At 37.1% G+C, this 114,094-nt stretch overlaps 6 protein-coding genes across 6 annotated transcripts; 3 read left to right on the top strand and 3 right to left on the bottom strand.

Moving 5' to 3' along the window:
* Positions 1-3,173: 3,173 nt before the first annotated feature.
* AcCoAS (acetyl coenzyme A synthase) lies at positions 3,174-27,156 on the bottom strand. The gene is made up of 10 exons (XM_028306547.1): positions 26,721-27,156; positions 19,733-19,928; positions 18,107-18,346; positions 17,004-17,119; positions 15,641-15,833; positions 12,417-12,550; positions 9,239-9,428; positions 7,903-8,092; positions 4,131-7,381; positions 3,174-3,797 (listed from the first exon to the last, which is right to left on the bottom strand). Exons 1-9 carry the CDS (start codon positions 27,020-27,022, stop codon positions 6,945-6,947), a joined length of 1,998 nt encoding a protein of 665 aa, XP_028162348.1. The 5' UTR covers positions 27,023-27,156; the 3' UTR covers positions 3,174-3,797; positions 4,131-6,944.
* An 18,632-nt stretch (positions 27,157-45,788) lies between these two features.
* S1P (membrane-bound transcription factor site-1 protease) lies at positions 45,789-87,954 on the bottom strand. The gene is made up of 18 exons (XM_028306618.1): positions 87,453-87,954; positions 86,189-86,368; positions 74,800-74,886; positions 70,772-70,865; positions 69,705-69,925; positions 68,953-69,093; positions 65,470-65,628; positions 64,424-64,511; positions 63,106-63,287; positions 62,242-62,406; positions 53,242-53,391; positions 49,693-49,775; positions 48,762-48,967; positions 47,966-48,164; positions 47,713-47,776; positions 47,441-47,581; positions 46,686-46,826; positions 45,789-46,121 (listed from the first exon to the last, which is right to left on the bottom strand). Exons 1-18 carry the CDS (start codon positions 87,687-87,689, stop codon positions 45,924-45,926), a joined length of 2,736 nt encoding a protein of 911 aa, XP_028162419.1. The 5' UTR covers positions 87,690-87,954; the 3' UTR covers positions 45,789-45,923.
* LOC114354321 (uncharacterized) lies at positions 79,035-82,265 on the bottom strand. The gene is made up of 2 exons (XM_028306641.1): positions 81,390-82,265; positions 79,035-80,543 (listed from the first exon to the last, which is right to left on the bottom strand). The coding sequence occupies exons 1-2, from the start codon at positions 81,520-81,522 to the stop codon at positions 79,729-79,731; spliced, it is 948 nt and encodes a 315-aa protein (XP_028162442.1). The 5' UTR covers positions 81,523-82,265; the 3' UTR covers positions 79,035-79,728.
* Positions 87,955-88,939: 985 nt separating the features above from the next.
* LOC114354313 (uncharacterized) lies at positions 88,940-90,940 on the top strand. Its single transcript, XM_028306629.1, has one exon. The coding sequence runs from the start codon at positions 89,115-89,117 to the stop codon at positions 90,924-90,926; it is 1,812 nt and encodes a 603-aa protein (XP_028162430.1). The 5' UTR covers positions 88,940-89,114; the 3' UTR covers positions 90,927-90,940.
* A 1,674-nt stretch (positions 90,941-92,614) lies between these two features.
* On the top strand, positions 92,615-94,073 carry LOC114354329 (lysophospholipase-like protein 1). The gene is made up of 4 exons (XM_028306654.1): positions 92,615-92,728; positions 93,011-93,277; positions 93,368-93,511; positions 93,639-94,073. The coding sequence occupies exons 1-4, from the start codon at positions 92,647-92,649 to the stop codon at positions 93,833-93,835; spliced, it is 690 nt and encodes a 229-aa protein (XP_028162455.1). The 5' UTR covers positions 92,615-92,646; the 3' UTR covers positions 93,836-94,073.
* A 2,527-nt stretch (positions 94,074-96,600) lies between these two features.
* LOC114354282 (uncharacterized) lies at positions 96,601-106,705 on the top strand. The gene is made up of 7 exons (XM_028306581.1): positions 96,601-100,958; positions 101,034-101,193; positions 101,406-101,584; positions 101,888-102,079; positions 103,319-103,440; positions 104,147-104,288; positions 106,265-106,705. The coding sequence occupies exons 1-7, from the start codon at positions 96,601-96,603 to the stop codon at positions 106,446-106,448; spliced, it is 5,337 nt and encodes a 1,778-aa protein (XP_028162382.1). The 3' UTR covers positions 106,449-106,705.
* Positions 106,706-114,094: the final 7,389 nt, after the last annotated feature.

A 114,094-nucleotide genomic window follows, 5' to 3' on the forward strand; every position in this document is an offset into this window, starting at 1 on the left:
ATAGGTACCTACCAGTAAAAAGAAAAAATAAAAAAAAAACACGAAAGTTGAAATTAATACAGAAGAAGTTTACGTTAGCCCAAAATGACGTAAAATCTCATCATGTTGCAAATGAGAATGCAACCAGTAACCCTGTATTATGCTTTAAACCCTGAAACAACGCTGAAAATCTGTGCAAAGAGTGAAATTTCTAAATATTTGCTACGCAGTTACCCCGCGCTTCCCCATAGATCATGAGTGCATCATCCGTCTACGAGCTGAAATCACGGAGACGTTTTGTTTAAACATTATTTAACAACCCAATAAACACAAAATTATATTTCATCGAGATACCTACCTACGTTTCAGAATACTAAATGATTCGAAAATCAGGGACCTACTTATTTCGTTGCAAGTAAATGCACACAGTGAGTGAATGAACATAAACGAAACGCACATCGTGCAACAAATCTTCGAGCAACAAGACCTCGTGGCCCGTTAAGTAGGTACACTTTTTTTAATTTATGCTGATCCTGGCATTGCATCACTAGCAAATGGTATAAAAGATAATATTTTAGGTTGATACTAAGACGATTTTTATGAAGAAAAATATTTATGTTTATTTAATTAAAGCCTAATCCGTAATTTCTTTACTTTTGTAGCTAAGCTTTTTTAGCAGTCTAATACTTAGGCCTAAACCTAAACATACATTTTACTTATTGGATAAACAACAAAAACAAACTTTTAGTTCGTTTTATCCTTAACTCAAATTGTTTATCATTTTTCACTTCAATTCAATTCACTGGCCCAAGAAGATTCATTTTACCCAGAAAGATAAAATTATCACATTATGCGTGCTACTTTGTTCGTTAAATCATAAAACTAAGTAGGTACTTATATGAAATAGCAAAAATACTCGTATTAAAAAGAGTTGGACACCGATTTTAACAACGCACCAAAAATCTACGTTGTACCAGTTGTACTAAGTATGTACTTAGTACAACTGGTACAACGTAGATTTTTACGAATATTATTTGACTCAAGTCTTTGAGGTACCTCAAAGACTTGAGTCAAATAATATTACATAACCTAGTTAAATTTTAAAAGAAATGACAGCATTTTTAATGAAACCAATTCGATTTTCAATACGATACGATTCACAAATTCAAAAAATTGAAAAAAACAAAGAATAGTAGAATTTTATATTATGCGTCTGTCCATTACTACTTGATGCTGTGATTTAAAAAAAACTAATTGTTTTGATATCGCACGTTGGTGGCGGCACCGTCGCTGCACTATCTACACATCCCAGACATATTGATTTTTAAAAATTCGCGCAAGTGCAGGCTGCAGGCAGACCCGTAGGGGTCTGCCTGCAGCCTGCACTTGCAGCCTACGGCCAGGCTCTCACCTCTTCAGCGCTACGGCCAGTTGCTACGTCCTTCAAGAAGATTCTTCAGCAGCTCAGGTCATGGGTGACGATCAGCTAGCAAAATACCTCGATGTAAATATTTTATATTGCTTTTACATAGGTAAAATACTTTTTCTAACGGTGTCTCAGCCAAAGTTCTATGATTCACGAGACGCTGTAGGTAATTAGGATTAATTCAGTCTGACCAACGGCCTCACTGATTCATTACTTAGTCGTCGACGTCGTCATTTTTTGGCTAATTATATTGTAAAATAGACAACATGATAAGTAGGTAGGATTATTTTAGACAAGTTAGATTTTTTTCATGTTCCCCAAGTAGGTACCCCAATTATTACATGATCTTTTTTCACCCGACCAAGCACCAACAATGCTGCGAGTTTTAAGAATTCTTTACAGAATCCCATGAAAGTATAATTTATGGAATGATTTTTTATCATTATAAAGTTATGTAGAGTCACTAAAGTCCAAATCGCGTTATTGCGCCACAACCTTAAAATAATTCGCTTTATGCGCAGGCGGGTGTTTTTTTCCGTTTCTTGTACAAATCAATAAACGTCGTCTATTTTCATCTCTACTATGGTAAATCAACCATTTGAAGCACTCGAAATACATACGCAGAACCTTTTGAGACAGTATCTTCTAAAGCTGTGAATAATGTGACTCGTAATGATACTGTGAATATAGAAATCGAATCAAGTAAACAAGTAAATTTTTTCTATGTCAGTTGAATCACACTGAACCTAAGTAAAGCTAAATGCGGTACCTAGAGCTGATTTTAATGTGAAGGAATTGTACTATTCCTCCTAAATTATTACGCCGTTTGCTTTGGAATTTATATCGAAAATCTAATAAATTATTTTATCCTAATCACAAACTAAGTATGTGTTTGGATTTTTAGCTTAAAAAATCGCCCGTGATTGGGCCACTTGTGAATTTTCAGTTTTACGAGTATTTGCAGCAATTTTATTTAGAGCACTTGAGTATGACCTACAACTGAACTTACTTTTTGTGTAAGTACATAGCTAAATAAGTAGTGCGTTTATTTGATCGTGGAGTACATTACATCTCCCTACCGCGGACTTAATTGCAAGCGAGGGTTGAACCCCACACCGGCACGCCTTAGGTCCGTTGTCCAGTGACGTATTATGTTTTATATCTTTATAATTGTTTAATACTTAATAAAACAATGTTTGCAGAACCTCAGGAGCAGTGACGACAGATGCAGGCCGTGCAGTGGATTATATTTCTTCTTAGGCCAAATAATACCCGTATGAGTACCTATATAGGTACCTACTCAACTGCCGGAAAAATCTAATAACTGTATCGTATTGACTTTTTGTTTTCACCCTATTCAAAATAATTCGATTTAAGAGCATCCTTTATTCTTTGTAAGCCTAAGTTCACTATTGTACCGTTAAAAAATAAATAGTTCTCTTAACATTTATGTCCCTAGCTCGTGTCAATATTAAGTAGGTACGTAGTTATCCCTATCTCCCCATCCCATTGATATACTTACCTACCCCTCTATTAATAACAGTGGAAAACCATAATGAATGATGTGAACTTTTTAATTAGGACTCGATGTATTTAGTGATTCTTATTAAATTACTTTAGCTTGAATTTGGCTTTTTTTCACCACCTGCCTTTGCTTAAACAGTGATTGTAGGTAGACATTGTGGAATTGTAATTAAATGTGTATTAAATAAATAAGTGTGGTTTATAATGTTAGCCAAGGGACAACAATGACTCACAACCAATTAGATAGTATTCATATAATTTAATCACTTTAAATGATATGTTCGTTTCGACATACAATCACAATAATATCCCTTACTCGCTATTTACGTTATTACTGCCAATATCATAACGTTAAACATGAAAAACACATAGTAGTGAACGAACTATATTCCTATGATTTTCCAAATAGGGTTTTTCACACACACTAACACTAATAAATAATAAACCACGTAATCATCTAGATAGGTAACTCCACTATATTATTACAACGTGTCATTACATAATTAGGCAATGAATATTTAATGAGATTAACATTAATCAACACAACACTCAAGTGTTCATTAACTGAACTTGCTTTGGTTACGGCTAGGAACGTATTCTATGGAATGATAAGAAAGCTTCTTCTCCAACATAAAATTAAAATTTTGACTTCTCAAAGGTAGGTACACAGTTCTTGAATATGACGGCTGTAACTTAACCCTTTTACGACAAAGTTTTGTTTAACTGCAATGGTCGCATAAAATAAGTTGTAGGTTCGTTTAAAATCTCCTTTTTGATACGTTCGTGTATATTCTACGCCTATTTAAGTGAATTCCAAAATAAAAAGAAACGAAATGGGCAATCATTAGACAATTGTTAAATCAATAGTATAACGCGGCGATAGGGTTAATGCTCGCACTCAAGTTTGGCGGGCGTTCATTTTAAAAACACGCGGGGCTCGCGCGCTCTGTCGGCGCTCTTCGCCAACGATCGTCGTCGAAACTTCTAGACTCGTGCTTAACGCCAGTCCGCCCATGGCCGCGACGCGCGCGCAAATCTCTTTATGTTTAGACCAAAAAAATCATTGTTTGCTACTGATTTCAAGTGTATTGATGTTATATTTCGTTTGTGTGGAAGACAATATACGTTTCTGTGCCTTTGAATCGTGCCTTGGACTATCATTTCACGACCCCGAGTACCAAAGAACTAACTTTACAATAGTTTATTAAGAAAAAATATCACGGCCAGAGCAGCAACAGATAGGTAAGTAAGTATGTCGTACCTAATTATCAGTTTCGAATCAAAATTAGATTACTTAAGTTACCAAAAATAACAATATCGCACACAATTTTTTTAAGGTTTTGTGTGGCTAAATTCAATTGTACCTCGTAAGGTCAAAATTCTTTGAAGAAAAGTTAAACTATGAGTTTGTTCGATTGAGCTCGATCAAAATGGTCAAAGAAACGGGAAATAAAGTAGACCCACTACGTATATACTTATTGTTTTTATTTATTTGATGAAGATTTAAATATGATTTTGTTTACTCTAAGAACCTAGTTCATAGTGTTACTACTTAGCATTCTCCAGACCGTCTGCCACTGACTGAGTCTGGCCGTTGTCGTATGTGATTGATACGCTAACATACATCAACACCGGGACCATTTATTGGTTAAACCAACTAACAAACTAGACTCAAAACAGAAAATATCACAATTTTGCTAGTACCTAAACAGCGTTTCCAACTTTTTTATGAATAAATATTTCGAAATAGCCTATAAAGTGATACAAATAATATCAAACACGCCATTCACACACCTACGATATAGGTATTCATCATATTAAGTTATATTTTAGCTATATAACATTTGTGCATCACAAAGACGTGCTCTGATTATATTTTACCCTTACAACATTATTTTGTTAAATACCTAATTTTCCATTTTTATAAAAATGTCTTAGGTGTCAAATTTTTGCGACACCGATGATTTGAACTCACCCCAGGATTGGACCTGGTTTAGCTTTTTTCGGAACACAAAGTCAATATTAAGTTGTACTATTTCATAATTTGTGAAAATTTTAACAGTAAAAAAATAATTGTGCGTTATATGTCACCTTGGGGCAAAAATTAGGATAGATATTAACAAATATACAAAAAAAAACTTAAACAAAAATTCACACAAAAATAGGTGACGTCTTCGGTATAAGCGTCAATATTATAGTTAATATATTTAAATAAACAAAAATACATAGATCACACAGATTAGAACACTACATTATTTACAAATAAATATAACATTATTATTTTTAATTTTTTGAGTTTACTTCCTTAATCTGATCAGCGTTTAACGCTACAGATTTTTAACTAAAATCAATTATGAAAATACATATTAATGAATAAATTATTCAAAAATATATTAGGTCATATAGCTTTTAATGGTGGTGCACTAGTTACTCAAAATACATAAATGAACTAGACTTACCTTGGCTCCGGCGTGGTTGACTGAATTCGTTAATAATTATTATATTTATTTGTATCTAATGAAAGAACTCGGCAGGCTAGACCATACAAATGGCAGCAAGGACTGTCATCGAAATAATATTCGCACAGCTTGTAGCACAGCTCGACACACGCACGTCAAGTGATGTAGGTAAGTACATGTCTTGATGTGTGCTTGATGATAGGCAATACAAATTCGCTTATGATGTGAATTCGCTTGAAAATACAAAACAATCCGTTAATTTGAACTTCGTCATATTTTTCCTTTTTAGCACTTTTTTTAGTTTCTCTTTTCGTACTTTTGATATTATTTCGACGTCAGCCGTCCACTTGCCTAACGTGCTATAATATTCAGGTCTCGTTTTGAACTTCGTTGTGATTTTTTTTAAATGTTCGTTAGTTAACTCAAAGGACTCATAAAAACTTGGAATGAACAGTTACAGAATGTTCTAATCACGTGAACAAATATTTAGACCACAATCAAGACATCACAAAACAAAACCTACTACATATCTCATACCTCATACACGAATAAATATTCTGACGTAAATTTCGACTCTCACACAGTCTCAGGTACTTTTTTGTATTAAGACCTTAATAATTATGATGGAATCATATCAATAAATTTATAATAAAGAGACTCTCAAAAGTAGTCACACACTGATGGCAATTTAAAATGTCAAATGAATTACATCCAGATTTTACATTAATAACTTTGTTTTTTAATTTACTTTCGTTTTTTCGGAGGTTCATTGTTAATGTTTAACTTAAGAAGTGGATATTTTTACAGATTGTGATATTTAATTCAAGTTATTTTATATAAGTATAAGTATTACATAATCGTGAACACATGCGACATAGTGCGTATTCAGTGCAAGCTCGCTAACATCAGTGCGTATTGAATTCAATATTCCAACTCATCGTCATTATTATCATTAGTTGCATAAACATTGCTCATGATTACTCTATTTTAATATAGATAGACACCTAAACTTTAATAGACATCTATATTGGCTTATTTTCTACAAAATGTAATGCAATCCTCTAAACACTAAAGACGACTACAGGAGAATATCCTGAGTAGGTACATTACGTTATTTATGTGGTTAGTAGACATAGTAGACGTGGCAGCAAAGAAGGGTAGTTTTGGTGTCGTTTTAATCGTAGAGTTTAGTTGGACAGGGTGCGGACGGAAGGCAGTCGAAAGAAAATTGAAAGGTTTGATTTGGAACGTTTGACAGCAGCAAACTATTTATAAGGCTGACTCAGAGGTTTCCACTACTTATCTCATAAACTAAATGTTCAGGACATTATATCTCTACCTTCTACCCATACGAGAAGTCCCCAGGCTAGAAGAGTTCCTAATGCAATAAAGCAGTAAAACTAAAAAGCTGACTAAATAGCGTCGACTATTTCAGCAGATTTAATAACCTTACGCTTAGATGCAAATTAAGTAAGGTTGTGTCCATAAAACGAGATAAAAGTACTAAACTAAAATAAAATCAGGTGCCCTATCTGTTTGAAGAGCTCCAAGCATATTTAAGGTCGGTTCTTGAACAGCTCCTCGACGACTCCTGGGTCAGCAAGGGTCGACGTGTCTCCGATGTCCCGGTCTCCCAGCGCAACCTTCCTTAGTATCCTACGCATGATCTTACCCGACCTGGTCTTCGGGAGTCCCGGGGCGTACTGTATGACGTCGGGAGCGGCGAACGCGCCAATCCTCTGCCTGACTAGTTTTTTCAGGCAGTTCACGAGGTCGGGGTCAAATTTGGCGCCATCATTGAGGCTTATGAAGCAGTATAGAGATTCTCCCTTGACGGGGTGGGGCCGGGACACGACGGCTGCCTCAGACACCCTGGGTTCTTCGGTGAGGACCCCCTCCACTTCAGCGGTGGACATGAGATGGCCCGAGACATTGAGCATGTCGTCAATGCGGCCTGTCACCCATAATAGGCCGTCCTCATCACGCCTAGCTCCTGCAAAGGAGAAGTATAAGTGTTCAGCAATTTTATCACTGCCCTTGAATAATAAATAATCGTAAACGGTAACTACAGCAATGTATTTATATTTTGTCTCGCTCATAACCTTGTACTAACTTGAGCAACAGTAGGTAGGAACTGTTTTATCTTGATCTGATTTAAAGATCTTTAAGAATGCGTTATCCACGTAAGACGTGAATCTTACATGGACGATAACGGCGGTTCTTGTCAACAGATAAAAGTTTCATAATATTAAGAATATTTATCTGTATTTGTGTACTCGTACTGTAAGTGTATTGTACCTATGTGTACGAGTCGTAACTACATGCAATAAAACCGCATAAATACTTCTAAACTTTATTCAGAAATTCAACATTCAACAGGACATGAGTTCAGTACTCATTAACCAGTTACCGTTGAAATTAGCAAATATGTAGGTAAGTTGCATTCTCTCTTTCATTAAAGTGAATTGAAATGAAATAAAGTACCTAGGTACATTCACTAACACTTTCACTTACCATCACCAGTGCAGTAATAGCCGGGGAACTTGGAGAAGTACACCTTCTCGTAGCGGTCGTGGTCTCCGAACAGGGTCCTCATGATGCCGGGCCAGGGCCGCGAGAACACCAGGTAGCCCTCACCGGGACCCTCGATCAGTTGGCCGTTCTCGTCCAGCAGAGAAGGTTCCACCCCGAAGAACGGGAAACCCTGGAAAGAATAGCATCTATGAAATATCTATAGGAAGGAACATCATATTATTATCATCAGGTCGTGTATTTTCCACTTCAAAAGCATGACCCAGATGCTTGGACGAATTAACCCGTCCAAGCCCAGAGGCAATTGGAGGATTTGGACTATTTGTTTTTTATTTTTCTTATGGCGTCTCTGGGATAAGTTTACACATCATGATCACACAGGTTGTACCTAACTAAAGGCTTGATCTTCATTTGTTTTGTTCTCTAATGCGTTTTCCAACATCTACGGGAAGAATAGTGTTAAGTAGTGTGGTCCCACTCTACGTAATTCAATACGTCAGTGATCACGTTTAACTTACTAACATTGTTTTTAGGAAATTCACATTAGGTTTACTCGTATTTACGTAGACGCCGAGTCAAGGATAAAACAAAAATAATATGTAATATGTAAAGACGTGATTTGTTATTACTATAAAGGTACACAGACAACTGTTTTTTTTTTGTGTTTAGGCATGAGTTGTAAAATACAAAGGAGGATTTTTGTTTAAGATATTTACGCAAATCCGTAATTGTAAAGTGTACCTATGCCAAACAAACAGGTGTAATATGTATAATAACCGTCTTACGGTTAAATTTTAAAAGTGTGATCGCGTTCAGTTTCGTAGATTACATGAAAAAAAAATGACGGAATTTATTACAAGAAAAACAAAAATATTGGAAAATACATCTATCAAATCGACAGGAAAATTCAGCGCACACAGAGGCGGTAAGGGCAAGAAAGCGATTCGATAGCGATCCACCGCGAAGCCACTTTAAATTATTACATGTGATTGATTTTATGCAAACTAGAACATTACAAAAAATATCGTCCCGGATCGCAACCGCTTTCCCACGCTTCCCGCCTCTGTCTGCGCTGACCTTAGGCAAGTTGAAGGCACCATTTGAATTTCGTTCGCAGATATCAGTTGGTATGTTCTTATTTGTTTATAAGTAGTATTAGGTAAGACATTTTTCCTATCATTCACCATGTTCATCCGTAATCTTGTCAAAATGTCAACTCAATACAAGCTTTGAGTCCTGATAATGTCAGCTAAAACAACTTAGTAAAACCGCCTGAAAGGAATTGAGAACCAGTGCTGGTATTATGTCAGAGACTTACAGCAGCGCCAGGTTTCATGGGGGTAGCGCCGGGCAGGCTGGTGATGACGTGGCCGCCGGTCTCGGTCTGCCAGAAGGTGTCCACGATGGAGCAGCGGCCACCGCCAACCAGGTTGTAGTACCACAGCCAGGCCTCAGGGTTGATCGGCTCCCCTACGCTGCCCAGGACGCGCAGAGTCTTCAGGTTGTGCCTATAACAAGAAAAAGGCACTAATTAGAGTAAAAAAGAGAATCGAGTAAAAAACGAAAAAGCGACTTATGACGGGTCTAGGGACTATGATTCTTAGGGTGGATTCGACCAAACAAGAGTAAATATTAATCTCAAAATAAATCGTTAGTTATACAGGATAATGTTTGTATTATTATTCCATTTTCTTCCATAATCTTTGTATTTTTGACGAATTTCAATATCTAATTACTACATATGATATATCATTGGAAAGAAGAGAAGCTAGAGATATTTTTAAGATCATGGCAATCCATTATCACCTTTATTTTTTTTTTAAATCGAATTCTAAGTTGAATTTTTTATCGTGGTTTGTACTTTTGTTAAACTTTGGCGGCTCGTAACTAGCTATCCAATCATTATCTGGATTTGAAATTTATTTTATTTGACTAAAGACAGTTTCGATATTAATATCAAATAATAAAAGCGGTTGAAAACACTCGAGAAAAAAAATTTAAGCAGTTTTTAGGTCAAGTTTCAGAAAAAATTAAATGAAAACAAAAATATCAATAAAAAAATGTGGCCCACTTGGAGTCAAATGGGCGAACTTGTATTCTTAAAATGACCTTACCTATACAGTATACACCCACGAACTTTGTCTAACCTTCCGCCATACACCCTGTATTATTGATAAAATGTATGCTTAGATGTTACTTACTAAGGTGGCCTACGACCTGTCATAACAATCTGGTAAATACAGTACAGAGACATCAAACGGAAAATCTCAGACCTATATCAACCTACCTTACTACCTATGTTGCTTGTGTAGGGGCCAGGGGACGCGATGACAAATGAAAAACTGCTTATTCCAAACTGCACTATTTTTATTGCACACGAGTCACATGCTAAGTACACTGAGAGTGACAGACAAAAAAGGACTGACAAATTTTTGCACAATCGGTTCGCTCCTTCCCCTCCCCGCCGCCGTGCCCGCCCCCCCCTCGCACGTGGCGCCGCAGGGCGGCGGGTAGCGGAACCAAACGAATTTAAATCTTAGGCGCGAATTAGTTTAAATTTTAGGCGCGTCGCTAACATCCCCCACCCTANTAACAACCTACTTAGGTATTTAAAAGTCTTTTACATTCGTACCCGAGTGTATGTTTCATATTGAGGATGGCTAAACATCTACAAAACAAGGTAAAGTTCTTCACAATTTTTAAGATGATTTAGTGTGAACAGTTGTAACCTCGTTCGTGCCCACCGTTCACCAGTGCAGATAACAACAACAATGTAGATATTTTCCTCATGACTATTCCGATAAGGGTCAAAGTGGTCACCTATTTTTGCTGCGGAGGGATGTGGTTGCCGGTTGAACAGATTTGCACCAACATTGTTCTATTTTGGTCGGCCCTTGTTTGCTGGCCTACAAGCTGCATGTTGTGAATGGATAGTATGGATACTTTGACAAAACCTATCGCTAAGATGGTGTTCTTGTGAGGTCAAACACAAAGCTGCGCCCACACAAAGCGCTGATGCCCTGGAAGTCAGAACATTTGAAATTTCATTCATGTTTTCACATACCAATTAGATCGTATAGATCTGCAATTTGCAATGAAACGCTTCACTCAGTATTGGAAATGGAATTAGTTCGAACCATATTTCGTTCAGTACATAGTTTTACAAATGGGAAAATCAAAATTTTATTCAGCCAAAAGCTAGAGGGATCCAATTTAGTTATGGGATATTTACTGAAATTACGCAATTTACAGCTGTAGTATTTCTAGAATGTAGTTACTTTATTTTCTGGATGGATAAAGAGCCATAAAGAAAAAAAAAGTCTTCTGAAGCTTCTGGTAACTTAAAAGTTTTCTGACGTCACCCAATGCCTGACGTAGAGCGGTGTCTTCATCGAACTACTTACAAATTGCATTTAGTTAGCGTAGGTACTTATGACATATCATTATTAATGTATCCTTTTGAGATACTAAGTACCTATTCTAAGAATAATCAGTTTAGTAACATTATCTCTGCGCGTTATCTCTGATATGTAACTAGAGGAAATTGTTAAAACAATTAAACTGTGTCTTCTTTTACAGTTAAACTTAATAATAGAAGACGGAGTTAAGTAGGTATTACGAGTCGAGTACAATAAAAATAACATTAAGCAGTTAAGTATAGACTTAGACATCTTTGAATTTTGAAAGTTCTTAACAATGAAGCGTTTCTGAATGAAAAAATATAAATTCATGTCAACTCCTGCACGTAGTTAGTTGAATAATTACCTAACGCATCTACGTTTAATGAGTGGTTTTACGATCTTACCTATTTAATCTTGTAAGAGGTAATTAGGTAAATTGACTTCTTTTAACGGTGTGAGCAGTCTTGTGTCAGCAGCGTCGTGGTGTCCCTTACGACACCTCGACATGATGGACATGATGCTGAGTGGATACCGTTTCGGTGACACGCACATTACCTACTCTCTTTACTTTTGTTAAATATTTTTGATTTGTGTCGCTGAATAAAATATTTCATTTTCATTTTTTTTTTCATTTTCTTGAATTTACTAGAGCACTGCTCATTACTTTAGCGTACTCTTTCAGTGGTCACCAAGTTACAAACCTGGACTTACCTACCTATTATCTTTTCTGTGGGTACGTAGAAGTTAGAGAGGTAGAAATGGGAGTACTAATCTACATAGAACCGTTGTAGATTTGACGGTAGGTTTGATGATCATTAGCCCCTAAGCCGCGCAACCCAATACTGGGTATACTAAGACCCAAAGCACACGATGCGTTGCGGCAGAGCGGTGCGATGCTGGAGCGATGTCTCTGCGTCGTTTTACAAAATATCTCCGCGCAAATATCGCCGCGCGATATGGAGAAATCTTCGCGGTGCGGCGCCGCAAAACATCGTGTGCCTAGAGCCAAACTCTTACTAGAGTTGGAGCTAGGAACGCTCTAAGTTTAAGGAATGCCAGATAGCGGGGAAAATGGGAACAGTGTAATTAACTCACTTCTTGACGTGATCGTCGCCGAACTTGATCAGCGCCCGGATGGCAGTGGGAGCGGTGTAGAACTGCGACACCTTGTACTTGTCCACCAGGGCCCAGTACCGGTCGTTTTCTGGATAGAACGGGGTGCCTTCGAACTGAAACAAGACCGAACACGTTACTGTGGTTGACAGTGACGTCACCCTTTCAAATGAAGTTCAGCCGAGCTAGGATGCGGGCCATGATAAAACTTATCGATTTTAGACAACAAATGTATGGGCTTATCATGAAAAAAGTCGATAAAATGCCCCAATGAGTTTAATAAGGTGCGCACCTTAGGTCAACAGATGTAGAAAACATTTTCGGAATAGAAGGGCCTTCGAAATGAAACAATACCGAACACGTCACTGGTAGCTAGAGACGTCACTCTTTCAAATGATGTTAAGGTGAAGGAAGATCGGCAAGACAAGATCGTCTTTAACCTATTTATAGGTTCAGGGGCATACATAAAGTATTCGGGGCCATTGTGTAAGAATAAGTTTGCAGTTATTCAACAAGATAGATCTCTTTTATTTCTGCACATATACAATAAATTAATAGATAATTTTATTCTGATTTGGAAAAGTAGCATTGTCGTTCATTTTATTTAATTAAGGATTATTATAAATAAGTAGCATTATTTATACGAAGGTTTATAAATTGAATGCTTCTAGATGTAGATAACTTAATAAATAACTAGGTGTACTCATACATTAAGGTTAAACATCTTCAATTAAGTAATTTATATGTTCAACGATTGTTTGTGCAAGTAACTAGGTACTTTACATAGTAAGTATACGCCTATAAGGCAGTAGTATGTTAAGATTGTTTACTGACGTATATTCGTACGTGATAATAGTATATGTGCAATAGAATATTAATACCTACTACTTTTCACCAGTTACTTCACAGATTTCACGGCTATGAGCATACTACAACTGTATGGTGTGTCATATCTAAGGTGTACCCGACACTAAGTGTCACGCAGAATGCGAATAAGGTTTGCAACCTTCGCGGTAAGACAACCGTCACAATGACTCTACTTCCGGTCGGCTTGACGACATAGACTTGTACTTTCAACTTTTGTATAACCTTCGCTTGTTGTAATACTACGCCTATTGTATAACACGTTGAGATTATTTTGATATCTAGATTCAGTCAAGTTGACAAGAACATCATTAAGATAGATAAATAAATAGATAGGTGGAGAACCCACTTTGTACACCACACAAGACCAGTAAAGAAAAAAATACACGAAAGAGACGGAATTTAGGCGGTCTTATCGCTATGAAGCGATCTCTTTCAAACAAATATAAAATAGGTACCTCCTATTCTATATTTACTTCAACTTAAGTACTTAAAGGGAACCAATTTTAGAATTTAGAGTACGAAATTATATTTAAATTAACTGTAACATACCGGATACTGTCCCCTATTTTGATGTCTTGATTGACAAGGGAGCAATGAGTGCATATTCTGGGCAACAATAGACGTGTTGACACCACCAATCAATTGACGTACTTTTTAAAACTGTCAAAACGAGACTCTCCCATAGATTTTGTATGGAAAAACAAACAAGTGACGTCACTGTTTTGTCAACTCAAATAAACTAAGTACTTTTTAAATTACAAATCAACCAAAAATCTTAACTTACAGGTAATTTAAAATTAATTTGAAGTTTGAAGACCAGAATGAAGTGTCTTTTAAAAAGTTGTGATTTCAAATTATTAGGGAATGGTGTCAACAAATAGTACTTATATTATTACGTTCTATTGTATCCGTGATGACATGCTTTACGCAAAACGCATCAGCTGACGTCATTTGAAAATTAATTAGCTTCGATTTACTTGGCGCGACCAAAATAACTAGCCATTTATAATTAGTTTGGAATTGGATAGCTTTTGTGTACAGTAGCCATTAGGTATGTATTATACAATAAGAAGCTTTGCTATTATAACTCCATATTTATGTTATAGTCAAAACTCATAATCGGTCTAAACCACTATTAACCGCAAAAATCAGTCAAAAGTAGTTTTGACTGATGCTCTTGGTCAATATCACTTTTGACTGATTTTTCCAATCAAGGACGTTAGTCAAAACCACTTTTAGGTGCAAAAAAAATCAGTCTAAATTCATACAAAGTTCTATGATTAGTGAAAATTACTTGGGAATCATCAAAAATGTGTTACAAAACCATTTTAAAGTACATTTTTGTATAATTTGTTTTATTTCTTTAAATATAATAAAGTTCTTTTACATCATTATTTTTGTCATAAGATAGGTACCTACTTTAGTTACAATCATGTTGTTTCCTAATAACTTTTAAAACACTACTTAGGTATTAAGTATTTACATATCTAATGCCTTACCTATTTGTTAGATTTTACGGAAATTGTATTAATATCTTTGTCAATCAGTGTCAATGTTTAATTGAAATGGTAATGGATATAAATTACGTAAAAACTGTTTAGTTATTTAAATCCAGGTACTCATTTGCGGTCCCTCAAATGCAAAGACCGAGTGTGCTACTTGCAATCGGACTTCGGACTTTACTACGTAAGTACGTTACAAGTACACTTACTACATACTCGTATATTTAACACTTTAAGTACTTGTAGCTATTGATACTGTGTTATGTTATGAGGATGCTAAATTGTGTATTATAAAAATCGAATAAAATCTGTTAGTCGAATGGAAATCGGAATTTTCGAGATTCTCAAGTCGACGCTACATAATCTTTTTTCTGTTATGTTTTTGTCGAAGTACCTACCATAGACCTGGATTTACGGCCTTCTAGTGTTTTCATCTGAATTTATAATAGCGGATGTGAACGTTCTTGAACCTTCAACCCTCAGAAAACGTCAGAGCTATCTCAATCTGAAGAACATTTAACATTCTTCAGTTGAAATCTTACAATAAAGATGTTTCCTGGGTAAAAAAGAGTTTGAATTAGTCCGTCAGTTAACTTATCGAAAAATAGGTACCTACTCGACACGTATTTTGCACTTATGCAAACTAATGAAAATTTAAAGATATAAAGTTAAAAAAAAAACAAGGCGTGGTTATTAAAAGTGTAGCACTTTGTGACGTCACGCGGAACTTCAACGCACCATAACTTCGTAATTAGTTGTTTTATTGACTATTTTTGAATAATTGACGGTCTAAAGTTTTCTTTTAGGAAAGTAGCCTATAGTCATCCAAAACCTTACCATGACAGAAGTGGCAGCGTTGGCTAGAGGCGCGTAGACCACGTAGGTGTGGCCGGTGATCCAGCCAACGTCAGCCGTGCACCAGTAGATGTCCTTCTCCCGGTAGTCGAAGACGTATCTCAGGGTTGCCGTGGCGTACGTCAGATAGCCTGCAGTGGTGTGGAGAACTCCTTTGGGCTTGCCCGTCGAACCACTGGGGACAATAAACATTTCAAGATCATTATAGATACGTCATCAGGTCGTTTGCGTCCACTGCAAGGACAAGACCACACTTTACCATAGGTAAATAGAGGATTTGGCCTATACGACGGGTTGGGGAGGCTAATGAGGCTATAAATATAACGCCAGTATGTATTTTGGAGGCTATAGAGACTACATAAGCAGGTACGCGAGTATTTTATTCTTGAAAACAATGCCTTTGGACTCGCCCGACAATCCACTGAGAACAACAAACATTTCAAGATAAACTAGCGCGTATTTTTCTGAAGCCGAAAAAACACAATGACTAAGTACAGTTCACTGTCATGGTGATTGTGGTACAAATGTAGAACCCGATGGTTATAACTCTGATTAAGAATAACACTCATTGTTTATAGGTATTGCCCTTGAAGTGCCAAGTTGACCTACTGCGCTAGTCAACGCACTGTTGTCACAGTCACAGTTATCGCGAACCTAGCTCGAATCCTAATCGGAAAACGTGCTACAGGTAAGCCATGACGGGTTCTACCTAACCTTGCTATGTAGAACCTTATGTATTTCCTCTTAACATCAAGCACTGTTGCTATAGTTCTAACACCAGTAAGGTAACTAACCAGAATTTCCTGAAAATGCTATGCAACTTGCTTTAAAGCTCTGCAAATTTCCCACATCAATAAACATGTGATACTCATATTATTACCTGTTTTTCATTTAAATTTTCTATTTAATATCATATTTTCCAGCCGATTCTCTGTCTATCGGATGGTATAAAACGATGTCAAACTGATGCGACGCTATGTTGGTACTTGTTATGTACGATAGCGATAGGATAAACATACATGACATCATCACACATAACTATTAACCGCTGTTTCTTTATGTTTAAGGTTGTAGTTTTGTAAATCTGGATTAACAAGGTTAATTTAAATTACATTTTTCATATTGCAATAAACTTACTAGATATCTGCCGTATTAGTTGCGAATCTAATTACATCCGCCCTGAGTCACGCGGAAACGAAGGGATCACTGAATGAATGAGCGGTGTGCTGTAGTGAGAACTAAAATTAGTTGGCATGGGTGTGTACTGTACCTACCTACCTAGGTATAGGCTAGCGCGCCTCGTTGGCTTAATTAGTTGTACAAAGTTGTAATTTGTTGAACTGACCTGGTGTAAAGCATGAAAAGCGGGTCTTCAGCGTTCATCCACTCAGGGGGACAGATGGTGGACTGTCCCTCCACCAGATCATGCCACCAGACGTCTTTCTCGTCATCCCACTTGTACTGCAAACAACATGCCGATTTAAATACCAATACACCTCATTTGCAAACTAAGTACACGTTGAAGGAACTTTTTAATATCCTCTCAAGCGACCCGCGGCGGGAGGAGACGCACGTCACGAAGCTCTACAATGCTCTGCGGCGGCTCCCGCCGCAAATCACTTGTCCAAGTTCGGGACCTTGTCATTTAAAAAATATAGTTCTGTTTCTTTCGCTCGAAAGTAATAATGCTTAAGTATGAATGTGATAGCTATATTTTCTAGGCACTATGGTTGCTTTTCAACCAAATTTTTCTCAGTCTGTGTTTGAAGATGACGCGATCCGCGGTGCCCGTCTGGGTAGTGAAAAAGATGGATGTTTTTTATCGTTTAGATGCTTTGGAAGTGTGTTTTTCTTTATAAAAAACGTGTATAATGTGATTAACTTTGGAAATAAGTGTTAATATATAACATTGCTTCTAATTTTGAAGGTGAATCAAGTGCAATCACAAAAAGTGACAAAAATGACGAATCTTTTTTTTCAAGTAAGTGTTGTACCTAAAATATATATTTGTTAGCCTTAAAAGTTACACCAAAAGACGGGTAATTTTATCCAGATTCCAAAAATGTGACTCGATAGTATGTAACGGTAATAATGATAAGCTATTTTAGGGAAAATGCGCAACGGGAATTTTTTTTTTTTCCCGCGGGAAGTGGGGGGCACGTCACGCAGTAGCGCCTTCCCGCCGCAGATCGCTTGATCTAATAATCAATGACGGAGTAACTACAATCGTGTTACTGTTAGCGCGTAATACAAACGCATATATTATTTACAATACAAAATCGAGGATAAGATGAAATAACAAGAATGACAATAACAAGACCCGGAAAATGCGTGTAAGATAATCTCCAATGATAAGTAAATTTTGAGAGTTTCTTACGTAGAGAAACTCATTACCTAACTATTTAGTTTGAAGAGCAATTTTCTAAAGTCAATATGCCAGAAACTTACCAATGTCCTGATGTCATCCGGGAGGTCACCACACGGCGTCACTCGTGCCAGATGAGAGACGACGACGCACAGCGGGACGGTGTGCTTGTGCTTGGCCTTGGCCTTCTCCAGGGCCTCGTCGCAGATGTTCTTCAGGACGAGCAGCTTCTCCCCGCGCCACGCGCCGTCGGCCGTGATCAGCATCTTGGCCTTGCAGTCTGCCATCCTTTCCGCGAGAGAGTCCGAGGAAAACCCTGCGAACTGTAGTGTTTGATGGTTATAACCTGAAGTCCATCGAATCACGTCTGTATCCTTTGAAGAACTGAGAATTAAAAAAGAGCCTTTTCATAATCATGAAAACTCTACGTATTTCTATTTGTAGAAGGGGCTCTAAGATAAGGCTTTACTATGTCGAGAACCGCTTCATTTTGAAAATGACTAAAGATGGTATGGTGGTGATGGTTTCTTCAGACTGAGATAGTAGGGATGTACCTATACCTCCCACCACTTGTACTCATAACTGACTGAACAACCCAGATAAGACCAGAGTATTGTCTTTCAGATCTCAAATATAGATAATCTAACCTTACCTCTACAATAACAAATAACCACTAGGTAGGTTAGCCAGTTAAGCGCTAATCGCTTAAAATTACGCTGCATTGTACGAAGAAGAGATCACAGTAAGTACGATAATGTGTGATGTCGATAGACACGCTACTGCGACACGCAGCTCAATCTACCTACCTTCAACTACACCCCAGAGACCATTTCTGATCCTAAGTAAGCAATATTTTAATATGTGACTACCTGTCTACTTACTTAGGTACTTTGTCTGTGTAGTTGAGTAAAACTCTACGACTTAAAATGTTCATTTAATCTGTGTTTGCGCAATTCTTTCCTAAAGTTTAATCCCGAGCAGAACTTACAACTTAGTTTTAAAGACTTTGCAAAGGAGTTTGGAGTTATCGGTAAGCTTGCTCTGCTTACGAAGTTTTAGTTAGGTACCTACTTTACTTCAAAATATATCAAAACATTAAAATAAACCGATCTTCAACTTCTGGTGTTTACATCGGTGACCTTCCATAACAATCAGTGGATTCCAGGATGAACATTTTATGTGATTGATAATAATTAGGACATGTAGCAGTATTTCAGGCATACCTAAAACAGTTAATAATTGTCAAATGGTCCCATAATATCCTACCGATTGGTAGGAATATATAGAAGATTTTCTACATTCAGTCATATCTTGCAATCATATGTTAGGATCATGACAGAAATGCGACCTTAGTTCAAGCCACAGCGGTAGTGTACTACTCGTAGTGTAGAGTCCCATTAACAGCCCATGCACCTACTTGAACTTAGCTACCGCAACGGAGTGCACGGCGCCAATTCTGGCACACGCGAGCATGCAGACGACCGTCTCCAGGATCATGGGCATATAGATAGAGTTGCGACTCAAGCCCACAGTATTTTTGAGGTCGAATCTCGAAGTGAAAACTGGGTTAACCGCAACTTGATGCCATTTCTGGCACACGCCAGCATGCAGACGGCGGTCTCCAGGATCGTAGGCGTGGAGATAGAGTCGGGACTCGCCCACGCATCTTTTTGTGTGGTAGTGGTTGAGTTTGTGAGCAGTGGACTTACCACAACAGAGTGTACGGCGCCAATCCTGGCACACGCGAGCATGCAGACGACGGTCTCCAGGATCATGGGCATATAGATGGACACCCGGTCGCCCTTGCAGATGCCGCAGTCACGCAGCGCGTTGGCGAACTGGCACACCTGGTCCATCAGCTTCCGGTACGTCACCCGGCTGTAGTCATCCGGGTGGTTGCCTTCCCTGAAAAAAATGTATTTGTAGTTGTAACGCTAATAATAGTTTCTAAGCTCTTAAAAACACATTATTTTAGCCCTGAAACCAAAGGTTTTGTAAATTACTAATTTGTGCACTTTAAATTACTATAACTATATTATAGAACAGGCGATGAAAGAAAATAGGTCTTAAAGTCACTTTTCATCAATGAGTATTTAAATCGAGTAGCACTTGCCGCAATAGGAACTATAGGTAAATATTTTCAGCAATTCATAACTTCAAATTGTTGAAAATTTATGGAGGAGGCGCGTCTGCGGCTCATAGTAATGTCAACTATCCAACTGATACCTACAATTAGCTTCATAGAGTTAATGTAAAGAATAAATAGAGTTAAGCTTATAATAAGTGGTGCAATTAAAAGTTGACTTTCGTGAAAGTATTTACAAAAAATATTTATTTGGAGGAGCTGAAGCAACAAAGGTACATTTAGCTCGTCATATTTCACTAAGTTATCTCATAACTTAGTAGGTACCTAAATGTGTCGCAGTTATGTACCTCGCATAATTTTGTTTCAGTGAAACTGCACAAAAAAGAATATAAAAATTGTTGCGGAAAACGAGGCATATTATCGTCACTAATAAAGTAATTAAATACATTTAGCGCGTAATGACATCATTGAAACGTTACGATTTTTCCTTTTTCTTTCACTTACCTTAGTCCAGTAGAATTAGCTTTTAAATCGGAAATAATTCCTACAAAAGATTTTATTGTTTTAATGGCTTCATTGGTTGCCCATTAAGACTCTCCTAAGTTTTCGACTTCGACGGAGTTGTGCTTAAGTGGTGGGGGCCCTCGAAAGGGGCATTTTTTTGGTTTTCCGGTTATACCGCGTAAAGGACTTACCCTATCAAAAAGTGGTCTTCATGACGGTTGAAGGGCACTTAATCCTGCATTGAATAAGACCAAATTCATATGTTTTGGACAAACCGTTCTCGCGCTAAAGTTCGGCAAAGTAGAAAATATACGTATAATTAATGACCCTCTCCACGTCCAATGGTTTGTTACCCACAGGCTTCCATTGGATTTGGTCTTATTCAATGCAGGATTAAGTGCCCTTTAACCGTCATGAAGACCACTTTTCGATAGGGTAAGTCCTTTACGCGGTATAACCGGAAAACCGAAAAAACGCCCCTTTCGGGGGCCCCCACCACTTAAGCACAACTCCGTCGAAGTCGAAAACTTAGGATAGTCTTAATGGGCAACCAATGAAGCCATTAAAGCAAAAAAATCTTTTGTAGGAATTATTTCCGATTTAATCAATTTTTGTGTTTAATTCTACTGGCCTACCTATCGTTTACTACGTCGTAGCGAAGAACAACTTTGAAAGAATACTAACGAGTAGCGGTTCCCGCGATTTATTCATACACGTGGAAATAGTTTGAAAAATATTTTCCGTTTCTGCAACATTTTTCTTTATTACTCCATTGTTTTCTTTACAATACGTACTTAATTGAAAGAAAAAAAATCTATAAAACATTTAAAAATCTCAGATACTTTTTGTCATTTTTTCCTACGCTAAAAATAGGTCTAGTTTCACCTATTTTCATATGTGCACTTTATCAAGACTCACACTGTCTAACTAGCCTAATTAAAGCTCTTTTTTTCAATAATGAAATACGAGTTATGAAACATTATTTCGTGGTGCGTGAGCAATGAAATTATTTTTTTCTCATTAATTACGTAGGTTAGGTTTATGCTCTAGTTTCTCTTAGTTAGGCTATGCAACAAATAAAAGACGAGATACACTTATTTACGTTGCAAGTGTTATGCAAATTAGCAAAAATCTTGGTATAACACTATTACGTATTAATCAAAATTAAGTAGGTAGGCAGTAATGCAAGTAAAACAATGTGTCCAGTCTCCATTAATATTTTAATTCACAAAATAAAACAGCCTGAAATAATTTTGTGTGTAGAGTGAAGAAAATAGTTTCAGATAATTATTATAAACTTAATAGTGCTTGATTTCTACTTTTAACAGTTGTTTATCAGAGTCGTCATTAGCAAAAGTTATAGCGTAGGTAGTCAATAAATACTTGGGCATACTATATTATCTGTAATAGCTTATGAATTCGATCGAAGTTTAGGCTCTATTAGCGCTAGGTGCCATACCTATAACTATGCTTTGGACCTTGCACAATAGTTTTAGCAGCAAAAGTCATAAAATTCATAGAATATTATTCAAACATTTCTCACATTCAGAAATTGGAATGGGATGCAAAACATTCGAGCCACGTAACGTCTCGCTGTGTTGGCCAAGTCGCGGGCAATCGCTAGTTATTCATACAGTTATTTTATTTTCCTTTGTAAGTGTTTTCCTCGTAGGATTATAATATACAAGTTATCAAGGTTTACAAATGCATATAATGAATTCAGTGATATGTGGTTGATATTATTTTTAGTTTAATTACCGTGATATCTTGTTTAGGTACATCTCCTTTTACAAACGTTGATTATTGAGGGAATACCTATCTCATCATTATCTCCAAGCGTTGTCACCAAGTGATGGGCATGTAAGATAAATTAAACGCATCAGATTAGATAATATTTCATGGCAATGATAAATCCATTTACATCTTCCACCAAAGAAAAACCTGAATTAAAACTTCATAATCATCCTGGAAAAGCCAATTAGTTTTCAATCGTTAGTCAATTGAATTGCAAGCAGATGGCGTCATAGTTTCGTATAAATGAGTAGCTGTACGAGATCTATAGGGGTAATATAATATTGACAGCTTAAAAAGGTGAAGTTTAAGTTTCTTTCACGACACATATCTAATTACAGGTTGGAATGTACTGTAATCTTGTTACTTAAAAATGAAGTAACTTCTCCCGTTTTCCCAAAATTTCCCTTCACTACTCAGCTCCTAAGTATACTAAGTATAACCTGCCCAGGAGTATGAAGAATAATTGTACCAAGTTTCGTTAAAATCCGTCAAGTAGTTTTTGTTTCTATAAGGAACATACAGACAGACAAAAATTTTACTGATTGCATTTTTGGCATCAGTATCGATCACTAATCACCCCCTCATAGTTATTTTGAAAATATATTTCATGTACAGAATTGACCTCTCTACAGATTTATTAAGTATAGATGGATAAACGAGTTATAAAAATACTTATGTTAATCACGAGTACCTAATTAAAAATTAATAGACGGACGGACATCAAAGGTAAGTGCGGAAGTAATTGTAGCTTTCCTTTGAAAGATAATATGCGTCCACAAAATATAAGTACTCGTAATAATACATGTTGACATTGAATGTTAAATGCTAAATCAATAATGGTAAGTTAATTCAACCTTGACCATTACTTGATTACTCGACCTCAGGCTTAACAACGGTGATCTATGACAATTTTAGAAAGCAATTTTGCTAAACGTGTACCTTACCTACTTAGTAGTGACTGCTGCTAATAAGTAATCTATAAAACCGACTCCAAAAAACTAACACTAAAAAGTAGAAAAATAATTACCTACTAATTANCCTCCTTTTTTGAAGTCGGTTAAAAATAGTCACTTAGGCTGAGTTGCACCAGCTTACCTTAACTTTAACAAAAATCTGTCAAACTCCATACAAAAAACACCGGTAATCGTCAAAGTCACGGTCAAAGTTAGGTGGTGCAACTCAGCCTAAGTGGGTGAGTATTTCTTAAAATTAAAAGCTCCGCAAAAATATAACTAATGTCTACTCCACTCTAAATATGTCATAGCAACCTCATCAAAATCTGGGTAAGTCGGGGCACTACTGGAGACTGGAGAACTACGTCCAGAAACTACTGAGAAATCGGGTGACGAAACCGGACCTAGTGCGTAAACTACCATGCAAATATTTCTACAACAATTTGGGACAATAATTTCACGGATTCGGATCGGACATAGCGCTCTTAGGTCTGCCAATAACTAATTAGGTACTGTAAAGGACCTACATTTTAATTTTCCATCTGGTAAGTCAGTTTAAAAGGCGCTACCTTCTGCTCCTACAAAACTGCTGTCCACTTATCTCCTAGATAATGAAATAAGTCACGCGAAACTTACGAGAAGGTAACAACCTAGAACAATTTTTATAAACCAATTAACAAGACACGACAACTATCTTCGCGAGATAAATATTATTAGAGTAGCGGCCCGCCCCGGCTTCGCACGGTTGCAAAGGAATTTCTCGGCTTTTCTCTTGTTAATAATGCATGTTTTATACATATCAGGTATTATAAACCTTCCTCTTGAATCACTCTATTTATTAAAACCACATCAAAATCCGTTGCGTAGTTTTAAAGATCTAAGCATACGACAGACAGACAGGAAAGTGAGCATTGTTTTAATGTAGTGATTGCACAGTGTCGCGGTGGTTTACTTTGAACGCAGTGCGGTCCCAGTTTCGATTGCGAGATCGAGAATTTTAGAAAATGGTTATGTAAACTTAGAATTGGTTTGGTAGTAATCATTCCTAACATAATACAAATATTTGCTGGCAGTTTCGCCCGCATAGAATACGATTATCAAAATGAAGGCATTCAGCGGTTCTGGTGTGAAAACAAAGAAACAGGCCTAGTGTTTTGCATGTGTAAAATATTAAGTAAGTACCTACCGAATATAGGCATAGGTTAATACCTAGGCCTAACTCACTAATGTGAATCAAGACTAAAGATGTTATAGCTAGTTCAAAGTTGAATTTAATGGTAATCGATATTGAAATCTTAGTCGTAATTTTCTCGTAAATAAAAGCCGGTGTACTTGTAATAACACCAATACCAAATATGTACAGTACATCATATTACTTACTCCTATAAAATATAGAAAATCGATACGCTTTATGTTTTAACATGTGCGTTAAAACATAAAACCACGAGCAAATTGATATTTATATGAACCTACCTATACTAGTGGTTTAAAAATATTTAAAAATTAAACAGTTAATATTCACGCGCCGTTTTATCAAGATCGCGTGAATACAATTAAATGTAGTAAGTAGGTACAGGCTGAAGACGGCTTGCATGTCTGCTTCAGTCGAAAACTTAATTTTACACTGAATTAGGCCTTATTGCGGTAAGTTACGAGTGTAAACGCGCCTTTTGTACTGTGTTGACAGGACACCCTACCGAACACGCCCTTATTTATATCATTGACAACAGAAAGTATTTTTATACATGTAAGTTCAGTTATATGTAGAAATAAAATTAATAGAAGTTAAAGTCAAAATAGGTCTAGTGTTATTCATAGTAATTTAAAAATGTGTAGAGGAAGGGGTGGTAATTTGGACCCTGCTGTTTTTTTGGAACCCTTTAATATCACAGAAACAGGCAGTGACATCTACCAAAAAACTATGTAACTACGTTGTACTGATACCATAGAGCATATTTGCTACCAATAACGTCAATTTTGCATCGAATTTGATCTGTCACACACAGCTTACATTTCACCTCAAAATCAAACGTTTTTTTCTCTCCGTTGGAAAAACTATAAAAGGTTTTTGTTTTAGTATAAGACAAATTCTGTGCGTGTTATAGGGAGTCCATACCTACAGACTAGTTTAGATTGTCGAAGGTAAGTTTTAATGTATCTTTTAACTAGATGTGATTATCTTGGTTATTTGTTAATTTAGTTAGATTTTGAATTTGGAACCCTATAGGTGCGGGTAGTATGGAACCGGGTTCCAAATTACAAGCACGCATGTGGCCGTTCAATTGCCGCAACCAGACCCTCAACCAGGCCCTAGTGGACAAACAAATCAAACTACCCTGCAAGCGATTGATAGCAATCCTGTTGTTCTCCCTGAAGATATTTTACCGGTTCCAACACCAAAGAACAAAAAATCTACCAGAGGCCGCAAGTCGTCTGCCGCTACTTTGCTGACTGGATCTACCTACAAACACCAACTTGAGGAGTCAATCAAATCTATAGCGCAGAGAGGAAAAGGTCGAGGAAGAGCTCGGGGACGTAGTGGAAGGCAGGGTATGCCAAACCCTTCTAGACCTCGCTCGAACAGGCGGGAATCTTCCTCTTCGGATACTACGATGTCATCTGTTTCTTCAGGTAAAACTGCGGTGGCAGAAAATTATACCACACAAGCTCAGCCCACAAGCCACGATGATTTTTGTATTTTTGGTTCAGAATGTTTCTCAAATAATCAACAGGGTGAAATTTGGATTCAGTGCCAATCTTGTGAGTTGTGGGCACATATTGATTGCTCAGGATGCGAAAAAGAATATTATATTTGTGATTTTTGTAAATAAATTTGTTTCATACTTGTAATTTGGAACCCGGGTTCCGTAATACCCGCACCAAAACTCAAAACACGTTTTTTTCATTTAGTCAATAAAGGTAATTATTTCCTATAACGAGTTGTTTTATTTTGTTAATCGTTCCTAATATAATAGCTAATAAGTTTTGAAGTATACAAAGCCACTTTTCAAGATGATTAGTCAAATAGTTTTATTTAAATATTCAAAAAACAAAGTAGGGTTCCAAATTACCACCCCTTCCTCTATTTTTTATTTCACATAAGTCATGTTTCTGCTCCACCGACATACTCGTACCAACGCAGACAAGACAATTCGCAATGCGCATGTAGCACAGTCAGTCGTCTGCAGATGTAACAAAAATTACATAATCTTATTGTGCTTTTGTTTGAGATAGACGACCAGTGCCAATGTTATATGTGATGCTGAAGAAAAATCAATAAGTTCGCGCGCCGTCTCCGTGCTGCACTCGCTCAGCTGACTATTGATTCCACAAGGGCAATGACAACAGAAAATAGCTTACCAGTAATAGGCGATTTTCTCCCCATGTCCGTTCCTGACGTTGCGGTCCAGCAGGTTGAAGCAGACGTTGGTGACGGCTCCTTCCATCCACTTCACAAAAATCTTGCCCTTATTTATGTCGAAGTTGTACGAAACAAAATTGCCGGGCTGGGGAGGGCTTTGCCAATGAAACTCATTCGCTATTTCGGACCAGAACGCTTCGGGATCTTCGAGTGACTTGTTGTGCATGTCTTTGTATTTTTTGTAGGAGGGAACGCGGGACTTTTCGATGACATAGTCGGAGGGTTCGTAGACGCGCGCCATCGCGGTGGTGTGCGGTGCGTGACCGCACGGTAGCCGATGAGGAGTGCTTTCGAAGCGGAGCGCCCGCTGCGACTAGTGAATGGGAGCGGACTGCGAGTGAACGCCGACCGAGCGCGCCGGCCAGTGCAGCGCGCGCCCGAGGGGTGACGCACGCATGGAGCGCGCGTGCGCGCCTGCCGCGGCGCGAATGGGAAAATGATAAAAGATCTCTTATCGCAGCCGCAGACTCATGTGCGCGAGATTTATCTTAATTTTAAAAAAACTTCAAAACTATACTGAAATGTTTCCAATTATATAGGAGGCACATGCACGGAGCGGCACAGATAAAACAGATAGTCCAGTTGGCTATGCCCATGAAGCTACAGATAAAAATGGAGGCCACACTCCGAATACCTACTTGAAGCACAAACTAAGTATCACTATCTCGCTCTCTGTGGGCAGACTCGCTCTTTCTAAATAAACAAAAAATATAAATTTGCTCAAATTCAATGAAACCAATGTAAAATGTTTATTTCTTGACATAGGTGTCATTAAAAATGATAAGTGTAATTACTGGTAAAACGTTTTAGGAAGAAATTACTGCAAAAAATGTGAAAAATGTTTACAATAATCCAATTTCGGAAATCACAAAATAAACACTTACGCGTGGAATCTTATGTCACTTCCAGGACACCACGTACTACCGCAACCACGCACTACAAAATTTTGCACCAATTCTTGTGATAAAACAATGATTATTTCCTGTAAACAATCTCAAACGAAATTAACTGCTTAATAAACAAAATAGTAAACAACCGCCATGATGGGCCGGATTGGGCCGATGTTGCCACATGGTACCGATTACCCAGGAATTGGGATTGTAATTCCCTGATTCGCCAACACATTAAGCCCAAATGGCCGACAATTTTGTTATTTTTTATTTAAATAGGTAATCTTAGTTTCAAATATTAATTATTTATTTGTTTAACTTCTGATTTGGTTAGTGAATTGGCTATTTCGAAGAATTTACAAGGAGATTTAAATCAGAAGATAGCAATACTACAGTTCACACTAAAAAGAGAGGTAGGGCCGCAGAGAGCGAGATAGATATAAGTAGGTATTTGACTCAAGTTTTTGTTCCAACTTTGCCCTTCATTTTTATCTTTAGCTTCATGGCTATGCCTAAACCCGAATAAAAAACGTTGTCGCACTCCGTCAAATAAACTACGTACTTGTTAAATATAGTATTTCACTTTTAAGATTCAATTAGATAACACTACCTAGACCTGTACCCGGAGCACGAATAAATAACGTTCTCGTTATGGTATGAAAATTTGATGAAAATCGTGTTTATTTTTATAAAATCCGCGCTGCTACGGTCGTTTGAGGTATAAGATGTTTTTCGTGCTCGAGGTATTACATTCCATAAAATATACAACACAAAAAAACCATAATCCTCCTTCAGGCGCAAACGGGTAAAAATGAAACTTATTACAAAAACGACTGCGGAAATCGTCAGTGAAAAATTACGTCAGCCTTTCATTGAACTTCGACGGATTGTTCAGAAGCATCATAGTAATCTAATGTTAAAGGATATCTAGAAGTCATTTTTTATTATCGCCATATTTGGTTGGAGACGACTATCTGCCCCAGTGTGCGTACCTATACAATTTGGTGCTAAACAAAAATATGTCATTCGTGTAACATGCAGATAGAAAATTAAACCAAAGTTTACGATCCGTACATGATTTATTTTATCAAAATCTTTTATTACAAAATCATAAAAATGTAAGTTGCTAGGTATTAACACAATAACAGTCAAGAATCACGAGTTCAAGATACAGTCTGGTGATCGAATACAATAACGAAACTAATTTACACGTTAACATAAATTCTCACATCAATATTTCAATCATACCATTAACTTTTTCTTTGGCATTACGAGTAAACAATCTTTAGGTATCGTATGCTACTGGTTACAGTTAATTAACAACTTAACTCAATAACTTTCTTAACCAAATATAACTAAGGAAGAGAACCTAACTTTGCGGTAATCGCAAAATAAAAAATTATGACCCATAAAAGACTGATTTTAGTTTGAAAAGGGGTCAGAAGTTTTTATTGTACAATAAAATATCATAATACGTAATTAAAAATGTAATGTGTTTCACAATTTGTTGTGTTATAATGAAATATGTTACCGTCACTGCTTGTCATGTGTGTCGTAACTTTATCTTGTGCTTAGTTAACTTATTCCGAAAACATGGAGCAATGCACTTGTGTGTTTGTGTATGTAGGTACGAGTTTAAATTTAGAAACGAGTGACGCTCATACAAAAAATAATAAATTATAAAGTAAAAATCATAGCATGAACTGGATCTACCATTATATCTTAACCTATATTTGAGCCTTACTTTGTTTAAAGTAACATAAAGTGCCTCGACTCTATGGACTCTGTCCTTTCCAAGAAATGGCACTGTAAATACATAAGTATTTTTCAATAATCGTGCAAACTTTAGCCATCACTTAAATATCGCCATAAAAAGATTTTCGGAAAAGGAAAATAAAGCATACCAAGAATAAATGAGAAGCATAATTAATAGCTGCTAGGCTTCGCATTATTTAATAATCATTTTTTTTTGAAGTGTTTGTTTCCAACATGAAATAACTATATCGCAGAACCAAATTAATACGCAACGGAAAACATATTGGCTCTTAATGCATACTTATTTTAAATTATCTTATTTCCTACTAATTGTTATTATAAATAAGATGTGATACCTACACGTAGATACAGTTATACAGAGTGCTGAACTCTATCCAATTAATAAATAACACAATTATTATGTAAATATTTTTATCAGTAGTGTCAAGCGTCAATCAGGCTAGTCTATGCCAAATCCAATGGGGTTAGTTTTGGTTTCACGATTTATCGTCTTGCTGTACAATAACTTTTGGTAGGAAACATTTTATAAGAAAGTGTCACAAGTATGTACGAAGTAATTTTAATAATAATTTAATTTTAACAATATGCAGTGACAGTATTTTTGTTTTTACAAAATTATTCTGTACACTCGCTATAAATATAATAATAATATCATGATAGTTTCAGTAGTGCGCAAACATTCTAACACGACCTTAGTGTGTTATTGGAAAGTTATCGGGAAATGGAAACATCCAGTGTTTGTTTACGTTAGGGGTAGATGAAAGTTCACGCTTGACGCTACGGATTGATTCAAATAATACTAGGTACTTATATAATTTTTATAATTATTACCGTTTAATGCCGCAGCGGAGGATAAAATTATTCAATTAAAAGTACATCTTACAAATCTACGATTATAGTGATTATCATATTATGCATATAATTTAGGGAATAAATTACTACATACTACCATACAAAGAACGTTCACATACAAAACTTTAATTTGTAGGTGCTCACCTACTATCATCGTCATATTACATTATACGCATTGCGTACTTTTTTGGTTCAGTTTTCAGATTCATTTCATCGAGTCATTTAAATTACAAAAATCTGATCGACATCGACAGTTGATCTACAAAATTGGGAGTTGTAAAATTAGTTAATGCAAAGTTAACAAAGTGCTACAGTTTGAGCTTAATCCCAGAACACGTATTTTATTTATATACGAAATTAAATAAACAATAATACCTAATGGTGTTACATTTAAGCCCTTCCCAAAACCGTTCAGTCCTTCCTTACTCATATTAATAGGTAAATCTATACTAAAGTTTTTAAGTAGATTATATGCATTTCGGGAACTACTGGTCCAAATCGAAGAATTATTTTTGTATTGGATAAATCTATTATCGAGGAAGGTTAATAATATGATATTTAACATCACGCTACGACCAATAGGATCGGAGCGCCAATTAAATATGTTGGAAAAACGAAAAAATATTCAAACTACATATTTTCACGTGTAGTACCTAAAAATTTGCATAGTTAGTACCTTATAGATTGGACGTCAAAATAATTCGGTATCTACGTATATAATTTTTTCCCCTAATTTAGTACATACTTTTAAAGGGTCGAATCAAAATATTTAAAAATCAAGTCGAGAGTATATTAAATACATACATAAATACTTTCCCAACTATCCTCAACTAATTTTGCGAGATTTATAATCCCTAATTTCGTGAAGTCCATCATATGAGCACCATCTTAAAATCCGCATTTTTATCCAATTTACCCTTAAAGCCGTTATCTTTAAAAACTTAATTTGAACTAATTACTTTACTGTTTTCACATTGTAATTACTTGGCCCATTCATACCTACACAAAATATAGGCCGTGCCAGTCTTGATCATGGCTCAAAATGTACGTAAACAATATAATTGTAAATAAGTTATGAAATTTGGGGGTGTATGTAGTAAATTACAAAATACACTCACGAGTACTACATTACGATAACATGAAACGCTACAAATGCGTAGGTATAGACATAAAGATTACTTGATTAATTTACGTACGACGTTCTTAAAACTAAGATATAAACTATGAAGAGGTCACCTTAATGGACAGATAGATCCCTCACCCGGCATCATTCTACCGTGACACACAAAATCTAATTAAAAATATGTAAATTATTTCTGTGGATGAAGTATTATTCTAGAATGAAGCGTAAGACATGCATGCACAAGGAATTATCCTAATCGACAATCGCAGGCCACACCGTGGGCTAAGTTTTTGAGAAGTATTTTGAAATGGACACGCGTCGTGTGGCATGGCGTGGTATATAAATCATCCACGAGAAATGTCTAGGCCCAAAGTATTGTGCCATATGATGCAGCCCTCACTCGCGTGATGATCCAAAGGAGTACTTGTCTAGCATAACATGAAAAACTTAAAGGGGATAGGTACTTTATTTTTATTTTTTAATAGGACAAACCGGTTTTGACGAATTACAAGGTACTTTCTAATGAAAATCACTGTTAAGAACCTAGGTACGTCCAACTTAGTAGTGAGTGTGGCTTGTGATTATCCTGTAATTTTTATTTACATTTAAATGCAGCGAGAACAACGAAAACGATAACGTGATGATACCTCATAAATGAATACGAAAAAATTTAAAAATATTGATTACGATGCAACCAATACTAATTTAATTTTTTAGATAATTTCGAAAATAAGGTACAATGGCCTTTATAGGTTACACATTTTGGATTATTAAGTAAATAAATACGTAAAATCAAAGCAGGAACTTAAAATGACTTTCCAAAACTTGACAATTTTGATTTCCACGTTATCAAAGAAACTAGATAGCAAATACAATTTATGGAAGAAGCAAAACAATGCTGCATTTATGATTTCTTCGATTCTTCAGGCACTCGGTGACCTCTTAAGAGGGCGTCCTCTATAAGTTTTAAGTTAAACGAATCACTTCGCATCGTCAAAACACTTGGCATCGTTTTATATGAATACTTTTTAATATCAAGTGCGCATAAAATATGCGTACGGCTCATTACCAGTAATTTCATGTGCATTCATCTAACCTTAAAAACTCTATAAAGTAGCATGCCGCGCGGTTGTCCGCATGCATGGAACCTCGTGATCGGTTGCCACCGACCCTCAAGGTGTCACCCGCCGCTGGATAACTTATAACTTTCATAACTATAATGCCACCGACATTTGCCAAGGTGGCCACCACAAGCAGTAGTTAGCTTTACCATGAGCTTACATTAAATTACGTTTACGTTAGCGAATGCAATAAATCTGTGGCATATTTTAGTTCTTGAAAACAACCGCTAGGGGCGCTGTACAATGTGTCACATATTATTACTAGCGAGTGCGTTTATTGTGAACTCAATGTAAGCTCACTGGATCAAGTTGTTCACGTACCTAATAATGTATTGCTGAACTCTGCGCGTCCAAGTGGTCGAGACGTGGCGGACTAAAACTTGTGGTGGCGACCCAATGTACAGAGGCGCTTAAAACGAATACAATACAATTCAATTTTGTAAGTTAAATTAACATGCCCAAACCAAAACCTTTCACCGAAACTTTAAAAATGTTTTGTTTTACATAAGTCCACCGCGGGGGTGGCATCGGCGCCATGCTTGTCCGACTACAAAAAACAAGTTACTAGAAAGCAGTTATGATTGAACTGGAATAATAACTGAATATTGAAAATCACCAACATCATTAACTTATAGGTTTTTATAATCTGAACATTTAAACAGATTTCGAATTTTAAAATCCATAAAACGCAAAATGTAGAAATAAGGTCATCACAATACATATTTAATTTTGATAGCTTTGATGTGAATTTTTGACTTTATCAATTTAAAAAATATCCAAGTCCAATCAAAAAATAATAATTCGGCACTACGTGATATTATATTAAGTAAAGGCACTAGGTGACCTGTAACAGGGCGTCCTCTATACCTTTGGAAGGTTAAATAAATGGGTACGAAACTCTTAGTATTATGATGTGTTATTTACAGATACTAAGTCATAATGCCAGTAATTTTCATGCGCATTCATCTAACCTAGAAAGATATAAATTAGCATGCCGTGTGCGATCTCGCAAACTACTTCTGGAATCATGGTACCTCGTAGGCGACCGTCAGCCGACCCTCAGGGCCACACCCGCTGCGAGTGACTTATGTCAAAGAAACATTTAGCATTCAATTTATTGGAGAGGCCTGATGTTTGCATATTTTCTCCCTTAGTCTCCTGTTACTGGTTAAAGAGACTGATGTTCAAATTACGTTCGTTGTGAAGTGTTTTGAAGAAATAGGGCATTAGACACAGCCAATCATTGATGTCCTTTTGATGCTGTCAAAACTAAACTCTTCCACAGATATTGTAGGGCAACAAGTCTCTAAAATTACATGATGTTCAGATTAGGTTAGTTACGATACCCACTGATGTTGTGGTTGTGATGTGTTCTTAAGATATTTAATATTATGTTTCTTATCATAAAGCACTGCTGCGATGTGGCTCTGTGCCATGCTTTTCCGTGCAGGCGTATGTACAAGCCATAACATAAGAAAAGCAGTTAAGGCTGATTATTATTACCTTTTCATGAAATCACGATTCAAAGAGTGACCGGTTCTAATCAGCTTCAACAAGGAACAAATACAACTTTCAGAAAAGGCCAAAAAATATATATTTATCACATAACTAAAATTTTAAGGAATTTGTGTCAAAGTTTACTCGAAAGGCATACCAAATAAATGATATTACAAGACTTTTTGGAATTTTTGATAGAATTTGACTTTATTATAACCCAATTCAGACTTCACATCGAATGATAATAAATAAACATTGAATAAATTATAATTTTATGAAGAAACTTCGATAAAAATGGCTTGTGACGCTCTGCTGCGTAATAAGTATAGATACCCATTACAATCTTATAATTACTTACTTATAAATAGACATATTTAAGTATAGCGAAGCTTACATGTGAGGGGTTACAAGTGAAAATCTAAATAATCGACATATTTTTACGGGTGCTTTAATAATGCAATATCGGTGCATAACTTGAATTTGAATTTTAAATCAAAAAAATTAGGAACGTGTGCCCATTTTCTTTCTAAAAATAAAAAAATGTGAGAATTGCCAGGAATAGGGCAGCTAAATACCATTTTGACAGATTAGGTTGCATTAATGTTTTTGATAAAAACTAAAAACAAAAAAAAAACAACTTTCGTCACAACCTCCCCACATAAACTACTAAAAGCATTGAGAAGCTGCTAACTACAATAATAATAATTTACATGCTTTACGAACTAGTATTAATGAGCTAGGCGATTATCTTATGGATTATTAATTAATAATTATTATTGCATTTGAATTATTACATCTACGTCGCAATTTAGGCTGTGGCTAACTGGTTGTGACACATCGTGATGTGTCGCTGTAAGGCTCGCCGATCACCGAGAGGCCAGCGATACTAATAAAATAAATAAAAAAACGCCTCCATAGTCTTTAAATTCTCCACATTATAATAATAAAATCATATTAGTACATAAGAAACTAAAAATAAAACAAAATCATCGATGAACCTTTGGCGGATGAGTCCAGAATTTTGACCTCAGTTGTTGTAATACAACCCACACGGCAAATTGTCAAGGTGCGGTGTACAGCGAGCCTTACTTGTATATCTTCCTTACTAGATACTAAATCCCTATCAAACTAGCAATATGTATTAGTGAATGTTCACATCATCCCGCAGCGGATAACGTGCGTAAGAGTAGGCGCACATCGTTGATTTTTCGTCGGCCGATAGTTTAGTCGGGCAGTTGATCAGTGTGGGCATGTATGGGAGTGCGCACACTACGTCGATTCGATTTGGCCGATTCTTCATACAATTTAAAATCGGGCACAACTATCGGCCAACTAAAAATCAACGGTGTGCCTACTCTAAGTTTAATTGGAGAACAATGGCATAAAAGAAACTCAGTCAGTAAAAAAAGATTAAAATTACTAGTTGATATTGTGTGGCCGAAAAGGTTTGGATCAAGCTTGTCGTGTTGGCACGTACAGAGGACTAAAATTAAGATCAATCATTTCTCTCGTTTTTGATTTGATTAAAATATGAACAAAATTATGCAATTATGCAAAATTATGGATGGTAGAGGTAAAACGCTGCTGACTTGCCCAGTGGAAGCAGTAATGTATTTAGTAAATAATTTAGCGAGTCAAAAATACCACTTTTGTGTTTTTAAGTTGTCTGTTTATAACCCAAACATAATAATTTCGATTAATTATTATTATACTTATTGTTAGTGAGCTTCTTTTTTTTTATGCATAACAAGGCAGGTATTTGACCACAATCGCACCTGATGTTAAGTGGGATGCAGTCTTGGAATATATACGTATGTGGACACTGGACATCAAGTTATTAATAAATGGAATTGATGTTACATTCCAAATATTTTTTTCTTCTATTACATGCTTATAAAGACGTTGCCGACATGATATGAACAATCACAAAATTTTATATAAATCGCGCTACAAGGGGGCAAATGTAAGCTTTTCGAAATCTAGCATATTTAAAAGTAACAAATGCTGTAAAACTAGGTGCAAATGTAATATAAACTTAATTAATAGGAAGTATTAAGTAGATTGGCACAAATATCGAAATCGCCGTAAACTTACCGTAAAAATAACTCATATGATTTGTTTTTTTTTCGTAACAACTCGTAGCGCGATCTATATAAAGATGTATAGATGAAAGGCGTTGATCGCGCGAAAACGCATCTCAACGCATTATCTAAACATGACCTAATTACCTTATTCTATCATCACTACGATAATATCAACTCTAAACGGTCACAACAAAGATGTCAAAAATCTATTTGAAAGCGAATTTACAAAGCTATAGCTGCTATTGCATAAAACCCGTAGTTTAAAATCTAATGGAATAGATAAAACTTTATGAAAAGACCTTTATGATGTTTCTTTCTCTTCCGCTCAGATCTATCTGTCAGTGGCTCTCTTCCTACCTAAATATCAAAAGTCTATTGATGGTTACATTGTTATCTTAATTATTACTATGCTATAAACCAACAATTTAATTTTGTTTAAAACAACTGGCGCGGATCAAGTAAATTATTGAATAAGCGTAAATGTATCGTTTGTTTTAATACAGCCGCTGTATTTGGAACGTAATCGCAGTTTTCAATAAACACTATCTATAGGCAAATCATATTCATAGAATGTTTTAGGCCATCTCAGACTGAACCGAATTGCAGCTGCCGATGAAATGGCGGCAATAATATCGTGCGTATGCCAGTATGTTTTAAAAACAAGTGGAATGTATTTTACATCCATAAATATTCTAAAATGTACTTTTTAACCTATTTTGTCACTTTAATTTAGAGTTCCATTTTACATTTACGTCTACTAAATCAATTTTAGAAAGTGGTCCAAAAGCCTTTAGGCCGATACAGTTTTGTTTAAATTCATGTCATAGACAATAGATTTTTGTATAAATTTTGACAAGACGCGCGATAGGAGAAATCACTAAAAGGTACAATATTCCTCTAACAAACCTAATGGTTGTTGGCTTATTTGCACGTACAAGTGTTCATAAAGATATGTCTAGATCTAATATGACACTACTACTAAAATTGCACATTTTTATCATTGACATACACATAACACACACGAAATATTGAGTCTTTTCTGCGGATTAAACGGAGACTACATTGTATGTGAGACCGGTTTGTATCGGTCAGGTCAGGTCAGGTCATCAAGAATCCGCTGGTTTCGGCTTCCTTACCTCGCGCACTGGTGTACTGCCTTGTACAACCTAGTGTAACAAATTGCGATTTTCCTCGACGTAAGCGGCAAGCCGCATGAGGTTGACGTCAGCGAGGGCCTGGATCGAGTCGAGGAACTCGTCGATCGACTCCATTGTCAGGTCAGGCCCGCCGCGCTGAGGGCTCTGACGAGTTTTGCCTCCAAACTTCTGCCGCTCCTTTGTTCGGTGCGGCTTAGCCTGTAAAACACATTCATTTCCCGTAAAGCCTCTATCATGATTTATTTTAGATGATTTTAACTTCAAAGATGCAGCGTGAGTCGTAGGTAATTAGAATTACACATTATAATGGTATGTCTCAGAAAACTTCAACGCGAAGATATTAAGAGTGTAGTGAAAAAGTCTGAAAATTTCCAGTCCGGCAGGAAACCTCGAGCTCATCAAAGGTCCTCCGCTAAAACTTTCGCGTGTGTGTATCGAAAAATAGTATGAGCAGCGCAGTGTAGCGCGCATGCGTGTGACGTTTGCACACGAGCGGCTTCGCAATGAGAGTACATTTCCTTGCATTCATAGGCGGGTGACGTCTGGAGCGGACACTGGCTCCGTGCACCCACAACTTAAGCCCCATTTTTTTTTATCCACAACGAGGAAGCTCTTGGCCTGTATCTTGGCCTTATTTACACTTCATGAAGCACAGTAGCAAGTTAACTTGCTTCATCGACGAGTTAGGTCACTTATGTCGTTTGAACGACAAAAACGAGTTAAGTAGTGTTAATTATGAAAAATCTAAAACGTTAAAATAACGGTATCGTTGTGGCCAATGAGATGCTGTCATTGACAATACGTCAATGTCACGCTAGCATCAAACGTCAGAATAGAGGGGCGCGCGGAGACGACTCCGCGCGCTTTTGTGCTAAGTGATGAATTGTATCTAAAATAAGGCAATATACTGTGAAAGTTAAGTATCCAGTGTTTTATTTATGAGAATAGATCTACCGGCCTCTAATAGTAGTAAGTTGTTGATTATGTTAAATTGAAAAGATCGCGATCCTATTTTTCAGCGAGTCCAGTGCGAAGTAGCTCCCTCTCTCGCGTCTACCGCACCTCGCAAACTAGTCCAGTCATTTAAGCTTAAATTAGGTAAGAATCTCGGAATTCGAGATACCCAGCTGTAAGTCTGTAAATACTTGTATATTGACACCCTAAAAGTTGTCTCAAAACCTACATATGGTAGGGTGTAAGCAAATATTAAATTTTAAGGTCAAAGGTCACAAAAATCGGTTTTTTGCGCTTTTTTTGGAAATATCTCATTTCCTATGGGTTTTTTGCTATTTGTATTTATTATCAACATTGTAGAATACTAAATTCTCTACAAATTTTGTTTAAAAACTTTTTTTATACGGTGAACCGTTTTCGAGATAGAGGGCGGAGAGCGCGCGGTCACTGCATCACTTCAGGTCAACTTAAGCGGTTTAGGTTTTTCATACAAAAGGATTTTCCCGCTAATTCCCGTGGGAATTTCGGTAATTACTTGTTGTAAATAAGCTTTAAGTTTACTAAGGTACCTACATGCCAAATTTCAAGCGTCTAACTTCCGTTAAGCGTTTAGATTTTTCATACAAAAGGATTTTCCCGCTAATTCCTGTTCCCGTGGGAATTCCTAAGTATACTATAACCTGCCCAGGTGTATGAAGAATAATTGTACCAAGTTTCGTTAAAATCCGTCGAGTAGTTTTTGTTTCTATAAGGATCATACAGACGGACAGAATTCTATACATGAAATATATTTTCAAAATAACTATCAAGGGGTGATTAGTGATCGATACTGATGCCAAAAATGCAATCAGTAAAATTTTTGTCTGTCATTCTGTCCGTCTGTATGTTCCTTATAGAAACAAAAACTACTCGACGGATTTTAACGAAACTTGGTACAATTATTCTTCATACACCTGGGCAGGTTATAGTATACTTAGGAATTCCCACGGGAACAGGAATTAGCGGGAAAATCCTTTTGTATGAAAAATCTAAACGCTTAACGGAAGTTAGACGCTTGAAATTTGGCATGTAGGTACCTTAGTAAACTTAAAGCTTATTTACAACAAGGAATTCCCGAAATTCCCACGGGAATTAGCGCTTAAGTTGACCTGAAGTGATGCAGTGACCGCGCGCTCTCCGCCCTCTATCTCGAAAATGGTTCACCGTATAAAAAAATTTTTGATGCAAAATTTGTAGAGAATTTAGTATTCTACAATATTGATAAATACAAATAGCAAAAAACCCATAGGAAATGAGATATTTCTAAAAAACGCGCAAAATACCGATTTTTGTGACCGTTGAACTTGAAATTTAATAGTTGCTTACACCCTACCATATGTAGGTTTTGAGACAACTTTTAGGGTGTCAATATACACGTATTTACAGACTTACAGCTGGGTATCTCGAATTCCGAGATGAACTTACTATAATGACTGGACTAAACTTAACTGGCCGGCATGTAGACGAGCGAGTTTAGTACAGTCCATACATTTATAGACTGCGGCCGCAGCAACTTATGAGTATTCACTCGCCTGCTTTTGTACACTACTTACAACTTACTACTTATTACTTAATCATCTTACCACCAACACCACAACCACCATCTTACCTAAGTCTGTCGCCATAACAACAATGTTAACAGCATTGTTGTGTTCCGGCAGTTAGAGGTAAGATAGCCGGTTTCTCTGTGGTTGAGGATTCCGGGTGAAGCTCGCTTCCACCTTCGGCCTGATCGTCACTTACCATCAGGTGAGATACAGGCCAAGAGCTTCCTCGTTGTTAGTAAAAAAAAACTGATTTCTTAACTCGCTACTGTACTTATTGAAGTGTAAATCGGGCTTTAGTAAAGTCGAATAACAGACGGCGTGCTCGCACCTTATGCTAGGTGGCCAGCGCGAGCAGACGGCGCCGGCGCAGCTTGCGGCCGCAGCGCTTCCACAAGGCGGCCATGCAGTAAGCGGCGGCGGCGATGAGCAGTAGAGTCAGTGCGCGCCGGTACGGCGGCGTCGTCACCGGCTCCTCGCCGGGGTAGTAGCGCGACGGCGCCGCGCCGGCTCCGCGCCACGCGCGCGGTGCGGGGTCGGTGCCCTCTATCTCAGGAGCACCTAGCGTACAAAACAGAAATATCACATCATTTACATAGTCGTCTCTTTAAGATAAGGGTGTTTCCAAGGAAAATGCTGTGGGGTTATCATTTGAGTCCATTAGTAGCAGAGCTGATTGAGCAGCGGCATAGAGCAGACCGTAACCAGCTAGGGCGGGCCGAGCATCCTATTCTACCAGGGCCATGAAGAGAAAACCTTAATAAAAAATAAAAAAAACAACTGATGGAGGGGATTAGGGGTCGCCACGAAACAGGAGTGGCTCGGACTGAGCTGCGCAAGAATCTTTAAGTTAGCACAATAACTCGCAGCTCCGTTTCATTGGGCTCTGGTGGACACCGTTTCAGGTTTGAGTGGGTAGGCCCCGTTCTTCTGGCGGGGTGAGTTCTACATAACCTATTGGTCGTTCCCATCGGCCAGTTGGTATGCGCAAAAAAAATTCCGACGTTAAAAAACATTAAACAAATTACAAACGAGGGGTATTAGACCTAGATAATTAGGTAATCAAGAAGAAATGATGCCAACTGAATAAAAAGGTAGTAAGCTGAAGTTGCAATGGGCAGGGAATATAGTACGCAGAACTGACGGCCGGTGGAGCAGTAAGGTTCTGGAGTGGAGGCAACGTACCGGAAAGCGCAGCGTAGGATTTCCACCCACAAGGTAGAGCGACGACATCATAAAGCGCAGGAAGGCGCTGGATGCAGGCCGTCACCAACCGGCCATTGTGGAAATCATTGGGGGAGGCCTATGTTCAGCAGTGGATGTTTTATGGCTGAAATCTATACAGGGTGTTTGGTAAATGGGTATATGAGCCGAATATAAATGATATGGTGAAGTCAGAAATTTGATATCATTTTATTTTTTTAAATTTTCATACAAAATAAATTTTATAAATTCCGATTTGTATAAAAATTAAAATAGTTAAAATGAAGATATCAATTTTCTGACTTCACCATACCATTTATATGCCCATGTTAACATGGGCTAGTGTCGGCTCATATACCCATTTACCAGACACCCTGTATATATAAAAATGAAACCCGTTTTCCATTGTCACGACATAACATGAAAACGGCTTGACCGATTTGGCTGACTTTTTTTTGTAGTTTTCTAATACTCTGTACAAGGTTTTTACGGAAAAAAATATAAAGAAAATCTCTACGCTAAGGCGGTACGAAGTTCGCGATGAATAAAAAAGGTAAGTAAGTATGTAAGTAAGTAAGCATTTATTTGCTGCACACAAAGTCACATACATAGTTCGACAAAATAACATAATACAATATTTAACATGCACATTCAAAAATAAAAAAAATAAAAATAAATAACAATGAGAAATGAAATAATGTGAGCAGAGTTGCGGCAGCAAAAGGTCTCCGTCTCAGCATGTGTCACAAGCTAATGCCTGGACGCTGATTTTCAGACGGCGGCCGACGAAAATGGAGAGCGGCGGTAATCGCCGCAGCAATTCGCAAGGGCATTAAAACACAAATGATAAGGAAAAATTAAATAAATAAAAAGTGAAAATTAGTTTAATGTCAAAATGATATATTAAATTATGTAAATTAAATGTCAGGAATAGGATTAGCAGGTCAGTATTATAAATAATGTCAAATTAGAGGGGTCGACTACACCTGGCCATTAGAGATTTTTTGGAATGCCAGTATGTGCTTTTTAAGTTTACTTTTAAAAGTAAACTTGGTCATAGCTTGCCTAATGGGTGGTGGAAGGTTATTCCAGCACTTCGTAGCCAGGTACCTAAAACTTCCTCTAAAAGCAGCAGTTTTGTGCTGTGGTATGGAGAGCCTCCAAGATTTACCACGAGTGTTANCACAGAATAATAATAAGTACTACGTACAGAAGTTTTACTTCGCGAAGGTATTTAAAAAAATGTATGCTCAATGTCATTAACAATATGGTGTAATTTAGCTTGTCTCAAGAGTCAAGCAAGTTTGTCAGAAGTTTTGTTGACAAACGTCAGTGATCGGTACTGCGCCGAAGCTATAGGGCTGACTTCGGTAAAATGATGTGACGTGAGGTGCCAATCTGCAGAAAATGGCGGAGGAAATACATGATTTAGCATGAATTATCATGAATAATATTAACTACTTATTTACCTCTCAGTGTCTTGAGGCAACTTAAAAAAGTACATTCTGTGTTTTTATTATTATTTAGGCAGTTAAATACTGCACAGTATTTAGTACACCATTTTCTTTATTTTTTTCCATCATACACAAGAATACGCGTGCGTGAGTCAATGTTCGCTCGTATGTGAGGCCTTGTCGAATAGTACTCTTGTAGGGGGCAATCGTGGGTGTTTTGTTTTCGATGTAAACTCGCGGAGATGAACAGGCCTGATATTACTCGTATCATATCTAAACCATAAAGTTACTATTCCTTCGATATAGAGCAACAACCACGACCTGTCAAACGAAACGAGTGAACCTCGCTTCCCCCTTCGGCCTGACCGTCACTTACCATCAGGTGAGATACAGGCCAAGAGCTTCCTCGTTGTGGATAAAAAAAACTAATTTTAGGATGTCAGTTTTCAGGATTATTTCACTGTTTTGTACAATCAATCACTGAAGTTCACTGAACCAGTCACCACGTTTCTGAAGCACATTTCTCATAAATTCTTCGATTTCACTCACGTAAAATCTGAAACAGTCTCAGAGCTCAAATTTTTAGCGTGCTATTGAGTGCTAACGAACTGTCAAATAATTGCAAAAAAATGCTCTGTTAAGTCGCATCATACATCTCTTTTTATCACACAGTATTGCTGCTAATGGCGTCTCGCTCGCCCAGTCCTTTGTTTGCTCTATTCCGCAAGGTATATTAACTTTATGATCTTAACATATAAAAATATCCCTACTTAATAAAACAATTAAAGGCCGTAGAGGACATGACGTATCAAACTCAGCAATGTCAACCTTCCCGACCAGTTTCTCTATGGTTGAGGATTCCGGGTGAAGCTCGATTCCACCTTCATCGTCATCACTTTCTTTCCATCAGGTGAAATAAATCAAAAACTTCCTCGTTGAGGATAAGAGAAGAATAGCGAATAATAAGAAGTTGAAAAGATAGCGTACCAAAGCTCTGCTATGCTTCCCGAAAACAGACACTAACTTCAAACTTGGTCGCTAGATGAATAATATTAAGTTGCCTCTCCACCGGAGCGGAGCTAGCTAGGCCGCGAGCACGCGACGATCCATTTGTTTTTCTGCTTCACTTCTGTTTTGTATGAATATTTAAACTAGCTTACAACTAAGTCCCTGCCCTCAACGGAGATTTTATGCAATTCTATTGGTGGAGTTTCTTTAAAATACACTCAACATCAAATAAACCGCACCTTCCGCGACGCGAACTTTAAAGATTTTCTTGTGACACAATCATGGTACCCCAACAATATTGGTGTTATTTGAAAGCCCAATAAATATCCTTAAAGAAAAATACATTACATTTCTAAATAAATGATTAACATATACCATAAATGTGACTTGAAAATAGACCTCACTTTGGGCTCACCTCTGGGATCAATTAGACCAATTCTTATGGTTATAAAACCAAATAAAGATCTCACGTGTCCTCTTTAACAGATGGATAGCGATTAATCCCAACTTAACAGTTTTATAGTAATAAAAAATGGCTATAAAATAACTACCTATTTTTTGAAGAAGTGTCTCTGGATCCTTGTAAATACACATTTTTGGGGTAAAAACCTTTCCTTTAACCTCTCCTATGCTTTGTCTCAGATCTGTGCAACCCCCGTCAACTGCTATGTCTCAGATCTAAGACAAGACTACTTTGGTCATCTTTTGCGTTAATATAACTCTTATTCCAAATAACTTACGAGTTTTATTCCTTGTTTTCGGTTCCCAATAAAATAGTCAACCATAAACAACATTCACCCGTTCAAATTGAAACTGTCATTCAGTAAAAAAATGATGTTCAAATTGCAAAGCTAGTACGGCGACGTGTGATTTTAGTGCTCCGAAAAAAACGAAGATATTTGTGCGAAATCTATAAGAATGGTAAGTAAATGTTACTTTTTGTAATTCTTTACGTTATTTCGAACCAATAACTTAAAAATCTTCCAAGATTTTCTCTAAAATAATTATGAAAAAGACGAAAAAAAAATTAGTATCCCTTAGGACATGTAAAGGTACGATAATTTTCTCAGTGTTTTACGCGTATTTTTAACATAATATTCGAAATGCTTTTATACTTTTGAAGGAGTATTTATTATAATTGTAATTTATACTAGTATTCTTTGCAAAAATTAGCTAATATTGTCAAAAATCGTTATTTTTTATCAAACTGGTATTGAATTACACGCACACATAGAAACGAAGTCCGCCATTTTTTCTCGTATACGAGGGCGGCACTGAAAATTTCGGGAATCAAGGAAGTGAAACAACATTACTATTTAAAAATGTATTTATTGCTTTTTAAAGTATTCTCCGCGAAATTTGACACATTTTTCCATACACGAAACCAATCATTGAAGCAACCATTGCATTCGGAAGTTTGGGTCTCCAAAATGGCCGTTTTGTAGGCTTCCACAGCTTCTTCAGGTGATGAAAATCTCTGACCACGCAATTTATTCTTTATTTAAGGGAAAGTATANGAATAATAAAATAAATCGTACTAGCTCGATTGAAAGTTTCATTAAATTTATTTAAACCAGGTTACCTTTAATAATATTTTTCGTTCATTTATGAAAATATCAAATTAGCCCGTAATCCTGAATCCTGATACATAAATTTAGCCTATTAATTTAACACATGTACGACTGTACTCAGTGTTGCACTATCAAATGCAATTGAAGCGCCTCTATGCCAGGGTTTTTATGTTCCTGGTCAGGCTATATTTGGTTGTTTTTTAAACAACTTTCACCTCGATTCGCCATTTCACTCCGCTGCTTTGGACTGGCAGTCTAAAGCTGGTTATTTGTAGTGTCCGTTCATTTAAAGAAGATGGTATAGGCACGTCACAGCTGGTGCTCATCTGAAGGTATAATGTGCACGTCTTTAACGCGGGCCTGCGCGGGTAGGGCAGCCTCCTTGAGCGAGGAGGGCAGGTGGCCCCCAAGAGCGTACTGCAGCGCTGCTAGAAGTAGCCAGTGGCACGTCACAGCTGGTGCTTACCTGAAGGTATGATATGGACGTCTTTCACGCGAGCCTGCGCGGGTAAGGCAGCCGCCTTGAGCGAGGAGGGCAGGTGGCCTCCAAGAGCGTACTGCAGTGCTGCTAGAAGTAGCCAGTGGCACGTCACAACTGGTACTTACCTGAAGGTATGATGTGCACGTCTTTAACGCGGGCCTGCGCGGGTAGGGCAGCCTCCATGAGCGAGGAGGGCAGGTGTCCCCCAAGAGCGTACTGCAGCGCTGCCATAAGTAGCTAGTGGCACGTCACAGCTGGTGCTTACCTGAAGGTATGATATGGACGTCTTTCACGCGAGCCTGCACGGGTAAGGCAGCCGCCTTGAGCGAGGAGGGCAGGTGTCCCCCAAGAGCGTACTGCAATGCTGCTAGAAGTATCTAGTGGCACGTCACAGCTGGTGCTTACCTGAAGGTATGATGTGCACGTCTTTAACGCGGGCCTGCGCGGGTAGGGCAGCCTCCTTGAGCGAGGAAGGCAGGTGGCCCCCAAGAGCGTACTGCAGCGCTGCCAGAAGTAGCCAGTGGCACGGCCTCGCTGCGCCGCCCTCTAAGCACGAAGAGTCCCCGTACACAACCAGGCGACCGGACTAAACAAAAGATGACACGATAAAATTAACTGGGAGCTATATGGCATTAAGTTAATGTCCTATAGATACGAGTCTCCGTCTCCGTGCATGACTAGACGACCGAAATAAGGGCTCTTTCAAGTTAGATAAAGAGCTCTAATATCCCTGCTAACCCATTTAGCTAAATATACTAGTTTTAGTAGAGGTATCGCCAGGGTTTAGTACAGTTGTTGACGAGGATCGCACTAACAAGCGACCCTAGAATCAGCGCATTCCAATATCGACAATGTTCTAATACTGATACGGGAAGACTTTATCCCGATATAACCATCTCTTTTGGTAGGTAATCGCCGGTAATAACACTAAAAAGTAGACTATGAAAGCAATATCTTTGCCTGTAGGTAGACAATGCACTGTATACTTTAAAATTCTGTTGCCTGTTAGCTTTTTCGATTCTGTGATTATACTGTGGAAAAGAGTGACACACTACAGCCAGTATGAATCTATTTTTGAGGCATCGCTCAACCTGTTTTCTTAGAACCTATAAAGTATTAAAATTAGTAAAAAGTAAACTATTATACAAACCCTTGGTATCTTGTCGATGGTATCGTTAGCGTAGTCGCGGGTCTCGCCGTCTGTCTGTAGCAGGCCTAATATAGGCACGTCGACCGTTGGGCCAGACGGCGGCGTGCCCGGGCCCGAACTAGGCTTCTCACCCGTCATTATCTACAACAGAAATGTAACGACTATCGACAACTGCATAGCAAAATGTCCAGGCCACAACCCAAATTCTATACACCTACTTTTAAGACATGTAGGTGGAAAAATCTAAGGGATATAGCGCCGATGATATTATATTCATTTATCTATTAAAGCTCCTTTATTTCCATCTGCCCCTTTCGAGCTTTCCACCAGGGTGGTGATTTGCACTAAATACATGGCGTTCTTTCTTTTTTGACAGGTTTTATTGATACAAGATCAGAAATTAAGATCCATGTCTCACCCCTCATGTTTAAGAAAGTCCTATTCCGTTCATTCCATCGCAATTCAATTGTTAACTCCAAAAGTATTCATACACATTACTCAAAGACATGTCATCTTGTAACACGCTGGAATATAATGTATTTCTCAAAGATAATGGCAAACTAAAGTTTTTTTCTTCTTTATTGCTTTCGCGGATTACGTTTAGCCACGACAGGGTTTGGGATTAGATTAATGGTAGGGCAAAACATCAATTAAAACTAGAAGTTAGGATTTGAAAGTCACAACCCTAATCAGCACAAAACTTGGATAAATAAAACACAAGACGATCGCAGAACTTTATTGTCCTTTGTTTTTACCTGGTGCCCTTGGTCGCTCAGCTGTGCCGTGATCAGAGTCCCGTGCTCGGGGAAGCTGTGGATGTGTGTCCCGCTCGCGTAGTACATCGGGTGGCCGCCCAGTTTGAAGGAGCCTTCGAATACCCGGTCGCCTAGCGCCACCTGTGAAGTTGCAAATGACTTAGACAGTTGACAGCACAAGCTAAACACTGACATTTTATATTGTCGACGACAACATTATAGTGTCATATTATGCTCTTTGGTCCTATTAGTAATAGTTTGTTCCACTTTACCTGATACATGCTGAGAAGATCGTTTAAGGCAGGCACGTTGGAACCGCCTGTCTCTGGTATCCACCTGAGGAAAAAGATAATAATATAAAAATGTGTAATTACTTCTCCACACTCTCGCGAGAATTGTATAACTTGAAATTATTTAGTGCCAAATTGCGCATATTTTTTTATTGTGTGGTCAACTACAGATCATAATACACGATTACTGCAGACCCGTATTCGGATGCTAAGAACATCTCTACATATCACTGACCATTGCCGCGTGTTCTCGTCGTAGAACTTGACGTGCCGCAGCAGAGACGCGTTGTACCAGTCGGCAAAGACTACGAGCGACATGCCCGCGTCCACGGCTTTCTTGAGGGCAGCCATCTCTTCGGGGAAGTACTCGTCTTCGGGGTCCACCAGCAGTAGTGCGCCGTAGAGAGAGGTGTCGATGCAGGTCAGTGGAGAACCTGGTTGAAACATTACTTTTAAGCTTTTGCACTGTTTTTCACGATTGAAATACCGTTTGTCACAGAAAGACCGAATTACTAGCAACTTATCATTGTATTTGAACTTTTCCCACCGCTACGACTCCTGTGTAGCCAAGATCTACAACTTGACCATCAATAAAACTCAACAAATGAAGGCGATGTTTGTCCCGAGGGAAAATTAAACTTAAACAGCTATACCTTGTGTTATTCTGGTCTATACAGAATATTACTGTAAGGTTTCATCAGTCTATTCATTAGTTTTTGTGTGAACAAACATTCGTCAATCCATCGATTCTCACAAACATTCACATTTATAATTTTAGTAAATTTTACCTAAAGTTTCAAATTGTACCTATATTTTCGCGTCAAAGACTCATCATCCATCCCTCATCACACTTGTCACTGTGCAAGGCACAAACATTACGAACCCATGACTTCACAGTAGAATCCGTGCTCGAGAGCCATCGGTAAATGTCTCTACAGTTGGTGTATTGGTTCAGTAGTTTTCCTTGAAAGAGTAACAAACATCCATCCCTCATTATAACCTTTGTTCATAGCATTAGAACTCGTACTGACCCATGACTTCGAGGTAGAACCCGTGCTCGCGCAGCCGGCGGTACATATCTCTGAAGTTGGTATGCACGTGGTCCGCGTGCCAGTCCAGCGGGTCGTGCTTGGCGCGCAGATCGTCCCGCGGGAAGTACCCGCCCGGGTAGCGCAGGCTGTGGAACTGGTCCCAGAGGAGACGCCGCGACCGCACCGGGACCGGGATCACGCGAGCGCTGTTTACGAGAGCGTTCCATGTATTGATACCATACAGATGAAGAGAGATGCCAACTAATGCGCTGAGTTCGAAACTCAGTGTCGCATAAGAAATTCACGCACACAAAGAAAAAAAATGTGATCACTATCCACTGCGGTCTCAGTACTCAACGTTCGAATAATCTTTAGTACTACCACAGAATAATAATAAGTACTAAGTACGTGCAGAAGTTTTACTTCGCGAAGGTATTTAAAAAAATGTATGCTGTTAATGACATTGATCATTAACATTAAGATGTAATTTAGCCTGTCTCAAGAGTCAAGCACCATTTTGTTGACAAACGTCAGTGATTGGCACTGCGCCGAAGCTATAGGGCTGACTTCGGTAAAATGATGTGACGTGAGGTGCCAAACTGCGGAAAATGGCGGAGGAAATACATGATTTAGCATGCGTAGTGCAAGCAATGTAAACTATTTACATTATGACGTCGCTGCTGTCATCATAGCATACACGAGAAATGTGTTCTGTGTTTTGGCATATTGCTGCGACACTGGCAACGCCCCTCGGCACACAATATAATAACCACAAAGTTCCGAATCCCAGATGTTGTCGTAGATTGCTGCCATGTCACCGATCTACCGTACCGCCATTTTGTGTCAAAAATTAAACATCCTTTAGAACAATTCGAAACGATTATACATCGTTTACGTAGTTAAAGTTAAAATAAAATCAGTTAAGACCTACCGTATCGGAAGCATCAAGGTCTGGTTGCGCATTGTCTTGTCTCCGAGATCGCCATGGCTTTCTATAGTCACGTTTATGTGGCCCTGTTAACCAAAAAATATTCAATTTTAATACAAAATCCATTTACATACATGTTACTTTACCTAAATTCATAAAATAATGTAAAGAAATGTTTACCTCATCATTACAAAAAGTTATACTCGCGTTGGTCTTTACTTTAAATTGAGATTTAGAATTGAAATCGGATTTTAAACAAGCGTTCATCGCGCGTTTAATTTTTTTGTAATAAGACACCTAACCTTCAAATATCTTCACCTAAATCTCAAATGAGTGCGTAATACTGAGCGATCAGAGCTTAGACAAAGCTTTAAGGCCCACATCAGACAAGTCAAGGGAGATAATATATTCAAAACCCTCGATATCGATTAACACTGGCGTCGCAAACACTTATGAATATACATGGTGTAAAAGGGATAAGCTAGAACTTTACATAACCCATTGATCTCTCCGGGCTAGTAGCTCCGGACGAAAAAAAACTTTAGCAGTAGATAATCTCTTTGACTAAATAGAAAACCAGAAGTTTTTCAGAATCATCATCATCATTTCAGCCATAGGACGTCCACTGCTGAACATAGGCCTCCCCCAATGATTTCCACAAAGGCCGGTTGGTAGCGGCCTGCATCCTTTTTCTTTCTTCAGAATGTAGTCTATGAAAATACCCCCGATTTTCACTAAATTCACTAAAAAGCACGTCACTAATTTAATTATGGTGGTTGAATTCATACATTTTTTTTTACAACGGAAACAGTTATGTTCCTCAGACTGAAGAAAAATATATGTAAACGTCCTGAAACATCAAGACGTCATCTATACTCGTACCATTCAAGTTCTTAGCTCTTGCCAAACTGTCTATTAAGCCCTGTATATGTATATGAAAATTAGGTATACATTCATCGACCAAAATAGTCTGAGATAGCAAACACTCTAACTTAAAAAACAAGTTACGTTTTTTGACAAAATACTCTTCATACAATTTTGAAACCCAAATCAAAGAGAATGTAATTAATTAGGCTATCATTTTACTTTGTAACATTCATGCTTACAAACTGTTATAGTGAAAATTTATTTGTACAATCCAAAACCGTAAAGGGAAAATTAAATGAACTCGGATCTATTAATGATACTCAATACTCATCGCTCATCATCAATTTATTGGTTGACATTGAGTAATGAAGCATAATTTAATTAACTATCAACCCAGCATCAAACGAATGTTTGTTTGGTATATTGGTTATCAAATTATATAAGGGAACGTGTACAAAATGATTTTATTCATTATTTCTGATATTTTCGATCATTATGGGAAATTATGTATTTCCAAGAAGAGACAGGAATATATTAAATAAACATCATATCCATTTACCTAACAGCTACACACACAATGAAACACAGAAATAGAAACAGGTGAACAAAGAAAGCTGCAATGTCTGAAATATACTCCATAAAATTGAACTGTCTATAGTCGAACTAAAAGTATGGACCATGCGAATCTTTCCTCAACTAATCCATTAAAGTCTGCACTCTTTTAGCACAGAGAAGAGCATTGCAAAATTAGATTTGTCTATGGTCGTACAAAGAGCGTTACTTTGTGATACATACTTACCTGGACGAGTCCACAAAAGTTTGCATCCTTCTCCAACACCAAAAATAATGCCTAAATATGCATTGCAAAATCCGATCTGTACATGGTCCAAAAAAAGCATTGTCTTTCTGAATTCTTACCTCAAACAGTCCATCAAAGTATGCGCCTTTCTCTAACACCGAAAATAATTCATATCTTTCTATTATTACGAAAATAATTCATATCTATGTATATTTATATCTTTCTACTGTCGAACAAGAACATTTTCTTTACTTATCTTACTTCGACAAGTCCATCAAAGTTTGCATCCTTGTCCAGCGTCAAAAAGAATGCCTGAATATTATAGGAAGCAAAATTAGATCGATCTACGGTCAAATAACGCATCAAACCCCAAGCGGTCGCATAAAATCGCGTGAATTGATCATCTAAAGTCTGTTCGCCGAGAGTTGATAAATATTATGAAATGTCTTGCAATAGCGACTGTCGCTTAATTATCGCATTCTGTACGCACTTTACGCGCACTGAGTACCTACCATGGTACGAGCCACGCAGCTGTCGTCAAGCGCCCCGGCCGGCGGGCGGCGGCGGCCACAGAGTGACCACTTTTAGTAGATTTCTACTTTTTTGGTAGATTTGAGGCAAAGAGAACGATGATTTAGTAGTGCGAAATCGTTTAGTAGATTTTGGTAGATAATTGGTATTTTTAGAACATTCTTATAAATGGTAGTCCAAAATTAAATTGTAACCGAGCCGAGAATCCAGGCCAAAAAAAAAGGCCAGGCCAAATAATCTACCAACTTTTTCATTATATCGACAAAAATAATTAGCGGGCCGCAATTTATAATGAGTTTAGAACCTCAAAGGAGAACAACCATTTTGGGCCCAAGTTTGTACAGAGTTGTACATTGGTAGGTTTTTGATATTATATTACGCATACATTAGGGAGTATTTTACGGTAAAAATGATAATTTTAACTGATGTCGTAAGTCGTATACAATAATAAAAACGAATTAATGATTTAATCTAAGATAACGTAAAATGGAACGTTAAAAGTCAATCGATTAAAGACTCAATACACTATACTGTCCCACCAAACTCATTGACAGGGGGGCGCCACCATCGTTCAACTATATAGTTTCTAACATGGCAAAAATCGGAACCAGCGATCCGGTATTGACGGTGGCGCCCCCTGTCAAAGTCACGGGTGGGACAATTCAGTGTATTTGATCTTTAAGAAGGTTTGTACTGACAGATGACAAAACTAAAAAGATTGAATGAAAATAATTCGTTTTATCATCTGTCAATGCAGCAATGTCACTTACGAATCATAGATGAGACCACAGATTAGAGAGTATGTCTAAAGGATCTAAAGGATGAGACTGTTGCGAATGCTTGTTGAATTGAATTAAAACGAATTAAAAGAAGAAGAAGAAATAAAACTATCGATTAATAATATTTTATGCTATTCTAACGGATTCTGCTTGCGATTTGGGTAACTGACGACTTGATTTTGTATGAAAGTAACATTTTTTCTATTTTTTTCTAATTTAGTTTTCTCGAGAATGACACTAGTTAGCAACCTCAAATAAACACAATAATAAACTAGTTTATGAAGGCATAAAAACGACATAAAATTTGTAGCTGTACAAGTAACTTAGTACTGGGCCCAACGCTTCATAGAAAGTGGTTGTTCTCCTTTTTTTATCAACTCTCGGCGAACAGACTTTATCTATTGTCTTGATTCGCGGGGCTTGAAAGACAACAGGCGTTCTCTTCAGGTAGCTTACCTCGACTTCGACTTCAGGTATTGACTTGACCTTCACTGGTTGGGTTTTAGTTGGCGGTCAAGCTGTAGATCTTGGCTACAAAGGAGTTGCAGCGGTGGGAACTAGAGGTGGGCATCTTACCTCGACCAGTCCATCAAAGTCAGCGCCTTTCTCTAGCACGGAGAAGCTTAGCGCAAGCCAGCCGGACCAGGGCCAGAGGAACTCGCTGTGTTGAACCGACACCGCCAACAACACCCCATTCGGCAAGTGGGGATGCCAATTCACGTGTTTCTGTTGGGACAATAAACAAAACATCACCAATCATGCAACCAAGTGATATTGTGAAATACATAAATTATTAGTGGGAAAATTGCTTTTGTTTGTGCTACAAAAAAAATATTGATTTTCACGTGAACTGTGTAAGATTTGGTCGGTTCAACAGTTTTTGCTAAACAACAAAGCCAACCCGACCAAATTACTACATTATTTTTTCCTTTTTCCTCGAATAAGTATTAATCTACACATTATTCGATAAACGCTGGGTTGTGCCGATAGTAAGTAGTAGCAGTCCTGTACCTTTAGCATGAACAACTTTCGTCTTCGAATCGTTTGCGTATTTGACAAAATTCGATACTCAACCTTCGAATTAAACGATAACGTGACAATTTTGATTCTCAAAATAAGTTTCGTGCAACCATTTCTCATACTAAGTTCACTTTATGACACGTTCACAAGGGCGGTGTTGTAGTTTTCGTACTAAATCTTTTGATGGCGATTCGAATACGCAAACGATTCAAACTCGAAAGTTTTTCGTGCTAGCCGTACTGATTGAATTCTTAATGAAAAAATAGATTTAAATACCGTTTTTCCGCCTTTAGCCTCAGTATCTCAAACATATGGACGCAGGCCGCTACCAACCGGGCAACATGGAAAGCATTGGAGGTGGCCTATGTTCAGCAGTGGACGTCCTTTTTTTTTCTTTTTTCTTTCTGTTTTACCATACCATGTCATATTGTCCTAAGGGTACTATTTTATCCTACTTTTGGTACTTTCTGTTTGTAATGTGTGTTTCTGTTATGCAAATAAACGTTTTATCTATCTATCTATCTATCCTATGGCTGAGATGATGATGATCTCAAACAGCATAAGTTTCCTAGGTATGGTCCGAGACAATAAAAATCGACAAAATATCCTAATAATTATAGTTCTTGATTTTATGTTACTTGTTTCCCTGTATCAATAACTACATTTGTTCTCTACAGCGAATACCTAGTTAGAAAAACTAAACACAATACTGAATAGATTTGAACAAGCCACATTCGCAATCAAACTGCAAAAGGACAATACGGGCACGGTAATAATATCATACAGTATTATAACTTCATATAAACCGACGAAACGCGAGCTTTCCTTCGAATTTCAAATCTCGGGACGCGGTCGAAATCCAAAAGTTAGGGTTAGGGGTGTCGCGAATGTGCCGAACGGACGTCGATGGCCTAGCTAGTGTTGAAAATGATTAAGGTGATTGAATTTGACTACCGTCATTTACGGTCAAATTTGTCAAAAACAAGTTATTAACAGTCAAAAATGGTAAGTTTCAGTCAGTTTGATTTGAAATAAAAATTATATTGTATTAAACCAGCTTTTGCCCACGACTTAATCCGCCTGAAATTAAAGTAACAGGTCATTAAGTACCTACTCATTTTGATTAGTAGATTCAAAATTATTTAAGTACATTTTTTAAAATTAAATCTACTAACACAAAACAACACGCATTTTTATCCTATTCCATTCACAAAGTATTTTGTTTGTCTAAATAAAATAAAAAAATAATCACAAAACTAGATAGAAATTCTAAGTAGACAGATGTAATTAGAATGGGTACTGTAGGTGGGCAGCCCTATCGCATGTTGTCATACCGTGACGTACCGCGGGGCTGTTGACATTTATTTCAAAAATATGGCCGAGTTAGAATACTGTATAGATAGTATTACCGTGATACGGGTAGGTACGTTTGCAATGTCAATGTATATTCAGCGTCCATTGTAACCGATCCATATTCCACTTCGCGGAAGAAAAAGTATCATGCTAATAGGTCTAGCGTCTAACTCAGTCAGTGCAGTCAGGCATGATTTGATTTTGTGGACGGTCAAACGTTTTTGTGACGGTCAAACGTCTTTGTGACGGTCAAGACTTCATATTTGTATGCGTCATACTGTCACGTTAGGGGCCGTTCAAGTATTACGTAAGCAGATTTCTTACCATTTTTTACCCCCCCGCCCCCGTTGTCATCAAAAGTAAGCAAAGCACTTACCCCCTCCCCTATGCTTACGTAAACATTTTTAGTTATAAATGTTTTTTATACAGTGTGAGTCACGTTAAAGTGTACATATAAAAATAGATGAAACTAGACCTATTTTTATCGACAAAAAAGAGGTCAAAATTTTTTTGATATTTTAAAAAAAAAATTATAGAATTTTTTTTCTTCCAATTACTTATTGTAAAGAAAACGTAATTACTTTTAAACTAAGCGGTATATCCTGATATAGTAAAAACAGTAATAATGCTAAATAAAAGGCGATACTAAAAAATTACATAAAATACACAAAAAAGGCCAACAAATAATAAAAAATGATACTTTTTGATAAAAAAAAACTGCTTTTAAATTCGTGTTTTTTGGTTATTTAATAAATTTCTCCAAAAAATGCCCCTATAACCGGTGTTTTTTTTTTACTTTGTTAATCTCTATCGTATTACCTTCGTAAAACCAAAAATAGTATGTCTCTATCCCTATCACAACGTTTGCAATGATGAAATAACTAACGATGACGTAATCATCATCTAGACCCCCCTACCCCCCATGTCATCCAAAATAAGCAAAACAGCACGGTAATAATATCATACAGTATTATAACTTCATATAAACCGACGAAACGCGAGCTTTCCTTCGAATTTCAAATCTCGGGACGCGGTCGAAATCCAAAAGTTAGGGTTAGGGGTGTCGCGAATGTGCCGAACGGACGTCGATGGCCTAGCTAGTGTTGAAAATGATTAAGGTGATTGAATTTGACTACCGTCATTTACGGTCAAATTTGTCAAAAACAAGTTATTAACAGTCAAAAATGGTAAGTTTCAGTCAGTTTGATTTGAAATAAAAATTATATTGTATTAAACCAGCTTTTGCCCACGACTTAATCCGCCTGAAATTAAAGTAACAGGTCATTAAGTACCTACTCATTTTGATTAGTAGATTCAAAATTATTTAAGTACATTTTTTAAAATTAAATCTACTAACACAAAACAACACGCATTTTTATCCTATTCCATTCACAAAGTATTTTGTTTGTCTAAATAAAATAAAAAAATAATCACAAAACTAGATAGAAATTCTAAGTAGACAGATGTAATTAGAATGGGTACTGTAGGTGGGCAGCCCTATCGCATGTTGTCATACCGTGACGTACCGCGGGGCTGTTGACATTTATTTCAAAAATATGGCCGAGTTAGAATACTGTATAGATAGTATTACCGTGATACGGGTAGGTACGTTTGCAATGTCAATGTATATTCAGCGTCCATTGTAACCGATCCATATTCCACTTCGCGGAAGAAAAAGTATCATGCTAATAGGTCTAGCGTCTAACTCAGTCAGTGCAGTCAGGCATGATTTGATTTTGTGGACGGTCAAACGTTTTTGTGACGGTCAAACGTCTTTGTGACGGTCAAGACTTCATATTTGTATGCGTCATACTGTCACGTTAGGGGCCGTTCAAGTATTACGTAAGCAGATTTCTTACCATTTTTTACCCCCCCGCCCCCGTTGTCATCAAAAGTAAGCAAAGCACTTACCCCCTCCCCTATGCTTACGTAAACATTTTTAGTTATAAATGTTTTTTATACAGTGTGAGTCACGTTAAAGTGTACATATAAAAATAGATGAAACTAGACCTATTTTTATCGACAAAAAAGAGGTCAAAATTTTTTTGATATTTTAAAAAAAAAATTATAGAATTTTTTTTCTTCCAATTACTTATTGTAAAGAAAACGTAATTACTTTTAAACTAAGCGGTATATCCTGATATAGTAAAAACAGTAATAATGCTAAATAAAAGGCGATACTAAAAAATTACATAAAATACACAAAAAAGGCCAACAAATAATAAAAAATGATACTTTTTGATAAAAAAAAACTGCTTTTAAATTCGTGTTTTTTGGTTATTTAATAAATTTCTCCAAAAAATGCCCCTATAACCGGTGTTTTTTTTTTACTTTGTTAATCTCTATCGTATTACCTTCGTAAAACCAAAAATAGTATGTCTCTATCCCTATCACAACGTTTGCAATGATGAAATAACTAACGATGACGTAATCATCATCTAGACCCCCCTACCCCCCATGTCATCCAAAATAAGCAAAACAGAGAATTTGGTGCTTACGTAATACTTGAACGGCCCCTTATAATATCAATTTCACCCCTCCCGTGCCGCTATCATGCCTCAGGTACTGACTGATGTAAGCGCTAGACCTATAGTTTGATTGAAGGGTCTTTTCAACCGACTTCAAAAAAAAGGAGGAGGTTCTCAATTCGACCCGTATGTTTTTTTTTCTATGTTTGTTACGCGATAACTCCGCCAATTATGAACCGATTTGAAAAAATGTTTTTTCGGCGTATAGGTAATACCTCAAGGGTGGTCCCATTTAAATTTAATAATAGAAAAAACAACCCCCAAAGGTGGAAAATTGGGGAAGAACTTTTTTATACGCAATATCTCCGCCGATTATAAATCAATTTGAACGATTATTTTTTTGTTGAATAGGTATTATCAAAAGGGTGGTTTCATGCGAATTTGAAGAAAATATTTCACCCCCAAGGGTGGAAAATTGGGGATGAACTTTTTTATACGCAATTTTTAGTTTTTTTTGTGTTCACGCATTTGAAGTCGGTTTTATTTTTTTTTAAAGTTAATTATTCGTTATCGGATGCGACCGTAGTTGCATAACGAAACGAACTTTGTTCATTTTCCAATTTGTGTGGATTGCGAGTCGCATGGCTGCACTCTCTGCCTGAAACTACTGTTGATTTTGGACAGCTGCAGTTTTGTTTTCATACGTTTCGGAGCTTTTCATCAAAAGTTCTACAAATGACTGTAGAAATTCTGGTATACAATAGTTATTTAATTTTAAGAGTTGCATCTCAAACTAATTTGAAAATTATAAACAACTTGAAAAAATAGAACTGCCTAAGGCGGGAATTGAACCCACGACCTTCCGCTTGCCGGGCAACTGCTCTTCCAACTGAGCTACTTAGACACTAGAATTAGACTAAGCGGATGGTCGTGGGTTCAATTCCCACCTTTTGCAGTTTGATTTTTTCAAGTTATTTATAATTTTCAAAGGTATACAATATTTTTATGTGTTTAACCTGGCTGACTAAGTTGAAGGCTTCACAAAGATCTACCACTATTTTCGATTAGTAGTAAAGGAACAAGAGCCTCGTAGTGACTCATGTACACTCATGTTGTTACCATTCAATATTTCATAATAAATTGCACATAATAAACCCGTATCTCAGTTTAGATCTAAACTCATAATTAGTGTCGCACTGGACATAGATCGATAATAGGTTTCAAATCTCTCCCCATTCTGATTAATTTCATAGCGGACGCAAAACCGTTTAGGTCTCCCTGGGCTATTCTCCCCCTGGGCTACCCTCCCCCTGGTAAGCCTGATTGACGGACCCCTCTCTAGTAACTCGGAATGCACGCAAATTGGTAGCCATGCAAATACGACGAAAAACCGTTATGCCTTTTTCATAACTGTATTATTTCAACAAATCAAAATAAAAACGGCGCATTCCTGTTAGGTTTATTTTTATTTCTGTTACTAGCGCACTGCGGGTTTATTTAATTTCTGAAAACTTTTCAATTTCTAAAAACAAAAGAATAACCAATTACTCAGATGTAGTCCGCAAACACAATGGAGCGCTGTTTACATAGTCCAGTCAATAAAGCATTATAGATGGAAAACTGTAGAACACAATTTCTGACCTCGGGACTTTATTTAGTCTAGTTANGGGATAAGGGCGGGGACTTTTGCTATGTTCACCTCCTAACTAGGCTAAATAAAGTCCCGAGGTCAGAAATTGTGTTCCACGGATTTCTCTCTACACCGTCGTTAAGGCATTCATTGACTGGACTAACAATAGACATCTCAGATTGAGTCTATTGGATAAATGCTACATTCGGATTTTTCAAAAAAATTCCTAACAATCTGTTTTTCTCTAGCGCACAACTCAACTTATGTTCAGTTTCTTCTTCTAAAACTTTTTAAGAACTTTATCCCGTAAGCTTTATGATAAACTTTGACATTTTAAGAGCTTCGAGCTCGAAAGTTCAAATAGACGTGGACTTATAAACAAGTCAAACTTAGTAACAAGCACACGTACGGAAGCATACGGACGTAACATTTCAAATAAGTTGGGATTTGAAGATAGCTTATGAAAAAATCAATATTTGTAAAAAAATCAATAGGTGTACGTTTAATTACAAAGTATGATTCGCCATAGTCGTCTTACGTGCCTTGGTCAGGATAGCTGGCTTAACGTGCTTTCGGAGCACCAAAACATTTTCGATCGAAATACCCGCTTGATTGAAAATTTAACTGCATAGTTAACACTAAACTTAATTAACCACCCCACCTGGAAATCGATTTCAGGATTTTGTTTATCTGTACCCTCAGTAATCTATAGGTTTCAGAATAATTCCATTTGCACCGGCTCCCTAAAAGCATTGTGCATATATCGAATAAATGTACGTACTGATATTCCCCGTAAGCCCCATCCAGACATCTACGAGTAAAGCTTATTCATCAATTAGTGGGCTAAATAATGAATAGGGACGGTATTCCATTTACTTCGACGGGGTGGCTGGTCAGTCCTCGGACATCAAATGTAGCTATGGTTACACCCCACGTCCGCATGTGCAGACTAATACCATGTCTGTGTATGCACGCAAATGTTTGCAATTCGCCTTTGATCCTCTGTCATACGCAGGAAGCGCAAATAAATCGGGGAGTACATCAAAGGACCTGGGGTGGACATTTCGATATTAATTTACGAGGTATACGCTATCCAATATAGTGGACGTCATTAAAACGCACGCATGGCTAAATCACCGCGTGTTTCGTCGTCTGTGATATTATAATTGATATTTATTAATGCGTATAAGTACATATTATTAATTTACAAAGTCTTCTATTCTGATCATGTATTATTAAAGAACAACGTTGGGCAAAAGAAAGACTTCATAGAATGATGTCGTTTTAAATTTTACTTTCTTTAAGATGGTACTATATGCCATGCAGTTTTACTTTCTTTATGATGATACATGAAATACTAACAATCACTTATGTACACATAGGTAATGTTGATAGAGCGATTATTACTCGTACTTAACTTAATCTCAATGGTAGAAGCTATTTATAATATAACGTTATAATTCATCATAACACACCACCCCAAACATTGCAGACTAATTATTCAACATGGGGTCCATCAGACCCTCCGCGTAGGCAAATACTTACTTATTGCATCGAAAACTGGGGGCTTAGTCCTAGTGTACAAAACTGAAGCCTTTTTTCAGCGAGGGGAGTTTGATTGCATTGCGCTGGACGCCGCCCGCGGGTAGGGTTGCCAGGTCTAAAAACACAAAAGCCGGACTCGGTGCTTATTTTGGTCGGACATTTTACCCTAATAGCCGGATATTCAGCTTTTTTTGGTTCCTCCCAACACGTGATGCTAAGAAATATTAGGTAATGTTATAATAAATGTTAGCCATTGTCTTGAAAAGTTAGCACATAAGGCCTTGCCCTGAAGCCACATCTAAAGCCTAACAAACCTCGGACAGGCCGGACGAGAGAATATTTGGCCGGATACGACCGTAAAAAGAGCCGGACACCTAGCAACCCTACCCGCCGGCGTAATGAAGTGACGAATGGTGGACTGTCCGAAAATTGCTTTACGAGAATATGATTTTCAGCCTTATGATTGTGTCATTCATTTTGATTTCGGTTTAAAACTTTACATTAAGATTCATGAATATTTTCATGTTAAAGATTCATATTTAAACTCTTATTCAGACCACAAAATAATTTTTTTGTTCTTTATTTTTTTAAACTTAAGTCCTATTTTTAATTTTGTAATAAAATATGTTTACTCAACTTTTTCGTATCGTGCCGCGTAAGAACATTAAAAATATAGGTATTTTATTTGTCGAAGATTTAAATGGTTTATAAATATCAAATTACAAACAACAAACAACCTCAAAGCTTCTTCAAACTAAATTTCAAATAACTTATTTTAGTAAATCAATTTGGAATCTGCTCAGTAATTTACGCATTTAAGGTAAATTATGAATTATCAGAATCTATCATCCATTAAACGTCTCAAACCTTAGTGTCTATTATGTTCTAGTATATTCATCTTATTCAGTAACATGGCAATATTGATTAACGTTCGATAGTGATTGTGCTCGGTCGAGCGTGATGATGAAGCTCCAGCGGATTTGGCTTAACTTGATATGATAGCTATGCTTTGTCTGTCTACGGCATATCAATAACCGATATTAATTTACTGCTGTGATTGTCAGGTGGATGTACTAATTGGAAATCGCCCCAAGCCTTTGAGGCCATCGGATATGTCCAGAATTTGTAATTAACATTCGTAATGGGTTGTATAAACACATAATTTAAAGGTAGGTACCTACATATAATTTACTTCCTTATATTTAAAGTAATGCCGCTCATTACGTACCTGCAATGTACGTAAATAATAGAGACGTAAACTACATGACAACTGTGTGAATTTTTTCCATGACACCACTTGCTGCCTGGTGGAAAAAATTGGCTATTTACAGCTATTCAACATTGATGACATTTTGAAAGGTATACTTTAATGCTTTGTGCAACTATATTGGACTAAGAATGAGGGAAGTGACTTACCACGTGTCCAGAGACACCTTGACAGTTGCTGACGGTCACGTTGACGAAGTTTGGCTGCGCACTAAAGTAGAGCGATTGCGTACAGTACGGCCACATACACTATCATTTCTGTGGGAGCTGTAAAGACTGAGGGAAGTGACTTACCACGTGTCCAGAGACGCCCAGCCCGTTGATGACGGTCACGTTGACGATGGTTGGCTGCGCGCTGAAGTACAGAGGCTGCGTGCAGTACGGCCACATGTACTGGCACTCCGTCAAGTCGATGTATGGCGGACTCAGGCTCGCTTGCGGCTCGTACTCCCTGAGGAACTGTCCCCAAAGCTCAGTATGCTGGCGAGATAAATAATACAACAGCGAAAATACCGCCTAAATGGGCCGATTCAAATTCTTATTTCATTCATTTGACAGTTTTGTGTAGTGTGAAATAAACAGTATTCTATTTAACTGTCCATCGATCTTTTCTCTCCTTCGATTTCGTAAAGAAATACCGAGCATAGCCGGGTTATCTCTTTATTAGGCTTATAGTGAGAGGCCACGTTTCGGAGCCGTATGTCATCACTGGGCAGGGAACATAGTACGCAGAACTGACGGCGGAAGGGGCAGCAAGGTTGTGGAGTGGAGGCCGCGTACCTGAAAACGCAGCGTGGGACGTCCATCCACAAGGTGGACCGACAACCTGGTAAAGGGCAGAAAGGCGCTGGATGCAGGCCGCTACCAACCGTACGATGTGGAAATCATTGAGGGAGGCATATGTTCAGCAGTGGACGTCCTGTGGCTGAAATGATGATTAAAGATCCACAATAGATAGACTAGTGCCACCAGGGTTGATCAAATCCAGCATGCAGTGGCCTTGCTCAAACATGTTGGGGCCAGGTGAAGCTGTGTGAATTGTGTGATGCAGAGCGCCTGTTTCACAGCGGCCGGCGTGAGGTGCTGGTGCGGCATCCCGCGCTCGCCAGGAAAGCTATGTACCTATTAAATGCACTAGAAGTCTAAAGCACCACCGACCTGGTAGGCGCTGATCAGGTCCAGCTTGCCGTGGCCCTGCTCGAACATGTTGGGGCCTGACAGGCGGCGCGCGGTGATGCAGAGCGCTTGCTTGACTGCGGCCGGCGTGAGGTGCTGACGAGGCACCCCGCTCGCCAGGAGGGCTATGGCGCCGGCTACTACAGGCGACGCTACTGACGTCCCTAAAAACGACCTAATATTATACCACGGCCACAGTCTAAAGGGCATTGACACGATAGTCAATTACCTACTTCTTAATTTTAATTCATAAGTAAGTTTATAGACTATCGAAATAATTTCAACAAAACAAATTTTTCAGAGAAAACATTTTTGTCACAAATAAGGACGACGTTTTAAAAAAGAGCTTTTAAAGATTTAAGTTTTGGTAAAAAGAAACATAAAATGTATTGTACGTAGATAGATAATTTCTTGAAATCCAAATACAACGAATAAGGAATATAGCCAGCTGATAGAATATTGAATTACTAGAAACCCCATCTAAAAATGTGTTACTCAATGTCTATTGTGATATTTTTATTGGCAGCAAAACAACTGCAGACAGAGACATGAGAAGAATATAATCTTATGCTAGAATCAAATTCTTATACGTATGCAGAATCAACCTGTAATGCAGTGGTTCTTAATCGGTGGTCCGCGGACCACTGGTGGTCCCTGAAGACATTCCAAGTGGTCCACGAAGTGCACTTGTACACCTTGGTTAAAACCACTTTTAACTGATTTTTGCAGTCAAACTGGTTTTGACCGACTATGAGGTGGTCCCTATAGTCTTTTTCNGGATTGGCCCGGCACACCTTGAAAACCGGTGTGTGCTCCTCTCCGCCACCGAGGTCGTCAAAAATCTAAATATATAAAAGGAGAAACTGACTGACTGACTGACAGATCAACGCATAGCCTAAACGGCTAAACGTAGGCACTTGAAATTTGGAAGGGACGTAGCTTAGGTACCGTAGAGGTGCACTAAGAAAGGAATTCCCGAAATTCCCACGGGAACGGGAATTAGCGGGAAAAACGGGATTCACGCGTACGAAGTCGCGGGCGGCCGCTAGTGTTACCTAAATGTAAAATAAAATAAAATATTAAAACTTCATTTTCTCAATATTCCCATATAAGAGAGAAAAAAAAATGCACGGAAATTCATTGGATATTAGTATGTATCATCTGTGATAGGTTTCGTTTGTGTCCGCTACTTTTCGAAAAGTGGGGCAAAAAGTTCCCAATGTCATTTGGTAAAATGGTCCCTCATGACATTAAAGGTTAAAAACCACTGCAGTAATGAAACGGAACTAAAACGACTTACCACTTAACGACCTGCATCCACCGGTAACGCTGGACCCGCGTACGCCGCTGCCGTAGGTCACGATATCCGGCTTCATGCGCCCGTAACCCTGCGAGCCAATATCCGGTTAATATTCCGTCAAAGAGCCGGACAAACAAGGCCTTAACTGGAAGAGGCAGTCACTTAAGGCTGATTAACACGTATTAAGTTTGTAAGTAGGTAACTACATTTTAAGTAATTTATAAATAAATTGCGTGTAACAGCAGAATTTTATAGCAAGTTGCAACTTGCAACATGTTTTCATGCAATTCAATCACTTGAAATTTAGTTACCTACTTAACAACTTAATACGTGTAGCCTAGCCTTTACTTTGTGCCTTTGACGTTCGCAATAAAGTTGTGGATCTGACAACTTAATTACCTATTAGCTAGTGCTACTCACATTTACTGCTTAGGATATTTTGCTGATCCTACAGGGCAGAGCATGTTGGTTTAACCGTATCTACTGTGAAGGAATAAGACCACGTGTAGAATCAATGTAAATCTTTCGCCAATTTTGTGGGCGGAATATAAATAGGCTCTCTGGTGGGCGGGATAATTCAGTAGCATAATTATGATTATAATTGGTTGTCAACGTGTACAGTACAATATCCGCGGAGAGCCTGACTCTTCCAGTTTCTCGTGTCTTTTGAATGATTTAAAATAATACCGTCTTCGCAACCAATAAGAATATGACCTGGGGCTGGGAACCAAGGCGGTGGAAACATGATTTGTGATTATTAGATAGACGCGCCGCCGCCGCCGCCGCCGATAAACAAATTTTGATATTTACGAAGTTAATATTATGCCGAGTCTGCTCGATTGGACAATTTCCGTCAACACATTCGCAATCTCCCAGGCATTCAAAACGATTTTGCAGCTCGAGCTGAAAGATTTCGAGCTTAAGAGCTGGGTGGAGCGTAGACTTCATTGGAACCTAATTATGCCTTCCTTCATGCTTCTCGCAGATAATGTCGCTATAATAAAAAGTACCTACTACTGCCTTCGAAAAATTTCAAGAAGACTTACGTGAGGCAGTTCCCAGGTCGTCATACCCCTCGAGGAGAACTTGGCAATGCGATCGTCGAAGCCGATGCCTCCTACGCCGATGACGTCCATCTGGTCGGCCGGGTTGTTGAGCGTCCCGTACAGAGGCCCGTCGTTACCGATCGCAGAGACGATTATCACCTACGAAGAAATTTAACTTGAAAGGAGACAATACCGGGTAGATAAGTTTCTTGGAGGAATATGTAATACCCAGATTGCTAAAAAGAATCCTAGTAGAAGTAGTCATTTTGGGAAAGCCCCAGGGCGTCGCAGTTTGGTAAGCCCTGCTCTAGACAAAATAACCGAAGCACCATTTATTCTACTAAGATAGGACAGGCTAATCTAAGTTTCTTGCAAATAGTTAACGATATTTTCTCATCTTTCAGTTCAGATAAAGGTAAGTAACAGAGTCGGCTGATATCGGGACTAGAAGTCGAGTGTTAAAGATTCATTAAATATTTATTTATTTTATTTATTTATTTTTATAACAAAGTTGTAAGTCAAAGTTTTGTGTTCCGTTGTCTAAACAGCGTCCGATCTGTTCAATTTTATTAGCGCAGTGCATTACTAATACTTGTGCGGTCTGTGTCGGTTGTACTTTCGGCCAAATCGGAATTCAATAATTATTTTTTCCAAGCTTAGCACAACTTTTCTGAACGTGTGCCATGGAGCTTATCTAGTATTAAATGACGTAGAGTTTCTTACGGTGCCCTCTCGGACTATTAGGGTTGTCTCAATCCTAAGATATGTCACATGACGAGGTTTCTCTTCCATTTTTCTGATAATATCAATGTTTTCTTCACAAAGTTCGCTGGTGAGCCAACAACATACATTATTATACTTGTTAAACTAACATTTTACAATGATAAAGGATAGATCTCTAACACCAAAAGTTAAATTTAGCTGACCGCTTCAGTTTCGTATTGATTATTATCCACATCGAAAGTCATAATAAATCTTTGCGCGGAAATTTTCGTAAGTCAATTCCATGTTTTTGTGGTCCAGATAATTTCCAATTAAAACGTGTTCAAATGATAGAAAGTTTTGAATAAGGTTATAGTCAAAAATGTTAAACTTTTCAATATTTTTTTCTATACTGGCATTCGATAATGACTTACTAACCCATTGCTTATTTATTAATTTGACCTATCGATTTATTTATTCGATAATGGATAAGTAAGTATCAAATGTCGTCTAACTAGACATATGTCGTCAAGGCTCACAACTTTATTAGTGCCTTATGTATGTCGGAATAAATGGTGCCACGGTAAAAGGAGGTTTAAAATGTTATATTTTTTTAAATTTCAAGTACCCAGTGCAATTTTTTAAATTTTATAAGCATGGAGAAAGTAAAAAAACACAAGTTTCAGTTATTTGGTCTTTTAAAACAATCAAACCGCAAATACACAAAAAACCTATTGAAATAAAATAAAGAAAAACATTCGTGAGCATAACATCGCCATTATTAAATTAAAAGACTGTATTCGAGTAGCGAAGTTCAAAAGAGAAATTAATTAAAAGCCCTTAAAGTAGTAGATGAAAATAAAAGAAAAAAGTCAATTTATATCTTGCTGCATGTCTATAGTTTTTAACTCTGTAATTTGTAGTTTGCTCTAACCTTTAACTACTCTTTACATAGACGGTAGTAAACCCAATATTCGCACAAAGCGCTTTGCTATATGTCTTACAACGCGCACAGCTGCGTGGCAATCCTTACGTGCCTGCGTTCCCAAATGTAACCACATGCTATGGATTTCAAACCAATGGCTCGGGTGCATGCATATATGTAACAGAATAATTCTGCTAGGCCATGCATATGCATAATTCTGCTTTGGCATCTTACGTACCTAGATGTAAAATGTTGAACGACAGACACATTGGCATACAAATTTTTGTTACAGATTGGTATATCAACTAGATTAAATGCATAATTAGCTTGATGTTGTCGTTTAATCGAACAATCTTTTACGGTTCGTTGTGGACATTTTATTAAAACAAAAAAATCACGTCTACCAATATAGGTTCGTTATCCCAGCTACTTTAATATGGACAATGATCTTAGCGACAGTACCCCTCGAGTGAATTTATAAATAAGAGCAAGGGTTAATACGACGTTAAAATAACCAAAGTTTCACTCGCAAAGCACTAACTGAGCCTAACTGTGTGCTTACCATGAGTTTACGTTAGGTGCGTTCGCTAGCGACTGCGTAAAAAAATGACATTTAATTGTATGACGTATTGTGCAGCGCCCCTAGCGGCTACTTTCAAGAAACAAAATCTTCTTAGAGATTTTTGACGTACTCGCTAGCGAACACACCTAACGTAAACTCATGGTAGGTGCACTGAAACTAACACAGAGCTTGACTTTCAGACACTGCTGTCTAAAACTAATTCTAAGACAACAGAAGTGTCAAACTCGATTTCGTATTCTGTACCTCTAGTAGGAAAAACTTTCGAGTTCGTTTCGTTGCGTATTCAAAGTGTCATCGAAAAATTTTGTATGAAAAATTAAACAGCGCCCCCTATATTATAGCCGCCCTAGGGGGCGCTGTTTAATTTTTATTAGAAGAAGACATTATTTCAAGTGAACTTTAGTTTTGGAGATTCTAGTTTACTCCACCTGTCTTGGTTTCTTGATTTGCTATGTTCTAACACGAAATATTTGGCTAATTTAAATTGACAATGCTCTACAAAGCCCTTTAAAAATAAGTTTTAAATATAAATGAAAATGAAGCGTCATTACAAGACTTTACTGCCCCTGTCTCAAAATGTGTAAATACATAAGCATTATCTTTAATAAATTAAAGTTAATGCTCACTATCTCCGTTTTAATTTGTTATCGGTAATAAAAACAATGCAACTGCACCAAGAGTGACGTAAATGCATAAAATTACTCAAGAAAAGAATACCTATCTTATTTTTTTATAATATTATTCAACTGAATAAATTCTATGAAACCGATGCATAATACCAATTTTGTATTAATTTCAAAATAAATCTTATGTTTTCTTGTAATTTAACATTTTAACTAATTTGAAAAGATATTTTAGAGAAAATAATTAATAATAATAAATAATAAATAAATCTTTGGACAATTTCACACAGCGCCAGCTAGCCCCAAAGTAAGCAACTTAATGCTTGTGTTAATAAAAGATTTAATATATTTATTGCAGTTTAAATATTAATATTGCTTCTTAAATTACTAATTGATATAGCCTGACCANGTATTACATTCAGCTTCAACGTCGGATGCCGATGCAGGAATCTCGCCAATGTCTGCTAATACTAACTAAATAAATGTATAGTCTCCCACTCGATGCACTGATGATCTGGTTAAGAATACCCCTAGATGCGTGCAGCGCAGGATCCGCCGTTGTGGAAATTCCGAGCCTTTATTCAGCAGTAGACGGCATTGGTCGAAACGATTAATGCTGTTAAATAAATAAATAAAATAATGTTAATTACCTTGTTAGCGCTCAGCTCCCACACCTTGTCGACGAACGGGTGGTCCATGAAGTCTGGCCCCCCGATGCTGAGGTTGAGAACGTCGATCTTCCGCATGATGGCGTAGTTGAAAGCGTCCAGGAACCATGAGGTGTACGACACCTGCCAAAAAACCACAAATGTTAATAAAAGCAGAAAAAAAACAATCTTTAAATAAGGCCTGTATTTTAGAGGTCAAAATTTAAGAACTGGTACTAAAACATCCTTGCGAAATCTTAAAAAGTTGCAATGACGCAAGTAATTGATAGGCACTTATTTAATTTTATTTGTGGAAACTAACCGCGTGCGTCACATAAAACTTAAGGTACTAAATGTAAGTTATCTACATGCGCATTAAATCTATATCAATACTTTAGAATATTCTTAGTGTAAATTAATAATAATCAGCCCGAATTACACTTAAACTAAATATAAATTTGTATGCAGACCACAAATCCTTACAATATCTACTAAACATTTTAGGAGAAGTATTTTTAACTTAAAGAAATCTGAAGAAGCCCTGCCAATACAAGATTAAAGAAATTACGAGTCCTATTATAATATAAAATAAAAAACTTAAAATTATACTTAACTATAACTTACAAATAGCAACTATAAAAATGTATATTATCTATTTAATCTAGTAAAAATTTAATCTATAAAAGAAATAATATATTTCTAACTATAAAATTGAAGTTACAGAAATAAAAATATTAATAAACTGTGAAAATTACCTGATTGTCGGTGAAAACGCGGAAAATGTGGAGGTCCGCGTCGGGAGCGAACCCCAGACAGTCGGCCCTGGAGGCTATGACCCCGGCGACGAAGGTGCCATGGCCGAGCGCGTCGTCGAGCGTGCGCTCGCCGGTCCAGTCGGTGCGCTCCCGCACGCGCCCGAAGTGCGGGTGGTGGCGGGCCAGCCCCGTGTCGAACACCGCCACTCGAATTCCCTCCCCTACGACATATACAACCCTATACAATCAATAACCTATGACCGCGCGACGCGACTACCTCGCCCGGCCGCCGGCTGCAGACTGATCTGAAGCTCCCGGCCGGAGCCTGCACACGGCAAACAAACGAATATCCCCCTCCCGTTAATAAATAAAGGGACTCGATGCGCGCTGAAGTGATTTCCGAATTACTGTTGCCCACTAATAACTATACTGTCTGCGACTGACCCTCGGAATGGGCATTATGGAAAACGTATTAAACGTTCGCAATGGACGGCTTTGATGTATTTCCCCCCGATGTTAATTAATGCGCCGCCACCCCCACGTCTGTTATAAACAGATTTACCATAAACCTATAGTCGATATTTAATGTACATATTTCATTTGTAACCCCTTTTATTTCATTGTATCGTAGTACATAATTGTAGTGCTTGTGACAAGATTAAATTGAACTTTTTACAAACAGGACAGGCTTAAGAAGTATTTAATCGGTTAAAGTACATTACATCATTCGAAATAAGTTGGAGATAAAGTATTTTGATCGGAAGCATATTATTGAAATTTAATAAAATAATAACTTTTGAGCCTCTAAAAATAAATATTTGGCAATCTTTTCATAAGGTATACTCGTATTAATCATTCAAGTAGGTAAAAGGTTATTTAACTTAATAAAAACTTTAATCAAATTCAAAGCTTCCATGACGGAAGATGATTTCTGAATGCAGACTTGGAGACTAGAAGTCTACAATGACTTATAAGTTAAAAATTTCCGCCCTCTAAGCTGCCACCACATGAAGCATCGAATTCAGGGCCAGAATTCAAGAACAAGAGACGATATAAAATTCACTCACCTGTTACGCCGAGGGACCAGAGCAGATCGGCTTTGAGGACTGAAGTGATCTGACGCGGCACCGTCCTCAGAAGCTTCCGAGACGTGTAGCCGTTCTAAATACAAAGGAAAATTTCAACTGCACAACTTTTTAATTAATGCAAAGAGGCGATGACAGGGTTTTTAACGACTCCGCCTGGAAACTACTTAATTTTATGCAGACACGCTAATTGGTGCCACAGAAGGGTGGTTTAGGCATATTACTAAAAAAACAGTATTTTTTTTTTTCTAGAAAGCTCTCTCCCCAAATAACCTCTTTTTCTGTTACGCAAAAAGAAAAACATTAATTAGATGCGCGCATACAAATAATTTTCCATAAAAGATAACTACATCACGCATACAATGTTGTTCGTTAGCATCAAAGATACGTCGAGAAAAACATCCAAATGTCGCGCTCGAGAGGATTATTCAATACGAATGTTTGAAATGTACATAACACAATGAAATACGAAGCAGACGGGCTGGAGGGCATATTCACGACGGCTGCGATTGCCCCCGCGACATACGGGAGCGTTTATTGATTAAATGATTACTTCTGATCAGACGTCTAGACCTGATCCTGGTTCCAGTCAAACGAACATAACAACGATATTATCGCAGTTAAACTATTCTATTCAGCTAACGGGTTCTGTATAGCGACAAGGTGCAGGGCACAAGGCATGGGGTAAGCTGGGAGACGTCAAGGTTATCTCGCCGGTACAAAAGAATAATTTTCGTAACGAATCTACATGCTTCCATGGTAACGGTCTGATAAAAAAAGAAATATACACCGGTCGATCTGCAATACTCTAATATCGGTGATATTTTTTTTTAAATTTCAAAGACGCCCCGTGTAACAGATTTTTCAATATCAAAAAAAAAAACTACTTATTCGATAAAACTCGCATTATGGTACTATGAAATATTTCCTGGCCGAGAATCTCGTAGCATGCTCGTAGCACGCGCGTTCTTCCTACTACAAGAGAAAATCTATAAAAAAAACTAAAGGGACATGAACGATACCATACGCTACGTAAAGATTAGTCTTAACAGCACGCAGCCGCGACGTCATCGACAAGATTTTCAATCACATTCTAATAAAAATATCAATGAATTTATAGATCTTAAAGGAAAAATAACACAAAGTATGTGAATAGACCAAAATATAGTAATTGATCAATAAGCCATTTTATTTGAAGATAAAATAATATTGTAATGTCCTCAAGACGGATCCCAGCTAGAGTCAACTTGGTCGTCCTGTGCCTCCCCTTTTGCTCGTGTCAATCTTATTTTACCGCCGTCTCTCACATTATCCGGTATGAATGAACTCTGGTTTGATTTGGCTCACCAAGTTATTAGATTAGCTGGCTGACTTGCAATGACGCCAATTTATTCATTATCTTATTACTTACCTACCAATTTGTTACAAAAATATTTATTATACCTTGTAAGAATTAAATATAAACTAAAGAAAATGTTTTGATACGAGGGCGGCACTGAAAATTTCGGGAATCAAGGAAGTGAAACAACATTACTATTTAAAAATGTATTTATTGCTTTTTAAAGTATTCTCCGCGAACTTTGACACATTTTTCCATACACGAAACCAATCATTGAAGCAACCATTGCATTCGGAAGTTTGGGTCTCCAAAATGGCCGTTTTGTAGGCTTCCACAGCTTCTTCAGGTGATGAAAATCTCTGACCACGCAATTTATTCTTAATTTTAGGGAAAGTATAGAAATCATTAGGGCTTAGGTCGGGGCTGTACGGCGGATGGACTAATAATTCTATGTTTTCTTGCTCTAAAAACTCTTTTGTTCAGTGCGCGGTGTGAGAACTCGCATTGTCGTGATGGAGGATGATGCGGCGGTTGCAGTTCTCTTTACGGAGTTCAGAAACGACCTGTGGCAAACAAATGCTAGCATACTAATCTGCATTAACCGTTCTTTGTCCCCCAAGAGGAATAGTCGCAACATGGCCGGTTTTGGAGACAAACGTGGCCACCATTTTTTTTGCAACACTCCGTGAACGAACAATTTTTGTTGGCTTTAATTCATTTTCGAACACCCAAACTCGTGACTGGTTTTTTGTTTCGGGTTCGTACGCGTATATCCATGATTCGTCACCTGATACGATGTTGTATACAGCATTTGAGGATCCTGCATGTAATCTCCCGAGAGTTCTGACGCACCAAGTAACGCGAGCCGCTTTTTGCTCTTCACAGAGCGAATGCGGTATCCATCGGGAAAACAACTTTTTTACACCTAATTGTTCATGCAAGATTATTTGTATTTGACTCATGCCAATGTCTAAAGTTGCCTGAATTTCGCGGTATATCACATGTCGATCTTCTTCAATCAGCTTACGCACAGCATCAACGTTTTCTTAGGTGACTGCAGTTTTTGGACGACCTTGACGGGGATCATCACTGAGCTTGACACGTCCACGTTGAAATTCAGGAAACCAGCGATAAATTGTGGTTTTGGATGGGGCTTCATTACCAAATGCAGAAATCATCCGGTCAACACACTGTTTTTGTGTTAAACCACTTCAAAAGTCATAATAAATCATCGCTCTTGAATTTTCTCGAGTCAATTCCATTTTCTCAACGACTAAACAAGTTTGACAAGACCTTGTGATACGACCGAGAATCTTTTTTTAAATAAATAAATGGTATACGATTTTTAAAACCCTGGAGTTTGCAATTAAATAGATTTTAATATGACTGGAACAGTGGAAATATTCCATTCCCGATACTTTTAGTGCAGCCCTCGTACTTAACCGCAACATTAAAAGTAGCTGCCGAAAAAAGTCCTAACGCGATGCATTAAATACGAGTACTTTTTATGTTTCATTCCGATTTTCAAATAAGTCCAATGATATTGATACCCCGGGGAGCTTTGAGAGGTCATTCTTTATGCACCAAAATAAAAAATACATCATGCCTATTTATTCTTGCAAAATATTTTATGTATTTCTAAATTCAACAAAGAAGATGTGATAATAATAGTTACAATGTTCGCTGTATCTTTCCACGGGTCGTTTCACCGGATGTATCTTTATGAGAAGTCACCTTCGGATATTTTCGTACTTCTGTAGTAGCCGGCCTGTTCTTAGGTTGTTATGCATTCAAAGGACTACTGGCTTCGTTAGACTCGCCAGGTCAATTTAGCAATAAAAGATACCAATACACAGTTTATTTAAAACTAGCTGACCTGAGAGACGTTCTTTGTTTTTAATATACCCATCGAAATCCTATGTCAGAAAAAGAGGACCATAAGTTTTCCCGAATCCAAAGTGTTTTCGGGAAACTTTTTCCTCTCGAACTTCGACGAATGTTTGGAAAAAATATACCGAATTGGCTCTCATATTTAGCTAGTTGCAAAACATTTCCAGCGATTAATATTTACCTGAATAAGTTAGCTAAATATGATCAATTTTCTAATGAAACCCACGTCATAGTTAACCTACATGTGAGGAAAAGTTTCGCATAATGATAAATAACTCGCACGAACTTTTTACTAAATCTGACTACTAGTAGGTATTTCATGATATTATGTGTGCATGATGCAAGAAAGTTAATAGGTTATCAGAATGTTTACGTTTTTCTGATAATACGGGTGTAACATCCCTTTGTTATCGGACATTTTTAATTATAACAATAGAGAAATGTAGGTGATTCAATATTCTTGCACGATTCCTAATCAGGGAAAGAGTAACAAATATTTGTGTTTTAATAAGCAGTATCTTTTCTGTTTCACTCTAACACTGTCAGTTCAAACGAAGCTGGATCGTGAATAGAGCGCAACTACACCTTTGCATAAAAGTTGGCAGGAAGCAACTTTATCTCAAACGTTTGACGAAAATGTTTGCTGTGTTTAACGTGCCACATCATATTCGCATATACCTAGTCTATATTTATGGAAGGTTCAGTTCCAGTCACCCTGTAAAGTTTTTAAAAAGCTCATTTTTTAGGATTGACGTAAAAGGCAAGTTTAAATGGCACGTACCTCGCGAAGTCGTCGTAGCGAATGGAGATCGCGCGCTCGGTGGTTCCTCCAGCCCGTGTAAACGCACCCGGCAGGTCCACACTTGTCCTGAAATTCGTTGTCATATTACATACGGAACCTTACAAACCTACAAGTAAACATACTATAGGAACGATTACGGTTACCTTCTCACCAGTTCAGAGTGAGGTTACCAACGTTAAACAACGGGAGTACTATTTATTTAGAAAATGGAAGGTGACATTGTCCAGAGTATAAATAACTTGAAAGCAGCACGAGCGTATGCTTTTACAAATTGGTCTTAAAAAGTGTCTACGTAAAGGTATAATACGTTTTTCCTACTTGCAAACTTTGGTGTTCTATTGAATAGAAAGTAAAATCACTTCATAATAGGTACCCGACTTTTATCATAATTTATGCTTGTTGTAATCTCTACAATGTTTAAATAGTATAAACTACTGATACTTAGATAAACTAGACAGAAAACTAGAACAAATAGAACAGACAGACAGCGAGAGCGAGATGCTTTTGTGATATTTCATCCTGAATTCTTAAGACACGAACACAAGATTTTATGAGACTGTTGAGATTTTTTTTAGAATGCCAAAAAAAGCTTTTGCAAGTTTACAGCGTAATAACTCCCAGTCAGTTGTAAAGGGCTGTTGATGATGATGATGAACTCCCAGTCTAAGGTTACCGTTTTTTAGCTTGACTGGTCTAACACCGACAATTATAATAATCATTATTACAATTATATTTTCGGGGCAAAGCTCTCCTAATTAGTGCTTGTAAGCTGATCCTGTAATACCTTCCTCGGTTTTCCACTCTCCCGCGTACACGAATTATCTAATGCTTGCTAATTTTAAATTTAATCCCCCACTAATGAGCTCCGGGATAGATCGCACGGACGGACGGGACGGACGGCACGGACGGTTTGTCCATAATTTGTAATTAATATCACCTACGAAAGATAGATAATGAAATAGCAATTGAGTGTACCAAGCAAGAAGTCGGCACTTATAAAAGCCGTATCGTGACGGCACATTAATCGCATATCTGAATAATAATCGATTTCATCCCTGACTCACTGACGGTCACGACCTTTCAAAGATAAAATAGTTATGTAGCTGAAATCCATACTATGATGTGCCCGTGACGTCGTACGCGCTAAAATCTCTTATCACCTAGAGGTATGAAAAATAGTTTACGTTTTATATCAGACCTACTGAATATACACACAAAATTGTATAAAAATTCGTTAATCCGTTTCGGAGGAGTTTTGTCAGAAAGACTGTGACACGAGAATTTTATGCTCGTACATTATAAAAAAGTCAAGTTTGTGAGTTCGCGAGGTTGTAGGCGGCACGGGACTATTCCCACCTCGCGTTCCCACCGCTGCAACTCCTGTGTAGCCAGGATCTATAGCTTAACCGCCAATAAAAAAAACCCAACCAGTGAGGGCCTTTTCACATGTCCCGGTTGCCGGCTAACCGGCGTCGGGTACCCGGTGTCAAATGAGCTTTCACATGTCCCGGTTGATGGCGGCAGTATCGGCTAGAGAGCCGACAAGAGTACAGTCTCGTTCATACTTTCAAAGATGGACCGTGAACAAATAATTGCAATGTGGCTTTTATATCGAAGACGAAAATATCTGCACCGGAAAGAAATATCAAGAAATTATTGGGTTCATCCAATTACTATGAAAAGAGAAGCATTAGGTGCATTCTATACATTATTCCCAGATCTACGAGTAATATTATATTTAATCTCTAAAATGTACTTTTTTCTATTTAATAGAAAAAAAACGTGTTTTTAACTCAGTAAAACAACATATTATCATAAGCAAAAATGTGTATTGATCATCAATCATCATTATCGTATCATAATCAACTTGGATTATAAAATTGGCATCTTGTTAAATTGATTATTTTATAAAGCTAAGATTTTATTAACAAAAGGTTTTTCATAAAAAAGGTTTGTAACCCATGGATTATAAATTATTGGCCAGGGAGTCCAGTAATAGAAAAATAATTACTCAATTTTTTGTAACTTCAAAAATATGATAATAAAAATTCAAATAACCATTTTGAAACGATCAGTACCTACATTTTTAAGCCTTAGTTTTTCAAGTGAAACCTTAAATTCAAGAAAGAGTTATTTTTTAATTTGTGAAATGCTCTCCATTTTTAGTTTGAATGTTTCAATGTTGGCAACACTTCTGAAATGTCAAAATTCCGTCGAATTAAAAATCAGAGTATAGGGCTTATACCTAACTAGTACCTACCTAGACTTGACAAGATCTTACATGAAAATCGAATCATTTATTCAGTAGTTAGGCCCTTTCCAGTGCGCTCATAATACATCCCAAATATAGCTTGTCCTACCTACCTAAAATGTTTTAATGGTGTTATTTTGTGTTCGAAAGTATAGCAGAGTGATTTATAAAAACATTGAAACAGTTATTTACAATGCCAGCGAGAACATTTCTGAAAAAAGGGATAGGTATTTTATAAAATAAACAGACTAAAATTTGGATGCGATTAATATATGTATTTCAATTAAAATTACAAGGTATGACTAGTAGTCCAGTCATTTGTTTTACCTGGAATGCTTTCCGAGTTTTTTTTTTGGCTTTTCAACAGCGTAAACATTTCACTATAAAAATTTTAAATACAAAAAATTAAATAACATTTGTTGGGGAAATGCTCTCTTTAAGTTTGTAAAAAATAACTGTGTTGAGAGGAATCCGCTCGATCGTTAATACATTATTAATACAATACATCATTACATGACATTAACACATTACATCATTGCATTACATTAAAGGTTCGGCCAAACCAACGCGATCACACGCGATCAGCCGCGATCAGCCGGCGTGCAACGATGGCGATCAATGCATTTAAGTCTGGTCGCCATCGCTGTTTGGCCGAACCTTAATCAATACATTCCATATTACATTACATTTCTAATTCATAATACTTATAAATACCAAACGCGATTATCGGTTTGCCTTTTTGTGTCCAACATTTCAAGAGTAACTACCACAATATGCACAACCGGCACAACTCACTCAAAACAAGACAGTACGACCACTGCTACAGTATACAATACAATGCATCGAACATATTCACAAGTGTTTGTCACAGTAAAGACAACCAATACAGTATTAATAAATCGAATATCAACAATATAACAATACAATGCATCGAACATATTCACAAGTGTTTGTCACAGTAAAGACAATCAATACAGTATTAATAAATCGAATATCAACAACATAACAATACAATGCATCGAACATATTCACAAGTGTTTGTCACAGTAAAGACAACCAATACAGTATTAATAAATCGAATATCAACAACATAACAATACAATGCATCGAACATATTCACAAGACGTGTTTGTCACAGTAAAGACAATCAATACAGTATTAATAAATCGAATATCAACAATATAACAATACAATGCATCGAACATATTCACAAGTATTTGTCACTGTAAAGACAATTGATACAGTATTATTATTTTTTTAGTAAAACGGGTATTTATTATTACATAAAATCTTATTGTTATTGTAATATATTACATATTTATGAATAAGTACATAGACTAAATATTTACAAATAAAATATGTCCTAAATCGCTGAGCAAACAATGCGACATGATGCCCAGACACAGTCAAAGTTAAAATTCAGGAAGAACACATCGAAATCTACACACAATCACAAATTTTCAAAACTCCTGGAATACTTTCCAAGTAACCAGGTTGATTTAAACTAAATTATTGGACTATTACAAGAGATCATTATTTGCCTTAACGCGAATGTAAGTTTTCCTTAAATTAACAACAATAAATTAAATTAGAGCAATAACTACACTTATTAATCATCACTATCATCGCTTATAACGATTTCCAAAAGCTCTGAATTACTTTTATCTTCGAGGCGATCAGCCGGCGTGCAGCGATGGCGATCAATGCATTTAAGTCCGATCGCCATCGCTGTTTGGCCGAACCATTACATTACATTCCGTTACATTCTATATTACATTACATTTCTAATTCATAATACTTATAAATACCAAACGCGATCATCGGTTTGCCTTTTTGTGTCCAACTCACTCAAAACAAGACAGTACGACCACTGCTACAGTATACAATACAATGCATCGAACATATTCACAAGTGTTTATCACAGTAAAGACAATCAATACAGTATTATAATTTTTTTAGTAAAACGGGTATTTTTTGTTACATAAAATCTTATTGTCATTGCAATATATTACATATTTATGAATTAGTACATAGACTAAATATTTACAAATAAAATATGTCCTAAATCGCTGAGCAAACATTGCGACATGACGCCCAGAATACTGGCTGCATTTCCGCGTTGAATGGCCAAACTGGTAAATTAAATTAATTTTAAACTAAATATTAAATAGGTTTTGAGTTGTGAGGGGGTCAAAAGTAGCTCGTAATGGTTTCTGTATATTACACGCGGCGGCTACGTTGCCAGTTCTTTTGTCTTTGCACTTGACTGGAAACGCTGCCGGGTGTCTAGTTATGCCGAGGGATAAAAAATACATGTCTAAGTGACAGTTTATCTACTACTTTTATCTACTTTATTTTTGTATAAATAATTTTATCGAGAAAGAAATAGGAAGGGACATATTATCAAAAACTTTCTATAAGGCGGCATTTTTTCAATAAGTACGGCGGTGCGCGCGCTGTCACAAAGTTAAAATTCGGGAAGAACACATCGAAATCTACACACAATCACAAATTTTCAAACTCCTGGAATACTTTCCAAGTAACCAGGTTGATTTGAACTAAATTATATTACAAGAGATCATTATTTGCCTTAACGCGAATGTAAGTTTTCCTTAAATTAACAACAATAAATTAAAATAGAGCAATAACTAAACTTATTAATCATCACTATCATCGCTTATAACGATTTCCAAAAGCTCTGAATTACTTTTATCTTCATATACAATTTTCTGCACATGGGCTGTACCGCTGGGTCCAGGAATTTCAGCAAACTGTATATTAGAATAATCTGTCTGGTTCGTTGCAGGAATCGTTAAATTATTCCTGGAAACAGAATCTTCAGTATTCTGTACCCAATTTAACAGCATTATTTTTAATTCTCCTTGACTATACTTTGGCATTCGCCTTATGCTTAGGTACATTGAATCCATAAAAACTTTCAAAGGGTCACTTCTAATTGCTTCTGTATGTAACTTGTCCTTCTGTACAGGAATGTCCTTCATCCCTCTGGGAAGAGCATCTTCAGTTTTCACTACCCAGTTTAATATTTTTTTTTTAATTTCTCCTTGACTATACTCTGGCATTCTCCTCATGCTTAGGTACATTGAATCCATAAAAACTTTCAACGGATCACTTGATGTAAATACTTCTGTAAGTAACTCGTCCCTCTGTACAGTTGTTAGTTCTGGATTATTCTCCATTAATAATGGAGGCTCTGTAGGATTAATTATTTCAAAGGTTTCCATTTTTAATAGTGGTGTCCTCTCTGGTTCTGTATTAGCTGCATCCTCCTGAACTAGCGAGGAATCTGGAGGTGATGAAACACTCATGTGTGGAAGCAAAAAACTCATTTGATCGGTATATTTCCATGTCTTCATATGGTCGCTGATTGTGTTTTTATTCTTGAAAAAATTTTTTATTGTCTCGCGGTACACATCTCTTAAGTATTTCCACTTATTTTTTGCTGCTGCACCTGTAAAAAAGAAAACATTTATTGTAGCGTTATGCTGCATAACCTATCAAAAATAATATGGTAATTAAAAGTAGTTATGTAATCAGTAATGATAATGTGGTTCCAGATTTTTATAACTAGCAAGCATATTAGGTTTTGCTTTTCACACAAACAGATCCAAAGCTTTGTGATTAGTGACTTGTGTCTATGAATATTGTGTATTTGTATTTTGTATGAAGATCAATTTTCGATACTGTAAGTCCTTTACAAAATATAATCGTATAACCGCAAAAATGCCTAATAGGTACTTTTTGAAGGAATTAAACCCATTTGAACTATTCTTGTATTTTATTTTACTGGCCTATGAATAATAAACTTTTTCAAAATTTACATTTTAAATTACATAGAGGTTTAATCAATTTAATGTTTATTCCACATTTTTCATATTGAATTTATAACGGATACGAACTAGCGTTTTGTACGCGCGTAGGTATAAGCTCGTTTTTGGAAGCGCATCTAGGCGCGACGCGCGTATAACGCGCAAGGTACGCACCTCACCTCGCTCGTTGACGCGCTTGTAAGCGAGTCGCGACAGACACCGCTTGGTTCAAGCGAACACGCCGAAATATGCCAGTGAAAGCGAGTACGGTTTTATTTTATGAGGTTGTTGTGTTCATGTGTTACATAGATATGAATAATAATAATGATTTATGCAACTGAATGCTTGAAGCAAAACCCAAAATTTTCAATCATAATTGGAACCATAAGCTCTTGACATATTATAAGTTACAAGCAATGAAAAATAATGGTTATCGCAACATCGTACATAGTAAACATAAACATGCAATAAAATGTTTAAAAACTTACTATTCTTCATCTGTGTTTTTGCAGCAACATCTTTCCAAGCTGCTGATTTGAGGTCTAAGTCCCTATACTTATTTATTCTAGTATTCCAAAGACAAGGATGCCTTTTTACGCAATCTATGAACTTTTCGTCCATAGTTGCTGGGAATACGTGTGGGTGCGAGCGAACTGAGCGGAGTGGGGATCGAGACTGGTGTGGGATTAAAGGATCTCCCCCTGATCTAGCCTAGCCCAGCCTGATCGCCAGAGCCAGCGGTGAAATGGTCTCCCGTGGCATTCGAACACTCGCTTCTAGCCCAGCTTCCAAGAAAACCACACTGCCACACAGATAGAGAGCGTAGCGAACGCTCGGCAGCCGCGCTGATACTGTCTATCGGTCAAATCTTGTTTATGATTTTACGGCGATTATACTTAAATCATATCCCACCAAAACATGTGAAACGTATAATAGTATTTCCAAACTAACAGACTATAAATAGCTCTCATTGTGAGAAAGTTACCAGACTGAAAAAAATCTCATATAAATCCAAGTGAAAACGTTTTTCGTGGAATCACAAATACAATTTAATTTACCTGGCGTTACTTTTCTTTAATATAGACGTTCTTCATTTAGAGTACGACAAACCACCCACACTACTTTGATGATGTTATGTACTTATTTTAATGTTATGATTTACTAACGAAAACGCGTGGTAGTCTAAGAATAAGGCTTAATCTTCGATTTTCTTAACAAATAAGCTGTGCAGGATGTCTACATCCTGTCCTGTAATAATAAATAGCTGCTTATTCTCAAAATAGAAAGTGTTTGTTTTGTTTTTCTTTCTATAACCTAGGCCGATATGATTTCAATGAATTCTATAATTCAATTCAGGGTGTCCCAAAAAGTAGTGTCAAGCCGAAGCCCAGAGGTAGGGCTACCCGAATCACCCCATACATGTGCTACGATTTTTCGTAGTTTAGAAGTTATCATTAATTTTGTAACTTTTTATAATGTCATAACCTAGTAAGCTTTATTTTTTTTATCTCTTTTCCTGGTTGATTTTTTTCAGATTTATTGCAAACATTGTGATAGGGATAGAGACATGAGAATTTTGGTTTTACAAAGGTAATATGATAAAGAATAACACAAAGTAATAAAAACCACATGTTATGGACATTATTTGGAGAAATTTATCAAATAACAAAAAAACACGAATTAAAATGCAGATTTTTCTCAAAATTTATCATTTTTTTATTATTTTTTGCCATTTTTTGAGTATTTTATGTATTTTGTTAGAATTGCCTGTTATAGCACAATTACTGTTTTTATTTTATCATGATATACAGGGTGGCCAAAACAGTGAGGTCTAAAAGAAAAATTTAGATTCCTTACATCAAGGTGTACCTAAATCACCCCCATGTATATTATACGATTGTGCTTAGTTTAGGAGATAGAGTTAATTTTGTGATATTTTAAAATTTTATGACCTAGTAGGCTTTAAACATTTTTATCTTTTTTTTGGGTTGACTTTTTTCAAATTTCTTTTTTTCGACAGATTTCTTATGAATTGCAGATGTTTGAAAAAAATAATCACCTTCCTATCTTTGATTCAAGATACAAAAGTTTTGATAGAAACATTAAAATTATGCTTTTATCAGAACACTATCAAATTTTCAACTTAAAAGTTTAACTAAAAAAAACCGGCCAAGTGCGAGTCGGGCTCGCGCACAAAGGGTTCCGTAGCAGCAAATATAATAAACTTATTATGTCAATTTATACACCTGGTGAATGGAGCCTAAACTCTCCCGATATTTTGCCTTGTACTTTTATGTATGAATATTAATTTTATATATGTATTTATAAATATTCCGAGCTAAAGAGGTGGCAAAAGCAATGGCAAACAAACCACAATCAATAGTATTCGGTTGTCGCTGAACACTTGGAAACTGAATACATGACTCCGATAGATACGGAAACAAGGCTTTTACATATATTTTTTGCGATTTTCCTAGAACACCAACAAGACTATCGTACACACGCAGTATTCCATTAATGTAATAAATACAACTCCAGTGCCCCACTAATCCCACGTCACCGTCATAAATTACTTGAAGGTGCGTCTCATTTTTAGGTACAGGTTCAATCAGTTCAGGGTGTTGAAATAATTCTAGCTCACGCGGTCTAAATGATGTGCACCGAAGTAACTTTTCATGAAATGCGCGAACCACATCATCTTCGATATAGTTATTATAATTCAGAATGTAGGAAAACGTATTATCTAAAGTATCCATTGTTAGATGATATACAATAAGCTTTAGAAATTTTAAAAACCTGCTACGAAACACTAAAATTTGCACCAAAAACAAAGGAATTTATATTATTGGGGGATTTATTAGTACGTGACCGGTTTAATAGCACCTATTATGAAGGGCAAGAGCTTCCTCGTTGAGAATAAAAACATGTTCTGTCCAGTTACTGCTTTAAATCTGTTCTACGTAATGTAAACTTAGGGGATTCCCAATATTAATTCACTCTAAGAAAGTCAAAAAAATGTAACGAAATCTCCGACTTACCACTTTAGTGGACCGATTACAGGAAATAGTGGCCTATTAAGTACGTGTTTTTTTTGTATTATTATGAAAGTTCAGGAAACGGCGCAGTTTTTAAAATAGTTTTGGACCTATGGAAGTTCTTTTTTTTACTTAAACTTTTAAGTTGAAAATTTGATAGTGTTCTGATAAAAGCATAATTTTAATGTTTCTAGCAAAACTTTTGTATCTTGAATCAAAGGTAGGAAGGTGATTATTTTTTTCAAACATCTGCAATTCATAACAAATCTGTCGAAAAAAAGAAATCTGAAAAAAGTCAACCCATAAAAAAGATAAAAATGTTTAAAGCCTACTAGGTCATAAAATTTTAAAATATCACAAAATAAACTCTATCTCCTAAACTAAGCACAATCCTATAATATACATAGGGGTGATTTAGGTACACCTTGATGTAAGGAATCTAAATTTTTCTTTTAGACCTCACTGTTTTGGCCACCCTGTAATATATACCTCTTACTTTAGAACTTATTACGTTTTCTTTACAATAAGTACTTGCAAGAAAAAAAAATCTATATTTTTTTTTTTAAAACTCAGAAATTTTTTGACCTCTTTTTTGTCGATAAAAATAGGTTTAGTTTCAACTATTTCCATATGTGCACTGGTATAACAATTAAGTATGGATCTATGTATGTATCTATTCCTAAAGATTCCTAATATGTTATTTGTGTGATCTTATTTCATGTAAGTTAATAACTTAATATCAATTTTATACTGCCTACTTTATTTTAGTTTGGCCCTAAGGTTGACTGGAGGAAAATGCTGAAAGGCATTAAGTCCGCCTTATGTAAACTGTTTTATGTGCATATAAGTTTAAAATAAATAAATAAAAATGGAAAGACTTTTTAGCATACCTATTTAATAAAATGCGGGTAGCACAGGGTTAAAACGGTGACACAGTTTTATACAAGATAAAAATGGCGGTACGAAGTTCGCCGGGACGACTAATATTAGTATTAGTATTATTATTGTAAAGTCCTCGCGCTAGGCCACTGCTCGCCTCACATGGAAGCAAATCAGTGCAAGCAGAGTATTAAATAAATTGAATTTAAATTTATTCAAACTTAAAAAAAGCTGCAATCAGTCCACCTAGACAAAATAGCACTTGCAATGTCGCAATAGATTCTCAGGCACAACAATGTAGAATATATCTTAAAAATTAAAACACAGAACAAACATGAAGTCACAATTAGGGTTGCCAGGTCCAAAATCACAAAAGCCGGACTTTGAGTTTCATTTGGCCGGACATTTTACCCTAAAAGCCGGACATGTGACGGGGGGGGGTTAAATTAGTGTCAGCTCTCATGAGTGAGTACTATCATCATGGGTTGCTAACCAACATCCTGATTCGTGCGCTTCATATGATTCTGTGGCTCGACTTTCTTTCGCCTGGCGCGGCAACCAAATAAAACGCCTAATAAAAGCCGGAAAGGCCGGACATGGCAATATTTGGCCGGACAAGACCCTAAAAAGCCAAACATGTCCGGCTAAAGCCGGACGCCTGGCAACCCTAGTCACAATAAAACTGAAATATATTTTGTGTTTATATACTCAACATCAAATAAACCGCACCTTCCGCGACGCGAACTTTAACGATTTTCTTCTGACACAATCATGGTGCCCCAATAATATTGGTATTATTTGAAAGCCCAATAAATATCCTTAAAGAAAAACACATTTAATTTCTTAATAAATGATTAACATATACCATAAATGTGACTTGAAAAAATACCTCACTTTGGGCCCACCTATGGGATCAATTAGACCAATTTTTATGGTTATAAAACCAAATAATGATCTCACGTGTCCTCTTTAACAGATGGATAGCAATTAATCCCAACTTAACAGTTTTATAGCCATAAAAGTTGGCTCTAGCGTAACTACCTATTTTTTGAAGAAGTGACTCTGGATCCTTCTAAAGACACATTTTTGGGGTAAAAACCTTTCCTTTAATGAAATGAAGGTTAGAACAAGGCTTTTAAATGGTACCAATATTGGTGGGAAGTGGGGAAGCATACGTTTGAAAATGCTTGTCGCGGGAGGTGCGATTTATTTGATGTCGAGTGTATTACTAAATTATTTGACTTACCTAGTACGCCAGCTACTTGACTATGCCAATATCATTTGATTTGAGTTTTAACTTAGTGAAAGTAATTATTTACATTAGCTGTATTATAAGGCGCAGCAAGGACAATTATTTCCACCAACAGCCGTACCTCCTGAACATATTTGATGGTCCGCTGGACCTGCCTTTGAGCGGTGACTCTCTTCACAGCCGGGTGATCCCGCAAGGCGTCTAGCGCGCGCCTCCTCTCATCTTCCAAGACGATGACGTCGAAGTCGCTAGGAAACTCCTTAGCCGGATTGTTACGCTGAATTATTGTCCAATTTGAAACCTACAAACAAAAGCAAAAATTATTTTCATTAAGTTAACCAGTTGTTGCTCAAGCTAGAGCATTGCAATTAAAAGATATCTCCAGTAGAATTGGATTTTAAATCAGAAATAATTCCTACAAAAGATTTTATTGTTTTAATGGATTCAATTGATGCCCATTAAGACTATCCTAGGTTTCGACTTGGGCGGAGTTGTGCTTAAGTGGTGGGCCCCCCGAAAGGGGACGTTTTGCGGTTTTACCACGTAAAGGACTTATTAACTGACTTATAAAAATATGAATTTGGTATTATTCAATGCAGAATTAAATGCCCTTCAACCGTCATGAAGATCACTTTTCGATACTGTAGTCGTTTACACGATATAACGTGAAAAACCGCAAATATGTCCCTTTCGGGGGGTCCCACCACTTAAGCACAACTCATTCCATTCATACATTAATTTCTTCGTAACTTCCATTTATTTTGTAATTAAATGGTGCACTATTTTAAAAGTTAGGAAATAAGAGAACATAATGGGATGGTTTGATTGAAGAGAGATTAAATTAAATCAAAATAAAATAAAAAATTGCATTAGCACAGATAACAGTTTACAAAATAAATTAAAAATAAATACATTCGGCACTCGCAAAATAAACTTTTCAGCATATCATACTAATTTACATCGTATTCGCAAGGCTTAATATCTTGCTTTGTGATTTTTACTGCTTTGCTCATCATACTATGTTTTATTTTATAATATGTATATTTTGTATGCACAGCCAACAACTTATAATATTTTTGAAGGAACAAATAATAGGAAACACCAAAATTATGATAATTACAACTAAGGGAATAAATATTATAAATAATGTTTATTTAAATGCATAGCTTTTTGCAATAAATGTAGTTGCAAGATGAAATCTCTATTCAATAAGCTATGGGAACATAAAACTCAAGAGCTCCCAGCAGCGTCATACTTAAGATCAGAAGTATGTACTGTGATTGTGGATCATGTCTGTGTTTCATTAACATAATATGAACACAAGGCCTGTTAACTTTTGATTTTGCCTACCATTCAGTTGAGAAATAGGAATAAAGCATTCTTACCCCAGCGTTCTTCAAAGCCGCAGCAACATAATTATTTCGGGTTGCTCTGAAGAAATAACCTTTGAACGTTATTATGTGCTCACTGTTGACTACATCGGTATTGTATTCATATTCGACTCGAGCGGCTTCCGTGGCGTTACACGACGCATCAACATCGTCAATATTTTCACCACCATGTACAGACAAAGCTCTAATTGTGATGATCACAAAAATATAGACATGGGTGATACCCATCATTATAAATAACTGCAATACTTTTATTACATGGTCGACGCGTAGAAATTATTTAGGACGCACTGTGCTCACAGCTCACATGATGTTATCATTTCAAACTGCACGTGGTTTATGGACATTGTATTCAATTTATGTGTACTAAAGCCTTAAGAAAATCAATAAACATGGAACTTTAGAATATTTAGACGAAAATCTAATTAATTTTATTAATTTGTAATCGGCAAAAACGAATCTAATTTTTGACACTTTACATTTTTCTTATTTTTTTTCTTCGAATTTCTTCTTGTTACGATTGGGTGTATGGATTTTTGCCAACAATAAAGGAAGGTCAGCGTGCCAGACTGCCAGAGAGTAAGATAATACCAAATAGAGCAGTGTAGCCAGTCCGCGGGCAAGGTCACCATATAAAATAAAAACAAAATATTATAAAACTATTCTTTCTTAATGATCTCTGCTCTCTGTGATCGCGCGACGAAAGTTGAGGCCATCAACACAAAAAAATATAAATTTTCGCTTGTATTGATGACCTCAACACTCGTTTTATTTTGTCTTCCTCATGTCCTATACCCAAATAAAGCCTGACCAGGAACATAAAAACCCTCGCCATGTTGCGGAAAACTAATGGTACTATAGCCTGACCAGGAACATAAAAACCCTGGCATAGAGGCGCTTCAATTGCATTTGATAGTGCAACACTGAGTACAGTCGTACCTGTGTTAAAATAATAGGCTAAATTTATGTATCAGGATTCAGGATTACGGGCTAATTTGATATTGATGTCCACGACTGGACACTTTTTTGATAAATATGTATACTTTTTTACGCTTTGTTTTTTTATTGTCTATTAACTTTCGATGTTCGCTTTTTTATTATTGATGTCTTTTGAGGAAGAATAGACGGAATACGTGCTGAAACTGCATTTTATTGATACGACGAAATTAGAATAGTTAGTACGATTAACAATTTTCATAAATTAACGAAAAATATTATTAAAGGTAACCTGGTTTAAATAAATTAAATGAAACCATCAATCGAGCTAGTAGGATTTATTTTATTATTCATCAATAATCAAATTCAGAACTTGAATATTCAACTGCAATGTCTGCTCATGAACGCTTCAAACTCGGTACTTCTTCTTTCCCAATTCCATAAAATTCAACACTTAGAAAGTGACAAAAAACTTTAAAATAGGTAGTTGAANCTATAATATTAATCCTATTTTATAATATAATAAGTTCATACTACCTACTTGCTTAATTCTCGTTGTTCGTCATTATGAAATGTAGTCATGCATGTCTGTCTTGTCTTGTTGTTGTCACCCATTGACGCTTATTTAGATCAATGACATAATTTTATAAATTTTATTTTACAAGGTTTTTAGAAGAATTTGTGTATCTAAATGAATAAATCATTCTTTAATTTCTAATAATGGCCTACAACCTTGATGACAGATTTCCCCCTCCACAAAAATCCTACAGACTATTAGAACCAGGAGCATACCAAGCTGGAGACGATCGTAAGGTACGGGCTAATAAAGTACCATTTCTTTCTCGCACTCCTCGAAAAACACAACCTGGTGGTCAAATATGGACTCATGCTATCTACGATTCTGTTATACCTGCTAAAATACCTAATATCACATCGCTGAAATCCAATCGTCCACGGTTTCCATATGAAGCATTTAGTAAAGAAGATTTGGAAGCACTACTTTGTCGATGTGGAATTCAAAGTTCTTGTGAATGTCCAACAGGAGAAGAAAAAGAAGAACCGGAAGTAATATGCCAAGGAAAGGTGCGTAAACGTATTTTCAAAGGACCTACACCTAAATCAATCTTAGGAGAAGGATTATCAAGTCCATCCAAAAGAGATCATGGTTTTGATATACGTTCTGATGGATCACAAAAAAGATTGTTAGACGAATTGGATGACGAAAGCCCTCCATTTTATGATGCTACAGTTCACGAGTCAACTGCTTTTTATCACGGATGTAAATGGAGTCAACGGACATCAAAGCGGTCAACTCAATCGTTTGGTAGCGGACCGGGACCAGCAGACTATTTTTATGTAAAGCAACCGACAGATTTTGAAATTTGTGCTGAAAGGTTCCGATCATACAGACGGCAACATTCTAAACAACTCCGTTTTATTGAAATGGTTCAGCAAAGAGACCTCAACGAAGGTCGCCCAGGACCAGCTACATATAGCCCTATGTTACCTCGAGGAAATGAAATGCAGTATTTAGGCCCAAAAGCGAAAAGGTTTACCATTTCCACAATAGAACAACGTCCAGGGCCTGCAGATCATTGGGTCAAGCGAGCTTTTGAGCTACCAGAACCACCAAATGTACCTTGTCATGCTAAATTACCAGAACCATCATTTTTTGGAATTAAAGCACAAAGATTTAAGCCGAGGCGTGAAGAGGGCCCGAGCCCTGCCACTTACAACCCTGTTTATACTCCATGTCATTTTACGCATTGTCCTACAGCTGCCTTTGGGTCTTCATCTGTAAGGTTTAAAGAAAACCCCGTGATAGAAGAAGATGAAGAAGCAGTCATCGCTGAAGATGAACCCGAAAAAAAGGATGATGAAAATGTAAACAAAGCGGTATGTCCATCTCCTACATGGGAGTTTAAATCAAAAACAATCAGAATGAAACCATTAGAAAAAGCTTTAAATGAACCAAGCCCTGCTGATTTACCACAACAGCGAATAAAAATAAATCGGTCCCGGCGATTGCAGTATTTTGCACCTTTCTTTTCGTCAGAAGGTCGATTCGAGCCCTGGTATGATTGGATGCCGGTTCTTGGGAGAGTGAAAACTCCTGGGCCATGCTATTATTGCTTAGAAAAACCAAAATGTTACCCTGCCGTCCCTCATGGTCCGCTATTTAAGTCTTGTCGATTTCCACCAACTAAGAATGATAATCCGCCTCCTAATCAATATAATGTAGGAGGTGGAATCGAAACTATATTGGATACTCATAACCAACGTCTAAAAGATAATATAGAAAATCAACACAAATTTATTTGGGAACCACCTGTTGAACCTAAGCGTTTAAGTTATGAGGAACAGGAAACAATTTTACTAAACAAGTCAATAGCTTTGCTAGATACTGACATTTTTGATGACAAAAGTAGCAAATCATGTAGCAGTAAAAGTAGCCCTCGGTTTGAAGAAAAGAAAAAACCAAAATTGCTGCGTTGTTTTTTATATGGTACACAAACAAGTCATTGTTTTTAGTATTCTTATGTGAATTTACACTCCTCTATATTAAACGTTACAGATTAAAATTCTTTTATTATTCACATCATTAGTGGTACAAAAATTTTATAAAAAAAAATAAAACCGACTCCAAAAAACCTACACTAAAACGTCGAAAAATAATTACTAATTACCTACTTATTTATTAGGACGAATTATTAATATTTATGTAGGTATACCATGATTGATACTTGCGGAGTTATCGCGTAACAAACATAGAAAAAAAAAAAAACATACGGGTCGAATTGAGAACCTCCTCCTTTTTTGAAGTCGGTTGAAAAGTAATGATGACCCACGCTGAACTGTCCCGCCAAACTCAATGACAGGGGGGCGCTACCATCGTTCAACTATATGGTTTCCAACATGGCAAAAATCTGAACCAGCGATCCGGTATTGACGGTGGCGCCCCACTGTCAATGTCATCGACAGGACAGTCCAGAGCCCCGATTACGGTAATTTTTAACGTCAACAATCCAGACACGCTTCTCGATTCTGCGATACGATTGGTCGTTCAACAGCGTACGTCAGCTGTTTTGACCAATCGTATTGCAGAATCAGAAACGCGTCTGGATTGTAGACGTTAAAAGTTACCGTAATCGGGGCTCAGTATTTTGGAACTATACTACGTTTGATAGTCGCTTCATTAGATTGATGTCTTTGGCTGCGTTTGGCCGAAAATAGCGCTTGTTAGAAATTGTTAGCAAAATGGCGATCGCCATGCCAACCGCCGAAACTTTAGCATGTTTTCGGTGAGGACACCTTTGCTAAACTTCAAAAGTGCTTCTAACGGTTCTTTAACGCGTAGTTCTCCCATAAAGTACATTTTTTTAACAGCATTTACCGCTTAAAAGACGCGCCGTGCTTAATAGCGCTAGCTAGCGGTATTATCCGCCAAACGCCCGCCCTATAAACGTGACAGATTAAATTGTCTGTTTTTGACGTTAAAATTAAAGAAAAAAAAGAAAAAAAATGCAAAACAAATCTTTGAAACAGTGTTGTTCTTGATACGGCAATTGCCGTAATATACGGCATTCAGGCATCTTAGGCACCATAAATACGGTATACGGCAGCACTTTGATTACCGTATCAAAATATACGGCAATTGAGTAAAGTAGAGTTTTATGAGTTTTTCATGAGTTTTTAGTAAACAAAAAATAAATATTTCGTCTAATGGAACGAAAAAACTTGTAAACCATAGATGAAGTAGAAGCGCCACGAAAAGAAACGCCAAAAATGCAACCTTATCTCTGAGATTTTAATGTCTAAAATCGTTATTTTCTCATTTTGGTAGATTCTTCACTTTTGTTCGGGTAGGTTCTTGGACTAAATTATTCAAAACCTTAAAAAGTGAAGAATAAAAAAAGTAAGTTTAAAAGTAGTATACGCATAGTACATAATACATCACTTGTATTTTTTTTTAAATTTAAACTTTCCAAATAAAGATTTTATACAATACGGCAATTTTCTTAGTTTTCCTTAAAAATCCGGCAATTTTAGAATTAGAATACGGCAACCCTAAATTTGTCAGGAACAACACTGGTTTGAAACGGGGTGATTACGGGTGGTGTATGTTTCAATAAAAATTGAAACTGTGATTTTTTAGATATTTGGCGAGAATTTTAGATGTATTGGTCAGCTTAAAATCACAGAACAGGCTAAGAAAGTACAAAAGTATTGTGAGCAGCAGTTGTGAGTTACAATGTCGAAACTGGGAGCTTTACATTTAACTAAACATACCGGCGTAAAACATACGGCAACCGTTATATTCTTCCATGGATCAGGTAAGCTGTTAATCATAATTTTTTAAGGTTATTATTTTTAGACAAAGTAACTGTTATGTAAACTACTTAAGAAAGAGGCAAGATGACCTTGTCTTATCAGGGGCCTTGTCCTTATCTAATGGGCTAGGTTTTAAAAAGAGATGGGATGTTATGCATGTTTGTAAAGATGAAAAAAAAACAATTATTGAAACTTGGCTTAAAGTAGAATAAATGTATAAACTATGCATGCTGACCATATTATTGAAGCCATAGTATCCTAACATAAATATTAATAACTTACAGGTTCATCAGGTGGTGATATAATGGAGTGGGTAAGACTGATGGTGAAGAATTTTTCCTTCCCTCATATAAATGTGCTGTACCCTACGGCTCCCTTGCAGCCCTACACGCCTGCGGGAGGCCAGATGAGCAACGTTTGGTTTGACCGTGCTTACATAACACCAGATGTACCAGAAAAATTAAACTCAATAGCAAGTATAGAAACGGAGGTTAAAAATTTAATCCGTAAAGAAAATGAAGCTGGTATACCTAGCAATAGAATTATAGTTGGTGAGTAATATTTGAATAACTTAAAACAATAACTAGAATCAAAGCAACCATTTTTTACTTGTTTTGTATATTTAATATTTATTTTTTTAGGTGGCTTTTCAATGGGAGGTACATTATCATTCCACACTGGATACCGATGGGATCGTAATTTAGCAGGAGTATTTGTATTTAGCTCATTTCTTAATAAAAACTCAATTGTCTATGAAGACCTGAAGAAATCTCCTGGTGGTAATTGTAAGTAAAATTTTAATAAATTAAAGCATTAGACGAATTTTTGTGAAATAATAATTTATTTATTCTCTTTGCTCTATTTAATAATCTTTCAAAGATTGTAATAATTATTTTTTTTGTATAATTTCAGTGCCACCTCTACTACAAATACATGGAAATAGTGATGATCTAGTGTACTTAGAATGGGGCCAAGCAACTTTCGATAATATTAAGGAACTTGGTGTCAGTGGAGAGTTTCACATTATGGAGAAACTCGGACATTCACTCAACAAGCGAGGCATGAATTTGATAAAATCATTTATTGAGAAACATTTACCTGAGCAATGATAAACTAATTATAAATAAAATGTTTATTTAGGGGCTATCTCTAGGAGTACTGAGTACTTAGTTAATAGAAAAAAAGCAGATTCCCAAGTGCCACCCTAATTGTTATTAATTTGTAGTGTTGATAGTTCCTAAAATAAGTACTGTTATTTTTCAGTCGGAAATGTTCTGAGGTCAAAAATTTATTTATACAACTTTTGTATTACTTATTTTTATTATTTGATGACAATTCAAGGAGTATGAATAACTAGCTTTCCGCCCGCGGCTTCGCCCGCGTGGAATTTTGTCTGTCACAGAAAAACTTTATCGCGCGCGTCCCTGTTTCAAAAACCGGGATAAAAACTATCCTATGTTCTTTCCCGGGACTCAAACTATCTCTATGCCAAATTTCATCAAAATCGGTTGCGAGGTTTAAGCGGGAAAGCGTAACAGACAGACAGACAGACAGACAGACAGAGTTACTTTCGCATTTATAATATTAGTTGGGATTTAATGTTTATAAAGGGGTGGGTATAAGATGGTATAGTGATAACTGAATCTTATGATAAAAGAACTGAGAAATAGCGTTTTTGCGAAAGTACAACACAAAAAAAAAACGATTTTATCATTGTGATTATCATATTAAGATTCTGGCAATGCTATGCGAGTGCATTTATATTTATAGCCTGACCAGGAACATAAAAACCCTCGCCATGTTGCGGAAAACTAATGGTACTAATTTCTTTTAATGGCAACAATAACTGAAAACTTCATTGTCATGTCACCTTGCATGTCAGTCTATTGCTGTCAAAGTGTAAACAAACTTTATTTTAAATGTGCGCAATTCATTTTGTGAATTAAATTGCTAAAATCTTTTCAGTCGTGAAAGAAAAGTGGTTCACAATGTGTTAAAGTATTTGTCGAAGAGAAATACTAAGGGTTCGGACAATATTTTCATTGAATAATTTTTCCGACAAGGGTGTCAAATTGACTGACATGTTTATCGTATAGTACAGTCCACTGTGAAAATTAGCTGTGGTTTGTTTCAACTACCTATTTTAAAGTTTTTTGTCACTTTCTAAGTGTTGAATTTTATGGAATTGGGAAAGAAGTACCGAGTTTGAAGCGTTAATGAGCAGACATTGCAGTTGAATATTCAAGTTCTAAATTTGATTATTGATGAACAATAAAATAAATCCTGCTAGCTCGATTGATGTTTTCATTTAATTTATTTAAACCAGGTTACCTATATTAATATTTCTTCGTTAATTCATGAAAATATCAAATTAGCCCGTAATCCTGAATCCTGATACATAAAGTTAGCCTATTAATTTAACACAGGTACGACTGTACTCAGTGTTGCACTATCAAATGCAATTGACGCGCCTCTATGCCAGGGTTTTTATGTTCCTGGTCAGGCTATATGTATATTATGTTCTTGTATTTGGAGTGTTTTATTAGTGTGTGCTTGTGTCTAATAATTTGATGAATATAGTTCCAAAATACTGAACTGTCCTATCCATGACATTGACAGCGGGGCGCCACCGTCAATACCGGATCGCTGGTTCCGATATTTGCCATGTTGGAAACCATATACCTAGTTAAACAATTTATTGAGTTTTGTGGGACAGTTCAGCGTGGGTCATCTTTACAGACATTGGCTGTGCTAGATGTCTAAGTTGTATGTAATAAAACTTGGTGAGGTCATTTTTAAATTTAAAAACTCATCATGATCAAAAACTGTTCTCATTATAATAATGTTTGTAACTACTTATGTATTTATTTTATACATATACATTATATTGAATTGTGTATTTGTTATTGATTGATTTTATTGCATGTTGAAGAATAAACAATTTCTGTACATATGTATAATTTCATTTATTGTAAAAATACTTAAAATAATAATACTAACTAGATATTATTATATTGGCCATTGTGCCCACGTGTTTTATATGGGTGTTGACATGTTTTGCCCGACTTACGATGAGCGAAATGCAGAGAGCATTTTGTTTTTTTATTAATAACTTGTGATAAACTAGGTATATACCTCAAGTTTCCATAATTGGTACTGGCTTGAAAATATGTGATACTAGCTTTCCGCCCGCGGCTTCGCCCGCGTGGAATTTTGTCTGTCACAGAAAAACTTTATCGCGCGCGTCCCTGTTTCAAAAACCGGGATAAAAACTATCCTATGTTCTTTCCCGGGACTCAAACTATCTCTATGCCAAATTTCATCAAAATCGGTTGCGAGGTTTAAGCGGGAAAGCGTAACAGACAGACAGAGTTACTTTCGCATTTATAATATTATTAGTTGGGATTGTTAAATATCATAATGCCTCTGTGTCTTTTAAAGTATTTTTATAAACTTAAATGAGGAAATATTACTTGAGGGCCTCCACCTAAACTTGCGCGCGGGTGCCCGAAAGAACTGCGTGCGGTCGCGCGCCCTCGTGAGTTTTTTCCACCAAGGCAGAGAGCAGCAGAGTAGTGTTGAATAATCAATCATATTTCCTGGTGTCCTGAAAAATAAAATCTGATTGGTTATTTAAAACACTTCTCCGCTCCGCCGTGGTAGAAACCGGGCCTTAGCTGAGGCTCTTGCTCTGGATACACAATGGAAACAACAGTAGATTCTCACCTCTTTAAATTTTTTTTTTTTTATATTTCATGACACTGCAAATGTCGTGAACGAAACGATTGTCACATTTACATTCACGTCATTGTTTTTTTATTGTGTGTGACAGTGAATTAATAATTTACTGTAGAAAGTTATTAAAAATAAGGAAATGGGTCCCAAGAAGGGTAAAGATGTCGTAGATGAAAACTATTGGCGTACCTGTATAGAAGAAGCTCCACTAGATGAAGAGACTTGGAAAGTCAAGGTGGTTCTTATAGAAGCAGCTGGAAGTGACCAAGATCGCATTTATTTGAACAAGTTTGAAACTTTTGCCGCTGAAGAGAAGAGATTTGTAATAAAAAATATCTGCAAGACTGAAACGACCTTCATGATTAACCAGTTGGGTGGAGAGAAGAAAGTAAAAGATGACAATCTTCGCGTCTTCGAAGAAGGCCAGGCATTTCTTAAAGACAAAAAGGATATACCCCCGGATATACTAGCACTGATAATTAAACATCTCATTTTAAAAATGAAAGATGAATATCTTTTTATAAAACGCCAAAGATTGGAAGTTAAGGAAGGAATGCGAAGAGAATCTACAACCATGGTTAATAGAGCAGAAGTTAGAGGAACTGTCAGCGTCAAGCCTCCAGATCCACCAGAACCCGAACCGCCCCCAAAAGCTAAGGGTAAAAAGGGCGAACCAGAGCCATTACCTCAAACTCCAGAGCCATCCGAGGGAAAGAAATATAATACGCAGTTACGCGTTAGAGGAGAAGAATGGAGAGACAAAGTTTACGTTGATGATTTCCCTACAGATGGTCCTAATCTTTATGTTGCTATAACTGGCTTTGTGGAACCTTACTTACCTGGAGCACTTGTCAAAATTGGAATTCCGCTCACGGCAGTGGTTCAAATACGGATCGATTCATCTACAACTCGAGTGCCTTCAAGCTTACTGAGACCCAGCAAAAGAGGACAAAGCCAAACAGAAATTTTAACTGAGAAATCTTTAAAGTTTTGGGATGATTTACAGCAGCTGAGAATTCACAGAGATTCAGCTGATGATTTTAAGAACACTGCTTTTGTTGTTTTCGCACCACCGTACTGGGATTCCGAGAGCTTATCTGGCAGTCCGGATAAAATTTATGACGAATTGTGTTACCTAATGTACGATATTCAAGATTTAACGCGACAACATACGCATTATTTAGAAAACATGGAAATTATCAATATCCCCATGGACTTTAATGACGAGCGATATATCAAGTATTATTATCAACAAATACAAGATCTGCCTCTGGAATGCGTTACCATATATTCGCTTTTGGATAGTGTACTTCACACCGTTGAAAAAAGTCATGAAATTGATGAAAAAAGTAGCAGGACGTCACTGTCCACTGCTTTGACTATAAACCAACCTCGAAAAAGTGGTGACGAGGATGGTAAAATAGCAAAGGCGGAAACCCTTGTTAGAGATGTTTTCAGTACATTATGTAAAACTGAATCTCAGAAAAAAGCTTACCGTCTCACATATGGCGATGAATATGAAAATCATAAAGATCCTATAATAATACATTACGGAGATATAGCGAAGTATAACACCTTTCACCTGGGAAATATCAATTTAGATAATATAGTTTGGACAACATTATTTGGAATGCCTATCAACCAATTGTGGCAGAATCAAAACAGACCCCAAGGCGAGATAGAGGCCAAAATAAATTTTCACATTAATGTACTTCTTACATGTTTTGATCGAGAAGACGTGGAAACAGCGGAGCTAAATAGACTAATCCACATATTAGCCTGTCGAAAATTATACAATAATAGAAGTTCTCTTAAAAAAAAGCACTTGCCATCTTCAACAATATCAGAATTTAAAAAAGTATATTTAAAACGCAGTGTTTTAGCTGAACCACTACCTAAATGTCCCTCATTTATGAAGAGTTCTAGTTCAACATCTCCTTCATTTCCCTCAATGACAAAAAGTGAAAATGTATCAGGCGCTTCCTACAGCGATGACCCCGAAGTTTGTCGAATAAGATTTCTTTTTGACTGTCCTGACATAAGCGAACTGGTATCTGCCGCCGAAATCTCAAATGAGCAGCCAATCAATCACATGATTGATGATTTTGAACATTTTGAAGATTTCTCTGGAGTTAGTGCCTTTCAAATTATGCGAGATGCATTTAACAGCTTTAATTGTGTTGATTACAAGTACTGTGAAGTTACTGACAGTTTCATATTAATGTTTTTTAATAGTCACGACAAAGACGGCATTGCCCGAGAAGAGTGGAGGTGTCATATTCCTACTCCATTGTGTTTGCAAGATTTTTTCGACTTTGTCCTTGAAGAGCATTATGACTGGATTCAAAATGAAGAAAAAATTTATGACGAAAATGTTGTCTTGAAATCACAATCTGAATGCAAAGAAATTATTGATCCTTTTGCAATTAAATCGTGTGTAGAAAATACAGAAGTGGAATTAGAACTTCTGATGGAAGGTTCTCTAAAATTTCAAGAACTTGCAGTTATGGAAGAAGCTAGTGTTGAAGCGTCGGAAACCAAAATTACTTCTAAAAAAACTACAATGTCACCGAGCTCAACCGAAGTAGATTCTAAGAGCAGTAGAAAACCAAAATCCTCTGCGGCATCCACACCAAAGAATTTGAGGCAATCATTTATGGCAATGGGAACTGATTCAAATGCTTCAATTGAAATACCTGCTAAACCTTTTTCTGGGTATGATTTGGGCGATAGAAGAGTTGAAGTTTTTGGACAAAACTCGACGTTCTTCTCCAAAGATGGAACACAAGTGATAAGTAAATATTCGTTAACGATACCAATGAATTTGGAATACATAATTTTGAATGTTGTCCCAGGAAATGGTATAAATGAGTTTTGGTTGCATAGAGCTTTGGGTGAATATGTTACCTCCGAAATATTAGATATCTGCGAATCATTCAGAATAACTAGCAAAGATCAAGTTATGATTAATGTTAAAAAGCAGACATACCAAGTACCAATACCTATGATGTCAATGTCTTTCATAGACTCAAAACCAAAAGAAAGCATGTATAAGCCATCTACTGAAAGATATGGTGATGGAATTCCTCAAATATTTGAGTCAAAATATTTTCATTCTCTTTTCATTACTTGGCCTAATGGATTAATAACTGAAAGTGTTCATCTGGACAATTCACCCGATATATCACACATCAAACAGTATTTTATAGATCCAATGCCACACCTTGACGAAGAAATGCGTTGTATAAGTTTAAATGGTGAGGTAATAGTGTTTCGGCCATCTGGTATTATAGAAGTGTTGCGTCCAGATGGCTCTTTTATTAAAATAACCAAATGCGAAAAAAGGATTGTCCAAACAGAGCCACCTGAAGATATGCACAGTGAAACCAGTTCTGACAAAAGCAAAAAAGGAAAAGGTAAAGAAAAAGATAAAAAGGAAAAGCCCAGCAAAGCTTCTTCTAAATCATCAAAAAATGCTATCGCCGACGACGGTTCGGAAATAAAACCGCCTGAATATGAATTAGTCATAGAAGAATTTGAAACTATTGAAACAAATGGATTGAGGCAAAAATGGGTAGATGAAATCCCAACACCAATTGAGAAGCTATTGATAAGAACAGCCACGGACTATTGTTTAGGAGAAGTTTTTTCTAGACGAATGGATGGTACAAATTCTTTGCTTAATAAAGATGGTGTTCATGTAGTGACTTTTCCAAACAATACTAGAATTATTACTACCTATTTTATTGAAGAAGAGGAAGTTTTCCCTGAATGGACAGACGAAGAAAAAGAATATTTTGATTTGTTCGATTCTGATACAGTAGAGACGGATACTCTTAAATCTAAAGCGTCAATGTCTCAAAAAAGTTACATTGGAACTTACACATACAGCAGCGTAGCTAGTTCAGCTTCCAAAAAAATTGGAGAAGAAGAGGAAGAAACCAAAGAAAAAGAAAGAACTGACGGTTACGTATCTGTACAAATAATTTTAACTATAGAACATGCCAATTTTACTACAATTACATTAAATAAAGCGGATAACAAAATATCTGTAGATTCTCCAAACAAAAGTAAAGTAGTAATGGATAGTGAAAATCACTATGATATATACCTTGACAGTGCAACATCAGCTAAGTTCGATGGCCAGTCATTACATGTTAATTTCGAAGCTTGTTCGGAATGCCGGTCTAATACCACATCTACCATTAAAGTAAAAACTGATGATATGAGCAGTGTAACAAAAATGCACCAGCATTGGTTGAGAATGAAAGATTCGTTTTGTAAAAAAGTTATTGTAAATGAAGAGGGCCACATTTCCATCATGGATGAACCGTGTTCTACTGAAGTGTACACCAGCGAAGAAGTTACAAATACAGAAGAATGTCACGATAGTGAGCAGAAGCCATTAGATGCCAAGTCAGAGAATTCTTTTGTCGCCCATGGTAAATGTAGAGAGATGTACTTGGCAAAGACAATTAGATTTTTTGTTCTTCGACGGTACGTATGCCTACAGAGAGTACATTTTTTAAGATGCAGTTTAGTATTTAGGCTTACGCTAAGATGTTGTTTCAGTGAGTTATCATGTTCAGAGCTCGTACATCGAGCGTTACTTGAGCAGCACAAGAAAGCTTGTCGCTGGCAGCCCTGGTGCTCTATCAATCAGTACGACACATTTGGGGATCATCGCAACCTTTTGTCCATTCTTACTCCTATCCACCTGACGGAGACTGAGGTTGATATAATTTACTATTGTATAATTTGTAGATGCAGGTTATTGCATGTTATGTTGATATTTGATGTAGCTCAGCCTGATGGTTGCATTCTTCCACTATTATAATCATAAGTAGTGATTTTTGCACTAGTGAGGTTATGCAGATAGGTTCAAAAAATGTATAAAAACTAATTAAACCGTTAATTTAAAAACACATTTCTATCGCTGACTAGAAATGGCTGATGGATTCGAAGCTGGCAGATAAACCGAAGTATCTTACCTACAAGGACCTGAAGAAAGACTCTGGTAAAGGCTTCTACCATTGGATGAGGCCCTATGAGAGGTTTCAGCCGAAGCCAATGAAACCGAGCAATGTTTTGCCTCCTAGACTACCAAAGGCGTTTTTATTAAGGTCTTGTATCAAATCTTAGCTAATTAATATTTTATATCGTAAGAAATTAGTAGAAGCTTAGAGTAGAAGTTAATGAAAACTTTGATGTCCCCCTTAATCGAAAAATATTACGCTTTAGAACTTTGTTTTCAATCTAATTTATGAATATTATCTGACGGTAAAGTAAAATTTTAACTGCGTGTTGTCCTACCCATTTAAATAAAATAACTTATTCAATTTTGAATTGCTAAACAAAACCTTATCTAGGTACTCAATCTGAGACACCTGCTGGTAGGTGTTTATTTTCTTTATTTACGCGAGCAGAACTCTAGAGCAGCAGTGGAAGGAAAGTGAAAGGGCCAAGTTGAAGGGCGCGAAAGAGCTGCTGTCGGCCATATTACGGTACCGCCGGGTCATGGAGTCCGACAGCGAGACAATACTGCACGTGCCTATCAGGGATACAAGATCGGACGAGGAGAGGTGCACAGACGACATCATTCAAGCTTTAGGACACAGGTGATGGTTTTTGCTCAAAGTTAATAAGGTTGAGATTTTCCATAGTAAAAAATACAGCCTGCTATTCTGCATACAGTCAGTATCAAATAGTTCTTGACACCGAACGAAAGTAGCCAACACGTCTTTGTCACAATAGGAATAAGTTTGTGTTGTCAACTTTTTGGCCACTGGGTATTACGAACTATTTGACGCTGACTGTACCTACACAGCGGCTACAGCATTTAGGCCATGCGGGTTTCAACAGGTGTTCCCAAATTGGTAAAGATACATTTATAAGTGCTAATTGACTGATTGGCATAATTAAGTTAATAATTGCCTATTCCCACTAGGATTTACACATGTAGGCCTTTGTTTACAAAATTGTTAAAGCCTATTGGTGCGGACTTACGGGCCAATTCAAGGGTGGTACTATAGCAACGCCCTCACTAATAACAGCTCGACATCCCCTCGTTAATTACGTTCGAATAAATATTTTCATTGGCCAATTATTGCCTTTGTCTTAAAGAACATAATCTGAAGTAACCAGGCCTGTTCATCTCCGCGAGTTTACATCGAAAACAAAACACGCACGATGGCCCACCTACAGGGTACTATTCGGCAAGGCCTCACATACGAGCGAACATTGACTCACGCACGCGTATTCTTGTGTATGATGGAAGAAAATAAAGAAAATGGTGTACTAAATACTGTGCAGTATTTAACTGCCTAAATAATAATAAAAACACAGAATGTACTTTTTTAAGTAGCCTCAAGACACTGAGAGGCAAATAAGTAGTTAATATTATTCATGATAATTCATGCTAATGTATTTCCTCCTCCATTTTTCGCAGTTTGGCACCGCACGTCACATCATTTTACCGAAGTCAGCCCTATAGCTTCGGCGCAGTGCCGATCACTGACGTTTGTCAACAAAATGGTGCTTGACTCTTGAGACAGGCTAAATTACACCATATTGTTAATAACATTGAGCATACATTTTTTAAAATACCTTCGCGAAGTAAAACTTCTGTACATATTATTATTCTATGGTAATACGAGGTATTTAATTAGGTACATAAATACTTTCAATCACTCAAGTGAAGACAGCTAAAAAGAGACTTTAAAACTATAATTTAAAACTTCTAAATACTAACAGTAGGTACTTATTAACTAGAATGGCGTTGTTTAATAAACTTTGCGTTTCTTCGTAAAACCTCTGAAAAGAAAACCTTCAACAAATCTGCAACTTTATTGGTACAGGATCTACGAAGATTTGAAAATGAGTTTGGCCGAAGATGTGCAGAGTCGGGCCAAAGCCAACATCACCACCAAGCCCTCGCCCGTCTCTACAGAGATGTCGGTGGAAGGCGAATTGGAAGAAGGTAACATTCAAACTACAGACAGGTTAAGGAAATCCTTATGAAAAAGATACGAATAAAGTAAACGATTTTAAATGACAAAAGTGCGTGGACTCTACCTGCCTAGCTCGCACTTTGTCCTGTAAGTTATAAACTGCTGTATTCAATCGAAAAAGAGGCTGACAAAGGTGAGTGGTGACACTGACACTGTCCTATATGCTACTGCTAGTGTACAGAAAAATACCTATACGTAATAATATGGTCAAGAAGATTTTGTACGACAATAATTATGTTTGTAATGCAGAAGAAAATTAAACAATACGAAATCTACTACAACAAAACAAAAATAAATCAATCCGGAGTTTGAAAAATAAGTATTAAATCAGTGGTTTTACGTAAACCATAATTATTTAGTTAATATGTGAAAGAAAAGAATGCAGAGATGTATTATAATCTTTTATTCTGTCATGGTTTCGCAGCTTGGTGTTTCATAGGCCCGGTTTCCACCAAGTCGGAGCAGAGCGGAGCGGAGAAGTTTTTGAATAACTAATCAGATATCATTATTTCCATTTCTCCTCTCCGCTCCGCACAACTTCGTTAGGCACCGCGGCGCCGCCGCTGTCAAATTCTATAGAAAAATTTGACGCCAGTCACTTCTCCACTCTGCTACGCTTTATTGGAAACCGGGTTTTGACTGGATAATTTTTCACGATAACGTAAATTGTTCTAGAAGCGTCTGGCGAGACAAGAGCTCTTGAAGAGGAACGCGAGAGCTTGGTCAAGGAAGTGGAGGCGGCCGAAGACATGAGCCCGAACCTGAAGAGGTACTGGCGTCGGCGGGCCGAGGAGTTCAAGGAGGAACAATTTTACAAGTGAGTACTACCCTAGTGTTCCAGACTATTCCCACGGCTGCAACTCCTGTGAAGCCAGGATCTGCAGCTTGACGGCTCTTGATCCAAGAAATGAAGCCAACCAATGAAGGCCAAGTTTATCCCGGAAAACTATTAAACTGTCATTGGAGCCGCAACGAAATTAATTAGAAGAACCTAAGCGGAGTTCGAAGTTAATTATCACCATACTTACTCTCTAGTAACCCTAGCACTTCAGGCTTGGTTGTTGAAAATTCGCACCTATAACAAATTGATGTAAGTAATTGTCGCCCACAGTTCTTAGCTTGATGTTCTGTCCTCTTCGATGACTCTACCAAACATAAGACTCTTTGCCGACGACAACATGCACTTTCATATTTTTTTTGGTAACATGAAAATATTGCTAAAAAAAACTGATGTTACTTTGTTTTTAAGAGATCTTTCTTAAATATTTTTATTCGTGTAGACGTGACAGCAACAAGTGGTCGGTATAGGGAGTAACAAAGTTACAATTAAGTTAGTTACTTAAACCATGTTACTCTACAAAATGTGTCTTTGGCATGGACGCAAATTGCTAAACCTGATAACAGTGTGAGATAATTCTATTTCGTCGACATCCCATCTGACATCCGATGGAAAACCTAACGTAGTTCAGGAGTCAGGGCTAACATCATTATGGTGTGATACTTTGATCTACAATCTGCTTTTAAACTACTACCTGTGTAATATACCTTAAACATTTGTGTATTTAGTAGTTATGCTGGGTCCTCTTAACGTATTTATAGGAAACATCGATGCAGCCGGGGACAATGACCGATGCAACATGGTACCTATCTGTATGTACCGGGACGCCATGCTTTAAACGCATGCGCCATGCGCATTAGATTTAAAGTAATGGTGGTCATACACTTTAAGTAACTATAATGTAAATTCTCAGACCATAATATTTTAATAAGTTCGTTTAGTGACATTCATTCGTTTTTCCACTTTTCAATTGCATTCATTGATTTCTGCAGTATCAAAATGTTATGAAATGCCTTATAGGCGTAATCGTAAAAGTAACCTCTCTCCGAAGAACATAACTATTATTTTATTTAGGTACTTTCAATCTTACCCTAACTTTTCTTGCTAAGTTAATTTTTCAACATGTGCGTCCTGACATGAATCCCAATATGGAATCGAATCCAGGACCTCCGGATCGAATGACGGCAGCCCTCCTCTAATCACATACCTACTACAATGATATCTACCTCGACGACTTAGGGTGGATACGATCAAACAATTTCCCATAGGTAGTACTGAAACTGTCAATGTGCCAGGAATACCAGGCAGGAGTTATTCTCGGATAAAAGTTTGGTCGAATCGGGCCATAATGTTACTGATACTGCAGAATAGTCAAAATCTAAATAATCGTAGACGTACCGGACTACTTCGAAGTTCGAACTCTGAACGTATCTATCAGTGATATCAGAATAGAGTGTTCATAATTTTTTTGTGTGTTACTAAATCAATATTGATAAAGCTCCGCTTGACGCGATAACTTGTGAATAGTCATGGTCAATGTCGTGAATGCAACAATTTTTCTTTTCGAACCAAGACATGCATAATTATGAAATACTTTGAGATACTTGATGCGTTCTTGTAAAAACATCCCTAATTTCTTTTCTAAAGAAACCCAACAGACGTAAAAGTAGAATGAAGCTTCATTGTCTCAGTGACAATAGTAGTCTCTTGTCAAAACCTTAAAGGGAGGGATTAATAAGTGTTTTGGATTAGTCAATGACAGTGCCGTAACTAGCCTTTTATGCGCCCGGTGCGAGAAATATAAAAAAATGTACCTTTTTGAATAAAAAGTAACCTTCTACAGTGCAGAGCGTGCATGAAACAAAACTAGATACTGGTCTGGTCATTTCTGCGCCCTGTGCCTGGGCACCGCCCTAGTTACGGCACTGGTCAATGATGTTCCCTCTTTCTCATAGGTATCTCCTCCGGGAAGGCAGTGTACCCCCATACTTCCGCAACGTGCTCGGCGGCGCCATCTGGTGGGAAATGAACTACGCGGCCGGCGAGGCTGCAACTAAGGCCGAGAGGAAGAAAATGAAATGCGTTTGCGCAGCTGAGGAGGGCACGTCACGCACAGACGACACTCTGCCTTATATGTAGAGTCATTAGGTAAATTAATGCATATCTTGCACGTGTTGAATAATCGTCGTAGTAAAACATTAAGGTTTTTTACTGCGATCGCTCTTTAATTAGTATAAAATAAAACTATCGGATAGCGTTCGTCACGTTTATTATTAATTCCACGTCGTCAATGGAACGGTTTATTTATAAAATAGAATTAATATTGTGTTGTAATAGAGTTCTGTTTTCCTTTTACATTTATTTCAATTCAGTGGTCAGTCGGAGCGAAATGATAACGCGGCCTTTGGTGTAGTAATTAGTACAACTTTTATTTTTAAATGAGGAAATACACAGTTTTGTTATATTTCTGGTTCTTTATTCAGTATAAGCTGGTTTGTGATGAAATAAACAAAGAAAATTCGTTTTGATAATTATGGTGAGGTATAGACGTTGCTTATAAACACTAATTTATGCGAGTGTCGTGGGTTCCTAAAGTGCTACCGAAGGAATGATTGACTTAACAAACTTTTGCGTAAAATTGTTAGGTAAAACATGTTTTAACGATAGTGCTGCGTGCGCTGTAAGGGTATGTGTCATGCGTTCGACTAATCACATCATCAGTTATACGTCTGCGATCTCATCTTCTGCTGACTAATCGTTGGAGCCGATTGGTGTCTTAACATAGAGCGGTGTGGCCTCGCAAGTCAATTTGTGTGTGAAACGAATGGCGGGAGAAGTGTTAGCAGCGTGGGCGAATTCGTCAGTAATTTTCCCCACTGCTTTTTCCGCTGTGACGCTTTCAGCCAGTGGCGATGGCGCGCGGCGGGGCCTGCGATTGGCCGGCGCCGCAGCCAATGTGCGCGCGGGCGCGGCGGCGGCCCTAGAACGAAAGGGACCGCTCCGACGCCCGGACAGTCCGTCCCGGGCCCTTGCAAGAACCGCGTTGTTGACGCGATTTGCATGTTCGCAGATTGTTTGTCAACAAATGTGGTTATTTGTGCGTGCATGTGCAACTCGAACGGACGGGAGACGTGTCACGTAAAGCCAACAGGGACTTTTCACGTGAGTAGTTGTCGCTAACACAATTATTAGTTCTTGTATGAGATAATAGATGGCGCTAGCTGTATCGTCGTGGGCCGTGTCATTGAACTGGTGTATTGTGATAATGCGGTGGTGTGCGTCGACCTTTATCAAACGAAAGGAGTATGCTATTTTGTTTTTATGCGAAGGGACATTGTATGAATGTGTACCGAAGCTCGTATCAATTGTGGCCGGTCGCACAGCTGACTGGGTCGCCGGAGCGGTGATAACGGCGCTATCACCCACTTAACCGCGGCGACTTCCCATCCACACAATGCCTCTACAAGTCACGTAGACACGTAGCAACACACGATATCCTTATTATGACCAAAATAACTCTTATTATACGAACCAGATGTTCAATTCCACTAATATGAACAACTGACCTATGTCAACGACTCGTTACCAATGATATTTTGATTGTAGTAGATAAGTAATTATTATTCCTGCCTACTATTCGTGGTAGAGTCAACAATGTTAAATCATTGAACTCTATAACCTGTCTTATCACATACACGTAACGTTTTATTAAATAGTGAGCTCCTATGGAAATGTGATTTAATCAGAAGAATTTTACCTGATCTGAATTTCAAATGAGGTTTATAATTTAAAATAAATAGGCATATAATAAATTTAAGCATGCAGCTGATCAGTTGAAACGTATGTTTTATTCACCAATAACGATAGGTCTTCGTCCCAATGCGGTATTCGTTGACCTCTGTTATCCAAACATTAGCATAATACCTAACTAAAATGCACCGAAGTGTTACGCAGTTGTTTTATACCTACGTTGCGTCGAATTTCTGTGTTAACTGTACCGTAGTGTCGACAGCGAACCGTCCAGTTTGGACGGTGTAAAAAACCATCACAAATTATAATTATAGACGAGGACGCTAACCGGTGGAACGGAATTTGGTCGCCCTCACCAAAACCGCTAATCGATACCGCACTTTGTCCAACTAGTCGTCCATTGACGGTCTTGTTCCAGTCTAATTTGAATGTGTTGAATGATACTCTGCATTGGAAAGCGACAAACGTTTTATGTCGTATTGGAAGTGGTAAAATGGTGAGTCGGTGCAAGGACTCGCGTTGCAAGAGCGCGACAAAACATTCTCGGGTTACTTACCACTTACGCCACGGAAGCACAGCATTGTATTGGCTCGGCTTAGAATTACGGCTAAAAGGCATTTTATGTGTATTAATTGCAACTGAACAATGTAATACTAACCGAAACAGTACCTAACTAATAACAGGAATGCCATTGTTAAACCTAACTAACAAATTTTATTATTTTTACGACATGACCCTACCCCATAAACCCGTAATAACGTATAGGTAAGCTTAACACGATATAATAAGTGTTACCAATTATTTTACCAATGCTCCATGTAGGGTAGGTAGGTACAATTTCAGTAGTTATTTTTTTTTAAATCCTACCTATCTAATATTTAAAACAGTCCAGTTAGATTCTAATACGAAAAAAGTACCTACCCCCGTAACGTAATTAATAAATAAGTATGTGGGTAAAATTTACTGTAAAAATCTAAAAAAATTAAAAAGATATGAGAGACAATTAATATGTGTCTCTACATCTCTGGTGTGTGGGCTAAATGTTGGTAACAACAATACTATTGTTATCTTGTAGGTATGCGCATACATACCTAAGTACTACACAATACTCATACATTGTTAGGTCTTCGATACATCTGAGTTATGTTTTTGTGGTTATGTCAATTGCTTGAGTATCATATGAGCAACAGACTCTCATAAGACCCAACTAATACTATGTCGTTGTCACTTTTGCAGTAGATTAGAGCGTTAAAGTTTTCAACTTTAAATTATAGACATCCCTTTTAAAAATAGACATTGCAAGGTATAGAAAATAACTAGGAAAAAATTACTACTCAATCCAATAAGAAAAACCGGCCAAATGCGATTCTGTCGGAGTAAGATAGTAATCGCAGGAACACTTTTTTTTTATTGTGATGGAACAACAAATTAACGATTTTTTCCCTTATTTGTGCTGTTAAATCTTCTTGCCGAATGACAGTCATGATTCTATGAGAAGAATGAATTTGATTCCCTTGAGTGTTACAAAATTACCTAAATTTTTTGCTGCATAAAACGGCCGTATATTTTTGACGTTACTCGTTGCTCTCCACGCGTTCTCGAGGTAAAGGGTCTTGATTGACGGACAAACAGACGGAGAACAAAGTGATCTTCAAAGGATTTTTTTATCATTTGCTTTTTAGTACGGGTTCGTAAAAAGGAAGAAAGTCCCAAACTGCTCTACATGACCGATAGTAGGTTCATATTAGAAGCCAATAAGATTTTTGAAAGTAAAGCTACTAATGACAGTCATAGGCTAAGTGCTAGAAACTCGCGCAACGAGGGTTCCATACAAACTTGTAAATGGTTTGTTCCTGAAATTAGAGTTTCGAGCAAAAAATTGCAAAAAATAGCACTTTTTTGTATTGGGAGCCCCACTTAAATTACTATTTTATTCTGTTTTTAATATTTTATAGGCAATAGAAAATAGAAATATTTCAATATTTCAATTTATGTTAGCAACTGCACGCTGGAAGAATTAATGAATGCTACTGACAACGCCACTCTTGTAGCAGAGTTTTGGGCTGACACTGTGTGTAGGTTTGTTGTCGTGTTGACATGACAAGAAGAAGAACTCTGTAGCTATCACGGTTCATGAGATACGCCTAGTGCCATACAAACAGCGAAGTCTTGTACCTGATTTTTCCCTCTGGGCATGGAACCCTAAAAATGGCAACGCAAACTTGCCGTAGAGACGAAGCGACAGACGTTTGTCAAATTGTATGGACTCGTATTACTTATAACACAACGGTCACATTCGCCACGTGCCTAAGGCAATATTGTGTTTTATTGCAACTGTTTTAAAGCTACATTTCAAATGTAGAGCACTTGCACGCATTGCACTACACATTCCTGTAAACAGAACAGTAGCTTGCATGCAAGTAACGGCATGTGCAAATAACTGACATAAGGGAAACGTAAACTTGCATGCAAATTGCGTCCTTGTATACCTCTATTTCCAACGAAAAAAATGATTAAGGGTGGATTCGACCAAACAAGAGTTATTTATCGTCAGTTATTTGACATATTTCCCATACTGAAACTGTCAATGTGCAAGTTATATCTAATATCTATCTACTCATCTACACCAGGAGTTATCCTCGGATAAAAGTTTGGTCGAATCGGGCCTAAATCAAAAACTGCCAGATACAGGCCCATAATTTTAAAATCAATCTTTTATGAAATGAAAACAACCTAGGCTGAATACTACTGCCGTCTTTATCGCCAATAGGATAATAGTTAATTCCATAGCTTTGTAGGGTTCGTAGCTGAGGTTTCTAATTTTCTATTGATCGCCATCCAAATTAGAGCTGAATAAGCTCTGCATTTTTAATGACATAATAGAGACAATTTGTTCTCAAAGCAAAAGGAAACATTCATGAGGAACAAGAGCGAAACCGAGCGAATAATCCGGTCAATGGTGTGTCGTGCCACTCGCAGTATGGTACCATTGAGTTTACGTTTAATATTTTTTAAATTTAATAATCACGTTCACTATAAGTTGTTTTCAGTGAAATCTAAACCTTTTAACTACCTATCTGTCGCAAATTAAAATTATTTGTTAACCTGTAAAGCTGACATCTAAGAAATTCATCCCTTTAAATAGGTACATTTGTAAATGTTATTATCTTGTTTTTCTTTCAAATTCGCAGGTAGGCGATAGCTCTACCAAAATGTGCACTTTACAGCTAAATACACATTTTTAAATGTACAGGGTGGCCCAGAAAGAAATGCACGTTTGAAAATTCAAGGAAAAAAAAATCTGTGTAATTTTGTAGGAATTTATTTCTTACAATTCAATGAAAGGACAGTGCCAATCCATGTATGGAAGTTGGACCAAGTGCTGCCCAGAATGAAAACATAGTGCATTTTGTTCCTCAGGCCAATACTAATTTGTGAACCGAAGCGCACTGAAATCTATCCCTGGAGTTAAGAGAAAAAAAGAGTTTTGTTTTGAATTATTTACATACAAAATATCATCGATGTATACTTACTACGCATAAGATTTCTCGATTGTGGCATTAAATAACACTTGCTATGTTGAACTTAACCATACTGCATCCGTACACCTTACTTAAGTACGACTTCGACATTCTTTATAAGCGATCAAGCGCTGTTGCAGTAGTTTGGTTACTTGACAGAAATTAATTATTTCCAAAATGGAGCAAGAAGTTTTAGCTTACAATAACTTCAATAATCGATTGTAAAACACCAATAAATTGATTTTTTTGCAAGGATAGAGAACTAAAATCTTATGCGTAGCACGTATACATCGATGATATTTTGTATGTAAATAATTCAAAACAGAACTCTTTTTTTCTCTTAACTCCAGGGATAGATTTCAGTGCCCTCTCGTTTACACATTAGTATAGGCCTGGTTGATTCTGGGCAATACTTGGTCCAGACCCTGGCACTATCCTTTAAATACAATTTATTTTTAAATTTACCTTTATTAAACTATATCGTCCAGGAGATTTCCTTGACGCTTGTACAACATTTGATCAACATACATCAAAATCTTGAAATGCGTTCGTTAGAATTACCTCGAAACCTATTTTCCATTTTTTGCTGAGCGTCAGCTTCCGTTGCTGCTTGGTTTTTTAGAAAAAGAGTATACTATAATCTTAAGGTAACACCACTAAAATAAGTTTTCTGGAGTGAGATCAGGACTTCCTGGTGGCCAGGAGATGTCACCCCTGCCTGAAATTATTTTTTTGTGGGAACATGACACTTACCATCTAAATGACTCTCATTTGAAGTGTGACACGTAGCCCCATCTTGATGAAACCAAGTGCTCCTGTCATAGCTTTGCGAATCTTGCAGCTTTGAAATCAAAAAGCTTTTCAGCATGTCAGTACAGCGCTCTCAAAAATTAATCATCCTTTCAACTCAACAAACCAAATAAGCAAGGGTGAAATCTCATTGCCACCATGAATCCCTAATCTCATTCCAGCAGCAGACTTATTTTTGTGAGGTTACCTTATGAGCAGAGTATACTCTAATAATCCAAAAACTCTGCAGCATTCATCCATTCTGAATCCATTTCGAGGTAACTCTAACGAAAGTTTTCCAAAATTTTTATGTATGTTGACCGAATGTTGTAAACGTCAAGGGAATCACTTATTAAATCTTTGGACAATTTCACACAGCGCCAGCTAGCCCCAAAGTAAGCAACTTAATGCTTGTGTTATGGGTGCTAACTAGCTTAACGGATATACTAGGTACTTATTATACTTTTTAAATACATACATAGTAACACCCAGACCCGTCATAGAAATTAAAATTCATCATTTCTACTAAATACTTCTAATTATTGCCCAAATCTATATAGGTATATAAAAGAAAGTCGTGTTAGTTACTCCACTTATATCTCCTTGTAAACCACACATGTATATTTTAACAATAATTTAACGAAATAATAACAGGCTAATATCATTTAAAACAACTGTTAACCCACAGACGTAATAGTTATTTAATTGCCTTTTCCCACTTATTATAATAATTGATAAACCACATAAAATATTTAACCATTTGTTGGTAAATGAGTTTAGCTCTACGTAGGTACGATCCTCAGATCATAGAAGGGAATAGATGTGAAACGGGGGCGTGGCGCGTGTCTCCGCGATATGCCCAGAAACGAACATCGGCCGCGTAGCTAGGTTAGTCGCGATTCAGTCGTACTAAGGAAATGTTCTCCGATATTTTGGATAATGCGTCGTTACGTGCAATAAAACAAGTGAAACGAAGAACTACAGGAACAATGGAGTCATTTACTACATGTAAGTATTGCAAATCCATTGGTATTTTGCTTATAAATAAAAAAAACTAAACATTTTTACGAACGAATTCAGTGCCGTAACAGTTACTGCGATATCGAAATCAGTGGTGATAAAAATTCTAACACGCTTGTACATTGACGATTTAGTTAGCAACCACTTTATGTCATGCTCAACTACTGCGCAATGTATTTAATTTCTTCCGATATCCACTGTCGTGTGAAAATACACAGTACGGCCGCATGTGCCGGTCGTAACATAGTGCCGTGCTCGTGTTCTAATGCGGTTTCCTATTATCGATAAATAGAAGTAAATTATAATTTTCTATTTTGTAATTTTAAATAAAAAAATTTTTTTTTTCGCTTCCCAAAGATGCTGAAAGGTATGTTGGCCATGTAGGTAATCAATAATTCTTAGGATAGTATAGGAACTTAACCTACTATGACTACTGCTCAGAATGCGTTCGTTCGTTTCAGCCAAATGACGTCCACTGCTGGACAAAGGCCTCTCCCAAGGTTTTCCATAATTAATGCATACTTACCTACATACGTACCTCATTACAAATAAGTAGATTAATTATTTTTTCACTAGACAGCAACCCTAACAGCGTAAGAAGAGTTCATAGGCACGCGATAGAAAGAGACAAAACTTGTAGGTGAATAAAATTGTAGGTACGTAGTGCTGTGCGAGCTGAATTCCACTGTATCGCGTCGTAGCAAG

Source organism: Ostrinia furnacalis, unplaced genomic scaffold (assembly GCF_004193835.3).
Source record: "Ostrinia furnacalis isolate ACB-3 unplaced genomic scaffold, ASM419383v2 OfSCF0188, whole genome shotgun sequence".
NCBI lineage: Eukaryota > Metazoa > Arthropoda > Insecta > Lepidoptera > Crambidae > Ostrinia > Ostrinia furnacalis.

Excerpts from the sequence above, each read along its gene's own strand:
- LOC114354282 (XM_028306581.1), top strand. The coding sequence starts at position 96,601 with ATGGGTCCCAAGAAGGGTAAAGATGTCGTAGATGAAAACTATTGGCGT. Across the intron at positions 101,585-101,887 it reads CCAAAGGCGTTTTTATTAAG|AACTCTAGAGCAGCAGTGGA; the intron begins GTCTTGTATCAA and ends TTACGCGAGCAG. Across the intron at positions 102,080-103,318 it reads ATTCAAGCTTTAGGACACAG|GATCTACGAAGATTTGAAAA; the intron begins GTGATGGTTTTT and ends TTATTGGTACAG.
- AcCoAS (XM_028306547.1), bottom strand. The coding sequence starts at position 27,022 with ATGGCGCGCGTCTACGAACCCTCCGACTATGTCATCGAAAAGTCCCGC. Across the intron at positions 18,347-19,732 it reads GCGCCGTACACTCTGTTGTG|TTCGCAGGGTTTTCCTCGGA; the intron begins GTAAGTCCACTG and ends CAAACACTACAG. Across the intron at positions 8,093-9,238 it reads CCATGAAACCTGGCGCTGCT|GGTTTCCCGTTCTTCGGGGT; the intron begins GTAAGTCTCTGA and ends TATTCTTTCCAG.
- LOC114354313 (XM_028306629.1), top strand. The coding sequence starts at position 89,115 with ATGGCCTACAACCTTGATGACAGATTTCCCCCTCCACAAAAATCCTAC.
- S1P (XM_028306618.1), bottom strand. The coding sequence starts at position 87,689 with ATGATGGGTATCACCCATGTCTATATTTTTGTGATCATCACAATTAGA. Across the intron at positions 74,887-86,188 it reads CCATCAAATATGTTCAGGAG|GACAAGTGTGGACCTGCCGG; the intron begins GTACGGCTGTTG and ends AACGAATTTCAG. Across the intron at positions 69,094-69,704 it reads GCGTTTTCACCGACAATCAG|GTGTCGTACACCTCATGGTT; the intron begins GTAATTTTCACA and ends GTTTTTTGGCAG.
- LOC114354329 (XM_028306654.1), top strand. The coding sequence starts at position 92,647 with ATGTCGAAACTGGGAGCTTTACATTTAACTAAACATACCGGCGTAAAA. Across the intron at positions 92,729-93,010 it reads TATATTCTTCCATGGATCAG|GTTCATCAGGTGGTGATATA; the intron begins GTAAGCTGTTAA and ends AATAACTTACAG. Across the intron at positions 93,278-93,367 it reads TAGCAATAGAATTATAGTTG|GTGGCTTTTCAATGGGAGGT; the intron begins GTGAGTAATATT and ends TTATTTTTTTAG.
- LOC114354321 (XM_028306641.1), bottom strand. The coding sequence starts at position 81,522 with ATGGACGAAAAGTTCATAGATTGCGTAAAAAGGCATCCTTGTCTTTGG. Across the intron at positions 80,544-81,389 it reads AAAAACACAGATGAAGAATA|GTGCAGCAGCAAAAAATAAG; the intron begins GTAAGTTTTTAA and ends TCTTTTTTACAG.